The sequence below is a fragment of the Bos taurus genome, chromosome 1 (assembly GCF_002263795.3).
Source record: "Bos taurus isolate L1 Dominette 01449 registration number 42190680 breed Hereford chromosome 1, ARS-UCD2.0, whole genome shotgun sequence".
Taxonomy (NCBI): domain Eukaryota; kingdom Metazoa; phylum Chordata; class Mammalia; order Artiodactyla; family Bovidae; genus Bos; species Bos taurus.
The window spans coordinates 127,507,939-127,618,693 of NC_037328.1; the positions used below are offsets into that span (position 1 = coordinate 127,507,939).

Genomic DNA, 110,755 nt, shown 5'->3' on the forward strand with positions numbered 1-110,755 from the left:
AAAATAATTTATTTAGTTCAATTTGGCTTGACCTGGATGATTGCCAATAACTGCCCATGTGGCTGTGCTGCAGCAAACAGGTTGGTTGCTCACTCATAACTCATTTCTTCTCCTTCTGTGCTCAAAGAGTCCAGGTTTCCAGCCATTTGGTGACCATGAGCCCAGTTTGCAGGATAACACTTATCACAACCATCTGTTTCCTCTTTACCGAGGATTAGTCTAACTTGTGGACTACTGAGAGACTTGGAAGAAGGGAGAAAGGCCTAGCCACGCTGCCCTTTCTTCTGGCTCTTGGTGTAAGGCCTGATGCTTGCACTGGCTTTGGCCATCGTCTTCTCTCTTTGAGGGTACACACTACAACGCTGACAGGTGTGAATCAAGGCCTGAGTCCTTGTTGACACAACCAAGTTTCAGAATTTCTTGTCAAGTTGGTTTTTTTGTAGATAGCTCTCCAAAGCATCTTAACTGACATATATCCCCCCATCACAAGGGATCTAACATTATTAGGCATAAACCCTTCAGCGAACAATTTATACACACTCTGGTTTCATTATGATTTAAAGCAAGATGCTGGACTCTAGAGAATTTCCAGGGAGTTTGACTGCACAGTTACACTGCAGAGGAACTGGAAATTGATTTGGAAATAAACACCAGGTGAGACGGCCAGGGAATCCCTTTCCCGTCAAGACAACAGCCTGCTTACCTTAGGATCGTCTTTCTTCTTTTAGTCCTTTTCCTCTCCCTGAAGGATTTGGAACAGAGATTCATCCGTCCACCTGGTAATTATGTATTAAATTTGTGTGTGAGCATTTGCTAGGATGGCTGTGACGGGGGTGCCTGGCTCCCCTTAGCCAGGCGCTGTGAGCACTATGACGAGTGTGGCAGTCCCTACGGGCCGTGGGCTTTTTGGTCAACAGGCTCCTGCTCCCGAAGCTGGGCTCTTCTGGAGGCAGTGTCAAGGTGGCTGTTGGGCAGAACTCACCCTAACAGGGATTGATCCGGGGCCAATCACACAGGGCCCCTGCGTCAGGTGTGGGGTGAAAGACACTGCCATTAAGATAGAGGTGCTGTTGCATCAAAACATGCAGGACGGATGTCACTGGCTTGGAAGAGGTCTCTGTGGAGACACTTAGGAAATGCTCCTGTGCTTTCTTGGTAGAAGAGGACACACACCCAGAGAGGAGGAGTTGCTTGTCTTACATGTTACATCCATCAAGCAACTGTACACTTGAAATTTGCACTTTAGTTTGTGTACGTTTTTTCTTTAAGAAAAAAAAAGCAAAAAAGAACAGAAGAAAAAAATGACCCTTCATATGTATTTTTTTAAACCACCACTCAAAGAAAGGGATAAAGGCAGAATTTTGAATAAAGGGAAAATCAGAGACTTCCCCTCACACATTTTTTAAATGTGTGAGACTTTACACATTTAAATTAGTAATCATGGGAGTGATCCAATTAATTTATCATTTGTCTCCAGCTGGAAGCTCTTCTAAATCTTGAGCTGAAGTTTCAATTTCAGTTTCAGTGAGATGCTTCTAAATATATGCTCTTTTCTGTGGGAGATACGCAATAGAAATGCTGGTATCTTGGTGTTGATCTTAGAGTTCAAATTCATACCTTGAAGTTGTTGGCTCCCACTCTGGGGTCAGGAATGTTGATCAAGATTGAAAATGGCATGGATGTTTGTAAGAGAACAACTTCTGGTGACCTTTCGAGCCTGAGGAGCTTGCCTCAGCTGCCTGGATTTATCTCGGTTCCACCTGCATATCAGGAATCCTTAGATGTCAGAACTTGCTCAGAGAACACCCATCTCCTCTTTCCCACACCAGGAGAAACAGGAATGCTGCCATAATGGGTACAAGGGGAGCTCATTGCCTCGCTGGAAACCCAGGAGTAGCACTGACTTCAGATGTGGCTGGACTCAGATGTGGCTCAAACAATGTCATCAGGACTCAACTTCCCTCCATCTTGAGGTCCTTCCATTGAGACAGTCACGATCTCAGGAGCTCAAGGTGGCCACGCTCAGCTCCAGGCCAGGAGGAGGCAGTATCTCCAGACTCTATCTCCTCAGCTCCAAGTCCAGTCAGGAGAGAATCACCTCTTCTGATTTACAGCATTTCCAGGAGTCACTAAGTCTCCCTGGCTCTGAGTGGGTCACGTGCACATTGCTGATCCAATCACTGTGACCATGAAAATGCAATGCATTGATTGGCGTAGGCCTAGCTCATGTACTTCTTCCTTTGAACTCTTTACAAATGGACAGTTTCCTCCCATTCCCTTAAGGCTTCCTGCTGCCACAGGTACCTCTGTATTTCCTTCTGGCTTCATGAGACCATCACACATCAATTGCCCAGTGACTGTGAGGTGCAATTACCCGACTGTCTGCATGGGAAACAGACCACATATCTTAATGGCTTACAAAGTTGGTATTCTCATTTGGCCTCAGAGGCTGGCAGCATCTTAGCCTTGGCCAGTATGCAACATGCGTGTCTGATTCTTCATGACCCTGTGGACCATAGGAGGCCAGGCTCCTCTGTCCATTGGATTCTCCAGGCAAGAATACTGGAGTGGGTTGCTATGCTCTATTCTAGGATATCTTCCTGATCCAGGGACCGAACTTGCATCTCTTACGTCTCCTGCATTGGCAGGTGGTGTTCTTTACCTCTAGTGCCACCTGGGAAGCCCAGTAAGTCCCTTCAGTCGTGTCCGACTCTGTGAGACCCCATAGACAGCAGCCCACCAGGCTCCCCCATCCCTGGGATTCTCCAGGCAAGAACACTGGAGTGGGTTGCCATTTCCTTCTCCAATGCATGAAAGGGAAAGGTGAAAGTGAAGCCGCTTAGTCGTGTCTGACTCCTAGCGACCCCATGGACTACAGCCCACCAGGCTCCTCCGTCCATGGAATTTTCCAGGCAAGAGTACTGGAGTGGGGTGCCATTGCCTTCTCTGAAGGTAGGTGCTACCGTTCAGCAATTCAATGGTTTTCAGGTGCTCTATTCCTTCCTCCCCGATTCTGCAAATGCAGTTTCTTCCTTTCTACCCTTTATGGGTAGATGACCCTTGGTAGCATCTCTTTGTTCTATTGGTGGCCACTTGAGAATGCAGGCAAGCTGGTCCATGGTCTGTAGCAATTGTCCATGGCTAGCTTTTGGCACTGGAGAAGGCTGCCGTCTATGGGGTCGCACAGAGTCGGACACGACTGAAGCGACTTAGCAGCAGCAGCTTTTGGCACACACATGGCTCATAGATGCTCCTCATTCTTTTCAGGCCATCTACAAACCCCTCTTTTTACCCTTCTGGGAGCATCATGCCATTCCATACCATGGTGTCTAGCCTTGCTCTAGGGGTTTTTGCATGTAACTTCACCCTGTGTGTGTATGTGTGTGTGAGTGGGTATGTATGTGTCTGTGTGTGCATGTGTGTGGTGGGGTCACCTCCCAGTCTTCCAGGTAAGAAGTAAGTATAACTTGTTTCTAGAATGGGAACACTTGGTCAAGTACAACCCAAGGTTGAAGCGGAACTTGATGTCCTGTTATTGTTTGTCTCATTCTGCCAGGCTCCTCTGTCTATGGGATTCTCCAGGCAACAGTACTGGAGTGGGTTGCCATTTCCTTCTCCAGGGGATCTTCCTGACTCTGATATTGAACCTGCATCTCTTGTGTCTTCTGCATTGGCAGGTGAATTCTTTACCACTGCACCACCTGGGAAGCAGACTGTATTAATGTTAATCTAAAAACTCTCCATCCTAAAGGAGATCAGTCCTGGGTGTTCACTGGAGGGAGTGATGCTGAGGCTGAAACTCCAATACCTTGGCCACCTCATGCGAAGAGTCGACTCATTGGAAAAGACCCTGATGCTGGGAGGGATTGGGGGCAGGAGGAGAAGGGGATGACAGAGGGTGAGATGGCTGGATGGCATCACTGACTTGATGGACGTGAGTCTGAGTGAACTCCGGGAGTTGGGTGATGGACAGGGAGGCCTGGCGTGCTGCAATTCCTGGGGTCACAAAGAGTTGGACACAACTGAGCGACTGAACTGAACTGAACTGAAAAACTCTGAGGTTCAGGATATCAAGGGAGGTACTACTGAGAAAAGTTGCTGTTAGCATGCACACACTTGGAGTACACCAGCGACATTTATTCCCTTCAATAGACTAAGCAGGGAGCAGGTTAACGGACAGGGGCTGTAGAAGGGGCAAGCACAGCATTATTGGAGTGTACTGTCCTGCCGAGTCGCAGCTGGAGCATCAGTGACCTCTGGTGGTAGGATTTTCCTCTCTGGTCCTCACGGTGTTAGCATCTCCTTCAGGTCTGTGTGTCTGGTTCAGTGTTCAAAGAGATGCTGCAAGATTAATCTCAGAGTGGGTAGGGTAGACTGGGTTTTCCTGCTAAAACTTTTACTAGTGGGTCAGAGGTGACACAGTCAGGAATTTAAACACAGATCCTATTCCTGCCTCCATCAATTTTATCTGATGAGGACAGCTTATTTACAAAACTCATATTCCGGATATAAGCATGTTTTCTTTCATTTTTAAAAATACTTTCCCCCTGGAGAAGGAAAAGGCAACCCACTTCAGAATTCTTTTCTAGAGAATCTCATGGACAGTGGAGTCTGGCAGGCTACAGTCCACAGGGTCACAAAGAGTCAGATGTGACTGAGAATGCATACACAGGTATTATAAGTAATCTAGGGATTTAAAGTATATGGGAGGATGTGCATAGGTTATATGCAAAACCATACCATTTTACATAAGGGACTTGAGCATCTGCAGATTTTGGTATCCTAGGGGTGGAGCGGGGGAAATCTTGGAACCAATCCCCCATGTATAATGAGGGACAACTGTACATTCAAGGTGTATTATTCAATGATTATGCTATTTGCAAAACATTCAAATTTGTGCAGTTTTATTCACCATACACATGCATTACTAATGCAGTCTTGATTGTTTAAATATTTTGGTGTAGCATACATATTTATTGGTTGACAAATAAAAGATGTGTTCACACGCTAGTAAAGTAATGCTCAAAATTCTCAAAGCCAGGTTTCAGCAATACGTGAACCGTGAACTTCCAGATGTACAAGCTGGTTTTAGAAAAGGCAGAGGAACAATAGATCAAATTGCCAAAATCCACTGGATCATGGAAAAAGCAAGAGAGTTCCAGAAAAACATCTATTTCTGCTTTATTAACTATGCCAAAGCCTTTGACTGTGTGGATCACAATAAACTGTGGAAAATTCTGAAAGAGATGGGAATACCAGACCACCTGACCTGCCTCTTGAGAAACCTGTATGCAGGTCAGGAAGCAACAGTTAGAACTGGACATGGAACAACAGACTGGTTCCAAATAGGAAAAGGAGTACATCAAGGCTGTATATTGTCACCCTGTTTATTGAACTTATATGCAGAGTACATCATGAGAAATGCTGGGCTGGAGGAAGCACAAGCTGGAATCAAGATTGCTGGGAGAAATATCAATAACCTCAGATATGCAGATGACACCACCCTTATGGCAGAAAGTGAAGAGGAACTAAAATGCATCTTGATGAGAGTGAAAGATGAGAGTGAAAAAGTTGGCTTAAAGCTCAACATTCCGAAAACTAAGATTATGGAATCTGGTCCCATCACTTCATGGCAAACAGATGGAGAAACAGTGTCAGACTTTATTTTTCTGGGCTCCAAAATCACTGCAGATGATGATTGCAGCCATGAAATGAAAAGACGCTTGCTCCTTGGAAGGAAATTATGACCAACCTAGACAGCATATTAAAAAGCAGAGACATTTGTCAACAAAGGTCCGTCTAGTCAAGGTTATGGTTTTTTCAGTGGTCATGTATGGATGTGAGAATTGGACTATAAAGAAAGCTGAGTGCCGAAGAATTGATGCTTTTGAACTGTGGTGTTGGAGAAGACTCTTGAGAGTCCCTTGGATTGCAAGGAGATCCAACCAGTCCGTCCTAAAGATCAGTCCTGGGTGTTCATTGGTAGGACTGATTTTGAAGCTGAAACTCCAATACTTTGGCCACCTGATGCAAAGAACTGACTCATTTGAAAAGACCCTGATGCTGGGAAAGATTGAGGGCAGGAGGAGAAGGGGACAACAGAGGATAAGATGGTTGGATGGCATCACTGACTCAATGAACATGGGTTTGGGTGAACTCTGGAGTTGGTGATGGACAGGGGGGCCTGACGTGCTGTGGTTCATGGGGTTGCAAAGAGTCAGACACGACTGAGCAAATGAACTGAACTGAACTAAGTGTTTAAAAAAAATACTTTCCCCAAAAAGAACATTGAAAACACAGGTTTCACATTCCCTGGTGGCTCAGACGGTAAAGTGTCTATCTACAATGTGGAAGACCGGGATTTAATCCCTGGTTTGGGAAGATCCCCTGGAGAAGGAAATGGCAATCACCTCCAGTACTATTGCCTGGAAAATCCCATGGACAGAGGAGCCTGGTAGGCTACAGTCCATGGAGTCGCAAAGAGTTGGACATGGCTGAGTGAGTTCACTTTCACTTTCAAAATGTCTTAAGCATAACATGTTTGCATTTGACAAAGTGAGGTGAAAACACTGTCAAAATAAGTTCACTTTTTTTAGGTAAAGAATGAGGTGTTTTTTACAAACACCTCCATCAAATCCCACACTTCACCTTGCCACGTGTCATCTCACCCACAAAGACCTGTGAAATGCTTCTGCTGGATGAGGCCTGAGCCTACCTCTAGCCAGGCTGACTTTTTAATAACTGTGTATCTGTATTGGGAGACTGGAGTAGAGAGCTGGGCAGCAAACTCATAAGAAGTCATACTTGAGAGTAGAAGGACTACTCTGGTGGCCCAGAGGTTAAGAATATGCCTTGCGATGCAGGGGACGCAGGTGTGATCTCTGGTCAGGGAACTAAAATCTCACATGCTGTGGAGCAACTAAGCCAGCATGCTAAAACTTCCGAGCCTGCGCTCTCCAGAGCCCTGGAGCTCCAGAGCCTACGCACCACAACTAGAGACTCTTCGCCATGACAGAAGATCCAAAGCAATAACAAGCCTGTGTGCCGCTAAGACCTGATGCAGCCTCATAAATAAACATAAAAAACAGAGTAGAATGGGGTCACCAGGGATTGGGATGGGAGTAAGTGGGGAGATGTTATTTCGAGTACAAACTTTCAACTAATAGATAAGTTCTGGAGATTTAATGCACAATATAATGATTATATCAACACTTCTGAATTAGAAACCTCAAAGTTGCCAAGAGAGTAGATCTTAGTTGTTCTCACCACAAAAAAGAAATATAATAATATAATAGAGGTGTTAGCTAATGCTACAGTGATGATCATATTGCAATATATAAATGTATCAAACTAACACATTGTATACCTTAAGCATATACAATCTTACATAGCAACTCTATCTCAACAAAAAATTGTTAGTAAAAAAAAAAAAAAGCTGAGCAGCAAAATTGAAGCAATCATGACAGTTTTTTTAAAAAACATTATTATTAATTTACTTATTTGGCTGCACTGGGTCTTAGTTGTGGCATGCAGGGTCCAGTTCCCTGACCAAGGATTGAACCCAGGCCACTTACACTGAGACCTCGGAGTCTTAGCTTCTGGACCACCAGGGAGGTCCCCATGATAGGTGTTGTGAGATACACTGATGCAGTGATAAGAGTAAGCAGCTCTTGTCCCCATGGGGCATGCTGGGCACTTGAAGGCCCCTCCCAGTCAACCCGCCTTCTCTGACCTGGTTTGCCTTCTCTGATCATGGTTTGCTCTCAGGGTTGGGCCTCTGCAGCCACCTTCTAATAGAGCTCCATCCCTTTAACTAGAGTTCATTCCATCAAGAGTAAACTGAGGAGGGGAACCAAGCCCTTCAGTGGGGAGTAGGGGAGGGTGGGAATTAGATTTCCTTTTCCAGAAATTGGCAATTAGAACACAGGCACAGCAGACAGTCTCTGATGGAAACTCTGCCTGTCCTGCAGAGATGGCCAGCATCTTCCACTGCAGGCAGGGAGAGGCAGAGAAGGCCAGTCAGCGCAGAGAGGACTTAATAAAGGTGACTTGAAGCAGGCACAGATATAGGGTGACAAGGAGAGACAGAAGGCTTCTACTTCCTGATTCCAGTTTTCATCCATCCTCCCTTCAATTCTGTCTTATACCTTTATCTTCCTCCCATATTCCATTTTGCTTAAACAACAAAAGACCTGTAAGACACGTGCGCTTCTCTTTAATTTGCAATCAATTCAGAGCAAAATGATTCTGAAAACTTTTGCTTGAGAGCTCGGAATTTGAATTATGTTGATTCAAACTACCAGGAATACTTAGGATGGAATGAGATCTCTTATTAGTTGGATTTTCCAGGTAAATGAGAGGTAAGCAGAAAACTCTTTTTCTGTGTGTCTCCAACCTTTGTTATAAAAATCTGCCTAAAATGCTTGTGTAAAGAAAAGATTGGAAACAACTTAATGTCTATCAGGAGACTGGTTAGAGATTCACGTAAGGGAAGAGTACCATGCAGGTCTTAAAAGAATAAGACGGATCCGTATGTCCCACCATGGAAGTTTCTCCATGATATACTATTTAAAAAAAATATATTCTCTTTTTTTAGTAATTTTATTTATGGGTGTCCTGGGTTTTTCTTGCTGTGCAGCCTTTTCTCTGATTGTGGCAAGTGGGGGCTACTCTCCAGTTGCGGTGCGTCAGTATTCATTGTGGTAGCTTCTCTTGGTTTCAAAGCAGGAACTTCCAGCATCATGGCTGACATTCAATCTCTACTAGTAGAGACTACGCACCTCCTTCTAGGACATATTGTAGAAGAATCAGTCAAAAGGACCACGAACACACAGCATTCAGCTAAGACTGAGCTGGTGACTGTGCCATATGCTTTCGTCTCTATTCCTCAGAAGTACCTGAAAAGAAGGTATTGTTTTCATCGTTTAATAGATGCAAAAGGCCCAAGTCCAGAGCTGTCACCTCTCTGATGAGAATCCACACAGAACATAAGAACCCAGATTGCTGGCAGTTCCTGGAGCTCCAATGGATATCAACTTGCTGGTATTCAAAACGACCCCTGCACCTCCCTCTTCCCTCAATGCCTTTGCTCTCTTTGAAGACTTTTTTGAGGGGAGGAAAACCTTATTCCATTCAGCATGGACATCTTGCCATTAATCACAGAGAACCACCCTGAGACTAAAGCCAGAGGAAAGCAGAGCAGAGAGAAAAGGGTGAGACAGAGGAAAGACAGGAGTGGAAGAGAAAGAATATCATTTAGCTTGAGCCCTTGGATCCAGTTTTTCTTAAAGCCAAGTATTCTGTCTATGGCAATTGAGAAGATCCAACTGACAACTGGGTATGGCGGTTGACTCAGTTTTCTTGTTCTTATGTTAAGATGTAGAAATACAGTGTGCGTGCGTGCCAAGTTGCGCGGTCATGTCCAACTCTTTGAGACCCTATAGACTACTGTAGTCTGCCAGGCTCCTCTGTCCATGGGCTTCTCCAGGCAAGAATACTGGAGCGGGTTGCCAAGCCCTTCTCCAGGGGATCTTCCTGATCCAGTGATCGAGTGCACATCTCTTTCATCTCCTGCATTGGCAGGCAGGTTCTTTACCACCAGTACCACCTGGAAAGTCCAGAAATACAGTGTGCTAGAAACCAAATCTTTTGTTTCCCACCCATCCAGGCCCTGCCCCCCACTCCCACCCCATCCCACTCCCATGGTCTGAAGGCAGGATTGGGGAATGAGGGATTAAGGGGTGGTTTCTAAAGGAAATTCAGATGCTTTAACCCTAAAAACAGAAAAGAACTCAGCAGGAAAGCCCATCCACCACATTTGAAGGACAGATGCGGGATGGGGGTTGGGGGCGGGGAGGGGGCGGGGAGAGGGCGGGGAAGACTCAGTCAGACTATCACGGCTCCTTAGAGCGGACTCTATGAAATCCATTGTGAGGGCATCTGGAAGCTGCATGATGAGCTGGTTTCCCCAGAAGATCCTTCAGAGAAACCAAAGACTCAAGGGGGTCTTTGTGAAATAATTAAAGGATTTTTGTTGCTGCTATTAAAAATCCTTTACTTCTTTAAATTAAATGAATAATTATTAACTGGTGAAAAATAGGATTTTCTCTCCAGGTTCTTCCAAAGAATAAAGATGAGGGCATCTTTAACCATGGTTGCCCCTCCATTCTGCTAGCCCAGACCTGCACAGCCTGGCTAGACGTCTGCATGCTCTGGAAATTTCCTCATGGCTCAGGGGTGGGTGGTGGAAAGCCAAGAGTCTTGTTCGTTGTTTCAGATGGACACTGGCCACTTTGTTGTTCATGTGTGCTGGCTGCTGATGTCCTGTTTCTTTCTAGACTTCTCCCCCATGAAGGTGACCCATCACCCTGGTCTTCTCAAGGCTATCTTGGTTTAGCACCGCGAGACCTGCATCTTGAGAAAAAGATCCTTCCTGGATGCACCGGGCATGGCTGGTCACCCTAGAATGGAGCTCTTGATAGGTGACGTGTGTTTGAGAGTGCTGTTCTGATGCTGTCTACAGGGAGCTAAATAAGCCAGTTCTGGGCTCAGCCTGGAGGGGCTGGTTGTCTGATAGCAGGGCTGGAATATAAAATGATGATCTCAGATTGCTGTGTGGGGCCAAGGGGAGGGCCAACAGAGGTGTGAGGGGCTGTCTCCCCCAGTGCTATTAACAAGACCCTTTTAAAGGGGCTTTTTATTTATTTATTATTATTAAAAAATTTTTATTGGAGTATAGTGTTCTTGCCTGGAGAATCCCAGGGACAGGGGAGCCTGGTGGGCTGCCGTCTCTGGGGTCGCACAGAGTCGGACACGACTGAAGCGACTTAGCAGCAGCAGCTTATTTATAATGTGTTAGCTTCAGACATACAGCAAAGTAAATTAGTTTATATGTGTACATATAGCCATTCGGTTTTAGATTCCTTCCCTATGTAGGCCATTACAGAGTACTGAGTGGAGTTCCCTGTGCTATACAGCAGGTTTTTATTAGTTATCTATTTTATACATAGTAATGTGTATATGTCAATCCCAATCTCCCAATGTATCCCTCCTTTGCCTTATCCCCTGGTAACCATATGTTTGTTTCCAACATCCACAACTCTATTTCTGTTCTGTTAATAAGTTCATTTGTACATTTTATATTTAAGTATGTACGATATATTTAAATATATAAAATATATTTAATATGTTAAATATATTTAAATATTGTAAATACATGAATATATTTAAATATATATACATATAAGTGATACTATATGATATCTATCTTTCTGTGTCTGACTTACTTCACTCAGTATGGCAATCTCTAGGACCATCCATGTTGCTGCAGTAAAGGGGGCTTTTGACCTAGATATTGAGAAATGATTATGCCTGTGGATAAGGGTGGAGTAAAGGTGGGTATGGACATTTCAATACATCCCAGAGCTTGTACACAGACATTGTGATGGAAAGGCAGGCATTTTAAGGAACAGTGACAGCTACACCTCCCCCGCCCCAAACATTTGCAGGGTTGAGGGTAAGAACATAGACGGAGGTCTAGATATCAAAATATTTAAAAGTTATAAATCAGCCTAACAAGCACTTAATTAAATACACTCTATTCTCTTCCCTTGACAAACACACTCTCCCAACAACCTGAAAGGTCGAGTTTGAATTTGCAGTTCCTGTTTCTTTATTGTTTCAGGCTGGAACAAGACAGCACAAGAAGGACTGGGCCCTGGTCTTCCTCCCATTGCTTCCTACCCTCAATTCTGCTCCTTACCTCAAGGCTGGGGACCTCACGTGGACCCTAAAACTACATCCCAACTCTGTCCACATGCCCTGCAAACAGCTGCCCCTTACTGGTCCCTGGGGTCTGGGGTGGGTGACACTGGCAGAGAACAGGCCTGAGCAGATCCTGGAAGGGGACAGGGAATCTTAGGTCCTGCGTGTTCAGAGTGTGGTGTGGGGGATGGCTCAGACTCTGGGCTGGCCCATCTCTGCTGGCCCTTCAGACTCTTTGCCCTAAGGGGAGGGGGCCTCTTGCCTGGTATAAGAACAATGCTGAGTGGGTGGTGAGCGCTTTCCAGTGCCTGGAATATTGTCATATCAGCCTGAGCAATAGCAGAGGAGGAGCTGTGCTGGTTCCCACTGTGATGAGAGATGACAGAAACTGTGACCCGGAATTTTCGCCTTTGGTCTTTGGGAGGAAAAATATCAGAAAACGCCTAAGAATGGCCCACTGCTTTTCCCACTCACCGCATGTATACAGGAACTGGGCATGTCACAGTCAATGTACGACCAGGCCTTTTTTTTTTTTTTTTTTAATTTTTGGCTGTGCTGCGCAGTGTGTGGGATCTTAGTTCCCCAACCAGGGATTGAACCCTGCATTGGAATCATGGAGGTTTAACCACTGGATCGCCAGGGAAGTCTCAGACTTAGCCTTATGACCAAGTAAAACTGAAAGTGAAGTCGCTTCAGTTGTGTCCGACTCTTTGCAACCCCATGGACTGTAGCCTGCCAGGCTTCTGCCAGGCTTCTCCATCCATGGGATTCTCCAGGCAAGAATATTGGAGTGGGTTGCCATTTCCTTCTCCATCTGATTAAAACTGAGAAGCTAAAAATTAATAGGATGGATTTAAACAATACATTCTTTCAGGTTGTCAGAGTTGGGGAGAAGGGCTACTTGGGAACGAATCAGCTTCTCTCTGGCAACATCCCTTGCTCCAGTGAAATGAGTAAGCTTTTTGAAGTAGGGATGTCACTTTCTTGTCCTTCCATGGAGGGGCCAGGATCTACCTAAAGTAAGCGATGATGCAGATTTTCAGGGCTGTGACATTGTACAGCAGGGGGCGCTGAAGGGGCTTGGGAAACCTTCCTGAGGCTGCTCTGCTGGGTGTGTATGCTCGGTTGTGTCTAACTCTTTGGGACCCCATGGACTGTAGCCCACCAGGTTCCTCTGTCCATGGGACTTCCCAGGCAAGAATACTGGAGTGGGTTACCAATTTCCTCCTCCAGGGTATCTTCCTGACCCAGGATTGAACCTGGGTCTCTCGTGTCTCCTGCATTGGCTGCTCTACACCTCACTTCTAACTCTCTGGTCCCAGCTGTAGGCTCCCTTTATGTCAGATTCTTTTGAGTTGATATGTAACATTTTTAGATTTCAACTACTTATAGGAAAAAATAACACCTACAGACACACACACACACACACACACACACATTTCCATTTCCTGATTGGAGGGAGACAAGCAGAAGTATGAAATCTTTCATTTGCCTTGGGCCACACAAGACCATATTTTCACCCTCAACATAAAAAGAGCCTTGAAATTTGACCCAATTTTTACTCTCCTCATTTCTTTCCATTCATAGTATTTTTAGAATTTCTTTTCTCCCAAATTCCTGAGAGAGAACCCCAGGAACTCTCTGGTTCTACCACGGATAACTCTGTGCTCTTGACCACCACAGCTTTTTTTGTGAGAGGTTGTGCTGTGCTCTTGGGCCCCTTTTGCCTCTTCTAGCAGGCTCTGGAATTCAGCTGCCTGGGATTAACTCTGTTTCTCCACAGTTGGGAAGCTGTAAGAGCTTGAGTAAGTGATCTAACTTCTCTGTGCCTTGGTTTTCTCTCTGGGAATGATCCCTTACAGTAGCTTGTCTCTAAAGACACCTGCCAGCAATTCCTTCCCTCCCTGTACGTGACTGCCACTCCGCTATCGAGACGTGGGGTCTAGTCCTTCACCCTATTGGATCTGGGCTGGGCTGTGACTCCTTTGATGCCCAGTGAGGTCAAGCCCTTAGCTGATTCCACCCTACCACCATCTGATTACAACTGCATGGGAGGCCTGTTCAGCTGACCCCAAACTACAGAACATGTTAAATATTAATAAGTGGTTGTTTTTTAAATTGAAGTATAGCTGATTTACAATATTGTGTTAGTTTCAGGTATACAGCAAAGTGATTCAGTTATATTTCTTCGGATTATTTTCCACTATAGGTTTTTGCAAGATACTGAATATTATTCCCTGTGTTATATAATAAATCCTTGTTGCTTATCTATTTTATATATAGTGTGTGCGTGCGTGCTAAGTCACTTCAGTCATGTCTGACCCTGTGACCTTATGGACTGTAGCCCTCCAGGCTCCTCTCTCCATGCGATTCTCCAGGCAAGAATACTGGAGTGGGTTGCCATGCCCTCCTTGAGGAGATCTTCCTGACGTAGAGATCAAACCTGCGTCTCATGTCTCCTGCATCGGCAGGCAGGCTCTTGACCACTAGTGCCACCTTGGAAACCCCTTGCGTATAGTCGTTTGGATCTCTTAACCCCGTACTCCTAATTTATCCCTTCCTTTCCCCTTTGGTAACCACAGGTTTGTTTTCTATGCGAATCTGTTTCTATTTTGTATATAGTTTTATTTATTTTTTTAAGAGTCCACGTGTAAGTGATATCATATAATATTTGTCTTTCTCTGTCTGAACTACTTCACTTAGTATGATAATCTCTAGGTCCATCCATGGTGCTGCAAATGGCCATATTTCATTCTTTTTTATGGCTGAGTACTATGCCCTTGTATATGTTCCACATGGTCTTTATTTGTTCCTCTGTTGATGGGCATTTGGGTTGTTTCCATTGGCTATAATAAATGGTTGTTTTAAGCCACTAAGTTTGGTGGCACTGTGCAGCAAAGTGACTACACTGAACATTAACGGAGATAATAACAATTATGTCTCCCTCACAGGATGGATATTAGGATTAGATGAGTTAATATTTGTTAGAGGCTCAGAATAGTGCCTGGCAACACTAATTGCCATATGAGAACATACTGAATGAAAAAGTGAATGACATAGGCCCCTGAAGAAATGTATTATAGTCTCATGCTAATAAACACCCTTTTTGAGGAAAGCACAATAGTTACCATTCCAGTCCTTGGTCTTCCAAAAAATACCTTAGTCAGTGTAAAGTCTGTTGATGGTGTAAACAGTATCATAAAAGCCCAAAGGCTCAGTGTTTGTCCCATGATCCTGAGCCTGAACAAGTCGCTGGCTTTCCCTATGCCTCCACGGCCACAACTTTTAAATGAAGACAGTGGTCATAGCTACCACAATCGGACTGATAAGAGGGCAGATATGAAAATGGTTGTGAAAGAGTTTTGAAGAACATAGATTTTTTGCTGTTGTGCAACAAATATTTATTAAACATTGCTATTTGCTATAAACCCTGTTCTTTTGAAAAATTAACTTATTTTATCATCTTCAGCTAGTAGTTCCCTCGGCTTCCTTAATTTAGGGCTTCCCTGGTGGCTCAGATGGTAAACAATCTGCATGCAATGCAGGAGACCCGGGTTCGATCCCTGGGTCGGGAAAATCCCCTGGAGGAGGAAATGGCAACCCACTCCAGTATTCTTCCCTGGAGAATTCCATGGACAGAGGAGCCTGACGGGCTACAGTCCATGGTGTCACAAAGAGTCAGACATGACTGAGTGACTAACACTGTCACCTTCTATTTTAAACTGAGGTACAACACTGTACTAATTTCAGGTGTACAACATAACGATTCGACATTTATACTATTAGGAAGGGGGAATTTCACCCCCCTGCCTCTCTTGAGTTCTGGTGGCAAGACTGATAATAAAATTGACCTAAGAAAGATTAATCGGAGAAGGCGATGGCACCCCACTCTAGTACTCTTGCCTGGAAAATCCCATGGACGGAGGAGCCTGGTAGGCTGCAGTCCATGGGGTCGTGAAGGGTTGGACACAACTGAGCTACTTCACTTTCCCTTTTCACTTTCATGCATTGGAGAAGGAAATGGCAACCCACTCCAGTGTTCTTGCCTGGAGAATCCCAGGGATGGGGGAGCCTGGTGGGCTGCTGTCTATGGGACACGACTGAGTCGGACACAACTGAAGCGACAGCAGCAGCAGCAGCAGCAAGAAAGATTAATAGGAGAAAAAGGAACAAATTTCAATTCATGTGTGTGGAGGCCTCATAGAAATAGGACCGAAGAAGTGGCCAAAATGGACAGCTTTTATACTTTTTACATACAGGACAAAGAAACTTGGGCTTTGTGTTCTCAGTGAAGAATCTAAATGGAATTCGAGCTTGGAGAAGGGAATTTAAGAAGTGACAAGGTTTGCTTACACACAGGCTTCAAGGATGGAGTTCCCTGTCTCCGGCAATAAGGTTGTCCTTTTACCTCCAGACACAGGGGGTGCCCTTCTCATTTGAGAGCTTTATTTCCTGCTTCCAGGGAGACAGAGAGGAGGGTCAGCATGTCCCACTTGCTTTGGCTGTTTCTTAAGTAACTTTAATTCAAAATAATCAACATGCCATTGTGGCTTATTTGGGGATGGCCTGTCCTGCGCCCAGCAGTGCATACAGCAAAATGATCATCACAATAAATCTAGTTACCATTCATCACCATACATAGTTAATTTTTTTTTCTCATGATGAGAACGTTTAAGATCTACTCTTGGGACTTCTTTGTGGTAGTCCAGTGGTTAAGACTTTACCTTTCATTGCAGAGAGGTGAAGTTTCAATCCCTGTTGAGGAGCTAAGATCTCACATGCCTCACAGTCATAAAACCAAAACATAAAACAGAAACAGTGTTGTAACACATTCAATAAAGACTTAAAATAACATCAAAAAATTCTTAAAAAAAAAAGATCTACTCTCTTAGACCATGTCCGAAGCACTGGAGACACAGCAGTGAAGAAAACAGAGAAAACACCTAGAAAAATATTAAAACCTGGAAACTTACAAGTCTAAGCATTCGCTAAGTAGAACATAGATTCTTTAACCTTTACTGAGACACCCCATGTCTGACCCTCCATTTGTGTTTATCAGACACTGAGGTCTGTATTTCTTTCAATTAAACCCCAGCTCCACAGTTGTTAGGCTTCCCTGGTGGCTTAGTGTTAAAGAATCCACCTGCCAATGCAGGAGTTGCTGGTTTGATCCCTGGGTTGGGAAGATGCCCTGGAGAAGGAAATGTCATTCTTGCCATTCCGGTATTCTTGCCTGGGAAATCCCATGGCATGCTATCATCCATGGGATCCCAAAAGAGTCAAACACAACTTATCAATTAAATAACACCCACCAGCATGCTTCTTGGCTATAACCAGTCTCTTGCCAGTCTCTTCAACTCCCTTGCCTCCTCATCCTGTTCGACTCAGGTGGAATCTCAATCTTCAGATCTTAGTTGCCTTTGCCTGTTTTTCTTCTCCCCTTCAGAGCTAAGCATCTTGACAGAAGAGCCTCACTCACTGTCTGCACCCCCATTCTTGCATCCACCCCTCATTCCTGCCTGCACCACCACACTGGAGCCACTCATGTCAAGATTACAAGTTGAGACCCTAGAGCAGGCTCATATCTGCCACCAATGACATCGTATTGGTGGCTTAAAATCATCCACTGTGGGCGTATTTACACCACAGAAATTGACACATATTATAAATCTAGGACTTCCCTGGTGGCTCAGACGGTAAAGCATCTGCCTACAACGAGGGAGACCCGGGTTCAATCCCTGGGTTGGGAAGATCTCTTGGAGAAGGAAATGGCAACCCACTCCAGTATTCTTGCCCGGAAAATCCCATAGACGGAGAAGCCTGGTAAGCTACAGTCCATGGGGTCGAGAAGAGTCGGATACGACTGAGCGACTTCAGTTTCACTTTCCCCATTAAAGAGCCAGGGTTACCATTTACCAGGACATCCCTGCCAGTCACCTTCCTGTTGCTGAGGGTGAAAGGGCACTTCCTAGACTTTCCTTACTTGGCTTTATATTCATTCGACACAACTGACCATGCTTTCCTTTCTTAGAGGTTCTTCATCTCTGGCTTCCTAGCTGCCACTCCCTCAGTTTTCCTCTGACTTCTCTGACACCATCTTTGCCTCAGCCTCTTATAATAGGCTCTTACTTAACTCATCTTTCACATATTGGTGTTTTCTGAGATTCTGTCTTTTCCTATAGAAGCTTTATAGAGGACATCTTATATTCCCATAGTTTCTACAATTATGAATTCAAAAGGTTAGCCTTACCCCTTCTTAGCCCTCCTTCCCAGACCAGTCCAACAAGCCCTGCTGATTCTGTCACCTAAATGCAAGTGTTAGTTGCTCAGTTGTGTCCAGTTCTTTGCGACCCTATGCACTGTAGCCTGCCAGGCTCCTCAGGCCATGGGATTTCCCAGGCAAGAACACTGGAGTGGGTAGCCACTCCCTTCTCCTCGGGATCTTCCCAACCCAGAGATCAAACCTGGGTTTCTGCATTGCAGGCAGATTCTTTACCACCTGAGCCACCAGGGAAGTCCCTCAATAGCTCTCAAATCCTCCCCTTTTCTATCTTTACTGTCTATATGTAACCCATGCCATCATCTCCAGCTTGGACCATGGCAATAGCTTCCTAACTGCTCTATTCCTGCTTCCTACCCTCCTCCAGTTTGTGCTCTACATTTCAGTGACAGTGACTTTTTAACAACACAAAACTGATGACAATACCTCCTTTTGTCCCAATCTGCTGGAAACAGATCAGTGGTTTCCCGCTGATCTGAGTGTAAGATCAAAGTCCTTAGTGTGATCTGGGAGGGCCATGTGGACTGGCTGTGGTCCTCCAGTCTCATCTCAGATCCATCTCTCTTGTCTTCTGGCCACCACTGGTTCCAGGGCACCCTGTTCGTTCTAGAGGCAGACTTTTGTATTGTATTCCACCTGGAAACTCTCTCCCATTTCAACTCTCATTCATCCCTTAGACTTCAGCTCAGAAATTACTTCCTCAAGGATGTCTTCTCTTGAACTCCCAGACTTGGTTAGGTCCCCCCATCAAATATCCCCATAACAATATGTATCTATTCTTTATAGCACTTACCATAGTTGTAATTATTTAGCGTATTATGTTTTTCACTAGATCACAAATTCCAGGGACCAATGGTTTCACCCACTCTCGGATTCTCATTACTTGGCTCAAATATGTTTTGAGTGAATGAAACATAACTTGCAGATACATACCTGAAGACTGTCCTCTGTTACAAACTTCTGATCTGTGTATCTAGTTGTCTATTGGCAACTCCATCCTTCCAATTGCTCAGGCCCAAAGCTCAGAGTCATTCTTGACTGTTCTGTTTTCCTCATCCACTTAAATGGATTTAAGTCCATTTTCAGGACTTAAATCACCTGCAAATCCTATCTTCAGTACATCCCTAAGCTCAGCTGGACCATACAAACCTCCCTAGGAAGTTGTCTTGCTGCTTCACAGGTACTGAGAAACTCTTTAGGATCTAATTTCCTCAAAAATAAATTTCAGGGACTTTCCTGATGGTTCAGTGGTTAAGAATTCACCTTGCAATGCAGGCAACTCAGGTTTGATCCCTGGTTGGGGAACTAGGATCCCACATACTGCAGAGCAACTAAGCCCAAGTACCACAACTAAGACCCAGTGCAGCCAAATAAATATTAAAAATAAATAAATTACAAAGGGGGAAAAAGCGATGGGGGAACCAAAGATTAAAAGATACTTAGCTATATCAACCAATTGTAGTGTGGGACCTTATTTGGATGCTGATTCAAATTGTAAAGACGATTATGACAATTATAAGAATATTCAGAAATTTTAATGAATGAATTTGATAATATTAAGGAATATTATTTTTGAAGGTGTGATAATAGTATGGTTATATTAGAAATGCTTATTTTTAAAAAAAAAAGATATATTCTGAAATATTTCGACAAAATAGTATGATGTCTGGGATATGCTTCAAAACAATACAGTACAGAGGGGAAGCAGGTGAGGGTATAGGTAGAACAAAATTGGCTACGAATGGTGGATTGTTGGAGTTGGATGATGGGTAGATACACTGGAGTCCACCATAGTATTCTACTTCTGCATGTTTGAAATTTTTTAAATTCAAGATTAAAAACAGTCTATCCAGAATGTGACCTAGTCCATTTTCATTGCTCCCATTTTTGTCCAGGCTACTGTCATCTCTCCTGTGTGCTGTCTCAGCCTCTCATCTGATTTCCCCACCCCAACCCGTCCTGTGGTCTGTTCACTGAACTTCGGGAGGGTGAGCCTTTAAACACATCAGATGGTTTCCTCTCTGTTTAAGCCCTGCAATGGCTTCTCATCTTGCTTGGACCTGTGATTCATCTCTCTGACTTCATCTCCTAGCACTCAGACCCTCATGGGCTCCTCCAACCCCCACTATGGCCCTTCTGCTTTCAGACAGAAAAAAAGAAAACAAACCACTCTTTGGCCAGACCCATGAGGCCCTAGTGATGTGCCCTTAGCACACCTCTCTTGACTCACCACCACAAAGGTGATGAGTCACCACCCAGGCTTTTGGGGCAAAATATATTCACTCCTAGCTCTTTTTAATCAATTCTACTTGGACCTGCTCACACTAGGAAGCCCAAGCTCTGTAAGCCCCAGCTCAGTGCCAACGCTCCCTGCTTTGGTTCTGAGTCCCTAGGAGCTCAGGGCTTATTTTGTAATCATCTATTGCCTCCTTCCCTGGACTCAGATTCCTTGAAGTCACAAGTTACCCCTTTTATCTCTGTAGCCGTAACCTTGACAAAATCCCGGATACTGAAAATTAAACATATTTTGAATAAATGAAATAAAATTCTTCATAAAATTCTTCTTTACAGCTTTTAAATATAACAAAGTGTCTTGTAACTGGAATAAAATACTCCTATGATTCCCAGGTGGTGCTAGTGGTAAAGAATCTTGCCAATGCTGGAGATGTAGGTTTGATCCCTGGCTTGGGAAGATACCCTGGAGAAGGGAATGGCGATTCACACTAGTATTCTTGCCTGGAAAATTCCATGGACAGAGGAGCCTGGTGGGCTACAGTTCATGGGGCCACAGTTGGACATGACTGAACATATAATGACACAAAAAGTCATAACCTTAAAAATTATTGAAAAAGATGCTCTTCTCAGTAAAACATACTAAATAGAATTAGTTGGTATCTCAGACGTCATAAAGGAAATAATAAAAACGTAATCCCATTTCTGCTATAAACAGTTTTTCCAAATCTAAACTTGGAGTATTTAGTTTTAAAAACTGCACACCAACTCAACTCGCCTGCTCACTTGCTTGAATATTCAGGGTCAAAGGCTGCAAACTGGGGAGGGAAGAAGAAAAGGAGGGGCTAAGAGGGGTTAGATTAACAGAGGCCACAATGCGGGTGTGAGTTGAGGAGTTTTCAGATAAAAGAGCTTGAAATGGGAAGAACTATTGTCCCCACAAAGAGGAATAGATGGAAACAGGGAGTGGAGTAAAATCAATCAATCGGAGGTAAGAAAGAGGAAAGTGAGCAATAAGGATAAAAAGCCCTGAAGTCATTAAAAGGATATGTACAGGGGCTTCCTTAGCAGTCCAGTGGTAAGACTTCACCTTGCAAAGCAGGGCATGTGAGTTCGATCCCTGGTCGGGGAGCTAAGATCTCACATGCCTCAATGCAAAAACAAACAAACAAAAAAAACTACCCAAAACATAAAACAGAAGCAATACTGTAAAAAATTCGATAAGGATTTTTAAAAAATGGTACACATCAAGAAAAATCTTAAAAAGGATATGTACAAACAGGACTGCTTTGTGTGATTTGTTTTTATGGTTTTAATCTAGTTTCTCAACGGTTACAAATGCTTTCAATAATAATTATTCTGTTTTGATAGATAAAATTAAGTTCCTTTTAGCAGACAGTAGTTATAGAATTTTTGGAGAATTTGGTTTGGGTTGCCCTTCAAATACAAAACTGATGCTGTGGACCAGCAATCAGGGCTGGACACTTGAGCTGTTTTCCCTGTGCTGCTGATGGGTTATATTGCCTGAGCCTCTGGCTCTCCTGTCACATTACCCATTGTGACTAATTGCCTGTATTTGCAGATAAGTAGCTAAGGTTGACGGAGAAGGCAATGGCAACCCGCTCCAGTACTCCTGCCTGGAAAATCCCATGGACAGAGGAGCCTGGTAGGCTGCAGTCCGTAGGGTCTCTAGGAGTCGGACACGACTGAGCCACTTCACTTTCCTTTTTCACTTGCATGCATCGGAGAAGGAAATGGCAACCCACTCCAGTGTTCTTCCCTGGAGAATCCCAGGGACGGGGGAGTCTGGTGGGTTGCCATCTATGGGGTCGCACAGAGTCGGACACGACTGAAGCGACTTAGCAGCAGCAGCAACAGCAGCTAAGGTCAGGAGTATGATCTGCGATGACAGGACAGATTTTTTTATGTGAAAAATGGCTAGTTTACAACAGCATTAAATCATAATTTCACTCCACATTAAAAAAAGTTTACAAACTTTTACCAACTGACTTCATAGAGCAATATCCTCACATACAAGAGTTGACCAAACGCCCCAAGTATTGAGGCCTCAGTAAGAAAACCAGAGTAGAGTCGGGGGAGCCGACCCTACTACGGCCTCCTTACAGCTGAGAATGTGACAGCTACCACCACAAGCTGCACGACTTGGTCAGGTCTCTTCCTCTCCCTGCTCAGTTTACATTGAGCATTTCCCTCTAAGATGCAGAGAAGGAACAAAAGCCTGGGCTTTGGAGTCAGGCGGCCAAGGGTTGGGATCCTGGCTGGCTGGCTGTGGGATCTTCTCAAAGTCACTTATAAAATGCAGATAAAGAAGTCTATTGCCCAGGGTCGTTGGGAAAGGACTGAATGAGATAGACCGTGGCAAGAATGCTGCCAAATACCTGGGAGTTAATACGTGAAACCTGTTTTCTGTGGATGACTGGAGCAGAATACTTCCAACACTCAGGTTTACCATAATAGCAGGCCTATCCAAAGCACTAAATGATAACAAGATTTCAGTCTCTTTTATTCTGCTTTTTTTTAATGTCATATTCCATTTGAGTCCTAAGCATGTAAGCAGGTACCATGGAATGTAAACAAGTGAGGAAACAGAAATATACTGAATGAATCATATGTGAAACAACGCTGTGACTCATACAAATGAAATTGCTGCTTGGCTACACAAAAGAATTAACACTAAAATGTTTAAAAAGAGACAACATAAGAATGAGCTATTTTAATCAAGCAAAAACAAATTTATATCCATTAGTTCTAAAAATAAAATTAGACTTTTCCAACCCTTAACATCTGCATTTAATAATATCTTCTAACCAAAATACAGATGCTAAAACAGCAAATTACAATATATCTTGTACAGCATACAGTATGTTTCACTGTTCACACTTACTTTAACTCTAGTTGGTCGTTATGTACTCAATGCATAAACATCACTTCGAATAAAATTTTCACAATTAACAAAAAGTGTGACAAGGCTGTCTTAAAACGGCTCTGCTATAAATTGTATAGAATATACAGAATTACAAAGTCAAGTATTTTTTATCAAAATATACACCCCTCCCTGAAACTAACACAAGCTATCAACATTTTAAACGAATAATACAATTATAGAAAATATTTGCAAAATTATTTTTTCATGTATAAATATTCTGCCATATTTACTTTGGTCTAGAATTATTAGCATACAAGTCCACTTAAAAAATATCCACATGGAAGGGCTGGGAGACATCGTTACATGTAATCATTTTATATTTAGAGTTACTTCAAATCAAAATGACTGAAATACACAGTAATTCTTGATTCATAATCCTGACTGAAATAAAACAAATTGGTAGATCACAGGATTGCTTATTCAGTTTTCTAATTATCAATTCAAAATGATTTGCATAAGCCCTTTGTGACTATCTCTTTAACAAAACCCAAATGAATGGTTCAAGTGTACATATATACAATGTATAAAATAAAGTTGAACTCATCTGCATTTTTCCATTTTCCTCTATTACATAATACTGTTTGTAAGTGAAAGTAGATGAACAAAAGATAAATGCAAATACAATATTGGGGTTATTTAACAACAAAGTACTACAGTATAAAAAGATCAGCTTTGATTATGTCCTTTTCTGGGTGTTGAGATGCTTTCTGGTCCACCCCAATCCATATGAAGTCTTCTTTGTGGAGACATCACAACACTTGAAGAGAGAACCCGGAGTCCTTCAAGCCATTTCTTCACAATGGTAATCTAGTAACCTTGGGTTTCCAGCTGTCAAATCCTGTGAACACGAATGGCTGCAAGTCATCCTTGAACTGGGTTCCAGATTCTGCTCATACTGGTGTTCTGGTATCAAATGGGTAAGAATGTTTTCTCTCTCCCTCCTATTCTGGCAGTTTAAAAAGTTAAAGAATCGTGATTTCCAGCTTCCCAGGAACCTAGTCCACGTGACGGAATATTCTATAGGGGGGTTAGACTTTGAGGGCAGTGTTGATGGTGTGGGTCAAAGAATAAGAACATTAAACACAGAAATGGGTTTTTAGCAAGGGGGCTGAAAGTGGCTCAGTCGTGTCCGACTCTGCAACCCCATGGACTATACAGCCCATGGAACTCTCCAGGCCAGAACACTGGAGTGGGGAGCCTTTCCCTTCTCCAGGGGATCTTCCCAACCCAGGGACTGAACCCAAGTCTCCTGCATTGCAGGTGGATTCTTTACCAGCTGAGCTACAAGGGAAGCCCAAGAATACTGGAGTGGGTAGCCTATCCCTTCTCCAGCAAATCTTCCTGACCCAGGAATTGAACCAGGGTCTCAGTTGTCTGCAAACATGAAGACAAGGCATCTGACTTGTGAATATATTCTATATATTTTTGAAGCATGTAAGTCATGGAACCTCGTCACTTCACATTCTATCTCCCCACCCTCCAAAGACAAAGCTCCATTTGAGGCAAGGAAGGTCATCACTTCCTACCCACTCAAGTCATTATTGGGTGGGGCAGGGGTGTGTGTGTTTCTGTTGTCCTTTATTTATTTTTTAAATAGTATATGCTTGTGGGCTGCATGATTTCCAAGAAGGCTGACAATTGTAGGGATTAGGCTTTCTGTCGCTTTCAAGTGCCTGGGAATTCACCACCACACGTGTGCCTTGCACTTAATTTCCAAGACACTCCTTCAGTGATACAGGAGATGCTAGGTTTTACTTGAACCCTTGAGAATAGTTAAATCTATCTGGAAAGACCTCCACGTCCATGGCCTTGTGATGGATGGAAGACTTCAGGGAGTTTCAGAAGAATTTGACCTTTTTTCATTTTCTGAAGTGAGGCCACTAGAAAGTAATACACAGCACAGCACAGGTAATCACAAGTAACTTCTGGGAAGGTTCTCCCCCGTGGATAAGGCATGACCTATGTTTTTTGGGACTTGAGAAGACCGGTTCTAGTAACAGCTCAGCCATAACTTCAAGAGAACAGCATTCCATCTAAAAGCATACACATGCTCTGAAGTCATACTCAAAATGCTTCCTACTGATTTTTACATCAGTTCTCATTATTTGCAGATCTATTGCTCATCATTATAATTCGCTACAGGGGACATGGACAGTTAAAAGTTATAGTGCTTTATATCTGTATTTTACAAGGTTTGTGTTGCAGAAAAGTAGTTCTAGATAACGTATGAATGTCCTACTTGGGTTACTCATTTCACAAGTATTTTCAGCTATACTATTATTTCATATGTACCCATTAATTTAAACAATTTTTAATAGTGCAGAAGCTGGATGAGAATAATGACTGTCATAGCTCATTTACCTTTTAACATATTTATGAAGGTGACATTTTCATGATATCTGACCCTTATATCTCCAGTTACTAAAGACAGTTCAGCAGCCAGCTCCTCTGAGCACTCACCAGAAAGTTTTAAATTACACTAAAATTAAACTCTTTTTTTCTCCCACTGGCAAAAATATCACAACTTAGAACTTCATAAACTTTCACAAGACACTTGGGATACTGGAAGATTCGGCTATTTTGTTTTTGTGTACTTCGCATGAGGTTAATGCTAAAACCCAGAGAGGATATTAGGATCCTTCTTCTGGAATTTGAACAAATGAGATTTTCTTTGTTACATTTCACTCCTTCATAGCTGTTAAGTGAACAAAACTAAACAGAAACAAAAGAAACATCTAACTAAAAAAAAAAAAACAACAAAAAAACCCCCACCAACTTGTATTCTCAAAGGTTTTTTTTCCCCTAAGGATCTCCATTCAAAGGACATTATCAACAATGGTTTGTACATTATCCTTTTGCTCAGTACCTTCCGAATCAATGAAATGTGGATTCTCCAGGGGACTGGAGTTTTCGTGGCCCATGTCACCTTCCGTTTTCTCCTGCTGACTGGGGCTTTTGAACAAGTGTTTCTTCTGGTGCATTCCCAGAGCAGCAGCTGTTTTGCAAATTTTGGGGCACTGGAAGCAGGCATAGCCCTTCCCGTTATGCTCCCTGATATGCCTCTGCTCGTGATTCCTTTTCGTGGACAGATACAAAAAACTCTGAAAGCAGAACTGACAGTGGTATCGTTTTTCTCCCGTGTGGATCCTTTCGTGGATTTTGAGGGTCTCGTTCAAAGTGAAGGCCTTGTTGCAGTACTGACAGACGAACTCCTTCACGCCCAGGTGGATGCGCTCATGCTTCTGGAGGTTGCCGTGCACGGAGAAGCACCGGCCGCAGGTCTTGCACTGGTATGGCTTCTCTCCCGTGTGGCACCGCATGTGCATTTTGAGGGTGGAGGGGCTCTGAAACTGCTTGGCACAGAGCTCACATGCGTAAGGCCGGGCCGTGAGATGCCGGTGGGGCCTCCCTTGGCTCCCGGCCCCTGAGGCTTTGTCTCCGTCGTCGCAGAGTTCACACTGCAGCTTAGGCATCTCTTTGTTTTCCTCTTCCTCGAAGGCCTTCTCCTGCGGAGCCTTGCCCACCACTGCACAGTCCAGGTCGGCCGGGTATCTACACTTACTGCTCGGGCTCCTGTTTTCATGCTCCTTCCTCCAGTTGGCCTTCCTCATTTTTCTCAACTGTCTGGATTTCTTCTTGGGTTTGTAGTTGTAGTACGGGCGCCACGGTTTGTCCGTGGAATCCTGGTCACTGGCATCGTCAAACATCTCGCTCATCTCCATGCACTCGGACTGGCAGAGCCCGAGAGGGTTGTCCCCGTTGGCTTCCTGGTCGCTCTCCTGGGGCAGCGTCTCCTCCGGCGTTTGATACTTGGGTCTCCGCCCTCTCTTATAGAACAGTTTAGAGCCGAGGATGTGCCTCTTCACAATGGCTTCATTTCCGATTTTCACCGTTATTTGACAAAGGGGTGCGACGTTGCTGTTTGTGGAGGTTCCAGGGAGAGCGGGCTTTGCGATGTAGGTTTCAATTTTACTCGTTTCTTTAATGGTATTTGTAGTTTTGCCCAGTGAGCCTCCAGGATCAGCAGTGAATTTGGACTCCTCTGGTACTTCTCCCCTGCTACACGGGCCGGCTTTCTTTTTCTCCTTCATGCTCTTGGGTCTGCTGACGGCCCTCCCAACTTTGTCTGGCTCGGCGGGCTTGCCATCCTCTTTTGGGGTCTGACTGACAGTCTGGTCTGAAGGAGCTCCTCTGGGGTTGCGGCTGGTCATGGCAGCAATGGCATTGCTGTGCATTATCACCGATGAAAACTGGCTGCTGTGCACGATGACCGAGGGGGCTGAGCCACTGTAGCTGATCACAGAGGTGGAGTTCTCACTGCCGTTACTCACAGCCAAAACTGGCACATCCCCTGCTCGGGGGTCCGAACTGACAGCGTTTTCAGTGGAAGAAACCGACACCTCTGTGGAATAAAAGTTATTGTCCAGATCCACTTTTAACTCTCCCCTCTCACCCCATTTGGTACCTTCTGCGTTTTGCATACTGGCCGAAGTGGGCACGTCCTGACGTGCTGGTGTTTCCAATGGGATGGCTGGACTGTTGGTCAAGGTGTTTACACTGTCCTGGAAATTCAGAGTAGGTAATTCAGAGCTGTGTGGATTCTGAATAACATAGGGACCAGGTGCAGGCTCATTTAGCTGACTGTTTTCTCGAGCATTTTCATAGGAAGAATGTCGGTAGCTCTTGTAAGGAGCCCTCTTGCATTTCATGGGCAGGAGCCTGTAAAGTTTATATGGATAGACACTAGGCTTCAAGCCTCCATTTGCTGTTTTCTTACTGATGGAAAGTCTGTGATCGATGGCATGGAAAGACTTCTGGTGGTTTTTGAGTATATAGTAGGTCATGAATGTCTCCAGGCAGAAAATGCACTGATACCGCCTTTCCCCTGTGTGCCAAATCTCGTGTCTTGTCCTGTACTCAGCCAAGGCAAACACTTTGTTGCAGTAATGGCAAGGATATGTTCTCCTCCAGGAGTGAACATTTGCATGTCTTCGGAGGCTGGATAAAGTCACATAACTGCGTTTGCACACCACGCAGCTGTAGAGCATTTGCCCATTAACAAATTTAACTATGTGTTCTGTTTCTGGCAGCGTACTCCCGGGACTGGAAAAGTCACCAATCCTATTCTCAGCTAATAAAGGTTCTGGACCTGTGAATGAACTTCCATTCTGCCCGATGGTGGGATAGTTTTCTAAGAAGCGCTGATTCCCTCCAGGAACGGGCATGTGGCTGGACCTCATGCAGATCTGCTCATGCCGATCCAGCCTGTTGAGGGTGCTGAACTGCTTGTTGCAGTGCTTGCACACCAAGGGCTCCTGGGTCGGCTTGTGAAGCTGCATGTGGGCGCTGAGCAAAGTGCTGCTCTCGAAAGATTTGGAACAACAGCTGCAGTTGTAAACGAGAGGCGGCACCTCGGCGGCTGGCGGCCCAGGGACATCAGAGGATTTATTTCCCTCCGCCCTGGGAAATTGGACCTCTCCTTCGTTGTGGCTGGGGGATTTTGAAAGGGAAAGAACTGCAGCTGGCTGCGGACTTTCTTCTTGACGCACCTCCAAGTTGCTTGCTGGAGGGGGTGGTATATTTTCTGGAGTGGAATCTGATTCCTGGGGTACGGAGAGTGTCTTTGGCTTTCGGCATGTTTTCGGTTTTGCTGCAACAGCTTCAGAGTTCTCCTTCCCTGTTTTCGCAGGTGAGCTGCTGTCCTGTTCCCGGGCAGGCTGACTTCTGTAAGCCTCAGCCACGGAAGACACGGCAGACACGGCGTAGGAGTGCTCGGCGAGGGTGCGCACGGGCTCCACCTCGTGGCAGACGTCAGTCCTCTCCAGGCAGAGGCTGGTGTTCCTCATGGAGTCGGAGACCTTTTTGAAACTTGCTCTCAAGTCCAGAGGGGAGAACATGTTATTACTGTTTTCTGTTTCGATGATGGAAAATGCATTTGTGATCCTTGGCCCATTAGTGATGGCTGGTTCTTCATGCCTTTTTTCATTTTTTTCTTCCTTAACCACTCCCTTCTCAGTAATGCAGAATACATAGGGACCCGGGGAATTGGAGAAGTTGCGATCAGTAAGATCTTCCAAGAAGGATATTCCCAGCTTTTTCCCAGCAGCTGCGAGATCAGTGACAGTTTCCTGTCTCTTGACGACGACTGTGGAGCTGTAGATATAATTGAGGATTTCTGTAAACACTTCAGCTTTGAGATCGTCCAGCTCCAGGACGTGGCTGGAAATACAGATGGTATGGCTCCAAAAGATGTTTTTGAAATAAAGGCTTGAAGCAGCCAGGACATTGCTGTGGGCTTTAAACTTGGTGTCTTCCACAATGATAGTGACATCACACAAAATGCCCCGAATGCGCTGCTCGTTTAAGATGGAGAGCACTGTGTCGCTGTGTAAGTTGTCCTTGAGGTCCCTGGAAAGGGACATGACTGTCATCTAAAAGAAGAAGAGAGAAGTGGTCAGAGATAAAGGTCCTTCCATGAGGAGCTCTTTGGTGTATAGGCTATTTTTGATTTCTTTGAAAATCTTACTTTATGTATGAAAATACAGAGTTTTGTAGTCTTTGTTTCTTTTTAATCTCATTTCGTTGTTGCTCCAAAGACTTGGAGTCAACCTTAGAAGCTTAATCTTTATCTTGCCCCAGCCTGTTTCTCATACCATTGCTCACAGTTGTTATAGTTGGAAATCCTCCCAGAACTTTTTCTCTGACTTTCTCCAAAGTTGTAGGCTACATATACATGTCCAAATTTGGTGTGGGGGGGGGGGGCAGGGTAAGGTTCCCTGATAAATGTTAAGGGTCTCATCATCACTCAGGGCTGCTGTGTTCAATTCTTAGAATCAGGCAATGTCATGGTCCCATCACAAGACTGCTGTCTATTTCTGATGATCCACCCTAATGATTTGATCCAAACATAGCCAGCAATGCAGGAGACCTTGGTTCGATTCCTGGGTTGGGAAGATCCCCTGGAGAAGGAAAAGGCTACCCACTCCAGTATTCTGGCCTGGAGAATTCCATAGGCTGTATAGTCCATGGGGTCGCAAAGAACTGGACACGACTGAGTGACTTTCACTTTCACCTTAGTTCATGAAGCAAGAAAATTATTTAAGTTTTCCTTAACTAAGCAGTGTGTGTGTGTGTGTGTGTGTGTGCGTGCGTGCACGCGCGCATGCCCTCAGTCATGTCTGACTCTTAGTGACCCCAAGGACTGTAGCCTGCCATGTTCCTCTGTCCATAGGATTTCCCATGCAAGAATACTGGAGTGGGTTGCCCTTTTCTGCTCCAGAGAATCTTCCCCACCCAGGGTCTCCTGCATTGCAGGTGGAGGCTTTACTGCTGAGCCACTGGGGAAGCTGAAGCAAGCAGTATCTGTAACTAAAGGTATTGGCTGCTCAGGGAAGAAGCAAGAACTGGAGGAATCATTCCTCATCTGTGGCTCTGAAAGGTCTCTCAGTGGAAAGTCTTGGTCTGCATGACTGAGTCTGACCACCAGGGGCCCCCCACCCTCTGCACTACTGGCCTGTATGGGGACCCATCTCATTCCTCTGATTTCCCTTTTATCATAGCCATAGTAGACTGGGGTGTTCAAAAATAACTCTGTGAGGTACTAAAGGCAACCAAAATGGAAACAAAACACAAAACCAGAGAAGTATGTTTCTGAGTTTATAATACTGTCTAGTCACAGGTTCTTAAATTAGCACAATTTAAAGGCACGGTGGCTCTTGCTCTGGTCTGAGGATCCCGCTCCTGTTGTACTCAGGTCATATTATTCTCTATGTTCTATAATGAGCCTGGGTTGGCCAGAGCCTACCCACTACTGTTCTAGTGAGGGACAGTCCAAAGCACCAGCTTTCATGGTTAGCTACAGTAAAAAATACACGGTGCACAGGGACTCGAGACAAAAGTGAAGCTAAAACTTACCCTTGAGAGGTGTGATGCTGTCTGTCCTGTTCTATTATCTTTCACTTAAAAAATGCTAACAGCAACTCAGCAAACTAATTTCACTATATGCTAAGAGATCACTCCTGCACTTAAACTGCAGTGCCCTGGCCAAAATACCTGCTCTGGTCTAAAAGACATACTACCCAGCTGCTGTTCATCAAGTCTCTCTCTCTCTGATCAAGTGATGTCCAGAAAGCCCATACAGCTTGCCGCTCTTTAAGTCCCAGTGGCCGTGTCTTCCTAGCACCGGAATAAAACGTTTAGCTCATGGCATTCATTCAGTTGGAAAGACCAGATGGCCACATTAAAGCCTCTCTCTTTCTACCTTTTTGTAAAGCAATTATGAGCTGTGCCCATTATGTTATTTAGTGTCCTTTATACAAGAATCCATTTGATAACTTCTTTTATCTCATTCAGCCACTGGAAAAAGTGCATTTCTACTAACAAATTTTTCATTAACCAGATAATGAGAACAATGCACTCACCACGTTTCTTTTTTAATTCTCGAAACGAGGAAGCTGAGAGCTAAGGTTTACCGTCGACTGTTGTAGCCACTGTTGTGAGCCTGGGTTTCTGGTGTGACCACTGTCTCACTTTATTTAGTGATAGCTCTTCTACTCTTGTTTCACCTGCCTTTACCTGTAACCTTCCATGAATCTTTTCCAGGGATGTGGGGGATTATATCTTTAAATAAAATTAAATAAAAAGGAATCTTTATGGCCCCCTCTGTACCCCTAAAGAGAGAAAGGGTCACCCTGAATGGATTGCCAGAGTCTATCCTTCACTGGCTTACACAGATCAGTGACCTACCTACTTGGCAGGTGCCTCTTTGGTCTTCCGTGAGGTCTCTGTTTTGGGCCCCTGGGGGATCTACTTTCTCTCCCTTCTCATATCTTCTCCTGTTTGGAAGGGTCGTGTGTGCTCAGTCGCTCCGTCATGTCTGACTCTTTTGGGCCCTATGGATTGTGGACCACCAGCCTCCTCTGTCCATTGGATTTTTCAGGCAAGAATACTGGAGTCGGTTGCTATTTCCTCCTCCAGGGGATCTTCCCGACCCAGGACTCAAACCCCGTGTCTCAGGCGTTGGCAGGTGGATTCTTTACCACTAGCACCACCTGGGAAGCTTGAAAAGGTCAGACCAGATCATAACAGGCTCTAGTGGACTCCCCACAGCAAGTTTTATATTGCAAGTACTAGTTATCATTAAAAGTTATCATTAGATTTGAGTTAAATCACTCAGGATCACTGAGGCTTCAGCACATGGACAGGATTAGAGGGAGGCCAGCTGGTTGCAAACCAGCTAGTCAGGCCATCCTCTGGCCCAGGTAAGAATTAATCCATCCACCCCAGACAGTGTGAGAGCCTGGGAAGGAGTAGATGGCCTCAGCCCCACCTAAAAAGGTGAGATGGGGAGAGTTAGTATGTGAATTCAGAATTTAATTCTCTTGACCATTATTTCTTGAATATTGGCTGAGTGCTATAGGAAGACAAGAGTTCATTTCTCCTTGGAACAGAGATTTACTGAATACCTACTTTATGCTGTGGGACAGAAGTTCTCGAACCTGGCTATGTATCTGAATCACCTGGGAAGCTTTAATATAGTACAGAATTTACAGAGTCCCCCCGCAGAGATTCTTGTTTGGAATAGCTGAGGTGAGACCCTGGAACCTATATATATTTTTGTACCTTATTTAGCGAATAAGGAACATTCTATTTGTCCCTGTGATAACAAATTTGAAAGGCACACAAGTAAACACTGAAAAATCTTGTCTCAGAGGATATTCACGTGGTTTTTATCCATCAGCCATAACCAGGTCTGGGGGCTGACACTAAAATCCAGCACTGTAACAGAAACAAAAATTCTGCCCCCAAAGGTCTGCAGTATAGCAGGGAAGGTAAGACGGGTTCACACAATGCTGTAAAGCCAAGATTCTCAGTGAAGGTGCAGGATCAGGAGTGCTGGGACAAAGAGTAGCGGGGAGTGGCCCCGGGATGGGGTGAGGGAAGGCAGGAGTGCCTCACCAAACCCCCTTTCCGGGAGAGGTGACACTGACTTCAGCTCTGCCTGCTGAAGTGGACAAAGCTGAGAACACGAAGTTCAGTCAGAACGAGGCACAGCTGAGTTTCATGCCCTCAAGAAGCTTGTAATCAAGGAGCCCATGTCACAGTTTGGAACAAAGCATCCAAATCCATAAATACAAGGTGAAAAGGCAGTGACAGTTGTCAAAGATGCAATTTCAAGTCATATTCTACATGTCCGACGTGCAACTGAGTTTGAAGTCTGAAGACCAGAGGGGACCCACTGTGGCCCTCAAACACAGCTGGTCCCTACCAGTGGTGTTTGATACAGGTAGCATTTGGACCATGGTTTTGGAAAAAAAAAAGTTGATGTCAAAGAACAGTAAGATTTAACATAAAAATCAATATGTCTTCTCTTGAGAAACAGGAAGACTGGACAACAGTGGGGCTGCTGCCCGCCTGGCAACCGGGCGGCTGCAGGCACGTGCTGCCTTTCCCGGCGCTCACTGCCCAGCGGCTTCTCTCAGCACCAAGCCCAGCCCGGCCCCGTTGGCCAGTTTGGTTTGCGCCACTGACGAGAACATGAAGTAAAATCACATTGGACCCGGAGTTTTGAACAGTCATCCTTACTTTAAGTATATCCCTAAAGTTAGAATTCAGACTTAAATGAGTTCAGGGGGGAGGCAGTCATTCCCACCAAAAATAGTATTCTTTGACTTAAAAAAAAAAAAGTGATCTCCTCTGCTATTTTTCTTCATTGAGAGTAAGTAAAAACAGAAGTCTTAGGAGTTCTTGCTAATGGAAAGCCCACAACACACTTCAGAAAAAGAAATAGAAGCTGGAAAGCAGGTGAGATTAAGTTTATATGTAATATTCTGAAACATGTACTAAAAAGCAAGTTTTGTATAATATATCTATTATTTTCAGTAGTATCACCGAGATGGAATAAATAAGCATGAAAAATGTTATTGTTACAAAATTTTTGGTGAGCCAGTATTTTAAAACAATAAATCAATCTGTAATTAGATAACTGTGATCATCTGATTTATGTTACTATTTTCCTGAGTTTGTTTTTTAGCTGTAAAGCTTTTAACATACACCTTCTAAACACATAAATACATGTATGTATATATCCACATGCATGTACCAATAGATCTATGATTATATAAACATATGAACATGTGCTAGTGGAAACAGATTTTATAAGCACAACAAATATCGTGAACGTATAATTCAGCATCTAAAACAACAAGACACTTGAGAGAGAAAAGGGGATACAACTAATAACTATGCCAGATAAACAGGTATACATTGGGACTATATCCTGGGAAATGAGGATGCAGGGTCATCCTGTATTTATATATACACAAAAATATACATATCTATATAAACTAAATATAAAATTCTACATTATAATTACATGTGTATATTGAGATAAAGTATACTTCATAAGTATTTTAAATGCTTTGAAGAATTTTATAAATATATGATAAACATACTTTATAATTATACTTCATACCAGGGCCATTGGGAAATTCTACTTAATTAGCATATGCAGAATCTGCTGCTGCCTTTGTCTCCTGCATTATTCCAATCTTATATAATACATTCATATTATGTAAGGATGGGCACTGAAGATGCTTTTGATGATTAAAATGACTTTTCTTTTTTCAAATTAATTTTTATTGGAGTATAGTTGCTTTACAATGTTGTGTTAGTTTCTACTATTCAGCAAAGTTAATCCACTGTATGTTTACATTTATCCCCTCTTTGTTGGATTTCCTTCCTCTTTAGGTCACCACAGAGCACCGAATTGAGTTCTCTGGGCTGTACAGTAGGTTCTTATCAGTTATCTATATATTATATATACATAATATCAATAGTGTAAATATATTAATTCTAATCTCCCAATTCATCCCACCCCACCTAAAATGACTTCTTCACTTACTTTTAGAGTTAACTAGTATTAAAAAAGTTAAAAAAAAAAAATCTATGCTGATGGTAAAATATGCAAACAGTACAGCAGCGGATTAAGGGACAAAGCAGAAGGCCCCTCCCCTCTGCCAGGCTCCTCAACTCCACTCCAGCATACACACAACACACACAACTCACGCACTCCCTACACGAGTCCTCTTCTCATAACTCAGAAAGATTTCTACGTTCTGCCTGTATGAAGCTTTAGAAGAAAAACCGCATTTCCTCCTGAGGCTCTTCTGTCCTCACCCCTAGCTCCTCTGCCTGGCAATTCCTGTAATTTACTCATCTCAGGTGACATCTCCTTCGGTCAGCCTCCTTCCTCATGAATTTTCAGTCTGGGGTTCCAACCTTTATTGTCGCATGCAATATTGTGCATTTGTACACATTTCTATCCTTCCTATTTGCTCCTTGAGTTTAGGGACAGTCTTGGTACCAATACATTGTTGATTCTGACAGTAAGTGAGCAGAGAGACATTGGCTCCTCAGGGCCCGAGCAGCAAATGGCTTAAATGACGTATTGTACTTAGAAAGCTACCTTACTTAAAGCTTTAAAAATGAGACCTGGGTGAACCCAAATTCTACTCGAGGGAAAGCAAAATTACTAGGAAAATAAAAATAAATTCCTGTTCCTTTTTTTCTTTCCTAGTTTCCTTATAACCCTGAGGGTTCTCAAAGTATGTTTCATGGATCTCTGAGTCTCCCAAGACCCTTTCAGCAAGTTTTTAAGGTCAAAACTATTTTCATAACCACACTAAGATGTCATGTGTCTTTTTTACTGTGTGAACATGTGCACTAATGGTACAAAACCAAAGATGGGGAAAACTTCTACAGCCTTATCACATATCTAGCCAGTAACAGCTGGATTAAGGAGTAATTATCATTTTATTAAATCTGGATCCTCAGAAGGACACATAAAACACTTCTGAATGCATAAGGAAAAATGATGACTACCTTGAGAAAAAGCATCTGGTGTTTCCTAGAGCTCTGAGTCAAACTTACCAATTTTTTTTTCATGGAACATCATTTTTACTTGAAAAAAATTACAGTAAGATAAACCATGGCTATTCAGATACGGGTACGTGGGCAAATATTTTCTTAAAAATGAAATAAGTGAGTCTGTCTTTTCAAGGAAGCAGCCATTTTGTTGCCAATAATAAAATCAGACTGGAGCAAAAAACAGAATTTTGGAAAACTTGTATCTACCACAATGAGCTCAACACTCCTCAATACATAATGACTTTTCTGATGATGTTGGTGGTGACGTTAATGGAAGTGATTTTTGGATACTGAGTAATGAATTTGGAAGATATACATGGCTCAGTGAACCAATATTTTCCAAGTGACCAATGCATATTACCAAAAAAAATCATGCATGAGCTAAAAAGTGTAACAGAGAGCCATATATTTACATGTAACAAACTGGGGAAAGTTCACTGATACGAATTCCATGTTGCAATTAACCTTTAAGAAAGTCCTACTGGTAGATACTGGTAGAGCATCAAAGAATATCCACAACTAACTAAAAAGGCTATTAAAAAACAAAAAACAAAAAACTTCCCTTTTCCAACTACCTAGCTGTGTGAGGCTGGGTTTTTTTCATATAGTTCAACTAAAACAGCACATTGCAGCTGAATCCAGAAGCAGATTTGAAAATCCAGCTACCTTTCTATTAAGTCAGATAATAAAGATATAGTATACCTTTGAACAGTACAGGTTTGAACTGCTTAGATCCACTTGTACACAGATTTTTTTTCAGTAAATATGTACTACAGTGCTACATGATCCACGGTTGGCTGAACCCACAGATGCAGAACTGGAGGAAGGGATACAGAGGAGGCGAGATTTTGTGGATTTTTGACCCAGTGGAGAGTCTGTGCTGTATCTAACACTTGTGTTGTTCAAGGGGCAACCATATTTGCAAAAAATAACACCACTCTTCTCACAAATTTTTGCTTTAGAAAATAGTTACTTTAAAAATAAAAATGTATCGTTTTACCATGTAATTGGGTTTATTGTAGTCAATTTTTGCAAGTTAACAAATAGTTTTTAAATTCTCCTTTAAAACTTTGAATGTAACTCAGATAAACAAAAGCTCTTTGGATCCTTAAAGATTTATAAGAATGTAATGGGGTCCTGGGAATCAAAAGTTTGAGAACCACTGCTTTAAACAGTAAGAAAATATTCAAAATCATATTTAAATAAATGACTTAGAAATTATTTTACTCAATAAAATGAATCACATGTAAGACAAAATGAATGAAAGTGTGCTAAAGTACAAAGCAGAAATACCCAGGAGTCAGGAGAAACCAAGGCACAGAGAAACACAGACACACCTCGGTCACACAGATACACACACACACTCTATAGCTGTCTTTAATTTTCTAAGCCAGAAGTGACTGCTACCTATCACTTGAGTGTGAGCATGGCTGTAAAACCAGGTGGACCAATAGTCCCTTCACACTACACTCAGGTAAAAACCGCTCCTCGATTTGCTGCCTATATTGTTTGTACAACCTATCCTGGCTTGAATCTTTGCCTTCAAGTCTCAAAGGCTGGCTTGGTTTGCCCTTGGAGTCTATCCATTCATCTACTAAATCAGCCCCTCTCCATTATATCCTGGATACCTGTTCTGGGTTTAAACTTGAAAACAATTCTTGGCAATGATCTGAGCAACTAATTCCTAGTATTTCCAGCCTAATTAAATCTTCCCTTCCCCAAGTAGACAAGGCAATTTTACTAAAGCACAGAAAAGTCAAAAACTTAAAATGATAGTTTCCATAACATTTTTAACTCTCCCAATGTAAACCGCCCCCCCCCACCAAAAAATCTTGAAAAACCTCTTTAAATTGTTTAACCAAGTGTAACTATTATGTAACTTTATAGAGCCTGTTAATAAAATCTGGTGTACTTTTATTAGCAAGTCTTTAAGACATCACAGATGGAGAGTGAAGTAATCCTGTCCAGTCTGCATTCTTAGTGAGAACTTGCAGTCACTCACTCAAGGCCACGCTCCAGGGCCAGACTGAATCCCATTTTTCTGTATCTTCTGATCAGAGGAAAACGCCAGGCGCCTTCTCGCAGCACCTTGGCCACTCAATTCCCAACATACATAGTAATGAAACTGAATCAACAGAGCAACTTTCTCCTCTTTCTACTGCCATGCTTCTATAAAAAGACACTTGGAAATAAAACCCAACTAAAAAAAGAACACACTGCATTAGGATACTGACCTGGAATCACGCACAAGTCAAACTCACAGTCTATTTGGGGCCAGCGCAAGACCCATACTGAAGCAGAATCTACTGCGTGGACCTGCCATTCTCCGCAGAAAGTGTTCTGACAAAGGACACCACTTCAGTGATCTGGGTCCCCATCCCACACACATCTTTGCAGTGCCTTTTCTCACAGTCACGTTGGGTGACTACGTCAGACCTCCTCACGTGACGGGGTCTTAGAAACACATGCATCAGATCTCGGAAACAGATTACAAAACAGAAGCCCTTTATGGAGTTCAGCGACGTCTAAGAAAAGGAAAATCCTCTCACGTTGCCTTCTAAATGCAGCCCAAAAGGAGCAGAGAAGAGCTGCATTTATCAGATTCTCATGCATTTAAGCTATCAGATTCAAGAAGGTGTAGCATGACAAGGGAGGTCTGTTTTTCATCTGAAATTCAGGTGGCTGGAAAAGGTAACATCAGGAAACTGCTGGAGTCCACTCAACAGGGAGGCAGCTTGGCTTGAGCCACCTTTCTTGACTATGTTGTTCTGAAAAGGCAAACATTTGGTCTCCAGACTTGTAGTTGCGTGCATATGGATTGTGAGAAGGAGTATTATCAGATTCACAAGTGACGCAACGTGCCCGGTGAAATATTTCAGGTTGCTTGTTTGGAAAGATGAAAGGGGGAAAAGGTCCTTTGTTTCTCTCTTTTTTTTTTTTATCCTTTTTGAAACACAGCAGTGTTTAGAGGAGGTAGCCTTTGGGTTCATCTCACGATTGAGCTTGCCCGGACACCTGCTTGCTTAAGAAAGCTGGCAAATGTGCTTGGAGAATCTTCTCTCTAAAGCCCTGAAGTGCTGCATCCGTTTCTTGTCCTACCAAATTCCACTGACATTTAGAGGTGCTAATGTGAAAAGGAATTTTAAAAGTCTGAATGCTGTGGGAACTGAGTTACCAGAATGACCAGGACAGGGGTCCCATCCCCTGGAACTTCTCATTTTATGGGTGAGCATATAATCTAGAGTTGGTTTCAGAAGCCAAATACCTTTTTCTTAAAGGCCTATCTGATTGAATAGCCCCATTCCTCTCAGTTGACTGTGACCTGTCAGGGAGGATGGAGGGAAGAACTATTATACATTCTGGCTTCTGAGCAAAAATGAACTTCCTGCTCATTGCGATGGGTTATCCTAAAAAAAGGACAGAGACCAACTGCTGCATGGTGTTAAAACTATCTAAATCCACCTGCCATTGCACCCTTGTTCCCCATCCCTAGCTTCCTGCACCCCAGCTTTCTGGGGACTCCTGCAAGACAATGAATCACAGTTTGCATGGACTCTTTCTGGATGAACCAGAACCTGGGCAGAGAGGAATGAACCAGGTAATACACGTGAAAAGCAGCAAGCACAGTGCTCAGCACACAGCAGGGGTTCAAAGAATACGGGTGAGAATCAGCTTGAGAACTGACTCCCAGTTCTGTGTCCTGCTCGCCTGTGACTGAACAGAACCACTTAGGCATGCAATGCGTAGGGTGGTCTTTTAACTGCACGAAGGAGATCAAGTCAGGCCCTGCCTAGAGCCCTTCAGTGGCTATCCCCAGATGTTAGGGTGGAATGAAGACCCCTCGCTGTGGCCTGTGAGGCCCTGCACTGTCCATGGGTCCCAGCCACTATTCCCAGACTCCCACCCCCTCTGCCCCACTCTCTCTGCTCACACTCAGTCCTCCCTTTGCTGCCAGTCTCTCCTGGCCCAATTCCAGTCCTGCCCAGGGGGCTGGCTTACCCCTGCTTTAGGCCCAGCTCAAATGTCAACTCTGAGGGCCCACCCCATCTCTCTATTTGCTCCCGCCTCTACTTGCCCTCACATCATCTTCATGCTACATACTTCAACCTGCAATTATCACAAGTATTTGCCTGCTTGTTCGCTGTCCACTGTGTCTGCCAGAAAGTAAACTCCAGGAGGGAAAGGACCTTATCCGTCCAGTTCACGGCTGTGTCTCCAGGCCACAGGGCACGGTAGGCACTTGGGAACTATTTGAAAGCACAGAGACTCACCCTGATGAAAAGAGCCACCACACTCCTGGGCCCACTTATCTGCTCTGCTTTTCTTTTCCACAGCACTCACAGCATCCCCATACACTGCAGAATTTACTCATTATTGACTGTCCATCTGCCTGCTAGAAATTTAAGCATCATGAGGACAGAAATCTCTGATTTTCTGCACTGATGTATCTTAGGCACCTAGAACAGTGCCTGATACATCGCAGGCCCTCAAAATATTCATGTACTACATGAACGATCCGTACTACAAACAGATACACGGTCCTAAATCAGCATTATGTATGGATAGGCACTGTATATACTTCGAATTACAAGGTTCATCTATGTGAATTTCCCCAACCAATTTTGAATAAAACTGCTTTCATCTGATACATTTCAGGTTATAAAGCACTTCACATATTAATCTATTTAATCCCCTTCATAATCCCGTGAGGCAGACACATAAAATGGAGACACTGCCACCAACTCAGGGTTAAATGCATTAACAGAGTCAGTGCTCACCACACGGAAGCTGCTAATCTCAGGCCCACGGTACAGATGTGGAAACGGAACCCAGGGTACTGCCTCACTCACAGCAGAGTGGTAATTGCTGATGTGCCCAGCGCCCAGCCCCCTGCAGGCTACCGCGTCACGCAGAGCAGGAGGGAAGTCGGAGCAGCTGACTCGCCATCTCCGAGCACAAGATGGCTCTGCACCAAGCCCAAGCTGCAGGCGGGTGGTGCAGGCTCACCCCTGAAAAGCCCGAGGCAGGGAACAGACCCGGGTGGACTCCAAGAGCTAGGGCTGGTCGGTGGGTAGCCTGCCTGGGCCCCACACTCGAAAGTCACTAAAAAATGCTGCCTGACGTGAAGCAGAGTGTGCCAGAGGGGTCCCCTGAAAAACCAGCCAAGGACTGGAGCTCAGGCAAGCCGACCCGTGACCATGGCTGGTAGTTACCAGGGCAACCTGTGCGTTGCCAGAGGATGAGCCTCAGGCCCAGGACCTATCACGGCTTCCCCGGGTGTACCGTTATGGGACACAAGGCAATTTCAAGGTGCCAGCTGAACACACAGTCAGTCAGCGTCTGCCCCACAGCCCAGAATTTACTAAACAGCCGAGGCTTTTACATTACACTCACATGTAGCCAACTTAAGATTTTTTAGTATTAAAAAAAAAAAGTTGATTTTTAAAAGTTTGTTGCCAACTCAGTCCAAGGATGTGGACTGAATCCATCAGGAAGATGAGTTTTCATGTGCCTCCCCCCATCCCCCACTTGAGTATTTAGACTTGTCCTTTCATTACAGGCCTGTGGATGATACAATCTCAGGGATCATGAGACTCAGGCTGGGGACCTGTCAGTTGGGATAAAGCATGAGACCAGTGGCGATGAAGCATCAGGGGAGGGTTAGGGGAAGGGAAGCTGTGGGGTGGGGCCGCCTTTGGGAGGGAGCCTTTCCATGACAGTGAAAACAATCTCCTGGCCAACATGGATCTGAGACACGGTTAGGGAGGCTCCTTAGAACCCTGAACCCAAATTCCAGTATCTTTACCAAAGCTTAGAAGGTCTCTGTGATTTGACCTCATTTCCTGCCACTCTAACCCAACCCAGCCCTCCTTCTGTTCATTGAATATGCTGAGGATCTTCCCACCTCAGGGCCTCTGCGCATGTGGCTTCTGAAGCCAAGAATGCCTTTCCAGCCCAGGCAGCAGCCTATCCTGGTCTCTATCCAACAATCCATTACCCCTCAATCAGGTGTACCTGTCCTATACTCCTCAGCAGACTCTTCTTGCATAGTATATACTATGGTTATAGGCTTCCCAGGTGGAGCTAGTGGTAAAGAACCTGCCTGCAACGCAGGAGACACGTTCTTGATCCCCGGGTAGGGAAGATCCCCTGGAGGAGGGCATGGCAACCCACTCCCGTACTCTTGCCTGGAGAATCCCATGGACAGAGGAGCCTGGAGGGCTACAGTCCACAGGCTCACCAAGAGTCAGACATGACTGAAACGACTTAGCATGCACACACGCACTATGGTTGTAGTTAAGTATTATTTGATAAATGTGTGCTTTACCACAAGCATATGAATTCTGTGAAGGCTGAAAACTATTTACCACTATTTACCACAGTTTCCCCTAGCTCTCAGCACCACACTTGGCACATAACACGCTGATAAACTTTTATGAAGTAAATGCAAAAACAAAAAACACCCAGACAATAAGCTTTCTAGAGCCCACCATACCTGGCACTGTTAACCAGGCTTTCTGGATCCAGAGTTAGGTCAACACGAACTGCCCTACAACTTGTCACCGATGCTAAAAGGTTGAACATTAAAAAATCAACAAGTCTGACACTGTAAAAGGAAAAACAAAACACACACACACACAATCAACTCTGCTGGTCTAAAACTGGAGCTGGATAAGACAAGCGAGGGCTGTGCACTGCCATGAAGTTATTACGGCTCACACAAGCTATAACAATGAAACACAGCTCTGAAGCACCAAAAAACTGCTTACTGTTATTGCTTTGGCTCAGAGAAAGGAAAAGAGTATTTCTTCAAGCTCTAATGACGTGCTTTGTTCTGTTAACGACAAAACAACAGGCCCAAAATGGAGCTGCTAATGCTATGCCTCATGTCATCAAACTGGAACTTACTTAAGAGTTTTGGCTCTCTCTGCAATGCAATCCTAAACTAGATATCAGCTTAAATCAGGAATAGACTGATAAGCATTAGTTAGGTAGTCTGCGTGACAATCCCTGTCATCCCCTATAAGGAAAGGAACCTTGCAATAACCAACCCACCTTTTTGCCTGGTATAATTTCCTTGTTCTGTTCCCTTCTGCCAATAAAACCTCTCACCTTGTGTAGCTCTTTGGAGCTCCATTCTGTCTGCCAGATTGGATGTTGCCTGACTCATGAATCACTAAATAAAGCCAGTAAGATCTTTAAAATGTACTCAGTTGAATTTTGTCCTTTTGTCTTTAAGCCCTAAGCATTTGGCCTTTGTCTCCTGAGTGCTTGGACTGAACTAGCAACAAACTTTTAAAAGTTAACTTAAAAAAAAAATGCTAAAAATTTAAAGTTATCAACGCGGGGGTGCAGCATAAGGTCCTAGTGTCAGGTAATTAACAAGGCTCCATTTCCGTACCTGTGCTCCCTGCAAGCACCTCCAGGGATGTCCGCTTTCTGTAACCACTTTCAGTTCCTTCCAAGGTCATTTTCCTCACTCAGCCCCCTCTCATGAAATGCTGATCAGGAGAAGGGTCTGGGCTAAGTGAAGCACAGCTGGGTCTGTGGCCTGCTTCTGGGTCCTGTAACTGTGGATGCTTGTGTTTCCTGGTACACTGATTGGTGACCCACCCCAAAGGCATACACAAGCCCTCTTTGCCCATCAGGCAACCAGCAGTAAGACGGAAGAGGCATCATAATGTGAGCTTACAATGGTGGTTCTCTGCAGAACTGTACATCGGACTCACCTGTGGAGTCTCAAAAAGAATAGGAGCCAGGTGACACTGCTGAGACTGAATCCGTTTCGGGAACAGGATCTGGGTAGGTGGGAGTGTGGCATCCTGCTGAAAGTTACCCAGGTATGTTGTGCACACAAGCTGGCACACGACTTCTAACTACCCTTTGACGAATCAGGTCACTGTGTCTCCTGTAGGTGTTGGAGCCCCTCTGGGCAGCCTCCCTGAGAGCTGCTTTAAAGTGACATTGACATTCCACCACACATGTGTCGGCATCCCCCACTCATTCATGGGACAGGAGGAAGCTCACCTAAATATGCCAGCCGCATGCTATGCCCCCAACACCACACAAGCACATCCCTGTGCCCAGCAGTGCTCTGCACACTCCATATACACCATCCTGATGAAGCCTCACAGCAACCTTATTTTGAAAATGAGAAAACTGAGACTTGGAGAGGCTGTGTAATTTGACCAAGGTCATTTAGTCAGTGAGCAGCAAAACTGGGATTAAAACCTGAGCAGGATGACTCAAAAACTACACTCTCCACTATAGGTTTGGAGCACCAAAAAACAAAGCGCTTAGCTTTTCCTGGTATCAGAAGTTCTTTACTGGTATCAAAAGCTCCTATGCTCATGACCCCAGCCTACCAACCAGCATGTGGGTGCTTAGCAATCGGTAGCCTGGATTTGAGGGGGGCACCACCTTCAAGGGGACAGGTTATGCCCTGTGGTATGCTGTGGGGTGGGGGTCTTGTGGGGCTCATAGCCCACCCACAGTTTGCTTGGCCCCAGGCAGGTACCCTGCTGAGGGCTGCATCCCCCTGCCAGAAGGGGCTGTATCCCCCATATGCACAACGATTCTATACGGATCATCAAATGGCTCTGAAGTGAACACTTCACGTAATTCAGAATTTTCCATAAATTTCTACTTTTATTTTCTTTAAAAAATGTAAACTTCACGGGCTTCCCTGGTGGTCCAGTGGCTCAGACCTCGTGCTCCCAATGCAGGGGGCCCGGGCTTGATCCCTGTTTGGGAAACTAGATCCCACACGCTGCAACTAAGAGTTCAAATGCTGCCACGAAGATCGAAGACCCTGCCATGTCGCAACTAAGACCTGGGGCAGCTAAATAAGTAATTTAAAAAAATGTCATTTTAAAAAAGTCATCAAAGTAACAGATGACACTATTAAATAAACATTATCATTTTGGTCCATTTCCATTTCAAGGTAATATTTATCAAATGTCTACCACCCTCCAGTTATTGAGTATAACACAAGAGGCTACCACAAAAAGTGGGTACAGAAGGGGCATACGGCTGCTGCTCCTGCTAAGTCGCTTCAGTCGTGTCCGACTCTGTGCGACCCCATAGATGGCAGCCCACGAGGCTCCGCCATCCCTGGGATTCTCCAGGCAAGAGTACTGGAGTGGGTTGTATAGGGGGTGATTAAAGCTACTGAACTAAGACAGCTGAGGGACCTGAGAACACTGTATCAGTCCACTCATGAAGCAGGGTTCTCCTGAAGGATAATGTGGGATACAGCAGACCATGTCCAGTCTAGCACTGTGGCTAAGAGCCTGAACTCTGATGTCAAGTTTGGCTCTCATCATGTTCTGGCTATGACCTTGGGCAAGCTTCTTACTCTGCACCTCAGCATCTTCATGTGCAAAATGGAGCTAATAATAGCATCTTATCAGGTTAAAATGAAGATTAAATGACAGTAACCATGAAGTGGTTGGCTTAATATCTGGCACAAAGTCAAGCTTAATAAACATTAGCTATTATTAGTATAACTATTACCAATTAATTATTATTAGTGGTAAATGTCAGTAGGAACAAGTATTACCAAGTCTTGACCACAGGCCCCAAATATAGGGAATGTGACATTCCTCAATGGTAGGGACAAATACTCTATTTCACTGTGTGCCGGGAGTTCGCCAGTCCCCCTCACAGTGTTTACCACCCTAGAGGGGCTCATCAACTAATCATCTTCCTAACGCCAAAAGCAGTTATTACATCTGCGCCTTAGCTGATATGTGGGAACTGAGTTGCAAGTATTACCAAAATGATTTTCTTTAGTTGCATCATATGTTAGCACTTCTTCTAAGCCTATGGAAGAAAGCATTCATATCTTAAATAAAAATTATCCAAGTAGGCTATTAGCAATTTTTTAGCAATTAGTAAAAGCTTGACAGGAAGGAAACTAAAATAATGTATTTAAGACAAATAATCTATACATTTCTTCTGTGTGCACTTGTCTTTTTAAGTCAGAACGTCACTCAACTTTTGGCTATAAAAACAAGGTCTGGTGCTGGTCGTTGATTGGGTCATGTGCTGGTTTTATTTTTATTTTTTGGCCATTTGGCACATGGGATCTAAGTTCTCCAACCAGGGACTGAACCCATACCCCCTGTGGTGGAAGCATGGAGTTCTACCCACTGGACTGTAGGGGAAGTCCCATGTGCTTGTTTTATATGGTGAAATTCTTTCATTTTCTAAGAAAGCCTTCCCTGTGTTCTGCTTCATCATCTGTCCTATCTCTTTAGTCTCTTGGCAGACCACATTTGCTCCTCTGCCCTCACACTGAGGGGATTTTTACAAGGGTAAGTTCTTAAGACCTCCTCTCTCTTACTTTAAACTAGGAACCTAATAACAGTAGTTTGGTTATGATTTATTTTAGAGAACATTTTGATGTTCTGCATTTTTCATGTTAAAGTCTTTTTAATTTATGTCTTAGTTTAATGGATTCATTAGGTTGTGGCTGATTCAGTGAAATTTTTTTTGAAAATCTGGGTTTGGTCTGGGGTTTTGCACATTTATGTGCTGATTCTGGATTTTGGTTCAAGCTGCCATTGAATCACTGAATTCCCTGATTAAAATTTTTGACAACTGTCAGAAGGAGCCAGTTGTTCCAAGCTTTCTTTTTCTTGGTCCCCAAGCTGTCCTTTCTCCTCCTGTGGAGTTATCTTTGTCCTCAGAGGGCAGAGCAGGGCCCCTGCTTACACACTCCTGGGCTCAAACTCCAGTTCTGCTACTTAGTAGCTGTATGAATTTAAACAAGTTAATTAGCATCTCAAGACTTGGGCTTTTTTTTTTTTTTTTAATCTATAAAATGGATATAATAGTGCAACTTAGTTCTTAATAGGATTAGAAGGGACAATCCAGATAAACCATAGTATCTCAGTCTATTGCTCTTTTACACTCTGATAATTTTCCATGAAAATTCCAGAAAACAAAACAATCCCAGCAACTCTTTTCTTTAGCTCATCTCATTATGATAATAGCAACCAATTTAACGCCTGTTGGTTGAAAGGGTGTTGGAAGCAGGGGGTCATTTTGTAAGTGGGGATTTCCCTGGGGCTGAAGTGGAGCAATGAGTGGCCTGGAGAGTCCCTGGCTTTAAGGGCTTCCAAGGAGCCTGGGCAACTTAATTCTGGTGGGCCGGACAGGCAGGAGTTACGGGACTCAGGTCAGGCTGACCCCAAAAGAAGAAAAGTTAGAAAAACATACTTGTGAAAAAGAAGTACAAAAATAAATACTCAACAAAATAAGGGACTGTGGGTAACACATTGTGTGTTAGTCGCTCAGTCCTGTCCGACTCTTTGTGACCCCACAGACTGTAGCCCACCAGGCTCCTCTGTCCATGGAATTCTCCAGGCAAGAATACTGGAGTGGGTTGCCATTTTCTTCTCCAGGGGATCTTCCTGACCTAGGGATAGAACCTGGGTCTCCTGCATTACAGGCAGATTCTTTACCATCTGAGCCTGTTAGGGAAGTCTGTTAATATGGGTATAGTAATGTAATTAAAAGAACACTTTCAAAGAACAGGTATATGTATCATAATATAGTATCAATAAAGCCAGTAACTATGTGTAAACAGGTGCAAAATCTGTGATTCTATTATTTGGGGGAGCCCTGCATGTCTATTACACATATTTCTACCAACCCAACTATGAAGAATAAGCAGAGAAAAAGAGGTTGGGTTCACAACAACCAGGGAGAGCTTCTACCCCTCGAGTGGCCTCTTCAGGGCCACGGGTCGCCCTTTTCAGCCTAGTAAAGGCGCTGAGCAATACTGCTCTCGACCGTCATCTTAGCTCTGAATAAGATTATTGCTCAGCTTCTTCACATACAGAAATGCCAAGAACATCCAGATGGCTAGTCTCACCATTATTAGGGGTCAGGGTTGGGGAGGGAAAGCATTCTAAGCCCCAGTGCTCTGTTCCCTTTACACCTTCCATCTGTTCCATCCTCACCTTGTGGAGAGGGGTCCTTGAAGCACAACAGGGCAAGCGATGCCCTGAGTGGCGATCAATGCCAGCAAGAAGGAGAGCGGACGAAGCAGAGTCCTGGACCAGGAGAGGTGGGGCTGGATACAGGCTATGGGAGATGGAGGCCAGAGGGAAGGGGCCCGGGGCTCCCTCCTGAGGCCTCTGTACCGATGCCCCCCCTACCCTGCTAGGAGATAGGACCCCGGGTGCTGTTCCACAACTCCTTGGAAGGTCTGGCTTACTGTGTCACTGAACCTGCCCACTCTACTCTCCCAGGTGTCAAGGGCATAATAGCAGGGTTAGAGACACACAAGTAAATTCCCCATGGCAGACCTTCACTTTGAGAGCAGGCAGTTCCTCTAAGGGATCAGCCCCTCATGATCCCTGAGGAGCCTTTCCCAGGGCAGCAACTCTTTCATGCTTGTATCCTGAAGTTCTTTTCCACTTGACGACTGGAGTACATTCCCAGTTCCCAGTGCTACATCCACAAGATGGTGCTAAGTCCACACAAAGAGATGCTCTTGGGTCCTGAGTCACTGGGGATCCAGTCCCCAAAACCTTGCTCAAAATGGGCAGATGAACGAATTTTGTTTCAAAATAAATAGACCTTGGGTGTTTTAGATAACAAAAAGCATAGAGCAAGTTTCTTAGTGGAGCATGCCTTCTAACTACTTCTTCATTTGCTATAGATGGATTCTCGAGATTCTTCAGACCAGGAGTAGGGACCACTCCACCCAGTGTGGGAATTTCCTCCTTAGAGGAGCAGTCCTCATGCAGAGCCCTCAGTTGTGACCTCTGCATGTGACAGCCCTTCGAAGGTTTGCATGTCCCTTCCCCGGGCTAAACATCTCTAGTTCCTTCAACTAGGCCCCAGCAAAGAGAATTTTATAGACAAGGAACTTTAGATAGTTTCGTCCAACCCTCTCATTTTAGAGTGAGAAAATGGAGGCACAGAGAAGTAGAATGACTTGTATAAGGTCTCATGGTATCACTAAAACAGGTTTCCAGATTTCTGGCTCCATACACCATAAGCATATCACCATACTCCTCAACTGACAGCCACCAAACCTGCTCACTGACACAGGACCTTAGAATGTTTTTGACTTCCCTAAGCCTCAGTCTCTTCACATATTAATTGGAGCAAATCATACAGCCCTCGTGGGCTGCTGGGGGGATTCAAGGAGAGTACCAGGTGGCGCTAGTGGTAAAGAGCCCACCTGCCAACGCAGGAGACGTAAGAGATGCGAGTTCGATCCCTGAGTTGGGAAGATCCCCAGGAGAAGGAAATGGCAACCCACTCCAGTATTCTTGCCTAGAGAACCCCATGGACAGAGAAGCCTGGTGGGCTAGAGTCCATGGGGTTGCAAAGAATCAGATGTGACTGAAGCAACTTCACACACACACACACACACACACACACACACACACACACACACAGAAGGGCACCTAGCCAGGGCAAGTACATAGCAAATAGTAAGTGTGTGATAATTGATTTTATTTATAATATTCAGACTCTTTTTTTGGCATGGAGTTCTCCTTTCTGCCTTTGTAGTCTTCTTCTTCCGTGGCTTCCCAACTTCCAAGGCTGAATTTTTAAACTGATTCTCAAAAATTCATGTAGGCTTCCCATGTAGCTCAGCTGGTAAAGAATCTATCTACAATGCAGGAGACCTGAGTTCCACTCCTGGGTCAGGAAGATCCCCTGAAGAAGGAAATGGCAACCCATTCCAGTATCCTTGCGTGGAGAATCTCCTGGACAGAGGAGCCTGGCGGGCTACAGTTCATGGGGTCACAAGAGTTGGATATGACTTAGTGTTATCTTTCTTTCTTTCAAAAATTCACTCATTCTTGTGAAATGCAGTTGTGTTCCTTCGATCCATAATTTTTAGTCTGTTGGAATATTTCAGAAAGACAATGCTATCTTAAAATATAACTACTGATTCCTTGAACATGATATGCTGACTCCTCCTTCAGAAACTTCCAAGTAAGTCTAGGGTGGTAATGTCTGTGGCAAAAGGCAGTCTCCTCCAAAGACTGGCAGAATGTGATCATTCTTTTTACCCACTCAGACTTTATTTTAACATCAGGACTGTTATACTGATGACGACTTAGAAAATATTCTTCAATTTGTTAGAATAAAAAAAGATAAAGCTCAGTATCATCTAAAAGAGGAAGAAGGTTACAGCCACACTATCAGGAAGCAACCCTGACTTTTCGAAGAGAAGCTCTGGTGTGTTAATACACTAATATGTTTGGATGAAGACACTGGGACCTCAGGGTAAGTGAACTTTTACCCTGAGACCTCAAAACTTCAGAGTTGCTGGGGGGTAAAGTTGTTGGGAATAGACTATGAGCTAAAGAACAAGATGGCAAGGCCCTGGAGCTGATCTGTGGTTCCTGGGCTGGTCCCTGGTTGCAGGCATTCTCCCAACTCCATTGCTGGAGAAGGCAACCCACTCCAGTACTCTTGCCTGGAAAATTCCATGGATGGAGGAGTCTGGTAGGCTGCAGTCCATGGGGTCGCAAAGAGTCGGACACGACTGAGTGATTTCACTTTCCCTTTCCACTTTCATGCACTGGAGAAGGAAATGGCAACCCACTCCAGTGTTCTTGCCTGGAGAATCCCAGGGATGGGGGAGCCTGGTGGGCTGCTGTCTATGGGGTCGCACAGAGTCGGACACGACTGAAGTGACTTAGCAGCAGCAGCAGCAGCTCCACTGTATCAACAAGCACAGGAATACTAATTCTCCAAACATTCTTCTCTTTCCCTCATCCTAACTAGCTCAGGCCACTTGTTTTTCAGGGGCTCCCATCCCAGCATCCTCGGATCCTGCTGCTCTGGAGAATACAGCCAGCCTATAATCATTCCAGTGCCCGTATCTGCTCACCCGGAAAAACACTGCCTTCCCCATCCTGCGGCTTTCCAAACACCAACCTTCTGGAAACTTTCTTGTTCAACAAAGGCAGAACAAAAAGAAAGAACACCTCACCTTACTCCTGTTTAGCTCTCTACCATTTATAAAGCAGGCTTCCCTGGTGGCTCAATGGTAAAGAATCTGCCTGCCAGGCAGGAGACATGAGTTGTATCCCTGGGTCGGGAAGATCCCCTGGAGAAGGAAATGGCAACCGACTCCAGTACTCTTCCCTAGGAAATCCCATGAACAGAGGAGTCTGGCGGGGCTACAGTCTATAGGGTCGCAAAGAGTCGGACATGACTTAGTGACCAAACAACGACGACGGCTACAAAGCACTTCCGCACACAACATCTGATCTCCTTTCTCACAACACCCCTGTGGACTGTGAAATAATATTTCCATTTCAAAGATGAAGATGTTAAAGCTCAGAAAAATTAAACCAAAATCCAAACACCACATGGCTTTAAGTTGACCAGGTTGAGTTTTTCAACCCTGATCGTGTGACTCTGGATCAAATTCTTTCTAGCATACTTAAAAGGAAGACTGTATTTATGTGATTCTAAGTTTTAGTAAATATAAACCACTATCTCATCTTCTGATTGGTATGTTTAGTAGCTGTGTATCTTTGTCGGCCAAAGTCAATGTCAAATGTGTACTTGCCACTCAAAAAACTACACATCATCAGCTATTTTTACCAATAAAATGGGGTTTTCCTGTTCAGCCTATGTACCACAGACATACTGCTGACTAGCTGATCATTTATGCATTTTACTTCATATTCTCTGCCATTCTGCATGACTTGACCACACAGTGCTTTATTTAATTCATTCTGTAAAATGGGAATGATGCCTGAGATGATGATCATGATAGTTAAATGAGGCATGATTACAGAGACCTCAGCTAGCAGGTGTTCCCTTCAGTTCAGTTCAGTCACTCAGTCGCGTCTGACTCTTTGCGACTCCATGGTCTGCAGCATGCCAGGCTTCCCTGTCCATCACCAACTTCAAGAGCTTACTCAAACTCATGTCCATTGAGTCGGTGATGCCATCCAACCATCTCATTCTCTGTCATCCCCTTCTCCTCCTGCCTTTGACCTTTCCCAACACCAGGGTCTTTTCCAATGAGTCAGTTCTTCACACCAGGTGGCCAAAATATTGAAGTTTCAGCTTCAGCATCGTCCTTCCAAAAAAATATTCAGGACTGATTTCCTTTAGGATTGACTGGTTTGATCTCCTTGCAGTCCAAGAGTCTTCTCCAACACCACAGTTCATAAGCATCAATTCTTTGGCGCTCGTCCTTCTCTATGGTCCAACTCTCAGATCCATACATGACTAATGGAAAAACCATAGCTTCGACTAGAGTTGACTAGCTTTTAACTAGGTGGTCACTTAATGGTATTATATACTACTGCTTCTACTGCTACAACTTCATTACATTCACTAAAACCAAGTAGAGTTTTTTAAAAATATTTATTTATTTGGCTGCACCTGGACTATGCACTAAGGATCTTCATTCTTTATTGTGGCACACAGGATCATTTCAGTTGTGGCATGCGAACTCTCAGTTGCGGAATGTGGGATCTAGTTTCCTTACTAGGGATCAGACGTGGGCCCCCTGCTTTGGGAGTGTGGAGTTTGAGCCACTGGACCACCAGGGAAGTCCCTTAAGTAGACTTTTGTTTTCTAAAAAGTGCCTGATGTACTATAAGGCAGTATGGATACCATGATTCAGAGAAGCAGAAAAATGATTTCGTCCCCTTGGCCTTATTTAATCCTTTATTTCTTTTCAGAAAGCTCCTGGAGCCCACAGTCCAATGGAGGACACAGACATGCAGACAAACAGCTCCTCCGTGATGACGGAAGTGCTCTAATGAGCACGCCCAGGGCTTTGAAGGAGGCAGCCTTACACTGAGTTTGGGGAAGAATTGTCAGGGAAAATGAGGTGGAACCAAGTCTTGAGAGACAGGGAGAATTTCTCTGGGATCTAAGAAGGAAAAAGGCATTCTATTCTAATAAGAGGTCAGGCAAAGGCAAAGGAGCAGGAAACAGAATGACGCATTTGGAGACTGGCAAAGAGGTGGGGCTTCCCACATGGCTCAGTGTTAATGAATCTCCAATGCAGGAGACGCAAGAGACACGGGTTGGATCCCTGGACTGGAAAGATCCCCTGGAGAAGGGCATGGCAACCCACTCCAGTATTCTTGCCTGGGAAATCCCATGGCCAGAGGAACCTGGTGGGCTACAGTCTGTGGGGTTGCAGAGAGTCAGACCTGACTTAGTGACTAAACACACAAAGAGGTGGGATGTCTGCTGCACAGACGTTGGGCAGGGCCGGATGGGAGATGGAGATGGAGAGACTGGCAGGGACCTTGATCCTCTAGCCTGGTAGAGAAACCTTACCTGCATACTTGAATCACCTATGAGAACTCGAGAACATGAACACTCAGGCTCCATCTCGAGATTCTAATTTGTTTGGTCTTGAGTAAAAAGAAAAAACTCTCCAGGTGATTCTAATGTGCACCCAGGACAATGGTGAGTACTTTAAAAGATCTGAAGCAGAATCATTTAGACAAATATGCAGACAGGTCATTCTGGGAGCAGTTTGATGAGAAGGATGTCTGGAGGGGGCCGGAAAGAAGGCAAGGAGACAGCTGGGGATGACAAAGAGAGAAATAAGTAAAAGCTATTTGAATGGAAGAATCAACTAGTTATAAACTCGAGGAGAGAGAAAGGGGGAACAAGACCAGAGGGCTGGTCTGGCAGAAGAAGAATTAAGTCAGTGTGGCCTCTGAGGAGCCTGGTGGGAGACGCAGCTGGCACTCTCAAGCAGGACGCCTCCACAGTGGACTTTGATCCACGATGGACTTTGATGCTACGAGGAAGCTGGGCTGAGGATGCAGCCATGCATCGCACTGACACACAAGCTGGCTGCACACAAGAGCATGGATGCTGCCCAAGGAAAGCGGATGAAAAAGAAATAGGGCAGAAGAAGGAACTTGACCAATACTGAGAGGTGATTGGATGTATCAGAATCACCTGGAGGTTCTTACTAAAAATTTAGTTTCTTGGTGCTACCCTAGACTGAATCACAACAGCCAGGGGGTAAGACCCCAGAAACTGATTTTTCCCAAGTTCCCAGGCACTTCTGAATCAAGGTTAGGCTGGACACTGTATCAGTTTGCTAACATTGCCATAACAAACTACCACAAACTTGGTGACGTAAAACAACAGAGATTTATTCTCTTACAGCTAATGGAGGCCAGAGGTCCAAAACCAAGACGCAGGCAGGGCCGTGCCCTCTCTGAAGCCCCCAGGGGGAGAATCCTTCCTGCCTCTTCCAGCTTGTGATGGTTCTACGGGCCCTTGGCCTGTGGCTGCGTAACCCCAGTCTCTGCCTTCATGCTCACGTGGCCCTCCCCTCTTTCTGCATCTCTCTTCTGTGTGTCTCTTATAAGGACACCTGCCATTGGATTCAGGGTCCACCTGATAATCCAGGATGAATTCATCTCAAGATCCTTAAACATTTACATCTGTGAAGACCCCCTCTTTCCCCAAAATGTCACATTCACAGCTTTGGGGATGTAGAAACATCCTTGGCGGGCTACCAGACACCATGACAATAACTCGACTGGGTGGATGGGGGAGGGGACTGGAGTCCAGAACTCCAAGCTAAGTTCTCCAACAGTGGCAGGAAGAGGTGGGAAAAAGAAAACACTCTCTCTCTCAACCGAGAGAGAGTCATCTGCTAAGTACACAGCTCCACTTCTAAGTCTCGTGCAGCCCTAGGGATCCCAGGCCACTAAGTATCCAGGACTCCATCTGAAAGTACTTTAGAAAACAGAAAAAAGCACCACAATTACCAATTGATAAAATACTAGACCACGTTACCCTCAAAATAGAGGTGAGAGCTTTGAAGGGCTGAAAAGGCTTTTATTAATTTGCTTTCTAAACTAAGTGAATTTGATATGAAGCTAGGATTTCATCTCTAAGATGCTGTGGCCATTTTCTCCTCACCACCTTAGTAACTTCCAGTCCAAACAATAAGTCACCATGGGAGCATGGCATCAGTTATTTCCATTTTCTGAAGTATTTCCTAGGAGGGATTTCCCTGGCAGTCAGGGGGTACGGGTTTGATCCTTGGTTGGGGAGCTAAGATCCCATATGCTTTCTGGCCCAAAACCCAAAAAAAACATTAAAAAAAAATCCACAGAAGCAATAATGTAACAAATTTAATAAAGACTTTAAAAAACAGTGCACATCAAAAAAAAATTTTTTTTAAAGTGTTTCCAAGGAGCAGGCGATATTCTTCAGTCAACAACTCTGAAGAAGGTTCAGTTATACCCCACTTCTCATCACCTACCAGTGCCCCAAAATCTTCACGGACTGACCTCATTTTTATATCTACACATGCTCTACCTTCAAAGTTCTATATTATTACTATTTGGTGGGCTCCCTGATGCACAAAAGTGGTCTATCCTCTAACAAGGAATTCCCCTGCTTGGCAAAAGGGTTTGCATGGCCAAAGGGTCAATGGCGAGTGGTGGGGGTGTGTGAGTAAGGAGTCCGGTACTTGGCTGAAGTTAAAGTTGCAGCCAGGGGACAAAGCCTTCAGGATCAGATTCCCAGCGTGGTCAAAACCACCCCATCATACAAGCCTACAGTGTAATGTGAAAGGCACACCTCTCCATAGCCTCCACCCAGAGACTGTCCCAAAGAGACTGTGTGGAGGTACACAACCAAAAAGAAACCAAGTTTCCGTATCTGCTGGGGAAACGACAATAGTTATCATGGTGATGATGATGGTGCCAATGACGATAAAAGCTAATATTTACTGAGCACTTTCTACGTGCCAGGCCCTGTGCTGAGTGTTTGCAGACATTATGACTCACTTAGCACCAAGAGAGCTGATGAAAAGGAGAGTGATTAAAAGATGTTTAGAAAAAAGGGAAGGCATTATAAATTCCAGGATGTTCGGAAGGTCAATAGAGTGTCAACAGAGAAAGGGAGGACAATTCTCACATTGTCCCAGCCTAGGATGAGTTAGGAAGTAGCTAACTGCCTAATATTTCAGAAAGCATTCTTGGGCCAAGGAGGTCAATATCACAGACCAGGTTTAATCAAAATATGCCCGCTGTCCCGTTTTCACCCCATTGCCCAAGAGCATCCAGATCAGCCTTGGCATTTAGCTGCCTTGGGAGTGACGTGGCCAGATAAGATGGGGCTTCCTTTGGTGGGCTCTTCCTGTTGCATCCTGAAATGGGCACTCTGAGCACAGAGCAGCTTAATCAAGGCTGCTTTGTCTGATGCCCCTCCAGATATCCTTGGACACAAAAGCTGTGTTCTCCTGACGAATCACTGCCCATATGAGATGGACACACTTCACAGCCAAAGTAGCTCCTTTCTTTGCTGTGACATGGAGAAGGCTCGATGGCCACGAATTTTTCTTGGGCTGGGCCTTGGAGAGCTCCAAGCCCAACGCTCTGCAGGAAAAGGCTGGGCAGGTTGCCACTGAGGAAATCCAGCCTGGTGGATTGAGTCAGATGGCGAAGCTCTACAGCTGCCGAGCAGAGCAGCAGTCCAGAGGCTGAGTAGGCCTGCGGACCTGGCTCATTCAGCCCTACGGTATTTTAGAAGTTTTCATGTCCTCCAGTTTGCCATGATCTAACCTTTCTATCTTCTTAAATCCAGCCTACATTGAACATTCATATCACCTTCCTGTCCCTGTATATATCAGCATTTTAGACCCTAATCTACAATGACATAGAGATAGATCACTTAGGCCTTAAAGTACCGGTGATTCCTACAGTGATTCACAGGCCTCCTAAAATTTAAATGGTGAGATACCAGTATTCAAGCTTTCAAAATTACAGAAGTACTCCATTTTAATGAAGAAGAGGGGGTCAGAAGCCCTAACATGGAATATCTTTGGGTCACATAATATTCCTTCACATTCCCTCCAGTCTGTTCACTCCCATGTGGAAAATTTCCTACTGTATGAGTCCTGGGAGACAAAAAGGGTAGATATCAAATTCTCCACTTTGATTCAAACTGTTTTATTTTTAAATTTTTATTTGTTCATTTTTGGTTGTACTGCAAAGCTTGCAGGCTCTTAGTTCCCTGACCAGGGATTGAACCTTGGTTCCAGCAGTGAAAGCACGGAATAATAACCACTGGACCACCAGGGCATTCCCTAAAGTCATTTTAATGATACGGTCTGCTCAAACTCTGAGAAAGGGATGATAACTCCTCATCAGACCTCCACACAATCAGACTCACACTCTCAGAGGCATCCATTTTTAGAGAGGGTTCCAGGGGCTTCCCTGGAGGTCCAGTGGCTAAGACACCGCTTCCACTGCACGGGGTGCAGGTTTGATCCTCTGTTGGGAAACGAAGATCCTGCATCCCATGCAGCATGGCCAAAAAAATTTTTTTAACTAAAAAAATAAATCTAGGAAAAGAGGTTTCCATATTCATCATTAGCAGGTGATGTAACAAGGGAAGCAGTAACTACAGAGGATGCACAGCTCCTTACCGGATAAGGGCATTTTGAATTGGTATCATGCTCCTTCACTGCATTACCTAGACAATAACAATTCTAGAAACTAGATCACAGAAGCACAGCCTGGATGTCAAGCAAAAGGGTCAACACAATAAAGCCTAAACCAGCAAGATCACAAGTGTCCTTGGGGAATCTCAGAGAAGTTCTCAGTGGAACAACAGAGATCTCTTCAAGGAAGCAACCGTACCTGGTCTAGAGACTTTGGGGGTGCTGGCGCAGAGCAAATCCCTTGGTCTGGAGACCAAGCTAAGCATTTGTCATACTGTGGGCGGGGGGCAGGGGCAGGTGGGAACCTCCTGGAGAACAGCTCCTGATGCTCTTGCCCCACTCTGCCATACTTCCTCTCCACCGTCAACAGACAAACCTGTGTTCCCAGCAGATCCTCACCTGGATCCATCCAAAATGCCAATGTACGGAGATGATTTTTACGGCCCTGGGCTGTCAGCTATTTATTTGAGTCCACGTAGATACTTTCCTTGCACACACATTCCTTCTCTTTTGTTTTCCACAATCTCTCCCCCCAGTGTTTTCCATCATTTCTCTCCACCTCCCGTTTTCCCAGTTTGAAGCCACCACTGGCAATACCGCAATCTCTGGAAAGAGGCCAGGCATGACACACACTTTGTGGAACTGTCACCTCGCCCTGCGGTTCAGGAGGTGCGGGAGACTGGAGGGACCGTCCAACAAGCCCACCAGCTGGGCTGACACATGACCAGAGGCCCAGAAACTTTTCTGTACTGCAGAAATGTTACCAAAACTCTGGCCAGACACACACATGGATGCACAATGGTTCAGACAAAAGAAACCGACTGGGAAAAACTGTGGGGCGGGGGGAGGGCAGAGTATTAAAGGAACTAAATTCCTGTTTGCTTCTGCCAAGTTTACCCACAAAATAAATCTGATCAAAACTGAATGAAGGTTTCTGGCAGTAGGTATCCAAACAGTTCCCCCTGCTCACCTGTTTTAGAATGAAATGATCAGGGGGCGAAGGGACACAGGGAACAATTACGTCAATAAATATGTTGCCTGAATTAAAAAAAAAAAAAAAGTAAAATTCCCCAGACAAACCTTAACTCAGTGTAGATATTAGCCCACAATAGACTGTTTAGAAAAATTATGCTTTAAATACACTGATTAAGAAAAAAAAAATCTAAAAATAGGCTGTTCTGTAGAACAGCTCGAGTCTCTGCCTGTGCTTTCATTTTAGAAAACAAATGCTCATGGACTCCTCGGGGGAGGGGTTTAGCACAGGGATTCAAACTCACAGAAAATGGCCACCGGGTTTCAGAAACCTGAACGCAACTACCAGGGGCACTCAGGGGACCTTCTGGAAACACAGGGCACTTACCTTTCACAACAGTCAGTGCTAGAGACAGATATAACCTGGTTTGTTTTGCCCCGCCAGCGACATAAATCATGGCCTCCAAAGTGTTTGTTTGCTGAACGCCACAATGACTAATCACCCGACTTTTATTTTTCTCCCTGAGCCAGAGAACCTCATGTGGGGGGCGGGGAACAGGTCATTTTTAGTGTAAGGGAGCTGCTAGGATTGGAGGTAAGATTCCCGTTTAAGCTTCATACATGAAAAAGAGAAGTTAAGGACCTCGAAAAGTATTTCCTAAAATAGGGACGCGCAGTCTTCTTATCAGACATGCCAATCATTCAATAGAAAAGAAAGTCTTAAAATAGATCATTCAAACATGGTACAAAGCTCTTGAGTGATTTCCTGAAACTTGTCAAAAAACAAAAATGAATATTCAGACTTAAATAAACAACCAAACAAGGTCAGAACTCACTTCACAGTGTATATTCATTTACAGGGAAAAAACAAAATGTTCTCCCAGGTAATTTACAATGCTTCTGTGCAAAAAAAGTCAACTTGCAGGGCAGAGTGGCTAAAGCAAACTCCAGAATTGCTAGACCTTGACAGGAAAAAATCTTAAAGGTCAGGCTTTTTTTTTTCAAACCCGATTTAGCACAGCACCCGGGGTGGGCCAGTTCTCTAATGTCTGAGTAAAACCCCATTTGGGGCTTCATTTCACTGCCACGTCATCGCTTTTTCCGTCTATCCCTGTGCCTTCGGCTTCCTCAAAGTGGTCCTCCCACCCCTTCCCGTTTTAAAGCAAAGATGGAACATGCATTAGTCTGAGGGAAAGGGTGGAACAGGCAACAGAAGGAAATTTGCAGCAGGGACCCGAGATGCAGTGAGACTGGCCATGGCCTCCCCTACGAGTATCAAGGACCACCCGAGACCTTGGCACACCTGCTCTCCGAGTTTGGGTCAAGGACTATAGGACCAGAATAGACAGTCTACACAGGGACAGACCAGAATGCTGAGTAGATTCTGAGACCAAAAAACTCTTCCCTTTGGTCTAGAAGTGAATTGGCGTTCCATTAGAGCTAATCAGAAATGGCCATGCCTGCGTGAAAATGCTTATGTGTTTGGGGAGATGGATTCTGAATGCCGCTGTCTTCTGCCTGGCGAGATAATAAATTCAGCTCTGTTTTTACTGAATCGCTGGTCTTATTATCTAGTGATCATCAACTCTGCAAATAATCACAAGTGTCCTAACACACAAACAAGAAAAATAACACAAACAGAACGGGACCTAGAAACAATATCCCATGCACAAAGCAGGAAGTGGCAGCTTGTATCTATCTCACCTGGCACAAAGCCAGCCTTCAGGGGGTGGCCGAAAGACCCCCAGGATGCTCTTTTAGCACTTGAACAGCCACTGGATTCCTCAGGACCACAGGGCAACGAGGACCACGTGCACAGGTGTGACCAGCAACATGGGCTGTGCGAGCTGGGTCTTCCTCTTTATACTCCTTGAGAAAATGCTTCGTTCCTCTCAAAACTAAATTATTGGAGACCTTAGAAATTTTCACTTAAATAAAAGAGGAAAAAATGCTTTAAAAAATAGGAGACAGCCTTCTGCCTCTCTTAGCTTAAAAGGAAAATTTTCTTGACTCTCTTAATTGACAAGAATCCAAGAGCTTCGATGGAACAGGAAGTTTGCATTGTGGTGTCTTTCTGGTGACGTTTGTGAGAAGCCTAGCAGGCATGGCGGGCTGCTCTCGTCAACAGAACAGTTGGAGAGAGCCAGTGCTTCCTTGGGCTTGGCTTGCTGACTGCCCATTCCTGCTCTCCTGATAATCCACCTTACGACAGGACCTACCCGTTTCTGTAGCAAACTGAAACAGGCAAGGGACACTAGCTTCTGTTCCCCGTCTGCCACAAGTGGTGTGACCCTGAGCAAATACTATGACTTCCCTGCACTTCCGTTCCCTTATCTGGAATGTGAAGAGGCTGGGCTAGTTTATTTCCTCAGGTTCTTTCCAGCCATAAAGTTTCAAACCATGATTCCTTACCTCCTATTTTGTCACCTGTTGACTGATTCCCCAGCCAGTAGAAAAAAATCCTCATTTCCTCCAAAGCAGAGCATCTCTCCCACCCTTAAACCCATGCACTTTCCTCAAAAGGGTATGGGGTAAAGGCCGGACTCAAGGTCTGGCCAGTACAAGTACACCTTGGAGAACAGTGGGAGGGAGCTTCGCAACTGGGATCTCTGGCCAACCTCAGACGTGGAGTTACCATCTGCTTGTTTTAGCACACCTGCTTTTCTGCTGGGGAGGAAGTAGAATTACTGCTGGAAGGAGCCTTTTCTATCACTGAACCAAACTTTCTCAGGTTACAGGTGAGGAAATCAAGCCAGCACAGTTCTGTGCCTTTCCGTCCCAAGGCTGCACACTGGGTCACGGGAGCCAGTCCCAGGTCTCCAGTCCGATCTTTTACAGGATGCTCTTTGACCTCCCCTCAACCCCCCCACTGCAGGGCTCTGGGCTCTTTCCCCTGTAGAATTCCTTAGGGCCCCAGGGCAATCCCCTAAGGAACTGTTTTAAACTTTCAAAGTGACAGAGCAACTCTGGGAACATAAAGCCCCACACAGGGACAGTGACAGCTATAAAGTGAAAGTGAAAGTAAAGTCGCTCAGTCGTGTCTGACTCTTTGAGACCCCATGGACTGTAGCTCGCCAGGCTCCTCCGTCCATGGGATCTTCCAGGCAAGATTACCGGAGTGGGTTGCCATTTCCTTTTCCAGATGATTTTCCTGACCCAGGGATAGAACCTAGGTCTCCTGCATTACAGGCAGATGCTTTACAGTCTGAGCCACCAGGGAAGTCTAATGACAGCTATAGCAAGAGGTCAAACAAATCTTTGACCTTATCAGTGCAGCAATCCACTGGTATCTTCGGTCTAAAAGACAAGCCTGCAGCAGCACTTAGATGGTAGATAAGAACAGGTGAGAAAGATAGGGAGGCCCTGAGGGTAGGGTCCTGATCTGATGATACCTAGCACCAAGCTCATATTTGTTGAATGAATTCAAGTTTGCACATTACCACTGTCCATTCGCTTCTTGTCAAAAATTCTGAGATTACTGGAATACCAGGGGCAAGGGTCTCTAAACCACAATCAGGAACGATGAGCTATTTCATGCTCTCAGTATGTGACTGGGGAAACTACGTGGGGTGTGGAGACAGAAGGCTGGACTTTGGAGCCAGATAAGAGCCCAAAGTGTGAAAAACTCATGTTTACAACATCAGACTGAACCTCTCAGACTCAATTTCTGCCACACCAGTTATCTGGAGATTAGAGTAAGACGGCCGAGATAATGCATGTAAGGGGCAGGATGGACTCCATGAAATTCAGTTCAGTCTTCTCCCCTCAGGGCCTATGTGTTTCGACATAGAAGCCCTGATTCTAAGCAAGGCTCCAGGACACTGGCATCCTGTTCCCAAAAAAGTGAACTGTCAGTGGAATGCCAACAACAGTTATAAAATGAATCAGTAGAGTTTTAATAAACATATCCCCATTGAGTCACCTGATTTTTAAATTACATACAAGGAATGTAAAGTGCAATTTAATAAACACGAGTCAAATATGTTTTATATTCTCCATAAATAGCTTAACACCAAACATGTATGTATGTCTCAATCCTTTCCTGTGAATAAATAAAGAGAGCTGGGATGAGGAGGAGAAAAAAAGGATAAATTATTCTCTCACCTATAAAATGAGGTTGGAAACAATGTGAACTAGTCTAAAAAGTATATGATTACAAGATGTGAAGAAAAAAGAAATATGACACGGATGTTTGTCAACCAGAAGACAGAGTCAGATAGACAGATGCATCAAACTATTTTAATGGTGTGCTTGTGCACTGTTACTGCCATTAAATATGTTATTGATAACAACACTTAAAGTTGCACTGGTTTTTCAAACTCTGAGCATAGGAACAGGGTGTTACCACTTACTCCACAGGAAAAGAAGTTGATATGAGGGCTGTGTCACCCAGTACTGCTGTGGCTACACCGCAGATGGCAACAGTGGGGTGTGATAAGACTACCATTCCTTCACTATCTGGGATCAACGTGTCTTTATCTTATTACAAAATAATTCGTAAACATGAATAACACAAAACTTTTGAGTACAGGCACGTCTTTATGGATTTTAAATGAACCTATCAAGTCTCAGGTTTATCTCCTTTCTCTGCTTCCTAAAATCTGGCATTTGCTAATCTTCATCACTGCAGTACTTGCTTAAAATGAACATTCTCAGGAGTCTGCCCGAAATTTACTGAATTTGAGTCTCTGTGCCAAGGACCTGAGAACCTACATTTTAGTCAATCTCTCAGGTGTAATCTTTTATAAAAAGATTTTTTTTTGATGTGGACCATTTTTAAAGTCTTTATTGTATGTATTACAATATTTCTTCTGTTTCGTGTTCTGGTTTTTTGGCCGTGAGGTGTGTGGGAACTTATCTCTCCTACCACAGATCGAACCCACACCACCTGCATTGGAAGGTGAAGCCTTAACCACTGGACCACCAGGGAGCTCCTTCCCAGGTAGATTCTTATCCATACTAAACTGCAGGTCATTTGAACTCTCACAGGATAGACTAGCTATCATGGAAGGTATGCGTGTGCCATGACTAGATGAACATGCTAAAATAAGTCATAAAAATAAGCCTTTAGGTATAGACAGATATTAGACAAAAATACATATACCTAAAAAATTGTAAGGGGAATGGAATTAGCACTTATTAATTGCCTACTATGGCATGGATCCTGACCAAGTTATATATTACTCAATCTCCAAAACAATCCTATTTGAGTTATGGATGGAAAAAGTTAGGCTTAGAGAGTAACTTTTCTGAAGTCACAACCCTGGAAAATGGCCCAGCTAGGTTGTGAAATAGATTTATCTGACCCCAGCCTTCTCATTCCATTGTACTAAGCTCATATGCCCATGAAATACATACACACACGTGCGCGTGCACACACACACACACACACTCTCTCTTTCCCCTGTCATACAACAGTCATGTGGCAAAAGGCAAAATACAAACCTGATTACTGTTAGAAACCTTTACATCAACAGCAATGTAGTTTTTAAGAACTTTCTATCAACGGATATTCTTTGGTCGTCTGTTGACAACAGAATAAAGAGGACAACAACCGTCAAAACCACATTTAACATCTTGAAATTTTAGTAATCGGAAGTGTGTTTTGGGGCTTGCTAGGATAAAATTTTTGCAGTGATTCTTGATTTGTGCAAACTAACACATTTTTTTTTGGAAATGAAACCACTTGAGATCCATTCTGCAAGTCATAGCATGTTACCAAGGAAAACAACAAGTAAGGGATCTAGCACTTGTCAATCCGATGGCCGTCTTGGGCCTCATATCCCCTGTCTCGTTCATCTGGGCTTCCCTGGTGGCCAAGTGGTAAAGAATCTGGCTGCAGTGCAGGAGACCCGGGTTCACTCCCTGAGTGGGGCAGATCCCCTGGAGGAGGGCATGGCAACTGACTCTAGTCCTCTTGCCTGGGAATCGTGACCGAAGCGACTAAGCAGAAGCCTAACACTTCACGCTCTCTCCTCTGGGAAACCCTCTAGTGCTGGCTTCCAGAGCCCTGTTCTCCCATTCTTCTTTGCTCTCTTGTCAGACTTTTTGCTAGGTCCTCCATAACGTCCTTCTTTTCTCAGAAGGCTCCATCCTCAAGCTTTGCCTCTCTACGGTTTTTCACTGGAAAATTTGTTCTCTCATCTCTTAACTTTTTTTATATCAGTGATTCTAAACTAGCCCTGGCCTCCCTCTGGGGTGCAAAACCACTGATCATCTAGGGGACATCATACTTCATACTTCAACACTTCAAACTCAGCCCCTCGAAAATGTAGTCGCTCACCCTTCTCCAAGTTGTCTTCATGGGTACCACTGCTCTGGAAATCTCAGTGTCAGCTTTAGCTGTTTTTTCTCTACTCAGATGTCAGATTGGGTCAGTTTTTCCCTTTGCGTCTGTTCCTTTCCCATTTCACTGCTATCATCCATTTCCGGCGTTCCCCAAGTTCCCTCCACCCTGCCTTTTCCTTGGTGGATTCTGGCGCCCTTCTAACTGGTCTCCCTGTCTCTGGTTTCTGCCCTGCCTTTTCTTCTGATTTCAAAGTAGGTACTCGATAAATATTTGCTGTGACATTTATAGAACTCCTAGAAGTTTGCAAAGCACACTCACACTCAACATCTCATTTGTTCCATTTGAAGCTTAAGTTTATTACAAGTAGCATTCCAGGCTTACAATCTGATTTCTGTTACTTGAGGCAATCACTGGAGCTACTTCTAACTTTGAACCTTGTAAATTAAAGCATCTCTTAAATTGCTTTACTTTTGAAGATTCAGTGTCTTGTGTGGCCTACAAGCTAAAAGAGAAGAGCATTTCAAGTCAGAGAGAGAGCCCCCTTGCCAAAATGCTTTTTTCTCTGCTGATAAAGGTGATGGTAACAGCAAAATCAAAATTTAAAAGAAACTCCTTTCTGAAGATTTTTAAAAAAAGTTTTTCCTATTTATCCCGTTGGTATCTTATTTACAAGTCAATCTCCAACATCCTTGGAAGCTGATATCCTGGCATGGTAACAGAAAAATTCTAACAGTTGAGCAATAATTCCTCACTAAGAGAAGGAACATGACCATTATCATGACTGTAAAAACAGAGTAATATGTTTGGTCTTAAATACCCAAATAAGTGCCTTAAATACCCAAATAAGAGCTCAATAAACATTTGTTGAATGAATAAATGGATTCAGAGCCAACCTTACTATTGTTTATAAATTGAAAGCATCAGTTTCCACAGAGGGATGGAAAAGTATGTTAAATTTGAAAAAACAAAAAAACTTGCATCGAGGGGCCAGAACTGTGATACATCAACTACCCTGGTCTCTTCTGGGTCCACTCCAACTGCTGCAGAAGTAGGCGGAGGAGACGGGGGCTACTGGCAGGCACTGTCCTCTTGACTCGGCCTCTCCGGAGTTAAGGTTTCAAGCTCCTGGAGGGCAAGCACTCTACCTTGAACTTCGTGGTCCTAGCTCTGTGCTCTGCATACCGAATGTGCATCATAAAAGTGGTCTGAGAGGCAAAGTCCTCCATGACCTGCCTGCATTTTCACCTTTCAATCCTTCACATTTATACTTTCTTACTTCGCAGAGGTAGTGTGAGGAGTGAGTAAGAACACAGCACTTAAAGCATTTAACATACTGCCTTGCACTCACACACAAAAGTGCTTGATCAATGGTAGTTGTTATCACCGTCATCTGGGGCTCTGTCTATGCCTCAAAGGTGGAGCTTAGTGTGCTGGGCTGTCAATACCTGTCGGTGCAAACAGCGTGCGTCCTGGGGGTGGACTCTTCATGTGTTTATCCTCAGCGCCTAGCACAGTGTTCCCCCTGTAGCAGGCCCAGAAGCTGACTGCACGGATGGCAATCGAGATGCAAGCTTCAGGCCTGCCCCAACTCAGCCCACTGGGTCTCCCTAAAGAGTCATTTAAACTCTCTGGGCTTTGGTGACGTCTGTGGGTCCTTCCGGCCTGAAGAAGCCAGAAGACAAGGCTCACAGAAGCTCTCACAACAGTCACTGGCAGAACTGGAACTAGAAGGCTTTCATCCCCCCTTCATCACCAGGCACCTCACACATCACGTCTCCTTAATAACAGCTTGCCTAAATGTCATTGTCACTTTGTAATCCCCAAACCTGGTGGATTGCTGGCCACAAAGCATAAGCTCCTTGGGAGCGGTTTAGTCCCTCGGAAAAAAACATTGCCTATTTCAAGTAGAGAACAAAAGACGTAAATTTGATTACCTCAGTTAGAACAGACCAGCTTTAAAAGAGTTAGCGTCTTGAGCTTTGGAAGAAATCACTTGGAAATCCTTGGTTCTGAGTCCTCCATTTCCTCCACATCTAGATCTAAAAAGAAGTAAAGCAAAAAAAATAATGTCTCATGACTAGGTGCCAAGACTGAACGTATCAGACACAAAAGTGACTTCCATCAGCATATGGACTGAACACCTACTGTCAGTCCAGCACTGGGCAAAGCAAATGACATAGGTGATTTCATACAGTCCTCAAAACATAGGAGACATCCCCCCATTTTACAGCTACATCAAAAGAGGCTCTGAAAGGTCACAGAATCTGTTCAAGGTCACAGAGCTACTCTATGTTAGACCTGGGACTTAAACACAGGTTCACCCCAGATTCCAAATCCTGGGTTATTAACCTGTAGATCAGCGTTTAAAAACTTTTTTGACAGTGACCCACCATTTTTTAAAATCATATTACATAAACTGAAAGTCCAAAGCCTGAAAACAACGCTTACTCTTGCACCCTGATATTTTCTATTTTATATTGCATTATATATTCTATATCTTCAAAAAAAAATCTGGTAGCAACCCACTATACTGATTTCACAATCCTCTAATGGGTCTCAATTCTTGCTAGAAAAACACTACCCTCAGAGATAGTACCTCACTAGAAGTTTCTCAGAAACCGCGGACCTAATCCTCCTATGCTTTTTAACCATGAGAACCTGACCGAGTCGTTGAGCTTCATAATTAGGAGAAAAGTTTCTAACCTTTAAAATATGTCTAAGGCACCAAAATACGTATCATCCATTATGGATCCTTAGAAGAGATATTTAATTTGGGCCAAAGTCCAGAATGGAATTAGTCACTTACCTATAGGAGAGGAGTTATAAAGTGGCACCGCAGACAGACTAAAACCTCAGGTGATTTATAATATATCCTGCAAAAAGTGGCTAACAGCGGGCGGTCATGTTGTACCAACAGTGGAGACCTAACTACTGCCGAAGTAGGAGGCTGAGATTGCAAAGCCCTGGGGGCAGGGCCCTGCCTTTGCACTTCCCATTCAATTCCAGGGGCTTTGGTGTTCAACCAAGGAAATCCTCAGGTTCCGGATGGGTCAGGACGGGGGTCCAAGTCGCGGTCCGAGGGAGGGGAGATGCGACTGTCAGCGCCGTTCCCGAGCCTGCTGGACCGGAGCCCGTCACGTCCCCCGCCCTTGGGTGCGCGTTGGTCCCCGGACCCCCGCCCTTCAGCATAGCCTTGCAGATGGGCCACAGCTGCGGCGCAACGTGCCCGACTCCGCGGCTGGACCCCGACTCCCAGGGCGCAGGCCCGGGCGTCCGGGCACCTGCGGGCGCCGGGTCCCCGCAACACCTCGGCTCTCCGGAGTCCGCGGAGCTCCCAGCCCAGCGCGAGCGTCCCCCGGCCGGGTTTTGAGGCTCCTTCCCGGGAGAGCAGGGGTCGGGCCGGCCTCGCCTCGCCCGCCCGCCCGCACACGGCCCCTGCGCTGGCACTTACAGGGCTCGGCCGCTGCCCCGCGAGCGCGTTCCCCGGGGGTCCATGGCGCTTCCGGACCCGCGAGTCAGGCCGCGGCGTCTCGCAGCACCGCCCAGAAAATGGACGCCGGCGGCTCGGCTCGGCCGGCCCGGCCCGCCCCCGGCGCGGGGTTGGGGACGCCACCCGGCCGGGAAGAAGGCTCCTCGGCCTCAGCCGCGGGCTGGGCTCCGGGGCACCAACGAGCGAGCCCAGGCCCAGGCCTCGGGAGGACAGGGGCAGGGCCGGGACGTGGGGGGCGGGGGACACACCTCGGCCCCGCAAAACCCCAAACCCAACCTGGACGCGACGGGAAAGGTGGGGGGCCCACGACGGCCCCAGATGCCACCAAAGGGGCTGCGGCCTCAGCCTCTCTCCTCTCGGGCGATCCCAGAACCCGCCCCAAGGGCAACCACTTAGGGGTCTACGGCCACAAAACCTAGTCCGTACCAGAACCAGGCCTGGGTTTGCAGACGGGTCCCCAGGTTCCGCATCCAGATCCCAGACAGCATCCAACCCCTGCCCGTTTAAGAGAGGTAGGTTTCAGAGTAAGTCAACTGCAGTTTTCATTTAAATTCTCAGGAATCGAGTGTCACCTGCGCTTTCCCATGGCTGACAGGAGATATCTAGACAGATTTTCCCAACGTGCTGTGAAAACTAGATCGCGCAAAAGACCCAGGCCTCCTCCTGAAATCGCGCTGACTGCCTGCTATGCTAGACCTTTCGTCCAAAGATCCAGGGGACTGCTCATTGAAAAAGTATTTACTGAGGCCTGCCACAAACTCGCCTTATGGAGGAGCTAACAGCCTAGTTAGCTATATTGTAGAGGTTTTGTTTTCTTGTTTTCTACAAACCATCCACCTTCTCCGCATTTTAGTGGTATGAGTCTTATTTTTTATATTTTCTTTTGAAAAGATGCACTCCCAGGTTACAGTTTAAAAAGATAAGTCTGTTCTTTGCATGACTTAACATCCTGTTTTTAGTTTGGAATACAGCGCTCTGCATCCTAGTTCCTGATCACGTTTTAAGATTGTGAACATTCTTACAGAAAACAAACCTATGGTTACTAAAGGGCAAACGTGGGGGTGGGGGCGGCAGGGAAAATCAGGAGCTTGGGATGAATATACACACATTACTGTAAGACAGATAAGCAACAAGGGACCTCCTGTATAGCACAGAGACTCTACTCAATATTCTGTGATAACTATAAGAGAAAAGAATTGGAAAAAGAATGAATATATGTATATGTATAACTAAATTGCATTGCTGTACCCCTGAAACTAACACAATATTGTAAATCAACTATACTCCAATAAAATTTTTTAAAAGTCCCAATGTAAAAGGAAAAAAAGATTGTGATGATTCTGAGGAATAAAGTAGAATCCAATATTATATACAAAGTTGGTAAAACATTTTAATAATCAAGGAGAAATGTACTGACTTAAAGTCAAATAAAAGCATCATGTAATTTAAAAATAAAGACAGGGTTTTGAAGGCCGATAGGTTGGGCAACATGCACACACATGTACACTAGCCATTCCTAACTTCCTCAAAGCCAAGCGTCCTTTATTCTTTCTCTGTGGGTCACGTTCAAAAAGAGCTATTCCACTAAATTGCATTTATTAACTAATGATTTATCTTCCCACTAAAAAAACAACAACCCTGGCATGTTTTTGTGTATGCCATTGCCCATCAGAACTTCAACCAAAACCTGAGTGAACCCATTGTTAATCATGGATTCCAAACTAAAGAAATCTCTGGTCTGATTGCAACTTTATGTGTTTCCATTGAGCCTTTGGGAAAACTGCTGCTGCTGCTGCTGCCAAGTTGCTTCAGTCGTGTCCGACTCTGTGCGACCCCAGAGACAGCAGCCCACCAGGCTCCCCCATCCCTGGGATTCTCCAGGCAAGAACACTGGAGTGGGTTGCCATTTCCTTCTCCATTTGGGAAAACTAGGCATGGGCATTAGGAACCTCAGGTTGGGAAGTGCCAGTATGAGGTATTGCTCTCCACGCTGCCCTGCTGCGACTGGAGGTGGGAGGGTGGCACAGCGAGGCAGTTTGGCCTTTGGATTCTGCCTGCTTGGGTTTAAAGCCTAGCTTTGTCATTTACGAGGCTACTCGCTGACTTTAGGCAAGCTACTTAACCTCCCTGAGCCTCAGCTTGCTCATCTGTAAAATGGGGCTGATTTTAATATTACACTTACCTCATAGGGCTTTTTGATAGTTAAATGGGATAATATGTGTGAAGCATCTGCATTATGCTTGTTGGTGCTGGAAGTCAAGTATTCAGAGTTCTAAGTTTCTACCACCAAGCGGTAAGAATCATAGTTCCCATGTGTAAAGCAACTTTTATGCCCTAGAAAATTTCCATGGGTAGGCTCCCAGGGTCACATGCTGAGTGACATAAAGGGATTTAAATACAGGTCTGACTGTACACTCCACTTTCTGTGCTGCTAACATGTTCCCCGTGGTACCTTGTCAACAGCTTGTTAAGGTTGAAATCAGCTCTGGCTTTCCTAAGAGGCTTAGCAAGTGAATGGCTCCTTACATCCACTTGCAAATTCACGAACAGTGGCATTTCTTTCTCATTAGGGCCAAATGTTTCTCCAGAAGTGAGTAGATTTCCCCCAAATTGTTATTAATAACTAAAATATCACAGCAACAGTTTTAAACACTGCAGCCTAAAACTTACATAATCATCCTGTCCTTCAAAATTTTCCACCCTTCCTCATAACCAGTTACATATTCTCTCTCTTAATCATTCTTCTGAGTATGGGGAACTATCTGGAAATTTCCAAGAATGTCCCAATTTGTTATAATATTCATTCTTTTCTATAAAGATTTATTCCTTTCAAAGCAACTAAGTATGATATATTTTCATATCTTTATAATACTTTTCATTTCAGTGTATTAGCAAATAAGAAAAAAATATCCTAAGACTTTTAAGTCTTTAATTTCTACTATTAGTAGTTCTTCACCATCTCCCCAGCATGGCTCCTGATCCTTTTCTAGTGGCCTTTTGTAGGAAGTTTTCCTTGTTTTCTACCTCATTTTGTTTAATCCCTGCATGATTTCTATTATGCTACAATTGCCTGTTTGAGCTTTCTGATTTAAGATACTTGGCCAATTTACTGTCCCCCTTCTTTCTCTTTTTTAAGGTTTCCATATTCTCATCATATATAAAAAGTCTAAAGCATGTCTCATAAACCCACTTGCTTCCTTTGTTTTCCACCATGGGTTAGGAATCTGTAAGTCATTCCGCCTCCCATTCTTCCTGTACTCTGTTAATTTATTGTTTTATTTCTCTCTTCCCCTCATCCTGGGCACTCACCAGGTTCTATCACTTGGCTTCCTCTTCTATAGCTGCTTCTCTCTTTCCCTTTAAGCATTTTAAGAAAGTCCCTGTCCAAATCTTCTATAATCCCTGCCACATTTCTGAAAGGCCTCTTGTGATGTCATGTTGAGAAGTCTACCAAAGTCCTTGCAGAGGTAGGGTGTGGACAGGGGTGGCAGCTCCCCACCCCTGGGAGCCAGGCAGGAAGTAGTAGGAACTGGGGCCTAGAGGGTCATTCATGTCCCACCTAAGTGGGGAGTGGGGGTGTCACTCCCCAGCCCCAGACTCATTGTTGTCAGATGAGAATGCCAGATCTGCAGAGTTTTCCAATGGAGCCCAAATCAGGATTTTTATATAAAATATATAAAATGTTGACCCCATTAAAAAAAGAAAATGAATTTGTATATGATCAAGCCTTTAGCTGTAACTCTAATTTACAGAAAACCTCTGAGACGGAGGAACATGTAAAACAGCATGAAGGAATGCAATCTCAAATTTCTGACTGTGGGAAACTATGAGTCAGACAAATTGTTTCTTCAACAAAATTTTTATGATGATACCAAGGATGACAGGAAGAGAGGGAAGGAAACCTATTGGTTAAATAAAATTTAAGGAAATATTAATTGCAGTATGAACCTTATTTAGAATTGTACTTTGAGCACTTTTTTTTTTTTAAATGACCTAACTGGATAGATTTGAATGCTGACTGTAATATTAGCAAAGAATTATTGTTATTTGTTGACATGATAATGATACTGTGGTTATTTTTCTTTTTTACTAGTTGACATTTTTCATGTATTTTTTTAGTATTCCACATTTTAAAAACTTTTTATTTAGACCTGTTTCAAAGTCATGGAAGACTTATTAGAGCAGTACCAAAAAACCCTATGTATACCACACCTATATCTACCTTTTTATCTATTTTTTTCTTGATTCATTTGTAAGTTGCAAATATTATTATTTATTGTAACAATTATTTATAAATATATAATAATATTATATTATATAATATTATATATTATAAATATATAATAATTATTTATTGTAATAATTGTTGTAATAATATTGTAAGTTGCAAATAATATTATTATTGCAAATAATATTATTATTATTATTATTCTATACCTAAATACTTTAGCATTTATTTCCTTTAAAAAAGTCTTCTCTCTTAGTATCTTTATCTTTTAGAGACTCATACTGATAGATGGGGAAACAGTGGAAACAGTGTGAGACTTTATTTTTCTGGGCTCCAAAATCACTGCAGATGGTGATTGCAACCATGAAATTAAAAGACGCTTACTCCTTGGAAGGAAAGTTATGACCAACCTAGACAGTATATTAAGAAGCAGAGACATTACTTTGCCAACAAAGGTCCATCTAGTCAAGGCTATGGTTTTTCCAGTGGTCACGTATGGACGTGAGAGTTGGACTGTGAAGAAAGCTGAGCGCCGAAGAATTGATGCTTTTGAATTGTGGTGTTGGAGAAGACTCTTGAGGGTCCCTTGGACTGCAAGGAGGTCCAACCAGTCCATCCTAAAGGAGATCAGTCCTGGGTGTTCATTGGTAGGACTGATGCTGAAGCTGAAACTCCAATACTTTGGCCACCTCATGCGAAGAGTTGACTCACTGGAAAAGACCCTGATGCTAAGAAAGTAGAGGGCAGGGGGAGAAGGGGACAACAGAGGATGAGATGGCTGGATGGCATCACCGACTTGATGGACATGAGTTTGAGTAAACTCCGGGAGTTGGTGGTGGACAGGGAGGCCTGGCGTGCTACAATTCATGGGGTTGCAAAGAGTCGGACACGACTGAGCGAATGAACTGAACTGAACTGAACTAAAGTATTTAGAGATAAAGCGATGTGATCTGGAATTTGCTTTAAAATAATACAGATGAGGATTTACATGAAACAAGATTGGCTAGTTATTGAGAATTGTTGAAACAGCCATGACTATACAGGATTTCATTGAAGTAGTTTTTCCATATTGTACACATGTTTAAGATTTTCATAATAAAGTTTTAAAAGATTATGTTAATGAAAGACTTTAAAGTGATATGCCATGCTTACGGTATAGCAAGTAAATAAAAAGATACGAAATTGCCTATAAAAATATTATCTCAACTATTAGAAAAATTAATGGGCATAGATAAAGGGCTAAAAGAATGCATGTCAAGCTGGTAACATTCCAAATTATTTCAAAGTAAGTATATATTACTTTTATAATTAGAAGGAAAAAGAGTAATATAGTTCAAAAAACAGAAAACAAAGTTGGCAATGGATTCAATTAAAACTATTGTTAGAAGTCAAACAAAGCACATATGTAGGTTGGATTGACCAGTGGGCCCCCAGTTTGTAGCTTTTGACTTAGAAAATGAGTCCACAAAACTGTATCCTACAGGCCAATTTCACCTGCCAAGTGTTTTTGTATAACCTACAAGCTAAAGATGGTTTCAACATCTTTAAATGATTGAAAAAAAACAACAACAAAAGAAAAACAATATTTCATGACATGAAAAGTTACATGAAAATCAAATTTCATTGCGCATAAGTGAAATTTTATTGGGACACAGCCATAGCCGTTCATTTCTGTATCTATGACAGTACATACATTATATATAATTCATATTATATTTTAGTATATTTTAAATTTCATCAATAGTTTGTGAAAAATTGTTTTCTTTGTTGTTATATAAATATGCAGATAACATCCTCAGTTTTGCCTCCACTCACAGAGCTAAAATACTTACTATCTGGCCCTTTAAAGAAAAAGGCTGCCAACCTCTGGTTTAAAAGCGGGCTTCCCATGTGACCTTAAAGCATCTTGATTTAGCAGAAAGAGCACTGGACTAGGAGTTAAGCGAGGCCACTTAACTCTCTGAGTGACCTAGAGAAGTCACAACTTCTCTGGGCCACAGTTCTCTCAATACGACCGAATAAAGTGAACCTACCATTCCCACAGCAACTGAAGTCTGGGGTTCATGTTCCCATAAGAGCTGAGCAAGAGGTACAGGATGATGGCAGCATTACGTGCTGATGTGCCAGCCATGGGCAGTGCTTCTGGAGACCATGGAACTCAAACAGTCAGAATCTCCACTGCGGGTGGCTTAATGGGCACTCAGAGCAGGGCGTGGATAGGCGGGTGAAGAGCAAGGGAAGAGGCTTTGTGAGCTTCAGAAGCTGAGCTGCATGCCTGCTGAGGGCAACATGACTTTGGGCAAAAGAGTTTCTAATATTTTCCATGCATCTAAGGCCATGGAATTCTCCAGGCAAGAATCCTGGAGTGGGCAGCCTTTCCCTTCTCCAGGGGATCTTCCTGACCCAAAGGTTCAAAGTTGAGTCTCCCACATTTCAGGCAGATTCTTTACCATCTGAGCCACCAGGAAAGCCACCTAAAAGGCATATTTTGGGTCTATCTCCGGGCTGAGCTTTGTGGAAAACGAAAAGAATTGGTGACAACACATGTAAAAATCTGCCCATTTAAAATTTAGTCCAGATCCAGTCAAGTGACAGTGGCAGGGCTAGGGGTGGTCCCAGCATGAAAATAGGAGCATGAAAATAGGAGCCTTGGGACAGAGACTTTCTAGATCCTGGGATAAATCACCCTTAGTGAGGCCAATCTGTAGGCTCTTTGTCACAGCCACGGTGGGACAGTGGAGCCCCAAGGCCAACATCATGACTGAAGCCAGACAGAACATGGGAGCACCCAGCCCATACAAGCCTGCACCTCAGGGGCTCTCCCAGCCTCTTTTTACTCCTTGCAACCCCTCCTACTCTTTCTCCTGTGCCCGGCAACCCCAGCTTCAGGGTGCGGCACAGCAGCCTGCCTCCTGACTGCCCGCTTTGTTCCCTCTTCCTGATTTCCTGCACCCCCCTCCCCACCTCCTTGCTGCCCTCTCCGTCCGCAGTCCTTCCATCTCTCCACTTTGCCCCACAGATGACCATCCCACTCGCTTTCACATCGTTTCCCCGATACCTTGCATTTTCTAATCTTTCAGAGTAACCCCTCTGTTTCCCTACTACGGGTCCCCTACTTCCCTTCCACAGCTCAAGAAACAAGAGAAAAAGGGGAAAAAAATTACAAGGGCACTGCCCTTCTGGGATTTAACCACATTCTCAGCTGGTGGCTTTTGTTTTCTTGTCTCACTGGCTTGTAAGGCCCTCGGGGCAGGGACACCACGTCATGCTCGGCGCTGGGGAAGATGGGCAGGACTGTGAGGCCTTAATTAGAGCAAGGCCTCAGACAGGGTAGAAGATTTCAGCAGGCAAAAAAAAAAAAAAAGGAATTTCAAAATATCTATTTGGCAGCAATGACCACAGGGTAAGGAAGAGGTTTATTTAATCACATAAAGAAAATCATGAAAACTTCACAGCTTTTTATGAACACAGAAAAAAAATATTTATACTGGCATTTGAAAAACAAAATTGAACCAGAAAACAAACTTCCTCCGTAGGCCAAATATAGTGACTGTAGACACAAACGCTAGTCTCGAACCCTGAACTAGAACAGCTGCAGAAGCAAGAAAACCATTAAAGGAAAAGATGCAAAACGAATCACAAGATCAAAAGAGCTATTTTCTGGTCAATGAGATGTTTGGGCCATGGCAGTGTCATGCTGGGCTCACCTAACAAAGATAAGGGCTTTGGCAACTGGTCTTTGATTTACCTGCTTCCCACAGAAGCAGAACAGGGCTTCAAGGAGACCCCCCATGACCTGTCAGGGAAGGTAAAAAAAGCAGAAACATCTTGCCTGAATCACAAATTCAATTTTTTTGCATTCAAGGGCTTCTCAACTTAACATCTGCTCATGAATGCGAAAGAGTGGCAGCCCTTATGGAGGTCACCTGGCAAGGCAGGCAGACCAGCTTGGAGCAGGGCAGCCAGACATACGGTGGCTTATTAGGAGCCAAGACATTTCAGGAAGGTGACCGAGGATAAGACACAGAGTCCCGGGGAAGAACCATCCTTGCCATCGGTTGCAATGCCCCCAAAGTGAAGGCTGACCTCCAGGAAACAGTATAAAAGGCCACTAAGAGAATAGCATGCCATTCATTCATTTCTTTCTGAAACAGAGAGGGCGTACAAGTGTACCTGTCCATACAATGCCCTAGCTTTGTACACAAACCTGGACATGAGCTTCCTAGGGAGTTTTATGTCACATTTCCATTCTGTTTGGGGGGCAGTGGTCTCTGTCACATAGGAGATGCTCAACAAATATTTGAAGAAGTGAACTGACTTGGTGAAGCCCCCTCCCACTCACCCCTACCCCCACTGATGAACAATAGTCTACTCCAAAGGGCTAGAACATTCTTCAGTGCAGTGGAATGTTTCATGGCTGGTCAAATCCAAACAAAGTGGACTGAGTCAGGCCACTTCTAACTTCTGATAAGCAAAGCCCGATAAATTGTGAATCAATTATAGGAGGGGCTTTTGAAACATTCAGAAGACGTTGAAGGGCCTTGTTTCTAACTTGCAGAGCAAACCTATCCCTTTGTTCTTGGAGCTTCTTTAGCAGACGAACCTAAAAGGCACAAAAGATTTCTGGTTCTGAAGAATTTCCTTAGCATTATTTGTTCAAATAGAGAAAGATCAGTCCAAGCAGCAAAGTCTTTAGAAAGCCACCAACAAACAAGCAAAGAGTTCTGCAGAAACTGAAGCATTTGAGGCGTTAGAGGACAAAGGCAATTTACTGGCAAGATGGGACAGACCCTTCCACTTCTTGCCTTTGAAAAAAAAAAATTAAAGGAAGTGGCTCTCTCAGTGTTTTGCCATGAGTCAAAGTTCTGGAGTTCTTAAGAAAAACAAAGCAAGAGGCTTCCCAGAAATTTCCTCGCTCCAGGATTCCTTTCTTTTGCGGATTTCTTGGGTTAAACTGAACCTGTGCCTGAATTTCACCACCACCTAGGACTGCAATGTTCAGAGCGTCACTGCATCTTTGGAGCAGTGCTGGGGTGAGGCTGGGCCAAAGGCAATGCCTCTGATGGCACCAAGTTCTGGGAATTTGGGAGTCTGGGCCACTGTCTCACTGCAGGGGCAGCTTACCTAAGCCAGGCTCAACCCACGAAGTCTCAGACATGACTCTGATACAATGGCAGTAACTCATTAGAAAGGAAAGTTTGCGGTCTGAGTATGAACAACTCTCTGCCTGGTAATGCTCTCCATCAGATCTTCACCTGTCTGGATCCATCTCACCATCGAGGTTTTCACCTAAATACCACCTCCTACAATGCTTTGCCTGGCCAACCCTTCTCAAGTGGCTCTTCTCCTCCCAAAAAGATACCCTCACTTTTTAAAACTTTATCTTCTCTTTCTTACTTGCACTTGTCTTCTATAATTATTTGTTTACATATTTATTTTTGTGCCCCTGGCCCCCCACCCCTCCACCACACTAGGGGTGGGTCTATGAGAGGCAGGCCCAGATCTCTGTTGTTTGTTACTCTATTTCTAGCCTCCGGAATATGACCGGTAGGTAGTAGGTACTCAATATGTGTGTTGAATGTTTAATTACTAAAAAAGCTGTGAAGGATAGCATTTCCCATGGAAAGGAGCTGCTAGAATGAACCATATGGTACCAGGAACTCAAAGGCATCGTGTATCAAAAAGAAAAGTGCTAGATCATTTTCAAGATTCGTCTCCCCATATCAACCAGCCCTAAGATGTGGTCTGGGTACTCAGACCCTCTATGGGGGGAATCCATGGAAATCATTGACGTAGATCAACATCACTGTAGTAGCAAGAGATGCAATCTTGGTATTCTCACCGAGTTAAGGCTTGGGAAAAAAAATCCTATTCTCTAAAATAATAACAATAATAATAATAATATTAGATAATAATGATATATTATTTGATGATAATAATTATCAAATCTTATTATTATTATAAGATTTGAGAATTGTAGACTCCAAATCATTCAGGTAGAAACCCACAGGTTCATCCATTTCGTTTTGGTGGGAGCCAAGCAGTTGTTCGCACATTCTTTCTGTCGCACCTGCCTTGGCCTGCCCAGCGTAAACACCTTAGCCAAAAAGTGTAAATGGGTGGAGCACTGCCTTTTCAACAATGAGCAGGAAAAAGTGTGATTCTCTGTAATTGGCATGAAGTGTTTTTGGCTAATTTAGAAAATCCAATGATAATTGTAAATGGGTAAGTTTAGAAAAGCTTTGTGTTTGGTAAACATTTCTGTGAAATATGAAGGCAAAGCATTAAGGCAAAACACACAAAGTAATAAATAATATTCTTCCATTCACTGTTCTATTTATTACAATGACAATGATACAATAAACTTCCCACCCATCTTATTTGGCTTTCAAGCTCCTTGACTTATGTTTCAAATTCTTTTAGGAGAGACGAAGAGCAAAGAATGAAAAATGCCAGAAAAAAAAACCATGAGGTATGAAAATCTACAAGATGACGCAACCATGCTTGAGTTAAAAACAAAAGGATCGACATTTTACAGAGAAGTAATACACTGTTCAATCTCTCTGGCATTCAGTTGGAGGGTAAAACAATTCCATTGAATCCATCTAATCTTGTGATTAAGATTCAAATGGTTTCAAAATGATTAATTTGTACCAGCCTATCAAAATAGAAGACATTGAGTTGTAATCTTTCTGAACAGCAATAGTGTTTTAATTACAAATGCCAGGCTCATTATTTTCTCAAGAGCAAATGACGATTAGCCTAGTCCTACTGCAACTGTTAATGCTGCTGATGCTAAAATAAATAGGCAATATGGAATCAGGGCTCTGACATTTCCCTTCAGTTTACGATCTTCTGATTGATGCTATATGCAAAATGTACTTAGTCATTTTAAGTCACAGGCAAGCAGGAAAATGGCTCCCAAACAGCAAAAAAAAAAAAGAAAAGAAAAGGAGGGGGAAAAAAAGATGTTACAGGAAGAATATTTCATGGCAAGCCCACAGAACAAAATCACTGTGAGCTGAATCGTGTTCTAATACAACTGAACCAGAGAAAAGCTCCAAGCAAGATATTTAAGTTGGCCTCAAAACAACAACACAACAACAACAAATCTTTAGTCCACTAGAGGTTTGATTTTACAGACAGTGCTTTGGGATATTAGACAAACTGCTAGGATAAAGCAACTATTTACACAGATGGTTGTGCATTTCAACATTCTGCACGTTGGAGCAAACCTCAGGGAGGTTTTGGGTTTAGCAGCATCTTCCTCCTAACACACCTACAAAGACATTTCTCACAGAGACTCAGTATGCACTTATTGTGGGGGTGGGCTCAGGTTTGGGTCCGTCTCTACCGATAGCTCAGAGGTTACCTATGGAGGGATCAGGCAGAACAAGAGCATAAGCATTTTCTGATTCTGAGAATTTCTGAGATACCTTTTGTTTCAGTGGCGCTGGTGAACTCGTGATAATGAAACTACACCTTTGCACACAAGCCTTGACCAGCATTCTGGAGCACGTTACAAAGAAAAAACCTTAATTTTGAAAGTACTGAGCACAAAGGAGGAAAGAAAAAGCTCTTACTATGCAAGGTTTCTCTCTATGTACAGAATTATGGCTTAATTTTTAAGGCATGAAGACCGCATTTTAAAACGTCTAAAACCAGTTCAGACTCTCCAAGAGAGGAAAAGAACTGCAAAATTTTCATGAAACATTTGGTTTTTCTTAAGACAATCTTTTGCATATCTGTTACTGCATTTTTAAATAAGATGTGGTTACTAAGGAAACAAGTTCTGGCCCAGTGTTAATTTGAAACCAAAATATATTTGAGAAGTTAAGCTCAAAGGAAAGAACCCATGAAATAATTTTGAAAAGTGCCAGAATTTGGTACTTACAGAACCACAGCTGTATGGTCTGCAATGAACCATTCTAGGGGCTCTTTTATTCAGTGAAGCTCTCTTTCTTCTAACAGAGTCATCTATATTTAATATTTCCCCCTTTAAAAATTATAATTCCTTGTGTCCCCAAATAACAGATATATAAATAATGAACTTATTCTTGTGTATCATTTAAAATTGATTTTGGAAGCATCTAAGTTTTTATTTTCATCTTTCATATAACACGTTTAAAGACCGCTTCTTAAAATTTAAATATTTTAAATGTTTCTTATTAAGCTTGTTTGCGCTGTTCGAAATTATCTCCAGAAACCCATTTATTTTTAGTTTCAAGCTAACATGGAGCTGAATCCACAGACTTTTCAAAAAATTCTTTTGTTGTCTGATGGCGCCACACCTATCATATATATGATTTTTTAAAAGGAATCATCTCACTTTTATAGCAGAATCATCTTAGAAGTTTATAAAAGTTATATATTTATATAGAATCTAAATAGGAAAGGCCATCCAAGTGAATACCCCCACCTCACAATTACAACTGTCTTATTTAATTTTTGTTTTAAAAGTCATATTTTAATCTAATATTCTTGCTACATGGCTCAAAAAAAATCTATAAAACATGCAAATTTCAACCTACCTGTATTGTATCACTTAATGCAGTGCTAGCATGACAAGACACTCAGCCATTTTTATGTAAAGCGATGGAGACCCACTGATTTCTCCGTCTTCTTGCTCTCAAGTTTTAGATGCAATTGTCACACACACACAAAACCATACGCAGAACAGCTTGAATGTACTGTGATCACGAGAACTGAATTTATCAACAGGAAAACAGGTTTGAAAAAACAAGTTTCTCATCCAAGGTTTCTCTGAGGCTGCAACCAAGGAGGTAGTGTGTTGAATTTTTTTCCCTTCCTCCTCTGAGAGTTCAAAGCCCGGAGCTGACCACTGCAAAGGCCACTGTCACATTTGCTGAAAATCAAACCACTGATACCAGCACTGAAAATACGAATTCAAGAACCAAGTTGCTTGCACACCATGGAGTGCATCAGAGTTAAAAATAGATTCCACCTTGCCTTCTACCTGCATAATAAACATGTAAGTTTCAAGTGTTTAATTTGATATTCACATTAATTAACAATACAACATACATTATTTAAAAGACAGCAAAAGCAAGAAGAAAGGGGAGACACCATCTGGTAGCAGAGTTTAGTTGTTGTTTTTGTTTTTAGGGTTGGTTTTTTTTTTTTGGCTTTGTTAAAAAAAAAAAAAAAGGTAAAAATCTATTTTGAATGTGATGAAAAGCAAACATCCAGAAGCAAATGAATCGGAACTGAAAGGTGATGCTGAAATAGCTAAGGCTGTAATGAGGCAAAAACAAGTCTTCGCTACCAGATGATATGGCATCCCGAGCATTTACATACTCACATCTGAAATACTAGGCAACGTGTAATGAATTCTCTACACAGCATGCACACACAGCACAAGCACGGCTAATCCTGCCTGCCATCTTAGCTCACAGAAGCCAGATACGCACTGCATGCAGCACACGAGCTCTGGGGAAGGAGGAGGCAGGGGACAGCTCACCTTAAATGCGGTATCTGATTAATGTTGTAAGTGACATTGCATATCAGCCTCAGAGTCTTGGTTCAACTGAGTAGGAGGGAACAAAGAAAAATGTCATCAACTGGTGATGCAAGATGAGCCCAATCACTAAACACTGTTTAGCAAACTCCAAATTCTGCAACCAGGCAGTAGAAGGCATTTCATACAGTTCAGCAGAGCTGCTGCACAATGACTGGGTCCTTCTGCTTCTGAGAATCAAACGGTCCTTTTTGCTAAGGAAGAAAATAAGCTGGAACGAACACTGTCATATCTTCTTCTTGAAGAAAGCTTTCAATACAGTATGTATCTGGCTCGGGATGCATTTTATAGACTGTTGATTTCATAGAATTGCTAGCAAACAACAACAACAAAAACAAACCTTTTAAAGCTATTGTAAAGTAAAGAGTCGTAGCATTTCTAGACTATTTTTCAGAATCCTAACTGGTGCCGGCAGGCTTGTAGAAGAATGCATGATCAGCTGTCTGTATCCGTGCTATAACCTCTAACCACAAGTCGTGTAAATGTATTCAGCTAAATGTATCTGCAGTACAGAACAGCAGATAGCTCCTCATCAGAATGGTATGAAAATGTGAATGAATTTGCTTAAACTTAGAAGCAGAATAAAAGCAGTTACAGAAAGATAAATTAATGCTGAGTTCCTTTGGATGTCTAGCTGACCATCATGAACAATAAAAGCTGTCCTTAGGACACTGACCTAAATAATGTTAAGTCTTGCAACAGCATACTGTACTTGCTCAGAATCTAGGAAATGTAAAATGATTTTTCTCCTTTTTCCCCCCTCCAAAAGCTAAATTGTCGAGTAACAAGCCATTCACAGGAATGCCAAGAGGCTTTGTGTGTATGTATCATGCAAACTGTAAGGGAAGAAATGGTGTTGAGCTGACATTCGATGTTTCTTTGTTTTACTTTGAGGCTTATCTTAGCTATGCTCCCACGATGACATTGACATCATGGAGGTCAGAGCTGACACTGGGGTGCTATCCGTTTTATGAGTGAAATGTTTTCCGAAAATTAAATCTCATCTACTCAAACACCGAATTTCATGTCTTCTTCAATATCCCCTCCCTAACCCCGCTGCTCAAGATTGATGGGCTTTACTTTGGCTGTATGTAATAAATCGGAATCACCTTCCGTAGAGGCTCTGATACATAATCGTAGGAATTAAATTTTTAAAGAAAAAAACCTTCAAGAATCCTTAGGCATTCCCTTTCAGTCTTTCATATCAACACACACACACAATTGAAGCTCAAATTGCAGTGAAATGTTTAACATGTGGAACAAAAAATGTGGAAAGAGCTGCTTATTCAGGATTTTGAAGAAATGCCTAATAAGCAAAGACTGTTTTGCTACAAAACCAGTGTCACCATGTTCCCAAAGAGAGGAAAACAGCATAGCCTGCTAGAAAAATTTCCTCCAGATACTGCCGGCAGGTAAAAAATCAGAAAAGCATTTCATTTATCATGCTGTAAAAAACATGAAGTCTTTTATTTTTAAGGAAATAGACCAGATTCTTTTCTACTCTTTCTTCAGCTACAAAGAAACCATACCCACCCCCACCCTTAGATCCTGGATGTAAGCCAACATTTTCATAAAATGCTATGAGACTGATTTTGAGTATATAATACTATGTTTTTTCTTCCTCATATTTCTCCAAAAGTCTTTAATTGCCTATTACATCACTAAATATGCTAACGTTCATTAATTTCAACATGTGCAAAAATGAATCCATCTTTTCTGGGGTTGCCTCTATTTTCTGTAAGGACTGACTGCAAATAATCAGATCAGCAAAACATTCCAGTCCCCCAGAATTTTTTTAAAGGAGAAAATGTATTTGAACATCTTAACCTAGGTACTAGGTTTCACTATCAGATCCTTTGTTTCTAACTCTCGTTCTGTCTCCTTCCACAGCACCCAAGCGATTTTTAGCTCAATGTATGGAAAGTGCCCAACCTACCTCTAACCTGTACTCTGAGTTGGGCTGGCCAGATGGTCGGTCATACCTGAACCACACTGAGTCCTCTTCTCTTTGGAGCACATTTCTCTCCCACAACTATTCCAGAAATAAACGTGGCTTTAACGGAAATAGTAGCTTCTGGTCTAATACCAATGGTGGAGCCATCTTCCCCACCCCCACAGCATTGCTCTATGAGCTCTGGTTAGCACTGACAGCGACAGAAAATTAGAATGGAGTGTCCTTAGGCTAATTCCTTCTTTACTATGGCAGTTGAGAATTAGAGAGACTATAGCGCTCAGTTACAAGGTACCAGTTTAATGTATGGTCATCTATAAAGCAGAGTCCTGGGAGTGGGGTTGGAGGAGGTTGAACCGAAAACCTAGGCATGTGATGCTCTTGGTGTCTGTCCAGATATTCCTCAGCAATAAAACTCAGACATTCACATTAAAATACTCACAAATTATCATGGAAGCTAAATACACACAATATGGGATCTACTCTGGACACACAAAATGAAGTCGCTGCCTCCTCTGCCTGAGACAATAAATGACAGTGACAAGGACAGTAATCCACACCAGGTCCCACAAGAGGAGTGCACAGTGTCACATCCACTTTGTAGGGGCAGGGTGGTGAAGATGGGCAGGTCCCTGACTGCTGCTCGGAAGCCAGGTGCCAGGGCAGGCGGTTTCCAAACCTCCCTGTGGGGTTCTCTGTCTACTCTTTTGTCAAAACGAGTCTAAACCATGTATTGGTTTATTTTGTGAAGTTCCAAAACATTCAACGAACAAATGTGGCTCGTTTACCAAACCTGCTTGTATTAAACAAATTTGAACTGTAGTTGAGAGCACCTAGATGGATGAGCTTGTTTAGACAGACGTTCTCAACCAGTAAATCCTGTTTTGCACTTAAAAAAAAAAAAAAAAAAAACATGCTAATGCCCAAATTACTTAAGCTTTGTCGTGATTACAAGTGGCAAGGGTATGCACTCACTTATGATTTTTAAAAATTGCCTGCTTGTCAACCTCCTCGGGGCATAGGCACAAATGTTCGTTTATCAGACAAATGCCTTTTCCATGATGAAAATTTTAACCTGTTTTTGCCACTTTGATGAGTCAAGCACAAGGAACCCAAAATAATCTGGCAGCAGCAGGCTGGAGAAGGACAGAGCTAACAGTAAGGGGTGCCTCTTTCACTTTGATTAATGCCCTTACTTGCTTACAGTCTCCTTCTACAGTCTGAGTTCATTTTATTTTCAGTCCTGTGGGTTCAAGTCAAATTGCATGACTTATGCAAAGTACATAATTCAAGTATGAACAAAGCTTGACTCTCTGTTTAAAAAAAACAAAACATAAAGTCAAGGCACTGAGTCCCAGAGGAATCCTTCGTTTATAAACATTTGGATTGGTTTGCACATTTCTTCGCTCCATTCACTGCATTAAAAACTACAGCTGGTTTCCGTTTATACCTAATATAGATATTCAGCATTTGTGGGTAAATTTGTTACCAGGTTCAGCTATTCTAATCTCAATTTTTAAAAATAAAATGTTTACCAGATGTAACATTTCTGCTTAAGTTCTTAGAATTTAAACGTTTTTATGAGGTTGCTTTTTACATTTGTTTGTAGGATGTTCACAGAAGCAACATAGTGACAATTTACCAATGACTAAAAATGCCTTTGGATGCTATTTTAGCCTAAATTCTTAGGAAAGTCCAGTGCTACTTTAAACATCTACATTTTGCCTAAAGATGTAGGTGGGAACTTCTGCTTTCTAACTAAGTCTATAGTAGCTACCATTTATTGAAAACCTACAACGTACTCAATATTTTAGCTATCCCTGGTAGCTCAGCTGGTAAAGAATCCACCTACAATGCAGGAGACCCTGGTTCTATTCCTGGGTCGGGAAGATCCCTGGAGAAGGGATAGGCTACCCACTCCAGTATTCATGGATTTCCCTGGTGGCTCAGATGGTAAAGAATCCGCCCACGTTGCGGGAGACTTCGACTTGGGAAGACCCCCTGAGGAGGGCATGGCAACCCACTCCAGTATTCTTGCCTGGAGAATCCCCATGGACAGAGGAGCCTGGTGGGCTACAGTCCATGAGGTCACAAAGAGTCAGACATAACTGAGCAACTAAGCACAGCACATATTATTTAATTCTCACCCAATGCCATTTCCTTCTCCAGGGGATCTTCCTGACCCGGAGATTGAACCCAGGTCTCCCACATTGTAGACAGACGCTTTACCATCTGAGCCAACAGGAATAATCCTGCAAGATGAATTATCATCACCTTTAGGTGAGGAACTAATTGAGATTACCAGTCACACACAGCAGAGTTAGGATTCAAACCAAGTCCAGTTGATTCCAAAGTCTGGGTCTTTCCACCAATCTAAGGAGGATAAAACCTGCTTCATCCACACTCTGCCCTGATGTGAGAATCTTCTTACTGCGCAGACTTGCGGTAGAGAAGACTTCCACTCCCTGGAGCCAGGATCATCCCTGTTGAGATGAAACAGTTTCAACTCTCCAGGCTCTGGGAACCGTGGGGACCAACGGCAGACAGTTTGGACCAGCAAGTGGAAAAGAATAAGAGAAGAGGGATTAACTGGACTGTGTTGGAAAGTTAAGGGTAGAAACCAGGATAACAATTTTGGTCAGAGATTTGTCATCATTTGGAAATGTTTTATCAGGCGAAATCAGTGGAAAAGCTTATGTATCCATCTGAACAAACTACTTCACCTAATGAAGTCCCGTCTTTCTGTGGTACAGATGAGGAAACCAAGGTTATGAGAGAGATGGTCATTGGCCCAAGATCACACACTTAATAAGTGAGTTTACTCATTTCCTACATTAAAATTTTTCTACAAGCCTGCATTTGTGGATAAATCTGTTATCTGGTTGTTAGATGGTCCAAATCTAAATTATCAAAGAAAAATCAGTATAACAATCAAGATGGACCTGGTTTCTACTCACAAATAGTATTTCTGTCCTAAACAGATAACATAAGTCTGTATGATGAGTTCCTTCCCCAAAAATATTTTATTTTTTAAAAGATTTTTTTTTTTGGATGCAGACCATTGTTAAAGTCTTTATTGAATTTTTTACAATATTGCTCCCATTTTATGTTTTGGTTTTTTGGCTGTGTGGCATATGGGATCTTAACCCCTGGCCAGGGATTGAACCTACACCCTCTGCATCAGAAGGTGAAGTCCCAACCACTGGACCACCAGGGAGGTCTCCCTAACACATTTTTAAAACGAACTTTTGAATGGGAAATTTTGCTCAACCAAGTTTAGTGTTTCAAGTGCATCATTTTAACAATTACCTCTTTATGTGGACATCTGCTTTCACCCCCATTTAACATCCCCTCCAGCTCTGAAGGTTTGGGATTCTAAAAAATCCAGCCTAGCTTGCTTCCTAGGTTGGTTAGGCCAAGAGCTGCACTCTGAGCCTCCTGCTTTCAGGTTATATGGCCAGTTGACTGTCTCGCTCATTGGCAGTAATTCTAGATGGCAACCAGAGAGTTTGGAAACAGGGTTTTCTAATCAACTCTATGAGCTCTAGCCTGCTTGGGATAGAAATATAAGAGGAGGATTATCTCTCTCAACCCTCCTAAAGCAGTAGAACAAAGGGTTAGATAAATGGACGAGCATGATGAGTTTGAGCTCCCAGAAGCCTGCTCCAGTTCTTTTGTTGCTATTGTTCAGCCACTCAGTTGTCTTTGACTCTTTGCGATGCCATAGTCGGCAGCATGTTAGGCTTCCCTGTCCTTAAGCATCTCCCGGAGTTTGCTCAAGACATGAGCTTTCTCACTTTCATCCATCAGCATCTGTATAATATGTGGACAAGGAGCACAGATTTGATGGCAAGGAGCCCTGGGGACCAAACTGAGGTTACCCTCAAGGAAAGGGCTGCAGGGAGAAGGGAATGTGAACCATGGGGCTTTAGACTGAGACAAAGTGGTGACTGACTTTGTGTTTCCAGGGAGACTGTGGTAGACAACGTCCCCCTTCACCCTCATCCAGCTCAGACTCTCCTGTGGGAATACTGTCAGCAGGGCTCACCATCATTTTCAATATCGCAACCTCAGCTCTAGCAGGAGATTGCCCCTGCTTTCACTGTGCAGCGCATTGGAAACATGGCACTAATAAGCATCTCGCCTGCCCACGAGGCCAAGAGCATTCCTGCATCCTCAGTCGCACATTGGCTTGCAGTCATCACTGTTTGCCACACCCAAGATGGAGAGCAAATGGAACAACAGGGTCTTCTAGATCCTGAACTGACCAAAGACATTCAGCAAGAAGGCCAAATTTCTTCTTTCTAGAGAGATTGGCAACTAGTTTGAAGAGGGAAGGTGGGGATGTAAATGATGGTAGAGAAGGAAGAAATCTTACAGATGGGGAAAATCTATCCTCACATGAGAGGATAATCCTCTCCTTATATCTCTGTGCATCCTGGGCAACAAATATTCCACGACAACCTGGGAACAAAGTCATTTGCTTTTTTTTCTCTCAGATAAATGACTTCGTGTTTCCGAAAGGTCATGACCATCAACCTCTTCTCACCAGAGCAGCTTAACAAACCTCAGTGAATCTTGACTTCCTTTGCACTAAAGATAAAAGCACAGTAGTTTTTGTTGTATTGAACTATCTGCCTTTACTCACGTCTCTGGCTGGCACCCTGTGAGACCTGTGTCTCTCCCATGGCAAACAGAGCATTGCCTAATGCGATGGAGGGACTTCTACGGGTAGGCTCTTAATTGACCAACACCAAATTAGGGGTCCTTTCTCTGCTCCACTCCCAGTGGAATCCTCAGCTTTATCTCCTGAAACCACTTCCTAAAATGAGAAAACTTGTTCCATGAGTTAAGGAAGGGATCTGGGGACTAAAAATACCTATGGAAGTCTTTCAAGTTCTTAATCACTTGTTTACCAAGGTGAGGGGCGGGGGCACAAGTTGTCTGGCGAGCGGACCACAGGCTATGTTTACATCTGTCCCTCCTAGAACAGGGAAAGGGGAGACAGAAATTAAGAGAGGCCTGATGACAACACCACAGCCTCCAAAATGTGCCTCAACATTTCCCCATGCTGTCAGTGGCAGAGCCCATTACACAGAATTACAGGATGGGCAAGGCACATGGGAAGGTGTCATCTGGACCTTTCTTGAAGGGAGGAGAAAATCAGATTCAGGGAGTGTGATATCTGAAGACCTCAGCAACCAGGATAAAAGCCAGATTCCTAAATTACGAGTATTCTGCTCTTTGTAGTTCAACACACTGGCTCAACTAATTAAAAAAAAAAATCCACCTTTCACTTGAGCGGATGCCTCAAAAATGATTATAGAATAAGTGAGTTAACAAATAGATTCCAGTATAGAGGGTTTTAACTTCTTTCCCAATTCCTCCCAGAAGAAAATGTTTAGCTATTTAACTTTTTTAAAGCTCAACAGAACATAATTTGAAGCAAAAATAGTAAATATCAGCCAAAATTATCACCTGAGACCCAGTATCATTTGAGAAGTATCAAGAGAAGCAGACTTGATTGCTATATTAAGTCAATCAGATTAAGTTCAGCCGGCTGAAGTAGCCTTTATCCTATTTGGTTTGCAAAGAAAAAAAAAAAAATCTCATGAGTTAGCATTAGCAGCTAAAAATAAGTTGCAGGTTTCATTTTCCGTTGTTCAGTACAGTTTTGAAACCAAAAGGTGCAAAACTAGGAGATTCACCAACGCCTACTGAAGATCAACAACTCAAATAGTCAGTCCCCTTTTGGGCACAGCGTCCTGATTACAACTCACAGCCAGGCCTGAGACACGTACACTTGGGCCCCTCTCCCCATGGTCTCTTGAGATGACTGCCCCTAATAAATAAGATGCGGCAGGAAATTAGGGGCTGAGGCCAGTCCTGGGGGGGGACAGTGGCTTGTGTGTGTTTCTTGTCATATCCGGATAGAATGCCACATAGACAGCAGCCCCATAGGCACAGCTTTGATCTTAGATGGCGCTGGGGACCCCTCCACAAAACAACTGAGTAAATAATGCTAGAATTTCGCTCGGATGAGGCCCTGAAGGTAATGAGCACAGTGGGGAGGCCTTGACCTAAATGCCCCAGGACCTTGTGCAATTCCCTACTGCGAACCCCGGCAGCTCACGATAAGTTTAATTTCAAAACTGTCTTCCCAGGGCCAAGTCTGGCAAAAAGGTGTTTGACAGAGGCGCAAATGCTTCAGAGGGAAGGCAGCCATCGCAGGCTGGGGCGTTCAGCTGTGGCACGGGGCCCGGAGAGAGCAGAGCTGGTGAGAGAAAGCCCTCTACTGAATGAGAGTGGTGGGGGGCGGGGGACGAGCAGAGAAGGGTTAATCTCCTTCCATTAGAGGAGGGGCCCTTTGGTGGAGGTGAAGAGAATAATCTGTATGAAGAGCAGGGAAGATAAAGAGCCATTCCAGAGAAGAAATTACTGTGCTGGGGCTGGAAGGATGATTCGTCCTAGAGTTTCACTGTGAGAGCGTTTCTTAGATCTGAGTCTTCACCTCGCTTTGAAGTTACAGCCTCAGGGTGGGGGAAGGGGGGATCGTCACACGTAGCCCTGCAAGACTTGAGCTTCGATTGCATCTGAGATGGGCCAACTTTGACTGATTCCGAGATGCAGAGGGTGAGGCCGCCTTAGAAGCCGAACCATAAATTAGCAATAAACAATGGGAGTTGCTCACAACAGAGAAGCCAGTGGCTGCATCCCCCTTTCTTGGGGGTGAGGAGCAACCTCTCTCTTTAATTAAACTTAAACTTTTAAAAAGTTGTTTTTAATAGTTTTGGGGGAACTAGTTTACTATTCACAAGAAGTTGCAAAAACAGTACAGTAGCTGTATGATGTCACCTGTCTTCTCAGAATGACACTATCTTGTATCAGTACTACTGTAATACAGTCTCTAAACCAAGAAGGTAATACTAATACCGGTACAACACTGTTAACTTAGGTACAGACTACTACTTCAGATTTTAGCAGTTTTTACATGCACTTGTGTGTGTGTGTGTGTGTGTCAAGAGTTCCATGAAATGTTATCACATGTGAAGACTGGAGTAGCTGTCAACACAATCCTGATACAAGACCAAACCATCACCACAAAGAAACCCCCTGTGCGACCCCACCGTAGTCACACCTTCCCCCAAGCCTAGCCCCTGGCACTGATCTGTTCTCAGCACTGTAATTTTGCCCCTTTGATAATGTGATATAAATGGAATCTTGCAGTCTGTAACCCTTTAGGACTGACTTTCTCTCACCCAGCAGAATGCCCTTATGAGCCATTCAAGTTGGATGGGTAGATGTGACTTTTTATTGCTGAATAGTATTCCATGATATGAATGTATCAGTTTGTTATCCATTCACCCACTGAAGGGCATTTGGCGGGTATCCAGTTTTAAGCTAGAACAAATAAAAAGGCTATGAATATTCATGTGACTGCTAAGTCGATTCAGTGAAGTCCAATTCTTTGTGACCCCATGGCTCCTCTGTCAATGGAATTCTCCAGACAAAAATACTAGAGTGGGTTGCCATGCCTCCTCCTCCAGGGGACCTTCCTGACTCAGGGATCAAACCCAAGTCTCATGTCTCCTGAATTGGCAGGCAGGTTCTTGACCATTATTGCCACCTGGAAGCCCCATTTGTGAAGGTACTTAGGTTCATTTGTGTAAACCTAAGTTATCATTTCTCTTCTGTAAATATCCAAGAGTGGGAATATATGGTATATATATGCTAACCTTTATTAAAAACTATCAAACTCTTTCAGAGTGTTGTACCATTTATACTCCCACCAGCAATGTATGAGTGATCCATTTTCTCTATATCCTCACCAGCATTTGGTAACATCAGTTTTTTTTTTTTTTTTTAATTTTAGCCATCCTGATAGACTCATTGGGGCTCATTTTGATGGTCCCCAGTCAAGATGGCAGTCACTTGTGGGGCCTCCAAAGCTTGACTGGTGTGGCTTCAGGTTTCTCTCACTGTTCCAGCTTTCCAAATACTGTCTACATAGCAATGTGCTGTTTGGCATTTTGATGATGGAAAATGAGGCTCTTGATATAGGGTGAGGCCTCAGGTTTGTCCAGTTGCTCCTGACATCAGTAGTAGGACTTCACCATCTGGGAATGTTGGGTTTCTTTAAGGCAGTATTTCTTGGCCCAGCAGGCAGACTTGATACCGGTGACATTCACTCCCGTGGAGTAATATGAAGGCCATGATATAACAGCCATGAGGTGGGGACAGACTTTGCCTGGACTGGGGTCTTCCTGAAGCTTTAGCCAGAGACTGTGTAAGTGCTTTTTATTCCTAAAGTTAGTACCTTATTAGCACGGGGTGGTGGGATGGTGGTGGGACATGAAGTCAGCACAGACAGGTAAGGACGGGATCACCAGTGGCACCTGTCAGATGTCAGAGGCCCCACTGAACACTTCTTGCCCTTGGCCCCTCTACTCTGTTGACTGCTCAAGACTCTCCTGCAGCATGTGGACACCTTGTCTGGATGGCATGGACCTCTGATTTCTACCTCCTGGGAGTTAGATGTGAGGCAATGTGTCACCACCACAGGGAGCTTCGCAACCTAGGGATCCAGGTCCTGCCAGCAAGTAGAATTCCATCTGAGTAGCAGAAGGTGCCTCAGCCAAGGAAGGTGTTCAGATGACCAGGGAATCGGGCTTTGAAAAGGGCCAACCCCATGGGGATGACTCAAACAGCCCCAGCCATGTCTGGAAAGTCATCCTCCATCTGTTGTACCCCTGATTCAAGGGAGGCTGTGAACCTTCCCAGAACCCATACCCATCAAGACCCTGCTTCCACAGGTTTGGCCAGGAGGTCAAGAATCAGGAGGGTAGTGATCCTGCATCAGGACAGCCAAGAGATAATGGAGACCCTGCACAGAAGCAGGGAAGCTCGGTGATCTTAGGTAGATTCCCTCATGCTTCTGTATGGAAGATGGATGCTGTGAAGGTTCTCCTCTGGGTTCCTCTTGGTTCTGGCTCTTGTGCTTCACCTGATGCATTCACAGGAGATGCATGTGAACTTGGGCATGGAGGAATCTAGATGGTGTCTTACAGAACCTGATCATGAACTGGGGACTGTTGGGGGCTGAACAGTCTCTGGAAGCTGAACTTGAGGCTGAACCTGAAAGCCAAATGATGAGATGGTGGTCTGATGACTTTGAGAAGAGTTATGCAGATGGGATGGATAGTCACACTTCCTCTTAGAAGGTGGTGAGAATTTTAGAATTTGGTTGTTGTTTATTCACTATGTTCTCTTATTTTCCAGGTTTCCATTCTTGGGGACCTTTTCTCTAACTCACTGCTCCATTTGGCCATGTGCTCTTACTTACCTCCCATCAGAAGGCAGCCAAGCACATAGCACCTTTCAGATACAATGAGGTAGGTGGAGACGGGGGCAGTACCTCGCCTGACCATGAATTTGGGTAATGAGACTCCATCCTTAAGGCTGAACCACGGCAGCGCCCCTCAGCTCTGGCTTTGGCTTTTCCACTCATGACTCCCGTGACCTAACATTTGCCCACAGTGTAAATCTTGCTCTGTCCCTGCTCTGTTCTCTTGGCTTCTGACTCTGGACCCCACCTCCTACTTGGCTCTTACGGCCTGGATCCACATGGCTGCCCTATGTCTTCCTCGGACTAAGTGTTATTATCTCAGTGCTCAGAGCACAGGGTAGTCTCTTACGGTGTCCCTCACAGGGTCTGGGCTGCCCACACGTATCCTGAGATATGCCCTGCCTATCAGAAGGCAGATACACATTCTCTGGTAGAACCAGGGGCTCACTTTAGGAGTCAGTCTTCTCACAGTGCCTTGTCTCTACTAATGTACCAGAGAAGAACAAATCTGACTCCATATTGGAGCTATTCCTCCAGCTCTAACCCTTGCACTCTGTTGCCTGTGCTTAGGCATGCTGGCTCAACACTTTGTGAAAAAGAATGCTGCCAGTAGTCCAAAATGTTCATGATATCCCATTCTCAAGACTGTGACCTTTAAAAGTATAACACTTCTCCATTCATATAGAGATAAAAAGTTGCATAACAGAGCATAACATTTGTCTTGCTGGAGGTTTATCGGAACATTGTGACCAGATCTATGTAGAAGGCTGTAAGAACAAAGGATTCCAACATCTAGATGTTTGCAACAACCAGTCAAATCTGTTCCTGTTTTAGTATAAAAGAAGCCTGAACTCTAACTTGGGTAAGATGGTTGCTGGCTTTCTGCATAAAGTTGGTATTTTTTGACCCAACAACTTGTCTCTCAATTTATTGTCCTGTTGCGCAGTAAGCAGTACAAGCTAGGACTTAGTGATGCTACTCAGAGGTTGGGTGGATCCAGGCCCTTTGTCACTCAAGTTCTAGTTCTTCCTCTGCCACTAGATCTCTTCGTAACAACCACAAGTGAGTGAATCAACTATTCTGTGGCTCAGTTATCTTATACTTACAGTAAAGTTTCCAAACTCCCTAGCTGATAAACTTTCAACTGTATCATATCACGATTAAGGAGAAATCTAAAATTCAGAAGCCAAAAAACACCTTTAAGTTAAATTCTAGTTTGGATGTACTAGCTTACAGTTCCTTGACTTTTTTCTGTCTAGTAAGTATTGCTGAAAAATGAGTGTTTATTAAATTGAACACAATATTATCAATAATCCTCAGGCCTTAATGTGCATAGGGACTGAGAGGGTATATTAAAATACATATTCCTAGACCCTGTCCTCAGAGCTTTCCATGCCACTGGGGCCTAGGAACATGCATTTTAACATGAGAAACTGAAGGGGACTTAGATTTTGAAATAGACATTGGTGACTTTTCAGGGGCTGACTTACGCATTAGGAACTTTAAAAATAGGCCATTTGACCTACTGATTCAATTCTAGGAATTTTCCCTTAGATGTCCACCAAGATTTATTTATAAGAATGTTTTTACGTTTATAATAGCAGAACACTAGAGGCAATAAAAATGTACATAAAAAAGAATGGATAAATTAAGACATATCCATGCAATGGAAACACAGCCATTAAAAATAAAAATTTCAAAAGATCATCTAGTGACTTGGAAAAATGTTTACAACATAATGTTAAGTGGGGTGAAATCATTTAGTGACTTGGAAAAATGTTTATAACATATATAAAATTTAAAAAGAGGCATATAAAATAGCATTTCAATAATGTTCAAAAGAAGAAAAGAATATATATGAAAAAACTGACAAGAAATACATCAACATGTTAATATTGAATTGTTGGTTGGCTGTTAGATTACTGCAGATTGTTGGTTTCTTCTTTTCTTTATTTTCCAGATTTTGCATAGTGACTAGTTATGGCTCTTTTTATTTGAAAAACAATGCTAAAAATTTTTTTTTTTAAGTAAAGAAAAAGAATTTGACTCATGAGGAATGAAAAGAGAGGGAAGAGAGACCTCTTAGGAGCCTGGTCCAGCCATGGCCTTGCTGCTGTAAGAGGACTTGGAAGACAGACTGAGTCTGGTGCTGGGGTGAATTTTAAGCTACATTCTCTTTTGCAAAGTACCTTGGTATAGTCAATGCCCAGGAATTTGGGTCAACGAGAAAATCCTTTTCACTAGATACTAATTTCTTGCTACACTCGAAGATAACAGACTATAGGAACAGGGACATGGGAGGGAATTCAGTGTGAACAACATCTTTACTGCTCTTGAGTTGATCTCATGCTTGTTGCCTCTGTGTATAATCCCCGTGGCCTCACCCTAGAGCACCATGCAGACTGACTACACTCTGCTTAGGGGCTCCTGGACAGATGATAGGCTTCATTCCAGCTTGGGAGACTCCACCCAGGGCCAGAGCTTCCATGGAGCTTCCAGCCTTCTTCCATGGAGGCTTTCAAAGCCTCTTCTGGCCAATGCACTGGGAGCCCCATTGAGTGCCAGGAAGCATCCTTTTTTGGCAGACAGATGGCTCAACTTTACTTTCTCTCATGGGTCTCAGTGATCCATGAGTCAAACCTGAGTAAGAGTAGAAGATTCTTGGTTAGGCCCCTGGCCTAGGGGGCCTAACCTTTCCAAATGTCCTTGAAATTTTTACACCACATGCTTTGGCTAGTTAGGAAATGGTGCTAAGGATTTCAGGTTCAAGTCAATTTAGAAAGATCAATAAATAAATATGCTTGCAGTATTATTAGCAATATCAAAATCCTAACACCAATACTGATCACAAAGACGGTAATTGTTTTCATCAACACCCTAACTTGCCACATATTTTCCTAAGTTGTCCAAACCATTTCACATATATTACCTTACTTATTCTGACAGAATCTCAGCTTTACACTTTTAAAAATACCATTTTGGAGGTGGGAGGAAGCTATAAAGTTCTGATGAAAACCAGAGGCTTGAGTTAAAAACAAAACCCTGAAGTCTTCAGTGTGGTGTTTTCCAACTGTGTTCTTGACAAGAAGTCAGGGGATTTCAGCATGAGAAATCACGAAGCCCCATTACCATGAATTCTCAGCTTTGGTGACTGTGATGTGGCCTGATTGCAAAATCTTCCAAACAGAACATTCATAATGCTGACCCAGGGCAAGAGGGGGGCGTGTACTTCTGTGCCCTGAAAAGTATAAAACTTTTAACCTGGGGTTAAAAATAATCAACTGGTCCAAGCACTGCCTGCATCAGCAAACTGTGCCCAGACCACAACTGAATCAATAGACATAACCTAAGTTCTGAAAAGACTATGTAGCCTCACATTGAATCGTACTCCTCATATGAATTGGAGAATGGGAAAAAACCCAAACATATTATATATATATTAAACTGAATCACCTTGCTATACACCAGAAACTAACACAACATTGTATAAATCAACTATACTTCATGGCAACCCACTCCAGTACTCTTGCCTAGAAAATTCCATGGATGGAGGAACCTGGTGGGCTACAGCCTATGGGGACACAAAGAGTCGAACATGACTGAGTGACTTCACTCACTTCAATAAAAATTTTTAACTAAAATAAAATATAAAATTATAAGTTAAGGAAGCTTGAGAAAGTCTAACTTTCCCCATAATATCTACTTTGATGCATTTTTGAAAACGTTGAAGGTCAAAGTATTTACAAAGTGTGCTTGTTACCCTTGCCTCACTGGTGGGTCTGTAGTGTTAACCTAGCATGCTGTACCAGCCCGATGAAGGGGTTGTGTTGCTGGCAGTGAAATTTTGATTTGGTGGTAGCACATCTCTTTCTGCCACACTAGGCAGCTAGACATTAAAAATCAAGTTGATCCCAGCTCACTCCCTCACTCCTTTGTCAATTCCTGCATCCTTAGTACTTTGAGGAGTCATTCTTACATGGCAGTTGAAGTTAACAATCTGTGACTAACAGTCTCCCCAGTGAATAGACCCTGACTCCTTTTCCTTCTTAACCATGGTCTTGACCCCGCCCTTCCTGGCAGACTCCTTTAGGCTTGGACATGTAGCAATAGATCATTCCCACTCGACGCCAGCTTTTGAAACCTGGTACTTGTTCTCAGCTTACTCCTTGTGGCTGCTCCCTAGTTGCAGGTCCTGGGCTCTCCCAGTTAACTTGGTTTTATCTTTAGTTTTCTCCGCTAACCCAGCCAGCTCTCCACTCAGTAGGTTCTTTTGGGACCCACCAAACCAAGAAAGGCAATGGCAACCCACTCCAGTACTCTTGCCTGGCAAATCCCATGGACGGAGGAGCCTGGTAGGCTGCAGTGGCAGGGGGTCGCTAAGAGTCAGACACAACTGAGCGACTTCACTTTCATGCACTGGAGAAGGAAATGGCAACCCACTTCAGTGTTCTTGGCTGGAGAATCCCAGGGATGGGGGAGCCTGGTGGGCTGCTGTCTATGGCGTCACACAGAATTGGACACAACTGAAGCAACTTAGCAGCAGCAGCAGCAAACCAAAAAAATGGACTTTCAAAGGTTGAAGCATTTTTGCAACAAATCCACTCATTCTTCTATCCCACTCCTCCTGATGTGAGGGACTGGGCGGGGGCGAGGCAGCAGTAATAGGAGATGAGGCCAGGCTCTGAGAGCTGTGTTAAGTCAGTCAGTAGCTGGCCTTCCCACACAATGGACAATGTGTATTCTTCAGGGTGTGGGTGTGAGTGCCAGAAATGTCAAGTCCAGGAGTAAGATATAATCCAAAACCAGAGTGTCTAGCCAGATATTGACAGTGAAACTAGAGAAGTAGGTACCAGGCAGCTCAGGCAAGGACTGGAAACCATTTTTATAGTCTGTGTGCTGCTAAAGTGAGCACGTGCAGCCCATTTGTATTGGAGATCTTTACGATGCCTTGCGGCCATCATAGAGGCACCACCATATGGTTTCCGATATTTTCCAGCAAGGGGGATACTGCACCAAGACCAACAATGATGAAAAGACTGCATAACATATAAAATCAGTTCAGGGCTCTTCAAACAGGGCTTATAACCTTACCACTCATGATTGCAGTAAATGTTTTGCAACTTTTCCTGAAAAGAAAACGCTAGAACTATACATCAAATCCTTTGGGTAGAATTAATACCCTCAGCTGGAGCCTTTTTTAGTTTACTTTCACATGTTTCTCTTATAACTTGGTTTCAGGATCCCATCTTGTCAGGAATTTCCCCCTCTACCCCCAATATTAAAAATTATGCCAAGATCTAGAGCAGGGTAGCTTCCCAAAGCCCCCAGGAGCAAACTGAACTATGATCTAAAAAAAAGAAAAGAAAAGAAAAAAAAAGAAAACAACCCACCAAGAGCTTTCCTAGTGACCACTAGGAGAACAGATTCTATTGGACAATTCCTACAAGCATGACAGAGCCAGAATGGTCTTAAATCAAAAGGACCCTGGAGGGGGAAAAAGTGGAGGGAAGAATGCCTTTCGTGGTTCACTGGCCACTGGTGGCCTAGTGGTGTTTATGTAAAGGCTCAGCATTAGGACAGACAGAGGCTTCTTGAAAAATCTGCTCCTTGCCCTGCTGCTGCTGCTATGTCACTTTAGTCATGTCCGACTCTGTGCGACCCCATAGACGGCAGCTCACCAGGCTTCCCATCCCTGGGATTCTCCAGGCAAGAACACTGGAGTGGGTTGCCATTTCCTTCTCCAATGCATGAAAGTGAAAAGTGAAAGTGAAGTCACTCAGTCGTGTCTGACTCTAGCGACCCCATGGACTGCAGCCCACCAGGCTCCTCCGTCCATGGGATTTTCTAGGCAAAAGTACTGGAGTGGGGTGCCATTGCCTTCTCTGGCTCCTTGCCCACTCCTTACCAAAAAGTGTTAGTTATATTAATATAATTCTAAATATCTGATCTCTTTTTACTTCCCCCACTACTTCATTCTGCTATCTTATTTTTGAGCATCCCTAAGTTCCTCATTATGCCTTGCAGAGCAGACGACCTCTTCGTCAGAAACACTCCAGAGCTGTTACTGGAAAGTGGCTGCCCCCCATCCAGGGACTACATTTCCCAGATGCCTTTGCAGTTAGAAGCTGTCATGTGACTAGAATTTTAGCCAATAGAATGTGAGTAGATGTGTCCTGGCCACTTCTAGGCAGGGGCCATAAAAATCTCCATGTGCACTTTTTCACACTCTTTTTTCCTCCTCCACTGGGAAGTGGAAACAATCCCAGGTGATCTTTAAAACAACATACTGCAGAAGGTGGAGCCTCTCTCAACCTACGTCTCTGAATGAATGTGTGACCTTTATTGTTACGTGACCAAGAAATAAACTTCTATTGTGTTTGAGTCATTATACCTTTTTCAGTCTATTACAGCAATTAGCCTATCTTAACTATTACTATTATCCTCTTTGATACAGCTGTTATTGTTGTGTGCAGAAGTCCCCATGCCTTCTTCCCTTTCCCTGTACCTTGCTGCTGCTGCTAAGTTGCTTCAGTCGTGTCCGACTCTGTGCGACCCCACAGACAGCAGTCCACGAGGCTCCCCTGTCCCTGGGATTCTCCAGGCAAGAACACTGGAGTGGGGTGCCATTTCCTTCTCCAATGCATGAAAGTGAAAAGTGAAAGTGAAGTCGCTCAGTCGTGTCCGACTCGTAGGGACCCCACGGACTGTAGCCCACCAGGCTCCTCCATCCATGGGATTTTCCAGGCAAGACAACAAAATAAAAGAACAGATTTAGTCAACTAAATTCAAGCAGCCATTAGGGACAAATGACACTCACCAAATCAATGGTCGCAGCGTTCAGACCTTATAGCCAGATGAGGAGCGGTTTAGCAGAGCCTCACTTCTAGACAACCTGATATATTAAGATAAAACAAAAAGTAAAATGTAAGATCTACTAAACAGATGTATTAGCAAGCAATGGTTAATCTTCAAAGGGTGTTGTCAGTTTACAAAGGAATCTGCCGCTCTTTTCCAGTAAGCAACAAGCTTCTCAATTGCATTTATAACATAAGATACATTTAAAAATACCCTTACCCCATCATTATAGAACAGAATTTATGAAGAACAATTCTACTCGGCTAAGTACACTATACAAAGACTAGATAATGACTCAGGAGATGACTTTGGATGCCAGGAGAACTGGGTATGATTTCTATGTCTGTGTGCTCTGCAATTCTTATGAACAGGTTAAAACTTTTCTCCTGGGAACTTAACTTTCTGGGGTAGAAACTTCCAGAGCTTGTAAAATTATAGGCTACACCAAGACTTAAACTTGATTCAGTGAAATTAAAACAGACATCAAAGATACATTATCATCAGTCTCTGCGTTTCATATCATCCCAGATGCAATGGCACAAGCAGGAATGAAAATAAGCTCTCTGAAAACAGGGAGATGAGACAGCGGAGGCGCACGAACTGGAACAACCACAGAGAACCAGAAACACGCTGCGTATGGGTGGCAGGTTGTGGTCATTTTCTTACCAGAGCTGCCAACTTTTAGCAGGTTAGGTGTGAAAATACCACTTGACAGCACAGGGCACATATTTGCCTAGAATGGGGTTTATTTTTGTTTCTGATGATTTGGTATAAGATCCAGGAAACAAACATTTCAGAACTCTGAACAAACATGCTGGCCGTCCAAAACAGAGCACTAGCGGGGAAGGACGAAGAGGAAACAGAACAAGAGGGGTGACGGGGAAAGGCACGATGTGGGCCCTTTTCACCAGAATTTGGCCTCACTCTGTGTGTGTGTATTTTTTTTTTTTAAGAGGAAATGCATCCTGGTCTGGGCCTGTGGATCAGAGAGATCCCCTCGGTGCCATGTTTGGAGGGTCTCCCAGATGCAGCCCCCACACCCTCCCCCTGGGCTGGGGCCTGCCAGGCGCAGGTGTCAGGGAACAAGATGGCGCCCCACAGTGAAGGGCGCGGTGTGAGGGGGTCTGGGGGCGGCCTGCACTTACTCCGAGGCGCTGGCTCCTCTGAAACCCAGACGCTGCCAATTCCCTGGGCTCAGGAGTTCTAACCGCCTTCTTGCTCTGGGTTCTTCACTTCTGGTCGAGATCAGCTCCACATATTTTTCTGATGATGTCACCCATTCTGACTTCCTACATTTTGAAAGTTGATATATAAGTAAAACCTTCCGTGAGGCTTCAGAAAAAAAAACCCAAAAAAAAGCAGCAGCATAAAAGAAAACCAAGGTGTGCTGTGGGGCGATGGAGAGGAGGAGGAGAGAGGCAGTTGCCTCCTTATTTTGAGATTTGCTGCAGCCTGCGAGTGCCACTCCCCAGCCAGTTTCCTGGCTGCAGAGGGAGGCCAATGGCCGGGCGTGGGTGACGTCAGGGCCAGGCCTGAGTCATCGCCAGCGGCCCGTCTGCCCTGCCACTCGGAGGGGGACAAAAGGAACCTTTGATGTCCAGAGGCCCTCCTCTCGGGACACTCGCCTGTACGAGCAGCAGGCCAGAACATTCCTGCCGCCTCCCCACCCCCGGCCGCCCTTCCTACTTCCGGAACCGTCCCTGGCAGATTCAGCAAGGCCTCCTCAGGGGACATCGCCCTCCTGCATGGCAGAGGCAAGGCCACTCTCTGGCAAAGAAGCAGCAGCGGAGGGGGTGTCTCTGGGGATTTCTCACTTCACCCTCTGGCATCCCCCACCTCCCACTTCCCTGTGGTGCCACCTTACCCAGGGAATCGCAGAGGTTCGAAAAGAGTGCGGGAAAGGTGGAAGGTGTTCTTGTCACCCTCCCTGGACAGCGCACAGTGCTCAGGGTCTATCCTCTGCCCTTGTGCCCTGACTCTGCACCTCTGCACCCTGACCTCTGGGTACCAGTGTGAGTTTGTGCTGCCTGGATTCAAGGGGTCTTCTCTCTTTAAGAGGGGGATTTATATCCCAGTGACTGCCACAGGGTGCAGTAAACGCACGGTGAATACATGAATGATAGTTTTAAAATAAAATAGTAGAGAACATATATTGTGTACTTGTAGTGAATGTTGGCACTTCTGGGCTAAGTGCTTTACAAAGATTATTTCATTTATGGTTTTCATGACGAAACTATGAGGCAGGTACTGTTATTATCCCCAGCTCCTCAGATGAGGTGCTCAGAGAGATTAAGACACTTCTCTGAAGTCTCACAGCTAGTTAATGGCAGAATCTAGATCGTCTGATCTCAAACCCTGTGTTCTCAAGCATGACACTGAGTGACTGAGCGAATGAAGGAATATAGACCAAGAGCAGCCTGTCCAGGTGAGGGGAAATGGGAGTAATGATGGGGCTTGAAACCAAATCCTACAAGGAAATAGTGGAGCAATTAGGTACGATCTGTCTATAGTAGTAGGCCTCAGGCTCTTCTGATGGGTCGACACCACGTCTGAGGGTTGCTGGGATACCCAGAGTGGCCAGGGGGGTAAGTCCAGTCAGGTCCAAGTGGCAGTGAGGAGCCAGGAGGTTTGATGGCACGTGGTGACTGCAGGATCTGAGATCACAGTGGACAGAACAGGAGCCTCGTCCTAGACTTGTCTTAATAGCCCTGTGGCCTCATGGGTGTAGGAGGGAGGCTGAGTGCAGCTCAAGGCACGAGCCTGGGGAAGACAGGACAGGGAAGGGCCTTCCCTGATGGTCCAGGGACTATGACCCTGTGCTCCCAATGCAGGGGGCCCAGGTTCGATCCCTGGTCAGGGAACTAGATCCTACATGTCGCAACTTTTGCATGTGGCAACTAAAGATCCTGCGTGCCACAGCTAACACCCAGTGCAGCCAAATAAAAAAAAAGAAAAGGGAAGACATGAGAGCATTCTCAAAGACCCCAAGACTTGGAGAATGTGTTGGAACTACCATATCGTTTCAAAGCACCAGGAGGAAATGGGAGTGACAGGAGCCAGAACTAGATTTGACAGTGGCAGTCACAGCCCTGAGCACTGCCCTGCCAGGAATCAGCTGCCCTTCTAAGATGGAGAGAGAATCCCGCTGGGGGTTGTGCTGGGCCAGGGGGAGGAGGGCTGGCAAGAGGAGGACATCTGATGATGGGGCTATCCGGGCCCTGGATAAGAATGACCTTGGAGATCCCTTCTCCCGCTATGGTTCATAATTCTGTGGTTTGTACTTTTCCGTTATTCCAAGAGGAAGACAAAAGCCAGGACTTTTCAGCCCAGTGGGCAGTGGGCAGGGAGATGCTGGTGGCCTCAGTAAAGCCACTCCATGGCTCTTCTTTCCACCGTGGGACAGGGCGTTCAGTCACGGGATCCCTCTACTGGGCTCAGGAAATCGATGCCTCTGTTCGTTGGGGACGTTGTGTCATTACCTTGTTCCTGGAACCACTGCCAGTTGCCACTCTGAGGAATTACACCTGTGCTGTGGGGTCTGACTCCCCAGGCAGGTGGAAATAGCAGAAGTGAGTTTCATAAGGGAGAAAGCCACATGCTTTGGACGGAGGGAGTAGCAACAACTGACCGGAGTCACTGTCAGCGTCCGCACAGAGCCTGACCTTGGGCCGAGGAAAGCGCTGCAAGCTCCAGGCGTGTTTTGGCACAGGCTTGCTGATTCTTTTCTTATCTACAGAAAATGTCTCTGGGCACCTCCCTGTTGCTTCCCCAAAGACTCCGTGGCCATGCTTGATTCACACACATGGGTGTTTATGTCTCTAATTAGACGAACAGAGGCTGATTATTTTTTCAGTCTACCTTGTGGGACCAAGAAAATGTGAAGAGAAAGATGAAGCGAAGACAGAGAAACAATGAGTAGGCACCAAGAGAAATGCCGCTCCTGGCATTGTTTGCTCTGGGGGTTGATTCTAACAGTGAGGATTAAATCAGAGAATTGGGCCAAACATCTATTTGGGGACACAGAGGTGTAAGTACAGTGACACCCCAACCTCTATCCCATCTGGAGAGCCCTCCTCTTCAGTGCAATAAATGTGGTTATATACTGGAAATTCAAAAACAAAAGCAAAGGCTTAGAAGACTTACCTATCCTTACTGCCTCCAATTTCTCTCATTTCAACACCTTTTTAAAAACAATTTTTTAATTATTATGGTATAATTTTTATGTCAAAAAGTTAACCCACTTACAGTGTACACATCAATGGATTTTAGTCTATTCACAGAAGTGTGTGATCCATAACCTCATTTTTTAAGAAGTATTTATTTACCTATTTAATTTACTTGGCTGGGCTGGGTCTTAGTTGCAGCATCCAAAACTCTTAGTTGCAGCATGTGGGATCTAGTTTCCTTACCAGGGATCAAACCTGGGCCCCCTGCAATGGGAGCATGGAGTCTTAGCCACTGGATCACCACGGAAGTCCCCATAACCTCATTGGAGAACATTTTGTCATCCCCCAAAGAACACTTGTGCCCAGTAGCAGTCATTCCTCATCTGCCCCCAGTCCCAGCACTGGACAAACACTAACCTTCTGTCTCTATAGATTTGCCTCTTCTGGACATTTCGTACAAATGGTATCATGCAATATATGGCCTTTTGTGTTTAGCTTCTTTCATTCAGCATAGTGGTCTTCAGGTTCGCCCATATTGTAGAATATGTCAGTACTTCATTCCTTTTTGTGCCCAAACAATATTCCATTTTGTGATTATACTATGTTTTGTTTATTCATACATCATTTTACGAACACATTTTGAGCTGTTATGAATAATGTTGCCATGAAATCTGAGTACAAGTTTTCATGTGGATATATGTTTTCATGTCTCTCGCATGCATACCAAAGAGTAGAATTCCTGGGTCATAAGATAACTCTATGTTTAACATTTTGAGGAACTGTTAAACTGTTTTCCAAAGAGCTGTACCATTTCACATTCCCATCAGTGATGTGTGAGAACTCTGCTTCTCCACATCTACACCAACAATCTTATTGTCTGTCTTTTTGGATTTTAGCCATCCTACTAGGTATGATGTAGTATCATATTTCAGTTTTGATTTGTATTACCCTAATAACAGAGTTTTGCCAAGAGAATGCACTCACCATAGCAAGCACTCTCTTCCAACAACACAAGAGAAGATTCTACACATGGACATGACCAGATGGTCAATACTGAAATCAGAATGATTATATTCTTTGCAGCCAAAGATGGAGAAGCTCTATATAGTCAGCAAAAACAAGACTGGGGGCTCAGATTATGAACTCCTTATTGCCAAATTCTGACTTAAATTGAAGAACGTAGGGAAAACCACTAGACCATTCAGGTATGACCTAAATCAAATCCCTTATGATTATACAGTGCAAGTGAGAAATAGATTCAAGGGACTAGATCTGATAGAGTGCCTGAAGAACTATGGATGGAGGTTCGTGACATTGTACAGGAGGCAGTGATCAAGACCACCCCCAAGAAAAAGAAATGCAAAAAGGCAAAATGGTTGTCTGAGGAGGCCTTACAAATAGCTGAGAAAAGAAGAGAAGCTAAAGGCAAAGGAGAAGAGGAAAGATATACCCATTTGAATGCAGAGTTTCAAAGAATAGTAAGGAGAGATAAGAAAGCCTTCTTCAGTGATCAACGCAAAGAAATAGAGGAAAACAATAGAATGGGAAAGACTAGAGATCTCTTCAAGAAAATTAGAGATACCAAGGGAACATTTCATACAAAGATGGACACAATAAAGGACAGAAATGGTATGGACCTAACAGAAGCAGAAGATATTAAGAAGAGGTAGCAAGAATACACAGAAGAATTACACACAAAAAAGATTTTCATGACCCAGATAACCATGAAGGTATGATCACTCACCTAGAGCCAGATATCCTGGAATGTGAGGTCAAGTGAGCCTTAGGAAACATCATTACAAACAAAGCTAGTGGAGGTGGTGTAATTCTAGTTGAGCTATTTCAAATCCTAAAAGATGATGCTGTGAAAGTGTTGCACTCAATATGCCAGCAAATTTGGAAAACTCAGCAGTGGCCACAGGACTGCAAAAGGTCAGTTTTTGTTCCAATCCCAAAGAAAGGCACTGTCAAAGTATGTTCAAACTACTGCCCAATTGCACTCATTTCACGCGATAGCAAAGTAATGCTCAAAATTCTCCAAAGCCAGTCTTCAACAGTACATGAACTGTGAACTTCCAGATGTTCAAGCTGGATTTAGAAAAGGCAGAGGAACCAGAGATCAAATTGCCAACATCCGTTGGATCATCAAAAAAGCAAGAGAGTTCCAGAAAAACATCTACTTCTGCTTTATTGACTACTCCAAAGCCTTTGTGGAGAAGGCTATGGCACCCCACTTCAGTACTCTTGCCTGGAAAACCCTATGGACGGAGGAGCCTGGTAGGCTGCAGTCCATGGGGTCGTGAAGAGTCGGACACAACTGAGCGAGTTCACTTTCACTTTTCACTTTCATGCATTGGAGAAGGAAATGGCAACCCACTCCAGTGTTCTTGCCTGGAGAATCCCAGGGATAGGGGAGCCTGGTGGGCTGCCGTCTATGGGGTCGCACAGAGTTGGACACGACTGAAGCAACTTAGCAGCAGCAGAAGCAGCAGCAGCCAAAGCCTTTGACTGTGTGGATCACCACAAACTGTGGAAAATTCTTCAAGAGATGGGAATACCAGACCACCTTACCTGCCTCCTGAGAAATCTGTATGCAGGTCAAGAAGCAACAGTTAGAACTGGACGTGGAACAACAGGCTGGTTCCAAATTGGGAAAGGAGTACGTCAAGGCTGTATATTGTCAACCTGCTTATTTAACTTATATGCAGAGTACTTCATGCGAAATGCTGGGCTGGATGAAGCACAAGGTGGAATCAAGGTTGATGGGAGAAATATCAACAACCTCAGATATGCAGATGACACCACCCTTATGGGAGAAAGCGAAGAAGAAGAGAGTGAAAAAGCTGGTTTAAATCCCAACATTTAGAAAATGAAGATTATGGCATCAAGTCCCATCACTTCATGGCTAATAGATGGGGAAACAATGGAAACAATGACAGACTTTATTTTGGGGGTCCCCAAAATCATTGCAGATGGTGACTGCAGCCATGAAATTAATAGATGCTTGCTCCTTGGAAGAAAAGCTATGACCAAGCTAGACAGCATACTGAAAACCAGAGACCTTACTTTGCCAACAATGGTCCATCTAGTCAAAGCTATGGTTTTTCCAGTAGTCATGTATGGATGTGAGAGTTGGACTATAAAGAAAGCTGAGTGCCAAAGAATTGATGCTTTAGAAGTGTGGTGTTGGAGAAGACTTTTGAGAGTCCCTTGCACAGCAAGGAGATCCAACCAGTCCATCCTAAAGGAAATCAGTCCTGAATAGTCATTGGAAGGACTAATGCTGAAGCTCCAGTACTTTGGCCACTTGATTTGAAGAACTGACTCACTGGAAAAGACCCTGATGCTGGGAAAGATCAAAGGCAGGAGGAGAAGGAGACGACAGAGGATGAGATGGTTGGATGGTATCACTGACTAGATGGACATGAATTTGAGCAAGCTCCGGGAGTTGGTAATGGACAGGGAAGCCTGGCGTGCTGCAGTCCGTGAAGTCACAAAGAGTCGGACATGACTGAATGACTGAACTGACTGACTCATCCTAATAACTAATAATGTTGAGAATCTTTTCGTGAATTTATTGGCCATTTGTATAACTTCTTTGAAGAATTGTCTATACAAATATTTTATTCATTTTTAAATTAAATTGTTCATCTTTTTTATTAATATTTTGTGTATAGGGATTCTTAATATATTTTGGATACAAAATTTTTTATCAGACATATATTCTACAAATACATATCCTTTCTGTAGTTATTTCTTTTTCTTTATGGTCTTTGAAGGAGAAAAATATTTTAACTTTGATGAAATCTAACTTATGTACTCTTTTATCATTTGTGCTTCTGATGTCATACCTGAGAAACTATTGTCTAACCTAAGGTCATACAGATGTACACCTGAGTTTTCTAAGAGTTTTAGGGTTTTAGTTCTTACCTCAGGTCTACATGCACGTGTATGTGATTGGTCGCTTCAGTCGTGTCCAGCTCTTTGCGACCCTGTGGACCGTAGCCCGATAGGGTCCTCTGTCCATGGGATTCTCCAGGCAAGAATATTGGAGTGGGTTGCCATGCTGTCCTCCAGGGGACCTTCCGGACCTAGGGATGGAACCCGTATCTCCTGCGTCTCCTGCATTGGAGGGCAGATTCTTCACTGCTGAGCCACCGGTGAAGCCCTCTAGATCTATGATTCACTTTATTTTTTATGTAAGGTAGAGATCCAAATTCATTCTTTTCACATGGATGTCTATTTGTTCCAGAACTGTTTGTTGAAAAGACTACTCTCACCAGAATTCTGCACATCTAAAACTGATCTAAAATTCTAAAAAGTTATTTTAAAAAATAGTCTATTCTTTCCCCCATTGAATTTTCCTGACTGTTTTGTCAAAAATCAACTGACCGTAAGTATTAGTTTATTCCTGGACCCTTCATTCTAGTCCATGGATCGAGATGTGAGTTCTTACACGAGCAGCACACTGTTTTATTTACTGTAGCTTCATAAAAAGTTTGGAAATTAGTAAGTGTGAGTCTACAACTTTGTTCTTTTTCATGATGATTTTGGCTATTCTGAATCTTTGGCATGTCCATATGATTTTCAGGATTATCTTCTCAATTTCTGCCAAATATCCAGCTGGGATTTTGATGGAGATTGTATATTCCACCTATAGATCAATTTTGGGAGTATTTGTCCACATTTATTAGCTGCATGCCTTTAAGTTTACTTAGCCTATATCAGCCTCCTTTTCTAATCCAAAAAAAAAAGAAAAAAAATCTCGTGTGTGTAACGAAGATTAAAAGAGATAATGCTTATGCAACCCCACTGAAACCATGACCTACCTGGGCCAGTCTCAGGATGATGTTAAAGTCTGAGATATCCAGCCTAGTCACCACAAAGAAATTCAGATTAATTTATATTCAATACTTGCATTTCTCTAACAGCAACAGATCCCCCTGAAATTCTTCTTAATATCCTTTTTCTCCTTGTATCCAAGCCCCTTACACCCCGCAGCTTCAGCGTCCCCTTCTTTCTCCCAAGCTCTGTACAAAGCTTTTTCTCCAGCCCTAACCAACATTCTTCCAGTCTGTCTACTTCTGTCCAGTTCTCCTTCTGATGGGGCTGGAAAAGAAACTGGACAGGCAAAGCCAGAACTCTTTTTAGTGAGTGGGAAGAAAGGAAAATCAGTGAGCACTAAGCTTAATTTATGTCCCATCATTCATATGAAGTGCTTGGTGCAATGTCTAATGTATAAGAAGGGCTTAATACATGTAGAGCTTTTACTTTTTGTTGTGGTGGAGGTTACATCATGCCCATCCATACTTTACGATGATGGTGCAGGATTTCAATCAGGACCTCTGAGAATCCAGCCTGGACTCTATGGACCAGCGGCCCATCCTCACTCATGGAGGTGAATTTGAAATTGTTGCTCATTTTTTCTTCCTCCTCAAAAGAATCAGCCCCTAGGAAAATGTATAAAGTTCACGTCTGAGGCTCCCTGAGTCATGTGTGGGAGTCATATCTCTGTTTCCTCCCTCCCCTAGCACCAGGGCCCTATGCTTCCTCCCCTCCTCCCATGAAAACTTCTGGTACAATATGTCTAAAACTGAAAGTCAGGACTCATTATCTACTGCGTCACAACTAGCATCGGTTTCAAGTGACAGAATGAAAGAAAACAGCAAATTTCCAAGTGTATCACACATCAGAATTTTGTTTCAGTTTTATAATGTGTGTGAATTCGGTCACTCTGTGAAATGTATTTCTTATTGTGGTTCAGGGTTTTTTAAAAGTTTAAAACAGTATTGGAGTAAGATCTTTCACTTTCGTGAAGGTATTTTTTATCTCCTAAGAGCATAAAGTAACACCGTTCCAAGTAGCCTGTCCATTTTGATGGGGATTGAAACCTTATGTTTCATCAGCAGTAAAGGATTTGTAATTTATAACACTTTGGTGGAGGAATATCTTCAGTAACCTGTGTTGATCTGCCCTCACCTGGCTCCCTCCCTGCAACCACCTCCCCAGCAGGCTACCTCTTAGCCATCACCTCTTCTCACTCCCACAGTATGGGCAAATCCACACCCTGAACTTGCATGGGGGTTTCTATTTTCAAAACTCTTTCACTTACTCCATCTCATTTGATTCTCACAACTATCCCATGAAGTTGGCAGGTCGGAGCCAATCCATACTTGACCTTAGTATGGAACCCTAAGCAAGTAACTTCTCAGTCTATCTCCTCAGCTTTCTTACATATAACCAGAAAGGTTAAGAGACTTGGCCAACATCACACAGCCTGGAAGTGGCAGGACCAGGAAGAGAACTAGATCTTTCACCTCTTA

At 43.8% G+C, this 110,755-nt stretch overlaps 1 protein-coding gene and 1 long non-coding RNA gene across 23 annotated transcripts; one reads left to right on the forward strand and one right to left on the reverse strand.

The window, feature by feature from the left end:
- Positions 1-22,782: 22,782 nt before the first annotated feature.
- Positions 22,783-101,720, reverse strand: ZBTB38 (zinc finger and BTB domain containing 38). Of its 18 annotated transcripts, none has more exons than XM_059888960.1 (9): positions 101,412-101,720; positions 100,229-100,303; positions 86,368-86,548; positions 82,058-82,123; positions 81,108-81,553; positions 68,921-79,948; positions 66,793-66,897; positions 31,968-32,280; positions 22,783-29,653 (listed from the first exon to the last, which is right to left on the reverse strand). In XM_059888960.1, exon 9 carries the CDS (start codon positions 29,651-29,653, stop codon positions 26,039-26,041), a length of 3,615 nt encoding a protein of 1,204 aa, XP_059744943.1. In that variant the 5' UTR covers positions 31,968-32,280; positions 66,793-66,897; positions 68,921-79,948; positions 81,108-81,553; positions 82,058-82,123; positions 86,368-86,548; positions 100,229-100,303; positions 101,412-101,720; the 3' UTR covers positions 22,783-26,038. The 18 variants fall into 18 exon arrangements, 16 of the variants coding, with proteins under 16 accessions (XP_059744943.1, XP_059744944.1, XP_059744932.1 ...); XM_059888961.1 differs by lacking the exon at positions 31,968-32,280 and adding an exon at positions 64,015-64,093; XM_059888949.1 differs by lacking the exon at positions 31,968-32,280 and having other exon boundaries at positions 86,368-86,582.
- Positions 81,827-99,043, forward strand: LOC104971030 (uncharacterized). 5 transcript variants are annotated; one of them, XR_009495440.1, is made up of 4 exons: positions 81,827-82,374; positions 90,230-90,342; positions 92,226-92,352; positions 93,345-99,043. It is a non-coding gene; the product is annotated as an uncharacterized lncRNA (long non-coding RNA). The 5 variants fall into 5 exon arrangements; XR_009495439.1 differs by having other exon boundaries at positions 92,229-92,352; XR_009495438.1 differs by having other exon boundaries at positions 90,230-92,352.
- Positions 101,721-110,755: the final 9,035 nt, after the last annotated feature.

Bases quoted from the DNA above. Each gene is read 5' to 3' on its own strand.
- ZBTB38 (XM_059888965.1), bottom strand. From the start codon at position 29,653: ATGACAGTCATGTCCCTTTCCAGGGACCTCAAGGACAACTTACACAGC.